At 40.1% G+C, this 120313-nt stretch overlaps 10 protein-coding genes across 14 annotated transcripts; 7 read left to right on the forward strand and 3 right to left on the reverse strand.

The window, feature by feature from the left end:
* Window positions 1–3586: 3586 nt before the first annotated feature.
* Window positions 3587–52698, reverse strand: serinc4 (serine incorporator 4). 2 transcript variants are annotated; one of them, XM_036135904.1, is made up of 11 exons: window positions 52503–52698; window positions 20733–20900; window positions 18807–18985; window positions 16312–16391; window positions 15954–16047; window positions 14095–14306; window positions 10781–10876; window positions 5655–5781; window positions 5433–5545; window positions 4085–4238; window positions 3587–3982 (listed from the first exon to the last, which is right to left on the reverse strand). In XM_036135904.1, exons 1-11 carry the CDS (start codon window positions 52527–52529, stop codon window positions 3775–3777), a joined length of 1458 nt encoding a protein of 485 aa, XP_035991797.1. In that variant the 5' UTR covers window positions 52530–52698; the 3' UTR covers window positions 3587–3774. The 2 variants fall into 2 exon arrangements, with proteins under 2 accessions (XP_035991797.1, XP_035991796.1); XM_036135903.1 differs by lacking the exon at window positions 52503–52698 and adding an exon at window positions 39928–40412.
* On the forward strand, window positions 26030–29436 carry LOC118562870. Its single transcript, XM_036135902.1, has 3 exons — window positions 26030–26511; window positions 27276–28516; window positions 28638–29436. Exons 1-3 carry the CDS (start codon window positions 26107–26109, stop codon window positions 28669–28671), a joined length of 1680 nt encoding a protein of 559 aa, XP_035991795.1. The 5' UTR covers window positions 26030–26106; the 3' UTR covers window positions 28672–29436.
* A 1896-nt stretch (window positions 52699–54594) lies between the features above and the next one.
* On the forward strand, window positions 54595–61850 carry si:ch73-130a3.4 (THAP domain-containing protein). Its single transcript, XM_036135905.1, has 4 exons — window positions 54595–54782; window positions 57853–58045; window positions 58131–58238; window positions 60165–61850. The coding sequence occupies exons 1-4, from the start codon at window positions 54703–54705 to the stop codon at window positions 60369–60371; spliced, it is 588 nt and encodes a 195-aa protein (XP_035991798.1). The 5' UTR covers window positions 54595–54702; the 3' UTR covers window positions 60372–61850.
* A 2143-nt stretch (window positions 61851–63993) lies between these two features.
* Window positions 63994–67080, forward strand: hypk (huntingtin interacting protein K). The gene is made up of 4 exons (XM_012880768.3): window positions 63994–64192; window positions 65196–65251; window positions 65357–65408; window positions 66862–67080. Exons 1-4 carry the CDS (start codon window positions 64031–64033, stop codon window positions 66955–66957), a joined length of 366 nt encoding a protein of 121 aa, XP_012736222.1. The 5' UTR covers window positions 63994–64030; the 3' UTR covers window positions 66958–67080.
* Window positions 67081–67089: 9 nt separating this feature from the next.
* Window positions 67090–72500, reverse strand: mfap1 (microfibril associated protein 1). Its single transcript, XM_012880766.3, has 8 exons — window positions 72309–72500; window positions 70342–70558; window positions 70124–70259; window positions 69851–70038; window positions 69219–69488; window positions 68981–69140; window positions 67607–67696; window positions 67090–67520 (listed from the first exon to the last, which is right to left on the reverse strand). Exons 1-8 carry the CDS (start codon window positions 72388–72390, stop codon window positions 67341–67343), a joined length of 1323 nt encoding a protein of 440 aa, XP_012736220.1. The 5' UTR covers window positions 72391–72500; the 3' UTR covers window positions 67090–67340.
* Window positions 72501–73917: 1417 nt separating this feature from the next.
* hddc3 (HD domain containing 3) lies at window positions 73918–77141 on the reverse strand. Its single transcript, XM_012880767.3, has 4 exons — window positions 76996–77141; window positions 76668–76723; window positions 75880–76120; window positions 73918–74145 (listed from the first exon to the last, which is right to left on the reverse strand). Exons 1-4 carry the CDS (start codon window positions 77105–77107, stop codon window positions 74015–74017), a joined length of 540 nt encoding a protein of 179 aa, XP_012736221.2. The 5' UTR covers window positions 77108–77141; the 3' UTR covers window positions 73918–74014.
* Window positions 77142–77153: 12 nt separating this feature from the next.
* vps33b (VPS33B late endosome and lysosome associated) lies at window positions 77154–90610 on the forward strand. The gene is made up of 25 exons (XM_021307656.2): window positions 77154–77279; window positions 77425–77463; window positions 77549–77650; window positions 79498–79578; window positions 79667–79728; window positions 79804–79853; window positions 80095–80162; window positions 81253–81298; window positions 81389–81483; window positions 82714–82818; window positions 82913–83003; window positions 83081–83158; window positions 83956–84029; window positions 84106–84192; window positions 84274–84364; window positions 84447–84521; window positions 85333–85397; window positions 85505–85559; window positions 85644–85690; window positions 85886–86018; window positions 87792–87865; window positions 87977–88078; window positions 88163–88238; window positions 88362–88481; window positions 90379–90610. The coding sequence occupies exons 3-25, from the start codon at window positions 77555–77557 to the stop codon at window positions 90456–90458; spliced, it is 1851 nt and encodes a 616-aa protein (XP_021163331.2). The 5' UTR covers window positions 77154–77279; window positions 77425–77463; window positions 77549–77554; the 3' UTR covers window positions 90459–90610.
* Window positions 90611–90836: 226 nt separating this feature from the next.
* prc1b (protein regulator of cytokinesis 1b) lies at window positions 90837–103003 on the forward strand. Of its 4 annotated transcripts, none has more exons than XM_036135906.1 (15): window positions 90837–90980; window positions 91216–91348; window positions 92952–93074; window positions 93332–93565; window positions 94541–94711; window positions 94869–95018; window positions 95785–95932; window positions 96056–96192; window positions 96686–96781; window positions 97039–97185; window positions 97265–97375; window positions 97467–97580; window positions 98997–99176; window positions 99311–99345; window positions 102332–102506. In XM_036135906.1, exons 1-15 carry the CDS (start codon window positions 90970–90972, stop codon window positions 102378–102380), a joined length of 1839 nt encoding a protein of 612 aa, XP_035991799.1. In that variant the 5' UTR covers window positions 90837–90969; the 3' UTR covers window positions 102381–102506. The 4 variants fall into 4 exon arrangements, with proteins under 4 accessions (XP_035991799.1, XP_035991802.1, XP_035991801.1 ...); XM_036135909.1 differs by having other exon boundaries at window positions 98997–99099; window positions 102332–102453; XM_036135908.1 differs by lacking the exon at window positions 99311–99345 and having other exon boundaries at window positions 98997–99099; window positions 102332–103003.
* Window positions 103004–104587: 1584 nt separating this feature from the next.
* ptpmt1 (protein tyrosine phosphatase mitochondrial 1) lies at window positions 104588–107879 on the forward strand. The gene is made up of 4 exons (XM_021307683.2): window positions 104588–104873; window positions 106310–106390; window positions 106560–106751; window positions 107511–107879. The coding sequence occupies exons 1-4, from the start codon at window positions 104727–104729 to the stop codon at window positions 107637–107639; spliced, it is 549 nt and encodes a 182-aa protein (XP_021163358.2). The 5' UTR covers window positions 104588–104726; the 3' UTR covers window positions 107640–107879.
* Window positions 107880–109202: 1323 nt separating this feature from the next.
* On the forward strand, window positions 109203–115822 carry ndufs3 (NADH:ubiquinone oxidoreductase core subunit S3). The gene is made up of 7 exons (XM_012880777.3): window positions 109203–109328; window positions 109626–109700; window positions 111178–111275; window positions 111446–111595; window positions 112692–112817; window positions 112895–113014; window positions 115529–115822. Exons 1-7 carry the CDS (start codon window positions 109274–109276, stop codon window positions 115697–115699), a joined length of 795 nt encoding a protein of 264 aa, XP_012736231.2. The 5' UTR covers window positions 109203–109273; the 3' UTR covers window positions 115700–115822.
* Window positions 115823–120313: the final 4491 nt, after the last annotated feature.

Consider the following 120313-nt stretch of genomic DNA (forward strand, 5'->3'; position numbering starts at 1 on the left):
TTAAAACTCTGCTCGGGTCCGCTCGGTTTGACCCTGCTCTTAAGCAGCTGAAAAAAACTGTTCTGGTGAAATGCTGGCAAGCGGGCGGAGCCGAGTGAAACCGAGCCGGTGGAAAAGGGGCTTTATTTTGTAGGCCTCCTAATTTAATGTTTTAATGCCTTGGAGCGCCGGACAAATCAGTGCAAATGTTCAATGTAACACCTTTGGGCTACCATGTGACTTCATGCTGGTCTGTAATTGGTTACATAAAGATTCTCCCCGGGCCAATCAACGCTTTTTGTGTCATTCTTCATCCAATCAGATTCATTCATTGTACCTGTGCATCAAAGTCACACCTCTGGCAGCCTAGATGTGACATGAAGCAAACGAAAGAATCAGACAAAAACAAGACAGCTGATTTTCTGAATAGTTTTCAGAACTACAACCTGTAGTGCCTTATTTCCTCTGGTAAAATTAAATAAAGACTTGTTTAAAACTTAAACAGCAATTGTATAGAAACCGTTAAAGGTTTCAAAATGAAAAGTCCAGCTTTCTGTAACTTTAAATGGATTTTCTCACTCCGTTCATATGAAACATCTCATGTTTAAGGTCAAAGCGCGCTGGTCCCAGCCTCATGTTTCAAAGTATTTTTCTCTGAGTCCACGATTAAAAACTAAAAGCCGGGACAGAACGGGAAGAAATGTGCCAAGCAGCATTAAATCTGAGTTATGTGTTAACAAATCGTGAGACAAAGATGACAACAATGATAAGAAAACATTTTATTTACAAAAAGAAAAAATGCTTTGCATCTACGACAGATAAAAGTCCAAATTCAGCTGCAGAAGAAAAGTGTCAAACTGGGCCTGATTCCTGCTCATCAGCGGTAAAAAGTCATTGCAGACATTCGGCTCAGTTTCCCTTCAGGAAAGGAGAAATTGGCTCCATCTACGTTACGAACATCTCTAAGAAGGTGGAGCTGTTCCTGCTTCACACACAAGGTTTACCTCGGCGCGACTATTTCAGGAGGCAACTAACAAAACGCTTTAATCTACCTCTGCAACTCCTTTTTCTATATATATAAAAAATACAGCTTGTTTTTTATTCCTCTCTGTTCATAAAGTTTTTAATTTACATTTGTAAAAATATGTAAACAAGAATTTTTTTTCCCATTCTTGTAGAACGGATCAAATTTAAATATCCACTATAAAGCAATGTTAATGAAAACATGATTTTTTTTTTAAAATCATTTCGAGCATAATTAGCTTCTGTTTAGCTGCCTCTCAGTCGATCAGAGTGAATCTCGTGAGCGTTTAAGAATCAATCGCGTGAGACGCCGCAGACCAGCGATCCAGAACATGTCAGGTTTGATTTAAAGACAAGAGCACATCTTTCTTTGGCCTAAAGTCAAAGATGTCAAACAGCAGCGTCTGCGTTGATAAGGATGCGGGAGTTTTGTTTTATACTGGTAATTCCTGCAAAAAGGGAACTAAATGTAAGTCAAATTTTCTTGAAATGAATGTATTTTTCCTTGATATAAGCATGTAAATAAGACGATTTGCCAATGGAATAAGATTTTTTCACTTAAAATAGGAGCATTTCCTCTCTATTATCTTATTTCAAGTGCAAGACATCTAATTATCTTATTTTAGGGGTAAAAATACTCACTCCATTGGCAAATAGTCTGATTTACCTGGTTAAATCAAGGAAAAATACATTAATTTCAAGACAATTTGACTTATTTTTAGTTCCCTTTTTGTAGCGTAACAGCCACAAGATGCTTGTTCATTCTTGTGGCTGATCATTGTGCATTCAGATTGTACAAAAAAAAAGTAGAAAGTGAAAAGTAAATTGCTATCGGTGACTAAACAACGAGACAAATTGTGATTTATCATGAAAATAATGACTCAGCGTTGGTTGCAGGTCCTGAAACATACAATTAAAAGTAGAGAAGAATGGCTGAGAGTAAAACAAGCATTAAACCATTCCTTAATTAATCAAGGATTAATAATTGATGTCTCAGGAAAGATTAAAGAACCTCAGTGTTGAGACACCATCCTTCAAACCGGAGATTTTAGACTAAAGCATCCTCTTCCTCCAGCGTGACGGGGGTTGTCCGTGTTTTCAGCATTTATTGCAGGTTGCGTTCGAAGCTGCCCATCATCCTGCTATCCTACACAGTTTCCTAACTTACAATTTTTTTTAAATACTTGTTTCTCCTCTCCTTATTTAAAAGCTTATAGACTTCTGAGGACATAAACTGGGATTGCTGCAAGCGTGCAACAGCAAACAGAAGTGCACACGTCTCCAGACTGTTAATGAGCTGGTTGCTGGTAGAGTGAGGGAGTTGATGGTTCAAATACAAAATCATATTTCCCCGCCCTGTTGCACCATATCAACATGGCGATGCAATGGTGGAAATAAAATAAAATAATGAATTTAGGTGTTTTTATATGAGGTAATAAAAATGCTTTTCTGATCTGATAGTTAAAACATATATTTTTACCTTTGTAAACTGTGCGGCGTTAAGCTGTAATGAGTTTCTCTCTTTTTTTGCAGCTTGTGAAAAGGTTTGTTCATACTTTGTGGTAGAGCAGAGGACAAACAAGGCTGTGGAAACATCTTCTAAAGCTTGTGCTGCTCCGCTGAGAGCTTACAGAGAACGTCTAGAGGACTGTATCATGACACTGGCTGTCTAAAAACTGAAAGAAAGAAATACTAGAACATTTCAGCAGTAGAAATATGAAATAATTTCCCATTATTTCAGCTCCTTTACTTTAAAGGCATACTATGCAACATTTTTCAGTTAATTAATGTGTTCCATACCGTTTTGGATGATTAAATGAGTCATTTCAGGTCGAACTAAGGTTTTCTCGGCCGCCCTGGTGGTCTGTGGGGGAAATACCGTACTTGCAATTGCAGGAGCCCTCGGCCCGCACCCACAGGCTCAGAAGTCTCGTGCAAGACCGCGAGAGTCGGTCTTGCTTTACGGCGAGAACTGCTACACGCCCCCAGTGAAAGGCGTGCTCGTTGCTAGCCCAGTGGCGATATTTGTGCAGTTATCATGGCGGAACCAGCGAGAAAACAGAGAAAGCCCATGTTGGAGCAGGCAAGAAAGAGGAAAAGGGCTCTGGACAGAGAGAGGAGTCGTACACGGGTGAACATCGGGCAAGCTTTTTCAGAATGGCGAGAACTAAAAGAAAAAGAAAGACGCAGACCTCGCGTTTCTGCTGATGCGATTGTAAGTAACATTGGAATGGTTTCTCTCTCTCTGTGTGCATGTTCATACTTTCACTGTGTTAGTCATTGTTTTTACTGCCGTTTTTTCCACTTTTTGTTGCGTTCGCCTGTCTGCTAAGCTCAAAACAACCAAAGCGCCTGGCTTGACGGAGAAACCAGAACAGCTGAGAATCTTTATGACAGTGCACTTTTACTTTCGCCCTCTGGGGGGGAGCCTAGCTTGAAAATCCACCCCGGTTGCATAGTATACCTTTAAGTCCCAAAAAACAAAAAAAACAAAAAAAAACACAGTCCACTCCTTTTGATCCCTTTGGCAATTCGTTCTGGGAGCGTTTTCAAACCACAGTCACCTCCCTGATGGTGGCCTGATTCAGGGCCAGTTCTTCTGGCATCAACTCTGCAGCGATGGCCGACGCATCTCGCTCGTTTTCTCACAACTCTGCGAGTCTTTGATCCCAGCGACCTCCAGGGCGCCTCGGGCAGCGCCGACTCGTCCGTCTCCTGGTCCTCGCCCGGGCTTAGTTGGCTCCCTTCAGGCGGGCCCGCCCGCAGACGCCGTCACACGCTGACGCTGACGTGCCGGCTGGACGCGGAGCGACGTTTGATGCGAGAACGCCGCGGCCTGGACTCGTTCTGGCAGCTGCACAGCGGGCCCAGCAGCAGCCAGAGGTAGAGGATCACACAGGCCCAGCAGGACGACATCTTCACCCAGAAGGTGGACCAGCAGCCGTGGGTGAAGGTGGTCTCCAGCACCGCCGACTCGTAGCTGCAAGAGGGCGGCAACATTCAGGAAAAGAACCACAAAAAAAAAAAAAACATCTGGAGGTGCGTCGAAACGACAATAAAACCCAGAAGTTCCGGCTCCTACCTGAACCAGTTAGTGAGGGTCATCATGACGTAGAGCGAGGCCAAGAAGAAGACGAAGTGGAAGAAGAAGTAGCTGTACGCCACCCTCTGGGTCTCATTATGGATAACCTTCTGACAGCCCTTGTTGTCATCATCAACCACAAACTCCTCTTCAGCTGGAAAAAAAAGTTCACATTTTAACACAAAGTTTCAAACAGCAGCAAATTTGATCATTTAATTTGTTATAAATCGGTTCCAAATCTGACCAGATGGCGCAAAAATTTAGTTGAAACAGCTTTTAGGAGTAAAGCCAGATCGGGGGTGGCATCTCACAGTTTGCTTAGTTTTTTTTTTTTTTTTTGACTAAACGTGCATTCGATGTTTACTCATTATCAAATCACACAGAATGCTGTTTCTAAAACATTAAATGAAACAGGACTTGATGAAGTTAGCAGATTGTTAAGAAGAGCAGCTGCACAGGTCGACTGAAGACGGCATCAGAAAGAGAGCAAACGGATTTCATGTGATGATAGAGGCTGCTGCACTGCAATAAGGGAACAAAAAGTAAGAAACATTTGCTTACAATTAGTGTATTTGTCCTTGATTTGAGCAGATAAATAAGATTATCTGCAAATGGAATGAGTATTTGACCCCTAAAAAAGATAATTGGATATACTACACGTGAAGTAAGATGATGGTAACGAGTTGTACATATTTTAAGTGCAAATAATTTTATTCACCTGCTCAAATCAAGAGCAAACACATTCATATGATGAAAATATCACTTCTAGTTTCTTTTTGCAGTGATGATCATTTCTCCTTCTTTTACCTTTGCAGTTTCAGTCCTTTTCTACCTGACTTGTTCCGCTGGGTAAAGGAGCATTCTGCCTCATAACATTTTGCACCAGCCGAACATCAGTTTTTACCAAACCAGGGAGGCATTTAAAACGTTAACAACTTCGAATTTCACGCACTTTTCTAAAATTCAGCCCACAATCAATGAAAATAGGATTTGATGAAAGACATTTACACATTCATATTCAATTAATCAGAATATGCATTTCTGAGAGGCTTGTTTGTTAGATTAAAAGTACCTTTCAAAAAACAACAACGACCTTTAAGTCGGTATTGAACATACTTTTCATTAAGACTCCATTTCTGCATGAAGATTTGAGCTTTTTTATTGCTGTGGTGCAATATTGTAATATTAAATGCTATGTTTTTATAAGCTGGAGGTGGAAAATCATGATAAACAGAAATAAAAGCTTTAAAATAATAGTACCAGGAAAACTGATTTGTGACCATTCTGTAATTAACAGTAAACCACTACTGTGTGCACTGAGGACTAACCCAGGGTGGACAGGACTAACCTGCTTCTTCCTCAGGGCAGCAGAAGCAACAGGTTGCTTTCTGGAACTCGTAGCGATACACTTTGATCATCCAGAATGGACCGAACACCTCAGCCAGATACGAAGCTTCGTTACTGCAAGCAAAGTTTGACGGGACAACATTGATCTCTGGGAAATGCTTTTAACGGAAGCTGGTGGTGCTGCAGACGCACGTCCGCTCTGACCGGCACGCTCCGCACTCACCAAGCAAACAGGACGCAGCAGTACATGATGGCGGCTCCAATGATGGCCACAGCGTTGCCCTCGTTCTTCACTCCATCTTGCCCCACACTGGGGTAACAGACGGTCATGTTCATGCCCTGGTACACCACTGACGCACAAAACAGCACAACACAGCAGGGTTTAGTGAGGAAAAAAGGCTGCTTTTAATACAAGACTTCCTTATTGTTTTTCAAAAACAAATGAGCAGAAAAGTTGCATCACTCCATCAATTATTTCTCCATTTTTTTGTGTGAAATTCCTTCCTTTCTTGTAAAAGGGGCCTGGGCTGTGGTTTCCCTCTCCTACGCGCCCTCCTGACACTCGTAAATATGCCCTGTGTGCTTCCATGTGCACGCCTGCCTGTCTTAAACCTGTGGAGCTGAAACTGTGACGGCTTGCAGAGACATTGAAAAAGAAATTTGGCATTGTAAAAATCAAACATTGAAAAATTAAACATTGAAAAATCAAACATTGAAAAATCAAACATTGAAAAATTAAACATTGAAAAATCACTTGCAATAACATCGAAGAAAAGATGTGACATTGTAAAAATGAGACATTGAAAAGTCAAACATTGTTAGAAAGTAAAAACTTATGACGATATTATCATTTTATGCTGCAGCTTTTATTAAATTAAAGATGTTTTCAGTGTCACTTAAATAATAAAAATATAATTTGAAGCCAAAGTTATTAAGAGCCTCTGTAAAAGGTCCAAAGAGCCACTTTCGGCTCCAGAGCCACAGATTACAGACCCTCGATCTACTTGGTGTCACCGGTTTAGCTCCATGCAACTACAATCATTAGCTGTATAAGCTAATGAAGATAATATTAATGAAAATAATACCCTTTCTTGAGGTCAAGAAAGTGCGGTACTTAATCGGAGCTTTCCATAAGCTCACTGCAGGTAGATGATGAGGAGGACCGGAAAAACGGAGGATCCATGAAGGGGCCTTCAGTTTAGCCCCGCCCTCGACAGCAAAGCAGTGCCAACTTGTAGTGACACTAAAAACATCTTTAATTGAATAAAAGCTGCAGCATAAAATAATATCATCATAAGTTTTTACTTTCTAACAATGTTTGACTTTTCAGTGTCTAATTTTCCAATGACAAATCTCTTTGTCGATGTCATCGCAAGTGATTTTTCAATGTTTAGTTTTTCATTGTTTGATTTTACAATCTAAAAATCTCTTTTAAATCGCTGCAAGCTGTCACCGTTTTAGCTCCATACAAACCTGGCTCACAAACACACCAGCGCTGAAATCCAGGAATCCAGTCGGGTCTCCGGAGGATCACACAGATTCCTCAGAGAAACTTCACGCCAGTATGGTATAAATTTTACCTGGAGTTCTGATTTTCATTCAAGCCTTTGAATGTAAATATGTCGCTTTGACTCCCAGGACAGGAAACTTTCATGATTTATCAGAGAAAATTAGCCTACAGAGATTATAAGAGGAGCAGGAAGAGTCACCGGCAGAGAAAAAATAAAGCCTTGTTGTAGATTTTTAGAAAGGATGTGAATAAAAGCAAAGAAGGGCAACATTAGAAACAGCGTTTAGAGGTGGAACTTTAGACCTTAAAGAGCTCACTTGTAAAGTGAAGATCTGTGTTTTTTTTTTTTTTTTTTGCGTGCCTGATGGTGGCTCAGTGCAGCTTTCACTGTGTGGTTCAGAAAATGTTTTTTTTTAAAGGCCTGGAGCGCACATATTTTTTCAACATGTTGCTACAATACCCTGAACCACCAAGACTCACGCCTACTGTACTTACAGTACCAACATGGCTCAGTGTGCCGGCTGAAATTCAGCAAAAAGGCTCCTGAACATATGATAAACTTCATTAAATTTAAAAAAATACTTTTCATTAACCCCACTGCCAAAGTTTTATTGGACTGGTGTAATATTTTACTTGATATGTTATTTATTTTAATCTTAGATGTTGTGTTTTGTTTTTAGCTGTTAGTGGTAAATAATGATAGTTACACAAAAAAGGGCATTAAGGGTCTGTGTTTAATTAATCTATCTATTTCGTTTTACTTAGTGGATAGATTTCTGGAAATTAACTTTTCAATAATAGTCTAATTTAAATATGTATGCATGTTAATTTGTATGTTTGTTTTTATTCATACATTCATGGATTTAGTTTCCTTTTCCTGACATTTGTTCTTCCTTTTAAGTTGCAACAATCTTAACTCACTGTTAAGTTAATTGAAAATTTATTTTATGGTTATTTATTAGTTAATTAATGTTATTACGATAATACCCTGCAGTTAGCATCTAATAGACAAAGTTGAAGCTAAATGTTCTCCTTTGTGAACAATATCTCCATTAAAAATGATTTTATTTATCCAAATAAAACACATTTTACATGTTACATATAATAATATTACCTCTTTTTAGTTGTTATTTAGCAATATAAAAATTGTTTTCACCTAGTTATGTTGATATAAGCTGTTTTTAAAGTTGGCCCAAGCTTTATTTTCCTAAGGAAAAGAAATTGAATGAGCATTTAAATGTAATGTGAGGTAAATTAAGATGTCCATTATTAAGCACAGATTTTTTGTTTAACTTAATGTAATCCTGCAAAAGCCAAACTGTAGGGATGCAGAAATATGGCAAGCAGCAACTTTATCAGCGTTAAAAATTGATTTATTGAGTATGTTTCTCCTCTGATCTATGAGGTCTGAACGGCGTTCATCACTCTGCTCTCCGTCATGACGAGGTGTGTAAGAATGAGTGTAATGACACTGCTGGGATGTTTTCCGCCGCTATTATCCTGTCAGCGGTTTGTCAGAGGAATGCGAAACAAACATCTTTCCATCTGCTCTGCCCTGCGTGTCGCGGCACATCTCAGCCCGGGTTATCCGCGCTGGTGTCTGTGTGTTTGCATGTGATGAAAGTCCGGATAAGACGGGAGGGGGGGGGCTCTAACAAGCTGCTGCACTTATGTCTTCATTATTAAAGAGCTCTTTGTCTTTCCTGGGGCCAACAGGTGAGGCATTAGGGGGAAATGATGGAGGATAATGTGGGTCCTCATGTGTTTGAATACCAGTCCTGGTACGCTTGTTGCAGCAAAAAAAAATGTTTTAACACTGAAAAAAAAACAATTTGACGCGCAGAAATTAGTAAAACTGCTCCTGATTTTTTTCAGAGCAGCATCTCAGCTGCGTTACTGACAACAGCAGATGTACCGACACGACCCAAATGTTGTTGCTTTTCTATGTAAAAGAAAAAAGTTAGCAGATTTTTGTTTGTGATTTTTAAAAACTGAATAGCCAAACTACTAAAAACAGGTCCTAAAATGAGTAATGTCTATAAAATAATGGATTTGATGAGAAAGCAGCAGCTCAGTGTTTCTGTTTTCATCAGTAACTCTCATTAATGGCTCTAAATACATCAGTGCATCCAACTATTTCTCACACGTCTCGTATTTCTTCACGTAAACCTTACCTTTCTCGGTTTTTCAGACTATGTGGAGCTTTTTCTCAGTCATCTGAGATGCTGTGGACCTGTTTCTGTCCCAAAGGCCCCCCAGGACCTTATTATAGGACATGCCATAATAAACTTTTTGCTGTATCTGTGTCATGATTTGGGTTTTTTGGTTTGTTTTGTTTGGACTTTTCCAAATCAGCTCAGTCGTCTTCCAGCCGGCACTCTGCACCTGATCAGCTCCACCTGCTGCCGTTAATTACTGCCAACCTTTCTCACCTGTTCCCCTGTCTACTTACACCTGCCTCAGCCAACTCATCTCGTCTCGCCTCATGTGCACCGCTCACATGTTTCTACCGGTTCCTGTTCGATCAGCCAGCCTAACTCTGTTTCCCTGTCCGTGTTCAGCCCTCACTGTCGTATCCTGCCAATGTCTGCATGCTGCACAGGTCTGCCTGTTTCCCAGTGAATACCAGCTGCTTGCTCTGCCCATTCTGCTGGTTCTTCAGTCCACATCGCCTGTTCTGGTCAGCCGCTGCCTTCTTCTGTCACCCAGACTAACCCCTGGTCAGTCTGGTTCAGCTTGCCTGCCTGCTTCACCTGCCAACAACTCATCTTTTTCAACAAACATTTAATAACGTTAACTCTGTGTCTGGCTGATATCTCTGAACACTACTCATAACAATCTGGACTTTCTAACTGAATATCTGATGGCCTTTGATAGACAACTGAAAATGGGTCTTATCTGTTTTTTTTAGAAGGGCAAAGATCTAAAATATAGGACCTAACAAACATGCAAATGGTTCAAAAATCTACTTTTTTATGTTTATGTCGGTCCCCAGACTTAAATACTGTACAAAAGCTGTGGGGTGATCTGATTTTGTACAGCCCATATATATATATATATATATATATATATATATATATATATATATATATATATATATATATATATATATATATATATATATATATATGTATATATAGATGTATGTATGTATGTATATATATATATTATATGTGTATGTATGTATATATCTATTATATCTACTACTATATGTATATATATATGTGTATGTATATATGTATATGTATATATGTGTATGAACAAAATGCACAGTGCATTTAAAGCGTATAGACAAGAAAGCATATTTGCATTTAAAATCAGGTTTAAGAAAAAGCATGAGCCTTGAATGAATCAATTAGACCTTCACTAAATTGTTAATTATTTAGTTTTTCTTTGGTCGATTGCTGGCCCACAGGTTAAATATTTCACCTAAAAGGTCATGAAGACTCATTTAAACATTAACCTTAACCCCTGACCCTTTTGAGATAATCTACAGACGGTAACGGCACAGAGATGGAGAGGCAAGAGTGAGTCCATATGCTGGGAAGGTATGTTTTTGCCTGACGAGCCAAACAATCAGCTAAAATAAGACGAATTATGTTCGTAATGCCAGAAAATAAACTGTTGATGCAATCCTTTTTTTTTTATGTTCGCAGTTGTTAGAATCATTAATAAAAATGCATCCCAGAAAGGACAGGGTATGTGAAACAGAGCGTTTCTCCTTTAGTTGTCATGAAGAAAAGAAAACGTGAATGTTTGTAACTTTGGACAGAGATGTTGAGTCTCAGCAGGGGAGCGGCAGACGTCTCTGTGCTGCTGCTTAATTTCTGATGCCTTACCTTTCTCTGGCGGACGGCTGGACAGCGCGGAGAACGTGAGGTACATGACGTAACAGCTGATGATGGAGGCCTGGAGGAGCCCAGAGCGAGGCTGCTCTGCAGAGGCAACAAATAAAACACCTTAAATCATGCAGAGACACATTTAACCAATAATAACAGCACAAAAAAAGCTAGCTTAATAGTGCTAATGGTCTGTTTATTTCAAAAAAGTCATCTATTCAGTGAATTAACTCATTGCTGGTCGTAATAAACAATATGCTGATGTCATATGAATCATAAAAAATAAAACATAAGATAATTTTGTCAAATATTTCTTAACAACCTTCAGCCAAAGAGCCCTTTTATCTTGCCTTTTTCTCATGGGATTCCTCATTTGAGCAGAGTTTTACACATGTATGGTAATATTTAGGCCATTTTTTTGTTTCTCTCTTTGATAAGTGGCGACTTCCCGTCCAACAGACAGAAGTTATCCCAGATTTTCTCCTTTTCTTTCCTTCAACAAACCAACTGCAGCCTCTGTTGTCAGACTAAAACGTTCCTGTTTGAGCTCAGTCAGGATTAGCAGCTTTCTTCAAAGCCAGGCCACATTGTTACTGCCTTTAAACAACTTGGGCAAATCCACATCATGATTTCAGGGATTTAATCAGAGCCACACCAGTAGATGCATTTTTTTTTTCTTTTTGCAACACTTCAAACAAACTGTTTCCTTGTTTGGCATCACAGGGAAGTCAGAAAATACTGTATCAGAGCAGATACCAGGACACAAATCTGCTTCAGTCCTCCACATGTGCACCTCCACAGGTCTGGTTCATCTTTAGCTACAATTTCCAGACACCTGCAGGGGTTTTATCTTTTAAAACAACAGAAATATTATTCAGGAAAGAGACGGTGTTTTGTCCGAGAGAGGAACCTGCTTTGGTGTGAAATGTGCAAATCAGCCCCAGAGGAAAAAACCTTGTGAAGGTGGTAAAGGAGGAACAAGCCCCGCGCTGCAGTGGGCGGAGACGCCACTCGGACAGGAAGAAGCCATTACGTCAAAAGCAACATGAAAACAGTTTGTAATTTCACCCTAATTCTTAGTTTTATGTCCTGATTAAACTTAAAGTTACTTGTTTGGCCACAATAACCAACATTTGGAGGAAATTAGGTAAAGTTCATTTGTCAAACTCTGTCACAAAGCACACTACAGAAAACCAGTTAAATATCTATTAAAACTAAGTGCCATAATAGGCCATAAAACAAATTAAACACACAATAAGCTTAAACATTCAACAGAAAGCCTGTTTAAACAAGAAATGTGTTAACTGCTTTTACCAAACGAAGGCAGAGGTAGATTTTTCCAAGACTGTTGCTGCAGGAGGGACTGGTGCAATTAAAAACATGAAATGTCATACATTCTGGATTCATTACAAATCAACTGAAATATCGCAAACCTTTTATTGTTTTAATATCGCTGATTATGGCTTACAGCTGAAGAAAACTCAAAAATCCTATCTCAAAATATTAGAATATTTCCTCAGACAAAGTAAAAAAAATTATAACAGCAAAACAAAATCAAACATTTGAAAATGTCCATTAATGCACTCAGTACTTGGTTGGGAATGCTTTTGCACAGATTACTGCATGAATGCGGCGTGGCATGGAGGCAATCAGCCTGTGGCATTGCTGAGGTGTTATGGATGCCCAGGATGCTTCAATAGCGGCCTTTAGCTCATTTGCATTGTTGGCTCTGGTGTCTTTCAGCTTCTTCTTCACAATAGCCCACAAATTCTCTATGGGGTTCAGGTCAGGGGAATTGGCAGCCAATCAAGGACAGTAATGCCATGATCAGTACACCAGTTACTGTGAGAATCTTATGTCGTCTCTTAACCACTACCATACTTGTGATTTAGTTTACTGAACCAAGCTGAGTGTTTTTCAAGGCTCAGGAAACCCTGCAGTGTTTCCAGTTAATTAGACGATTCAAGTGATTAGTTGAATAGCCTATTAGTATACTTTTTCACGATATATTTTAATATTTTGAGATTTTTGAGTTTTCTTCAGCTGTACGCCATAATCAGCGATATTAAAACAATAAAAAGCTTGCGATATTTCAGTTGATTTGTAATGAATCCAGAATGTATGACATTTCATGTTTTTTAATTGCATTACAGAAAATAAAGAACTTTATCACAATATTCTAATTTTCTGAGACAGTCCTGTATATGACATCATGAAGAAAGAACATTATGTGGACAAACTGACTGCTGAATGAAAACATCAGCCAGGAGGTTAAAGCGTGAACATAAACGAGTCTCCAGGGCAGTGAAGTGAAAGCATGGCACCAAAAAAAGTCAATGTGCAAACTGCTCTGAGACGATGGTGGCTGGAAACCCAAAACCTCTGACCGTAGTCACAAGGTTTAAATTGTAATTTTAACAAATACCCATGAAATGAGTGTAAACGTCTGGATTAAAAGAAAGAACAAAAAAGTGTAATTATTTAAAAACTGTTCATACGTATATAACCTGTTTACTGTTCCTTACTCTCTGTTCTCATGACTTTCTGTTGATTTCAGGTCCCTCTGCCTGAATGGTAAAGTGAGTAAAAAGGCTTTTGGTTGATTTTTCTGCACCTTTTGCACTAAATATGTTCCAGAATGACTACAAATGATGTCTTTGAAGGCTTTAAACTTAATACTCAGGAGATTTGAGCTTAATTTCACTATATGCGCACATTTTTATAGTCTTATGATTATAATGACTCTTATGGGTGTCATGTTTTTGGCTTCCCACAGGCCAAAAACATGACATTTAGGTTAATTGGTCTCTCCAAACTATCCTTAGGTATGAATGTGTGCATAGTTGTTAGCTCTCTGTTTGTTCCCTTCTCTCTCACCCACTGACTGCTGGAGATTGGCACCAGCAACCTTGCCTGGATGAGAATTAAGACAATGAACGGGTCTTTAATTGTCATTGCAACATGTATTCCAAAAAAAGTGGCAATCTGTGGGATTCAAACTTGTGGCTGCAATTAAAATATGTAGCTTAATTGTACATCTTCCGCCTATTGACCAGGACTTTCTGGAAAAAAGAGGATTTTAACCTCAAAGGGATGTTTCTGGTAAAATAAAAGGTTTAAAAAGAAAATTAAATAAATTTAGCAAATAAGTGAATATCTGGTAATCTTACTTGACCTAAAACAGTAAAAGTTGAGTTGGATTTAATGTCATTAAAATAGCTCACGTGTCTTTTTACACGTTATATGTTAAGAAAACGTCTGTTTTATTGCAGGATTTCTGCTTGTGGATGGTTTCCTTTCTCTGATGGACTCACTCTGCTTGACGCACGGCGTGACGGCGATGAAGGACATGAGGCCGCAGAGCCCCAGGTTGACCCACAGCAGGACCTTGTTGAAGTGGCATGCGATGGGGTGTGTGTAGTACTTGTACATGAAGGTGAAGGCCATGGTGGCGATGGTGTAGAAGAAGAGGGTGGCGCACATCACCGCCAGGTACCAGCGCTTGTTCTCTGCTGCTCCGGTCAACCTGAGGGCCAAACGCTTCCTTCATTAGTCTCTATACATACACCACACTTCCCAGAGAGAATATTAAACCTTAAAATAATATTAATTACACATATCATTTGACAGCTGACTTTATTAAACAACAAACCCTCAGATAACATGTTTTCCATAAAGTGGACATTTTTTGAAGAATTTTCCTGCAAATTGCCTCCAGACGAAAATTCCTGAGGGCTTTTTCCAAATATGGAGCGACAAAAATAAAATTATTTCACAAAAACTATTACCCAAAGCTTAAAGTTTTCTAATTTGACAGATAGACCCGGGATCATGAGCGATAACAAGACAAAAGGAAAATATGACCTTTAAAAGAAGTTCACAGAGTGCAGTAAAACTGAAGAGCCAGATAAGTATTTTTCTGCTTAGATTCTATATTTTATAAACAAAAAGCATCATAATGAGAAAGTAATCGAATTCATGCTCCTTAAAACTTTAGCTTTTTTAAACTTCTGTGTATTTTATTATTATTTATTTATTCAAACTTCAATGTATTTTTGTGGAATTTTACCCAACAGATCAACATTAAGAGGAGCATAATTGTAAAGGGGAAGGAAAGTGATACATAGTTTCTAACATTTTTTTTTTTTTTTACAAAATTAATAAATAAGATAAAATAAAACCCGTGGCCTGCAAGTGTCTTCAGACTCCCACCCTTAATCCTATTTAGTACATACAGTCCAGATGTGTTTAGTGCAGATGTTCTGTTTCTGGCTCCAGAGGTTCGTTAGAGAACATTATTGATCAAACTCCATCATGAAGATGGAGGAACCCAGCAGATAAGTCAGGGAAAAGGTTCTGGTCCAGTTTAAAGCAGGTTAAGGTTCTACAGCTACATCCAGAGCTCTGATCCATCCATCATCTGGACCTGGAGAGAGGATGGACCTCCTGCAGAACTACCAGGACATGGACGTCCACCTGGACTGACAGGCTGGACCAGGAGAGCATTGATCAGAGAAGCAGGAGGACCATGGAGGCTCTGGAGGAGCTGCAGAGATCCACAGCTCAGGTGGTGGAAATGCAAAATGCTAAGTGTGGAGGAAAAGTAACCGTGCACATCTCTCTGAGCAAAGCATCCCCACTGAGAAACATGATGGCGGCCGCATCATTTTGTCACCTTCCAGAAGGAAAAGTCCCCCAAACTTAAACCCAGAACTGCAAGAGGATGGTCAGATCAAAGCATGAGTATGTGTTAAAAATGGTCTAGTCAAAGTCAAGATCTAAATCCAGATCTAAAGTTTACGGCAAAAGTTGAAAATTGATCCTTGATAATTCTGTCCATCCAACCTGATTGAGCTTGAGCTGTTTTGTAAAGAGAAATGGGTAAAAACTTCAGTCTCTGGATGCCTCATTCAGCTTTCATGAGCTGTTTCTCTTAATCAAAATTATGTTATTAATGTAAATAGAAATATACTTGAGAAACATACTGTATTGCCCTTCTCTAGGATCAACGTGATAAACAATGACTGGAACTGCAGCTAAAGTCTGGCTGCTTGGAGGAAAAATACGCAGAAATATAAAGGTGGTTTAACAAATTCACACATTTCTGCTTCTCACATTTTTTTATTTATCTCCCAGAATCATAATTTCTGTCACGGGGGAGCCTCTGACTCACCAGTTCTTGTTCCACGTGTGTGCAAAAGCTGTTATGAGGATGAGCTGGATGAGGATGAAGGCAAACCCTCCCACGACTCCAACGTAATGCCAAGCTGAGAGAAATAAAAACCAGAGAAAGAACAACCGCTCAGTTTGTTTCTGGAAGTGATGACAAGAAATAGCGTGTGTTGATCATAAATCAGCTCTGACATCAACCTCATATCACCACCACATTTATTGTTCCCAACAGAAGGAAAAGCACCATGCAAAGATTTATGGTCCTGTGATTAATTCATTTTAGCAGCTGCAGAGAGCAGATCACTGCTGCCCTCTAGGAGCATTTAGGGGGAAGTGCAGCCGATCAGGAAGAAGCTCACCGTGCAGGAAAGACTCGGTGGGGATGAAGAAGGCAGCAGTGCACATCCCAAGCAAGGTGATAAACTTCAAAAACCAGAACCTGAAACAGACACAAAAAAGTTATAGGACTTAAAAAAATACACATTCAGTCACAAAAACCTCAGTGATAGAAACTGCTCTGTGTAATAAAAAAAATATCAGATGGGTTGTGCATATTTTAGCTGCTGTTTGCAAAAATATAAACGTCAGGCACTCACTTTATACTTTTATTAAATTCATGACACAGAAACAAATAGATATCTGTCAAAATCTGAAGAATTCTAGCATCTTGCTTGTATTCAAATATTTAAATAATTAGAGAAACGGAGAGAGACTTACTAAATTAAAGAAGGAATAATCAATGAATTAATCATTAATTAATGCTCAGATTCTCTTGAATAAGTCTCACATGTTTGTGGGATATACGTTACTTGTTTTATTAATTCAGATTATAGTATATTTATATAGTGTCAGTTCATACCAAAGGTACTCTCTGGCCACTTTACAAGACCAACAGGTCCAATTCCTCTTCTACAGAATCACTTTTGGTCCAAATTCAAGCCAAATAAATTCAATTTATTCCAATCCAATCCAATCACGGGGTCAGATTCAGGTCCAATTACAAACAGTCAAGTTTCCTCCTCATTAAAATGCCAGTTTTAAGGTTTAACCTGTCAGGAGATAATAAAATGATCAGGGTTGTTTTACCAGATGTTGGCATTAATTAAATATAACTATAATTGCATTAAAAACACACACTACGGATTGCAAACAGCCACCAGATGATGATGATGATGAAGACAAAGCTGAAATAGATAATATGAACAAATTAGCCAAGCTGGCAGAGGATTTAAGAGCAAAAGCAGCAGCCAGATGCTGCTGGCGAACAAATTTATTAATTAGCTGATCCTCGTTAGTGTGAGCTCTTTTCCAGAAGCTCGACTTTTAGCCTGACTTTTCGGTGAACATGATATTGAGGCAGAAAGACGACAGTTGTTGATCTACATCCATCTGGGATGGGTCATGAGGTCATAACCAAACAATTTAACACCCATCATTCAACTGTCAGAAAGATTATTCCAGCGAAGAACAATTAAAGACATCCGCTGCAAGAAGCTGACATCCCAGCTCACTCAGCCTTTGGTCAGAGCAACGTTTGCAACGGCACAAACCCAGGAGCTCCGCCTCAGGCTCTGCAGGCCTCAATGCTAAATGTTAAAGTTCAGTAAAGGATAATTTGAACAAAAATGGTTTGTTTGGAAAGGTTAATGGGTAAATGATCACAAAGCTGCATCTGAACGAACCACAAGACGCAACACCGTCTTTTGGGGCGTTTAAGACCGAGGTAAAGATGTTTGGTTGCAACGCACCAAAAAGCTGAACCAATCATGGAACACCGCTGACCAAATGTCAAGCCTGTTGCTGATTTAAGCTCGTAGTCACTGAGTGGACCATGAACTGTATTACCAAAGTATTCAAGAGTCACATGTGAGTTCTGTCTGAGCGCTGGGTCGTCAAACTGGGTCATCAGCAGGACAGCCATCCCTCACGCAGCAGCGCATCCACAACAAACGGAGCTAAAACAAAGTAAAATTTTCTTGAAATTAGTGTATTTGTCCTTAATATGAGCAGGTAAATAAGATAATTTGCCAATGGAATGAGTTTTTTTGACCTGTAAAAAAAGATAATTATATATTCTGCACTAAAAATAAAATGGTGGGAATGAGTTGTTCCTGTTTTAAGAGCAAAAAATCTTATTCTATTCTATAATCTTATTCACCTGCTCAAATCAAGGGCAAATACACTAATTTCAAGGAAATTTTACTTATTTTTTGTTCCGTTTTTGCAGTGTAAGAAGTAGAAAGCATCGAGGTGCTGAAATGTCCCAGTCAAAGCCTGACCTCAGCAATACAGAAATGCTTCAGTTGGACCTTAAGGGAGGAAAAGTCACCAAAATGAAGCCATACAGGAATAAAAATTGGGCCAAAATCCATCCAGACCCAAAACATCCCTCAGAGGTTCTCTTCTACGAGTTGAAAAAACCTTTTAGTTCGCTTTTTATACGTGCTGTTTTTAGATGACTTTAGCTGCAACATTTATTAACCAGGGAATGACATATTATTTAAAAACAAAGCGTCACAGCCTCTGCAGCTCCCTGGTCCCTCGCTGACCTGTCCTCACAAGCCACTAAGACCTGCCAAAGACCCTGAAGCCTTCAACGAGGCACCACTAAGACTCTTATTCCAAAGATGAGCAACAATCCAGTCTGTCAAATCTTTATCCCAGCTGCGTCACAGCACTAATCGAGCGCTCTGCAATGGAAAGTGCAACAACAACGAGCTTTAAATAGATGCACAGGCCCGGTCAGGTGAGCTGGGGGGGATCGCCGTCTCCTTAAAGCACGGAGAGAAGCCGTCACATGCTCAGATAGATGACAAAAGGCAAAACGAAGTCATAACATGCAAACGGCACCGACCCGTTGTGTATGAGCGCTCTGAAGTCCTGGCTGGACTTCACGTCGATGAGGAAGATGGCCATCATCAGGTAGAAGCAGGAGGTGCCGAAGCAGACTCTGTAGACGGCCGAGTAGCCCACCAGCATCTCGCAGTGGCCGCCGCCGTGCGCCTGGTCGCACACCACGTTGAAGAAAGGCACCTGGAACATGAACGCAAGTGCAATTAGACACATTTCTGTCCAGATGCCTGATTCAGAGGCTTCAGAGCCTCAGCCCTCCACCCAATGTCTCCCATGTCCTTGGCAAGGACCAGAGGGACACGGTCCATACACAGCCTCCCCCTGAATCCCATTAGTTTTTGTCCCTTAGAGAGAGGCGGGCGAGCTGCCTCTAAAAATAGAGCTTTTCCTGTTAATGATGCAAAGTGTTACAAGCAGACCCAACAGTTTTAACAACAACAACGACATTCTACAAGTTCATGTTATTATGATGTCACTGTTCCTGAAGACAGATTTTATTGCAGTCAAGGCAACAAAAAAACAACTCATCTGGTTTTTAACAGGTTCTAAAATACTGGATGACGATTAATTAAACAAAAGCTGAAATGGAAACACTGCATGTGAAAAACTAAACACACCCCAGGATCTAACAGCCTGCAGAACCAGACATTTGTTTCTGCACAGCTCCTTTAATGTCCTATCTCAGTATTTCCATCAGATTGTTGTCTGGGCTTTGACTAGGCCCTTTTATTTTGCTTTCTAGGCCATTCTGTTTTTTTGCAGCTATTTTAGGGACCATCATGCTGTTGATAACCAGTTCTCAGACGGACCAATCACAGGGGGCCGGCTGTTTTCATGTCATCCTCCTGGACATCGCAGTCCGGCTACGGAGGGAATTTGTTCAGTTTTCTAAAATATTTCCCTCTCGTATATGATGTTCTAAGTCTGTAAAATGACAGACAGCACATTTGGAAATTGCCCCGGATACAAGGCGTTGCTTCATTGTATCTGTAACACTTTATCCACTGTTTTTGCTGTTCTTTTTACCTCTCTCTATGCAGGCGAAGAAGCAAGCTGATAATGTTTTATCATTCTCTCCCTTTGATCTCCTCCTATTTCACATGTTGTCCTTTTTTCTCTTCTACCTTCTTGTTTTGGTGTCCATATAACCTGAAATACTCCCTGCATAAATTACAATGAAGCTATTTACGTGTATAAATCAAGCGGAGCACTATGGCGAAAGCGGTGAGGCTCCACTTGTGAAAGTAAAATCTGTTCGGCTCTTTTTGGCATTAAGACAACAATTCTAATTGTTACATTGCCAGACAGGACACTGTAAAAAGAAAAAAAAAAAAAAAAAAGGAAATGGCCGCGGATCCCTTGTTAGGCTGAGAGGCAGCAGCAGTTTCTACAAGGCAGTGCTCTCAAACTCTGATCCTTGAGGGCTTCCTGCAGCTTTTAGACGCTTCAAGGCAGGGCAAATTTATTTGTATAGCACAATTCAGTGCATAGACAATGCAAAGTGCTTTACATGATTAAAATGCAGGAAAATAGAACAGAATATAAGCAAATAGGAATAAAATGTAGAAACAAAAAAGAAACAGTTGGAGTAAAAAAGTGATTATTTGCATCAGGTGTTTCAGCACACCTGATGCAAATAATCAAACCTGTATGCTTCAGTTCTGCTAAAAGGCAGCTGGTCTTGCTTATTGCGACCAACAATCAATGCATTTGATCAGCATCATCTGGTTTTTGTGAAAACAGTACATATGTGATTAGTTTGCACATGTTTTTTCCTGTTATGCTTAATCTCTACTCAATCTTTTGTGTGTTTTTGGACAGGTGATGATAGACTTAAACAGGTTTAGTGCCTGACAACGCTTGTTTTCGCTCATTAAACTCTCAGGTTGGGGGAAAGGCGTACACCCCTCACACGTGTCATACTCACATTCTCCCTGACGAGCTCGGAGACGGTGCGGGACAACATGAGGCAGGAGACGGCGCAGCTCATGATGTGGAAGAGGGTGTACATGACCCGCGTGCTGGTGGACGATTTGACAGGAGGGCAGAAGGCACAGCAGAGCGAGCAGGGAGCCGGTCCACAGCAGCAGCAGATCTGGGGAGGAGAAGTCACGTCTTGGTTTTCTTTTTTGGTTCTGATTTCAAACTTCAACCAGCAGATGATTCATAAATCAGATGCTTCAGGTTATCAGAGCCAGCGAGAGGAATCTCTGTTTTGTCTTCGTTAGACTTTAGAGCGAAACAGTTCAACGATGTTGTTTCAGGGTTATCGTTGCAGACAGAAGCATAAAACTATAACTTCATGTCATCTGCCTGGGAATAGCAAAATATTCTGAGAAGGGGAAAGTTAGAGCATAAAGTTACGCGATAAAATTACACATAAAATGTTCACATATTGACGTCTATGCCTTCAAAACAAAGTGCATATAAACACCAAAACTTAACCTTTTGTTGCTCAGTAAATCTAAATATTAAGAAAAAATTCACAACACTGTTCCCTTGAAAAGATGATTTTATCCTTTCTGGCTCCCATAGATTCAATGAGGCACTTCTTGTAGTCTTTAAAATCAAATTTAGCCGACTCTAAGGTGTGCGAGGGTTCGCTAAGATGAGCGAGTGGTGTATGCGGTTCAGTGCAGTGAGGAATGTTCTGATCTTTATATTGGAGAAACCAAACAACCTCTCCACAGACGCATGGCTCAACACAGGAGAGCTACCTCCTCAGGACAAGACTCTGCTGTCCACCTACACCTAAAGGACAAAGGACACTCTTTGAGGACCAAAATGTTCACATTTTGGACAAATAAGACAGATGGTTTGAAAGGGGTGTGAAGGAAGTTTTTTACTTTTTTTGGGATGTTTGAGGAGTTTTATTGCATGTCCAACCCATTGTAGCACAGCCCACAGCAGCTGAATAGGATTAAAACATCCATCTGTCGCCTTCTGCTTATCTGAGATCAGGTCTCAGGGACAAACGGGTCCAGGAGAGAAACCCAGACGTTCCTCTCCCCAGCGACATCCTTCAGCTGATTCTGGAGAAACCAAGACGCTCCCAGGCCAGACAGGACTCCCTTCAGGGAGTTCTGGGTCTGCCCCAGGATCTCCTTCCTCTCTCTGGAAACCCTCAAAAGGGAGGAGCCCAGGGGGCATCCTGGTTGGATGCCCAAACCACCTGAATTGGCTCCTTTCGATGCAGAGAATCAGTGGCTCTACTCTGAGTTCCCCCAGAGACCCTCGCCTTATCTCCAAGGCCGAGCCCGGTCACCCTCTGAAGCTCATTTTGACTTATATCCAGAATCTGGTGGCATCAAAGATCCAAGGCCTCTTTGAAGACACCATGGATGCACAGTCAGTACCGTCTGTTGTCTGAGTAACAGCTGATTATCCCCAGCCGGCTGAACCTGGCTTGCTCTGAGCTCCTCCAGGAAAGAATCTGAATGGATTTCAGATTCTCCAAAAAGTGACGGTGTTCCTCATCAACGGACAGAGCGGGTGGTTCCCCTCCTCTGCCCTGAGCCGAGAGCCGAGCAGACCGGACCAAGAGCCGCCGGCTCTTTATTCTTAGCTGAGGATAAAACTATATTTAAATATAGTTTATTTCATTGTTTTCTACCGTGTTTGAGAGCTAACAGCCCATTGAGGCTTGATGGTACATTTGCATTGAGTTGTGCTTTTCATTACATAACTGGCCTTTGGCCTGGTACCAAGTTCACTCAGGATCCACCTTGGGCTCAAGCATGGTCTTTTGGTTTTGTTTTGGACTTTCTGTGCCTCACTCTTTGTCCGATAACAAAGACCAACCAGGTTCTGATCAGGGAGGCCATTTTTCCCGATTACACACCTCCAGGTACCACATTCACCGCTTGTTTGCTCCCGGCACGTTTCTCATTTTGCCCCAGATATCCTTATAAAAGAGATTAGTCATCTCAATGGATTTCTTTCCTGGGGAATAAAGGTTAAATGAAATAAATAAGCGTTTGTTGCCCACATGGGCATTGAAGTACCCCAGAAGCACCACTAAATCCCCAGAGAGGACCCGATCTAGGGACTCCAAGATGGCCGGATAATCTGAAATGCTGAACCTTCTCTCGTGCTACTTGAAGTCGCAAAGAGGCAACCATCTCCCCTACTGGCAAAAACCATAAACTCCACTTATAGACGATTTTGGCTGACTTCAGATTATTCTGAGACCTCTTAGATCCTTCAGCATGCTCATAAACTACCACAATGTTCCATGAAGGTTTCTGATCGCTCTTTGGATCTCCCCTTGAGGTTCTTTCTCATTTCAGCCGCCAGAAGCGCCACATTAAATGTCTCACGGGATTAAACAGGACAAACCTTCCAAAAAACATGCTGGATGATAACGGTCTGCACATAATGTGTGTAATTTCATTAATTCAATTCAATTTTATTTATATAGCGCCAATTCACGGTACAGACTCCATCAGATCCTCCAGGTTGGTCAGAAAGTTTCCTCTCTAAGGAAACCCAGCAGGTTGCATCAAGTCTCTCCAAGCAGCATTCACTCCTCCTGAAAGAGCGTAGAGCCACAGTGGACAGTCGTCTGCATTGTTGATGGCTTTGCAGCAATCCCTCATACTGAGCATGCATGAAGCGACAGTGGAGAGGAAAACTCCCCTTTAACAGGGAGGAGAACCTCCAGCAGAATCAGAACCAGGCTCAGTGTGAACGCTCATCTGCCTCCACCCACTGGGGCTTAGAGAAGACAGAGCAGAGACACAGAAAGCACAGAAGCTCACATTGACCCAGGAGTACTTTCTATGTTAGATGGTAATAGAGGATGATCTGCCTCCCCTGATGATGTCACAACTAACAGAACGCCAAACCAGGTGTACCTTCTATGTTACATTTAACAGAATTTTTTTAACAGGTAATTTATTTCAGTTTAGATAATTTATCTATATAACTAGAATGTTTTATCATGGTTACATTTTATTTAATTATCTAGATGTCGAAGTATGATCAAAAGCACACAGACTTTAATTGGGTGTCCTACTTTTTAATTATCAGGCTAAGCATTAATGGATCAGGAATCAGTCCTAGTGGAACAACTGGGGCAGTGTTTGTTTTAGATCATTCAAAGTTACCCCAAAAGAGAAAGAAAGAAGAAACATTCATGGAAACTACAGATGATCCCCTCTTCACCATAAAAAAATCCTCCTTAAGTGTTTTAATTGTTGCTGATTCTGAGCTTTCAAATGAAGAGAATAGTTTCAGTTCAGGACCTGATTTGTTCGGCATTTGCAGGTTTTTAAGGGTTAAACACAGATTCCCGGCATTAAAGAGGTCAACCAGTCTCAAGTTGGGTTCTTTAGTATCAAATAACCTACATTACAGTACTTGGCAGACACACAGCCGGTGACAGATTAATCTAATGAAACCAGCAACGTTCGGATTCTGATGGAGACCTGGACGCAGGCCCATCCCTGCTGATCCTGCACTAAATCTTAGGAGGCGTGCACATCTGTCCCATGCCTCAGCAAACTCTGGAGTCCGGAGCTCAGTCTGGTTTACCAGGGTACCAACATGACAAGTGGGACAGGCATAAACTACCCCATCTATCAAATTATGCCTTTTTCTGCCCCTAATAATCCAGATTTACAACATAGATTGTATTTGTGAATGGATTTAATGTTGTCAGTTAATGGAGACATTTTAATCATTTGACACAAATCCATAAACAGTAAAACGTCTGAAATGTTTTCTTCCTCCTTTTTCTCTTCCTCTTCCCCCCGTGGTTTTTATCCATCTTTTCTTCTTCCTCCGTCATAGCAAATATATCAGGCATAACTATGGCACCTAAAGCACAATTCTGCTCACCATGAAGCTGGACATGACACTATTTAATAACTTTAATGTATTTTAATAGAAATCGTTGTTGCGCAACATAAAAATCTGAATCTGCTCAGATTATTTTTGTTAAAAAGTGTTTTTGTGTTTCAACCCGTTGCTTGAATGTGAGACTTTACACTTAATTTTAATCACACCTGTATCTCACAAGAAGCACAGCTTGGTTTGAGTTGATTGGTGACTTGTTCTATTGGACATCGGTTCTGTCCTGATCCCCAGATGTTTGGATTTTTGTTTGCCTTCTCACCAATGGTTTATTCTATTGTTCTGCTCTGGATTCTGTTTACCTGCCATATTCTCCGTAACTCTCCCGTTTGACCGTTTGCATGTTCTGACAGTTGTTCCACCCATCACTGTTCCTTTAAGTTTCTTTTCTTCTTTATCATACAAACTTCACACACTGAGCTCTTGGTCGCCATTTCTGATTTCAGAAGCTAAAAGAGGACAAACTTGTCAGCCATACGCTTTTCCCTTATCTGTCTCCTATCTGAAGATGTGCTGTCAGTGGAGGAGGAGTATAAAACAAGCAAAGACGACCGTAGATCATTCTATTAGCTGTTTTCTGTTGAAATGGGGGACCACCCGTACTCTTTGCCCAGCAAGAGGGAAGAGAAAGTAACCAAGAAAAGACAAAGAAGTAATAACCGGGACAAAATTAGAGTCTATATCAGCACAGCTATTATTACCAGGTGGAGATAATTGATGAGGAACCAAGGATTTAAAATGGACGCAGAGGTTGCAGCTTTCTGCTGGACAGGTACGTTAATTCCATATAACAGTGAAGCTTATTTTTGGTGTTGTGTTAGAAACAGGACAGCGTAGCCCAGCAGCTACTCTGTCTTCCCAACAGAGACGGCTCGTTTGTTTGTCTCCTTCTCACGTAGTACTTGTGTACGTGAAGGAGCAGAGTGACATCAGCTGGCTGGTTCATGGCGTCTATAGCGGAGCTGCTTAATAGTCTTTATAGTCTTGATAGTCGCTTAGTTTAGAGCCCAAACAAGCGACTGCATGTTCAGAAACGAGCCCAAAAAAAAAAACACGACTTGTGGAATTTACAAGCAGCTTTAGAAAAAACAAGCCCAAAAGCGCTTATAAGAAACAGAAAAAACGCTTATACGTGGAGGACATCTTCACATATTTATGACCAGTGTTGGGAGTAACGCATTACAAAAGTAATGCATTACAGTAATGTATTACTTTTTGATGTAACGCAGTAGTGTAAGGCATTACTGATACATTTTCTGTAATATTTTACTCGGTACATGTTCAGCAAAGCTTGCATTACAACACCTTTTAAAAAAAAAAAAAAAATCGAAAACTGCGAGACCGCGAGACATTTACGAAGGAGGATTAGGGCGGGATTTACAGGAGTGACGCAAGACATGATTTCTGCGTAGTGCTCGCGCTTGCTAGTGGAAAAGCTAACGAAGATGGCAGAAGACGACTGTACATTCGTCAGATGGACGTATGCGCATTACTTCGAGTTTGTCAGAGATAAGGACAAGAAGAACGTAATAGTCAAATGCAACCTTTGTGTAAAACCGAAAGAACTGTCGACGTCGCGAAATAGTACTAGCAATTTAAAAAAACATCTCGAACGGTGCCATGCGACCACTACACTTTCTGAGAAGAGAAAAATAGCGGAGGATGAGAGAGATAAGCCAAAGCAGCAGAAATTAAATTTCTCTCGGCCTGCCATCATACCTCTTGAACCTCGAGAAGTCAGAAGACTTGTGGCAGAGTATGTCGTCGAAGACATGTTACCATTGTCTACGGTGGAATCTCCTGCTTTCAAGAAGTTAGTTAGCAAGATCCCTGTGACCACCAACGACAAGGTAAGCTATTGTTTCCATGATGAATAGCTAGAATTGTATCTAGTTCATTAAGATTCTAGGTCACTGGGTAAAAATGTATAGTCAAAATATTATAGCCATCAACTTAGGAATTGTTTCTGCCACAGAATGAAAAATAAAAATGGTATTGCGACTTTTTATCTCACAATTCTTTTTTTCCCCTCACAATGGCGAGTTTACATCTCGCAATTCTGACTTTATTTCTCAGAATTGCGAGATGTAAAGTAAGAATTGCGAGATATTAATTCGCAATTGCGTGTTATAAGTCAGAATTGCAAGATATAAAGTCAGAATTGATAGATATAAAGTCGCAATTGCGTGAGATAAAAAGTCGCAATAATTATTTTCTTTTTTTTATTCAGTGGAGGAAACAAGCTTCCATAATCAACAGACCTAAACTGAAAAAAAAAGATTCATGATTGAATTTACAAAATGTTTTAAAGTGGTTGCAGTCATTTTGTTTCAAATCCATTTGAAATATAACCATGTTGAAAGTCATCTAAACGTGTTTATTTAAATTTAGAGAAAATAAATTGATTGCAACCACTTACCTTAAAAAAAACACAGTTTATGAATCATTGATATATTCAATGTATATACAGCAGCATAATATGAATGTATGTACTTGTGTTTATATTAATGTATAAACAGACGATTTGCAAACGTGTGATTATGAATAGCATGATCATGATCTGGAGTTTTAATATATATTTTAATAATATATGTGTATTTTAATTATTTTTCAGCATGTACTGCCATGCAGAACAACATTTGCCAAAGAACTGGATAGGACCTATACTGTCATGGAAAAAGAGCTGAAGAAAACAATTGATGAGCAGCAGTACGTGTCAACAACTGCAGACATATGGACTGCCAACAACAGGAGTTTTTTGGGGGTGACGGTCCATTGGATCGATTCAGAGACGTTGCAACGGAAGAAGGCTGCGATCGCTTGTCGTAGGTTCAGAGGTAGACACACTTATGACGCTATTGCATCTGAACTTGAGGATATTTTTTCCCAGTATGGATTAACTACTGAAAAAGTGACTGCATGTGTGACAGACAATGGCAGCAACTTTGTTAAAGCTTTTAAGGAATACCAACAAGTCGAAACTGAGGATGATGAAGAAGAGGAGGTGGAGGAAGATGATGATGGGAAAGTGGCCTTCACTGACCTCCACACCATTCTCACTGAAGGAGACAATGAGAATGCACAGCAAGGACTGTGTGTGCTGCCTGCACATCATAAATGTGCAGCTCACACACTCAACCTCATTGCCAACAATGAGGTTCATAAATGGTTGGTATCAAACCCAGAATCCAGGACTGTTTACCGCAGTTCCACAGCTAAGTGTTCAGCACTATGGACCAAAGTTAGCCGGTCCACAGTTGCATCTGAATGCCTAGAAGAGATCAGTGAAAGGAAGTTGATTGTGCCCTCAGTAACCCGGTGGAACTCATTTTATGATGCCTATGTTCGGATCATAGAAATGCCACTAACTGACATTAACAATTTATGCACACAGATTCAGATTAAATGTATGAATGACAGGGAATACCAGTTTCTGAAGGAATACTGCTCCATTATGAAGCCTTTCTGTGTTGCACTGGACATCCTACAGGGTGAGGAAACCTGTTTTTATGGGACACTTCAACCAACACTTGAAGTTCTAATGGCCAAAACTTTAGCAATGCAAAATGGCCTTTCACAGATGATCACTGGGTTGCCTGAAATAATTGTGGGAGCAATTAAAACTCGCTTTGCCACAACAATTGACTCCAAGAATGCCCTTCTAGCTGCCGTCTCGCTGCCCAAATTTAAACTTCGCTGGGTAAAAGAGGAAACCAGAAGAGATCACATCAAGCACCTTCTCACCACTGAGTGCCGCACCCTAACAGTTGAAGAGCCTGCCACCCCAATGAGTGATGCTGCTCAACCTGCTGCAGTCACCTCCTGTGAAGATGACTTCTTTTCATTTGATGAAAAGCCCAATGCCATGGCCGATGCACTTATGTCAGTGGAAACAGAGGTAACATTTTATTTAAATTCTGATCCAGTGATAGAAAGCCTGCATCAGTTTCCAAGAATTAAACAAATTGCACTACGCTATAATGCACCAACACCATCCAGTGCACCAGTAGAAAGACTTTTCAGTCTTGGGAGTCTGGTACTCACCCCAAAACGCAACCGTCTTGGTGATGAACGCTTTCAGCGCCTTGTTCTGATGCGCTTCAACAGATCTTTCAGTCAAGTGGGTATAATGGAATAGGCTAGCCCCCACCATACCTTGAATCACGGCTTCAGATTCCCTGTACTTTCATTGTTTAGCGTCACGCTACCTCTGTTTTATTTTAGGCAGGAAACAGAACTTTTTGAATCAAATTTTCCTGTTGGAAATGTCCATTACTGAACTTTTCTTGTGGGCCTTTTTTTCTTGTATAACTTCCTTTTTTTGAGTATGACTATATTTTCTGTTAGGCCCGTAGGCCCAAGCACTTTAATTTAATTTTTGTATTCTCGAAAAATGTCTAGTCCTATAGTTTCATAGATCCAATTGTAAACTGGTCATTGTAGCAAGTGGATTTGTTTTAACCTGCCTCTATTTGGTAGCCTGTTTTGTTTTAGTCTTTTTAGAGGAATAGGCCTAAGGGTCTCTATTTTTGTTCTGTGTTGTCTTACTAAAAAGTTAGGCTATGTTTAGCCTATATGTGCGTTTCTATGGACTGAAAGACTGAGGGTTGGCCCTCCAAGTGCACTTTATACTTCCTGAAAAAGGATAAGGTTTGTTCATCATGTGCACTTTGTTCATGACAGTTGTGTGTTCTGAACCTCTTGAATAAAAAAATAAAAATAAAGAACAAATCTTGTCATGACATTAGAGTTTACATACAATTCTGTTGTGTCTAATATTAATATAGCCAAGCTATTCATGGAAATTACCAGATAATCACTTTACCTCTACCATACTTTTAATAGACTTAGATAATTTGTGATTTTGTATGTCATCCTTTCTTGTCTTGAGACTTCACTTTGCCAATTATATGTTATATTGTTAGTAGCCTGGATAGCCCACAGTCATTTTGGAACATCATATTGCCTTTTACTGGATGTAAAATGCTCTGTTAACATTTACTATGTTACTTACATGTAATTTATTTTTACATTTTGTCATTTTAGAAATGGCTGCCTTGTAGCCACAAAATAACTACCTTGTAGTTATTTTGGTGAAAGTTTTGGTGAAAGTAACTCAAAAGTAATACAGGAGTAATGTGACGCATTACAATTCTGAGGCAGTAATATTGTAATGTAAATAATTACTTCTAAATAACAGTAACAAGTAATCTAATGTATTACAGTTTGGAAGTAACTTGCACATCACTGTTTATGACACTCCGCAGTTTCTGTAGTAGTTATTGCGCACCTAAAGGCGAGGTCATTTGTAATTCATTCAGTGCACCACTAGATGATGCACCAGTGCATAAATCTTATACAGTGTGACTTTAAAGGAGCAATAAGTGATTTTTCATGACTAGGTGGGGCTTGAGCACTGTCTGTGGACCAAAACAAGACGTGTGAGAAGCCACAGCCTTCTCCACCTCCCCTCCAGCTGTAACCCCTTTATGCGCATATTTGCAAAGGATAAATACAAAGCAAAACAGCAGAACATGTCTCGTGAAGATGTAAGCAACTCTGAACTTTATAACGCTGTTACCAAGAGAACGTTTTGAAGCGCTGGACGTGCGCTCAGCCATTTTGCGGCTACGCAGAATGCTCCGGTGCTGGCGCTTTACAGGCAGGGAGGCGCTGAGCCCTGAGTGGCAGCTGTTCACATGTACGTACACGGGCCGGCGGCCGGCCCGGCTTTGTAAACAAGAGACTGGAGAATAACACAGGGAGATGGTGTGTGACGTCATACCATAGTCCATCTTGAAAGATACCTTCAGTTCTTCACAAAATATTTCTATCTAAAATAAGGAAATTTCGCTTATTGCTCCTTTAACATTTTTTTTTTTCAAGATTTTGAACTTACAAAAAGCACAGTGAAAGCTGCACAAGTCCTAAAACTTCTACGAAACCAGTTGATGGACATGTATGGATTAAATGCCCTCTACTTGTGGCGCGCTTTATCAAGTCACAAGGACCTCAAAGCGCTTTACACCACATTCACCACAGCTGCATTGGGGCAGACTGACAGAAGGGCGTCCGTTCAACGCAGCGGGCGAATCAGGTGAAATGTCTTGCCCAAGGACACAAGTCAGAGTGTGGGTTCAAACCAGGAAGCCGCAGCTCCTACAGCTCCTACGTCCTGTCCCACTGTGGCCCAGGTGTCTGTCCTGTGGCCCAGTTTAGGGTTCATAATACAGGATTACTGGTGGCAGAGTGAAGCTGCAGCAGGGAGATTATCTTCCATAAACACACAATGATCACTTAGGTTTAAAAATAGCCAAATTACAGAGTCAGCCACACAGCAACGTACAATAATTATAGCTGATGGACAGATTTATTGGCCCTTTGGAAACATATGCATGCATGCTTATATTATTCAATTCAATTCAATTCAATTCAATTTTATTTATATAGCGCCAAATCATGAAACATGTCATCTCAAGGCACTTTACAAAGTCAAGTTCAATCATATTATACAGATTGGGTCAGATTATACAGATTGGTCAAAAATGTCCTATATAAGGAAACCAGTTGATTGCATCAAAGTCCCGACAAGCAGCATTCACTCCTGGGGAAGCGTAGAGCCACAGGAAGAGTCATCTGCATTGTCCATGGCTTTGCTGCAATCCCTCATACTGAGCAAGCATGAAGCGACAGTGGGAAGAAAAACCACCCATTAACGGGAAGGAAAAACCTCCGGCAGAACCGGGCTCAGTATGAACGGTCATCTGCCTCGACCGACTGGGGGTTACAGAAGACAGAACAGAGACACAACAAGAGAAACAAAAAAGCACAGAAGCACACATTGATCTAGTAATCTGTTCTACATTAGATGGAAGTAGCGGGTTAGCCGTCTTCTCTGGATGATGTCACAGTTAACAGAACACCAGACCAGGTGTACCTACTATGAAGAAAAAGAGAGAGAGCAAAAGTTAAAAGCTGAAATTACGACAGTCATTTCAATGTAATACAATGCAAACTGGAGAACAGTAGACTGAAGAACAGTAGAAATCAGTAGAGTGAGAAAATTAGACCCTGATGTCCTCCAGCAGCCTAGGCCTATCACAGCACAACTATAGAGATAGCTCAGGGTATGAGCCACTCTAACTATAAGCTTTGTCAAAAAGGAAAGTTTTAACATTAGTCTTAAAAATAGATAGGGTGTCTGACTCACGGACCAAAACTGGGAGTTGGTTCCACAGGAGAGGAGCCTGATAGCTAAAGGATCTGCCTCCCATTCTACTTTTAGAGACTCTAGGAACCACCAGCAGACCTGCAGTCTGAGAGCGAAGTGCTCTGTTAGGAACATACGGGGTAATCAGAGCTCTGATATATGATGGAGCTTGATTATGAAGGGCTTTATACGTTAGAAGGAGAATTTTAAATTCTATTCTTGATTTAACAGGAAGCCAATGAAGGGAAGCTAAAACAGGAGAAATATGATCCCTCTTGTTGATTTTCATCAGAACTCTTGCCGCAGCATTTTGAATCAGCTGAAGACTTCGAACTGCATTTTGTGGACTTCCTGATAGTAAAGAATTACAATAGTCCAGCCTTGAAGTAACAAATGCATGGACTAGTTTTTCAGCATCACTCCTGGACAGAATGTTTCTAATTTTGGCGATATTCCGGAGGTGAAAAAAGGAAACTCTGGAAACCTGTTTAATATGGGATTTAAATGACATGTCTTGGTCGAAAACAACACCAAGATTTTTAACTTTATTACCAGAGGCCAAGTTAATGCCATCCAGATTAAGGGATTGATTAAGAACTTTATTTTTGAAGACTCTGGCCCAAAGATTACAACTTCTGTCTTGTCAGAATTTAAATGCAGGAAATTTAAAGTCATCCAGCTTTTGATGTCATCAAGACATGACTGCATTCGAAGTAACTGATTGGATTCATCAGGATTTATGGATAAATATAGCTGAGTGTCATCAGCATAACAGTGGAAATTAATCCCATGCTGTCTGATAATTTTGCCAATCGGAAGCATATATATAGTAAATAGAATTGGTCCAAGGACTGAACCCTGTGGTACTCCACAAGTGACCCTAGAGTTTGAGGAAGATTTATTATTAACATGAACAAACTGGAATCTGTCCGACAGATAAGATTTAAACCAGCCTAATGCTTTTCCCTTAATCCCTACAGTATGCTCAAGTCTTTGTAGGAGAATATTGTGATCAACTGTATCAAATGCAGCACTGAGATCTAACAGGACAAGTATAGACACAAGTCCATTATCTGAGGCCATGAGAATATCATTGGTGACCTTCACCAGAGCTGTTTCAGTGCTATGATGAGCTCTGAAGCCTGACTGAAACTCCTCAAGTAGGTCATTACTTTGTAAATGTTCACATAGTTGATTAGCAACTACTTTCTCAAGAATTTTAGATAAGAAAAGAAGATTAGATATAGGTCTGTAATTTACTAACTCATCTTGATCAAGAGATGGTTTCTTAAGTAAAGGTTTAATAACAGCTACTTTAAAAGCCTGTGGTACATATCCATTTACCAAGGATAGATTAATCATGTCTAAAATAGGACCACTGATCAGAGGGAATACCTCCTTAAACAACTTGGTTGGGATTGGGTCTAACATACAGGTAGAAGGTTTAGATGAAGCTAAAATTTTAGATAGCTCAGAAAGCTCTACTGCTTTTAAACAGTTCAGACACTGCGCAGGTTCTAAGGATTCCTCCAATGCTGCCTCACTTACTGAGGATGAGGTAATCATGTTTGGGAGGATGCCAATTATTTTATTTTTAATGGAATCAATTTTATTTATGAAGAATCCCATAAAATCATTACTGCTAAGAGCTAAGGGAATGGATGGATCAACAGAGCTGTGGCTCTGGGTAAGTTTGGCAACTGTACTGAAGAGAAATCTAGGATTATTCTTATTCTCCTCAATTAATGATGAAAAATATGCTGCTCTAACTCTGCGAAGGGTCTTGTTATACAACAATAGACTGTTCTTCCAGATTAAGTAGGATTCCTCTTGGTGTGTAGAGCGCCATTTTCTCTCCAATTTCCTAACATTGTGCTTCAAGGAACGCAGCTCTGAATTAAACCAAGGAGCCAGCTTCCTGTGAATAATCACCTTCTTTTTCAAGGGAGCTACATTGTCTAATGCAGAACGCAATGACGAAGTCATACCGTTTACAAAGACATCTATTTGTGAATTGGAAGAAACAACATTGCTGCCATCTACAGGGCATTTCTGCAATACGGAGGATATTAAAAAGGGGACAGACTCTTTAAGTTTTGATACAGCATTATCCGATAAAGATCTACTATAATGGAACCCTCTTTTGGGGGTGGAGAACTCAGTTAGATTAAACTCAAATGTTATTAAAAAATGATCAGATAGGACAGGGTTGTGAGGAAATACTGTTAATTCTTCACAATCAATGCCATATGTCAGCACAAGGTCTAAAGTATGGAGCCGAGAGTGTGTCGGTTTATGCACATTTTGAGCAAAACCAATTGAATCTAGGATAGTTTTAAAGGCTACACTAAGGTTATCGCATTCTGTGTCAACATTATAAATTATGTAAATATGAACTCAGAGATTAGATTAGCAATGGTATCAAGGTGTTACTTTATTGTATCTGTTACACTATGTCTGTTGGTTGTGCTGTTCTTTTTACATCTCTCTTTCCAGGTGATGAAGCAGACGGAAGACGTTTTATCATTCTTTCCCTTTTATCTCTTCTTTCTTTCACCTCTTCTCTTTCTTTTTTTTCTCTTCTTGTTCTTCCTTTACTCTCCTACTTTCCCATTGTAGTGTCCTCATAATTTTAAATTCTCCCTGCAGGAATCACAATTAAACTATTTACATGCATAAATCAAGCGGAGCACTATGGCGAAAGCTGATTGCTCCACTTGTGAAAGTAAAATCTGTCGAGCTCTATTTGGCATTAGGATATCAATTCTTTTTGCCACATTGCTAGACAGGACACTGGGAAAAATAAAAAATAAAAAAAAGAGATTAGATTATTTCAGGGTCAACATTATTAGCATTATTAAATCATTGGAGTGTATTTTTGTCGGCTAACTTCCTGCAAGCGTATTTTATAGTTTTTCATCGAGCGTCTGACTTGCCTCTTGGTGAATCTTGGTCCATTTTCCTTTTGCAAATCTTTCAAACTTCTCTCGGTTCTGGCATGGACCTTCATCTTCGGTTCATCCCAGAGATTCCCAGCTGGATTCCCTTTAAGGCTTCGTTCAGGTCAGCCAGTACTGTTCACTGCCATCTTCTGCTGATTTTTCACCAGTGGTCACCTTTGTTTCGGTCGCTACGACACAGAGTTTTTCTGCTGTTTTTAGGTATGTTTTACTTTTCAGATGGTTTTCTTTGAGTTGTGGGCCTTTTCTGTCTCTCTCCAAACATAAAAAGTGTTTCCATGATCTCTATCACTTGTCTTCAATGACCGAAGGACATGCTTTCTCAATATTGTCTGTAGGGAGGATACTTCAGTCAGGATTGAATGTTGCTTTTCTGCAACCTTGGTCTGCAACCTTCCAGTCTGCAGTTAGTTTGAGATTAAAACTCCTTTCTCAGCGGAGTCATTGTTCAGCCAATAAGGCTCTTTGTAATATTTTGCCTCTTGCCTCTGCCAAGCTTGTTCTGGGCTTGATGATAACATTGTTTATGCTTGTCCTGCTTTTTGAGCCTAATTTTTTTGTTTTAGACGTAATGCATTCTCATTTAACTGCTCAACTTCTTACAGAACAGTTACACTATCAGTAAATTATAAATAATTATATATACCCCACAGTTTCTAACTGATTTTACACAACTTTCCAAAGTTTAACCGCATTGTTGCACAAAAGTGAGATTGGGTAATGCTTTCATATCATGTGAATATTAAATATGTCCTATTTGGACAATTTTATTTATGCCAAAAAAATCTAGTAACATCACAAAAGATCTGCAAGAAAAGAAAATGCTCGCTAAAACCTAAATAATTAGTATTCTGATGAAATAAAAATTCTGGTGAGGAATAAATTAGGAAACTCTCTCTTAAAATGGCTGAAATTACACACAGGCGTTTCACATTGGTTTACGAGACGGGCATTGATGCTGTTTTAAGGAGGGTTTGCACTGCCTGAAGCCTCGGGCCTTTAGGCAAGGCAAATTTATTTGTATAGCACAATTCAGTACAGAGACAATGCAAAGAGCTTTAAATGATTAAAATATAAGAAAACAAAACATTTTAGGTGTTCGATGCTCCTGAATGTTGAAGTAAGATTGAACACTGCGGTGAGATCGAAGGAGCTGTCAGACTTTTCCAGGAAGAAGATTGCAGCAGCTGATGTGTTCGGTGAGGAAATCCGTCACTCCGTTGTACCAATGATGGTCTACGATGGAGGCGATTAAAGAAAAAAGTCAAAAATGCGCAGGGCTTTCACCCTGAAAGCAGAACGCAAGATGCTGAAAGAAGTCTAGAAATGTCATCCCTGGATTTCCTCTTACTACTGTTGATGTGTAAGTGCACGACTGCACATAAAGACGGGAACTGCACAAGTTTCACTATAACTGTTCATGGAAGAAACATTTGATGTACAGGATAACTGGAAAGGCCAGATTACATCTAGCCAGAGAGAAGTCAGACAAACAACACTTCAGGGAAAGAAGCTGCCATCAGCTGTGAAGCATGGAGGCGGAAGTGTCATGGGGGGGCAGGGGGGGGGGGGTTGCTCTGCTGCAGATCTGACTATCATTATAGAATCAACCATCTATTTTACTGGGTACCAGAGGAAAATGTGAGACCATCTGTAAAACTTAAACGAGTGGCAGAACTGAACCCTAATGTACCAGCAAGCCCACTGAGAACTGGCTCACAACCAAGGAAATTTAATGGAGTGGATTCAAACCCCAGATCTGGGGTGACTGGAAACAGGATGAACCTCCAACAAACATCTCCAACCTCTCTGTGAGGAGTGGGGAGATGTTTCTCCACACCAAGGATGACACTGGTTCTTACATGAACTCCTTTTAACCACAAGGAGCAACTTTGAGGAGGGTGCCCTAACTTTCTCCTCAGCAAGAAAACATGTTGCTGATATTTTTGTTTTTACTTTACTGACAATAAATCCTTCGCCCCCCCCCCCCCCCCCCCCCCCCCCCCCAATACTGAGATTAGAAATCAACATGTGAAAAGTAATCCTGGCACTACTAAAAACCTACACCTACCAGTTGTGAGTTTTTTCTACTAAAGAAGCGCTTTGGCTCATCCGTTCTTCAGAAACCATCCTGTCAGCATGTTATAGCACAGAACGGGTCCATCCATGACAAACACATCTTTGGTTTTGTTTTTGATTTCTGGACATCCAGCAGCAGCTAATCACTTGAGTGCTTTTCCTGGGTTGTATGCTAAAAGTTAGCAGTTTATTACCAATCAATAAAACCTTGAGATCCGCCCTACACTGTAGTAAGGACGAGTTCACTGTTTCTTTCACCCATCCTCATAGTCAAGTAGCAGAATTTCAGTTCTTTACTCAAAAGTTTTTTTTCAGCATTAATGGTCCGTTTAAAGTGATGCCACAGCATCACAATTTACTTTATTGCAGGACTTTGACTAGGCCTCTCCAAAAAAACTTCATTTGAGAAGTAAACTTGCTTCCAGCCATCGACCAGTGCTTGAACTTAAAGTAACAAACTGATGAGCAGGGATTCTCCTTCAGGATCTTCTGGTAGAGAAAAATATTTGTGGTTCCACCAACAATGGCAGGTTCTCCGCGTCATGAAGCAGAAAGATCGTCCCAGACCATCACACTGTCGCCGCCGTGGTTGACTGCCATGCATGATGTGCTTTGTTTGGAAATGCTGAGTTCGTTTTACACCAGATGTAGCGGGACACACTCTAAAACGTGGAAGTTGTGTGTTTTGTTGGCTCGGAGGTCATCAAGGTGTTTTTTGGCAAATGTGAGATGAGCCTTCATGTTTGGGTTTGGGTCAGCAGTGGTCCTGGCCTTGGAAATTCCTTATGGAGGCTATTTTTGCCCAGACGCTCTTCCTAATTGTTCAATAATGACCTTAGCTGGGGCAAGTGAGTCCTGTAAATGTTTAGCTGTTGGTTTGTGTTCTGCTCTGACCTCCTGGATGATTGTTGATGCATTTTTAGAGTCATTCTCAGTCAGCAACTCCGGGGAAGGTTCACCACTGCTAAATGTTTTCCCCATTTGTGGTTCTCGCTGAGGTTCACTAGAGTCCTGAGCCTTAGAAATGGCTTTGCCACAGCCAACAGAAGCAGGGCTGCCACACAATCCTGCCCAAGAATATAACAACTGAGATAGTCAGAGCAGGGGTTTGAACTGGCAACCCACCGGTTACAGGAGGAACTCCCAGCCCCATAAATACTGAACACAAAGAAAAAAGGTCCCAAAGGCATAGGAAGCCAGAAAAGTTTCTAAAAACTGTCACATTTTTGAAAGCAAATCATTTAAATCGGTGCAAATTAGCCAAACATTAGCAGCTCAGGAGAGGTAAAAGAAAAAGAGAGTTCTCAGGACCTTCACAATCACGCCGTTGCCAAATATACTGGTGGCATTGGTTATGGAGATATTTCTAAAGTTCTTAAAGAGCACAGTTGGACACATAATCCAGAAGTGGTAAGATTTTGAGTCGACAGCGCCTGACTACAACAGGTGGAAACAGGTGTTCCTCGATGAGAAGAAGAGTTGTCCTTAAAAAAAACTGCTAAAATAAGTTTTATTTCATGTATAAGATAAACTCAAACATCCTGACCTCTACGCACGCTCACTGCGTAACGCTCCACTGGCGAAGAAAAGCATGTAGAAACATATTTAAGTTTTGCTGTAGACCTTTTCGACAAGTCAATGAAGAGCTAGAGGAACACAGTCGGGTCAGATAAGACCTCAGATTTGATTCTTTGGGTGCCATTGCCCTCACCGTTTAGAGGAGCAATGGGACTGCATTTCACCCTGATAAACGCCAAGCAAACAGTAAAGATTGGAGGTCAGAATATCATGGTTTGTTGCTGCTTTTTGCACGTGGCAGAGGCAAAACTCATATAAATGAAAAAGAAGATTAATGAAGAAACCACTTGATCAGAATCTGAAGATGAAATGAGGTTCGTCGGTTAAACAAATATCCCAGACAGAGCCGAGGAAACTCATAGAAAAATAAAATACAGCTGTGGCCTGTCCATCACCTGACATGAACTAAAAATATATGGATTTAATTCAAGAAAGTACAAAGTGAAACATTATCAATCAACTTATGCCATTTTAAGAGCAACAAGAAAGTTGAGCTTGGAAAGAAAAGATAAAGAAATGAGCCTAAACTCAAGACCTTTGTACAGTATTTACAGAGCAGAAAATCTCTTTTAACATCGGTAATTTTAAGGTAATGCAGGAAACGAATGTTGCCTGTTTCAAATCTAGTTCAAACTGATGCTTTAACATGTAAATATCAATTTAATTAAAAGAATAAATGTTGAGTTTGTCGTGGTATTTAAAACGAGCACAAATCTCACACGTTTCTACAGTTCTTCAGAAATCCATGTTTTGAACCAACAGAAAATCTATAAAAAGCATAAATCGGGTGTGAAAACTATCCGATAAGTTCTGCCAAACAAAGCAGGAGTAACTATCAGGAGCCACAAACAGGGAACTCATGTAGCAGAACCTTCATATGCTGTCTCTCCTGTTTCCTTTCAAATTCCTGCAGACCTAAAATGTGTTTGAACTGCCTCCAGACATGCAGCTCCATGACATCCCAGTAGAACATGCTGTCCTTTATGTTCTCACACAGCAACACTGCAGCCATACTATATTCTCACTTTTCTATTAATCTTTCACATTAGTTAATTAAGTTTCTAAAAGCATCTTCAACAGAAGGCAGCATAACGACGTTTCTTATGCAACGATCTGTTAGCAAAATTAATCTATACTCTTGTTTAGAATAAAAAAAGTATTATTTTTTTTTCCCTTTTTATTTCGTTTTTTGCTTATATGTCAGTTAATCATACATATTATTTCCTTTCCTTAAAAAATTGTGAGCTGAAAACAACAGATAAAACTTCAGAAGCTATTTTTTTTTTTTTTGACAATCAGTCACGTCAGCCAGTCTGTTTTTGGTAAAAATCAAAAAGAAAAACGCAGATAAGTAACTAAAACTGTCCTTTGCTGTAGTTTCAGTTCAGCTGTTAGACGTGTGAAAGCTCTCCTGCTGCTCTGCCGCTCCCAGCTCTCACCTGATAGGCCACCATGTTGAGGAAGTAGCTGTAGACGCTGGTGCGGCTCATCCCCTGGGAGGCCGACATCGTCCCTCTGAAGTGCTTGTCGTCGACCACCGCGGCTTTACATTTGGCCATGAACTCCCACCCAGCACCGAGCGCTCGTCCCAGAGAGCCCACAAAGAATCCTCACATCCTCAGGGAGGCCAGAGCCAAAAAAGCCCCCTCTGACAGGCCCGTCTGGGAAGTAACAGGTTGTGCTCAGTCGCTCCTTCTGCCGGAGAAACGGTGGCTCCGGTCCAGCTGGGCTCCCCGCAGCCCAGACCCTCAGCCTGAGCCCCGGCCGAGCCGCCTCGCAGGAGAATCACTGGTTTTTCTCACCATGTCCTGCGTGCCTTCGCTCTGCGGCTGTGTTGGCTGCTGCGAGGGAAAAGGGAGAAAGAGGCGAAAGCCCGGTGGCCTCCCTCATCCCTCACCCCCCTCCTCCCTGTCCCGGTCAGATTAGACAGAGGCAGGGGGGGGGGGGGTGGAGGAGGTCGAACCATGTGTCCGTCCCATCTGTCCGTGCTGTCCCTTCCCCCAGCAGGGCACCCACCCCCCGCAGCGCGCCGGACATGGACTGCACCTCCTTCACAGCACGAAACACTGACCTCTGGATGCTGCGCTGACACCTGGCAGGCCGCGGACACACCTGAAGCTGCGTCTCACTGACTGGAACAGAGCAAAACTGCAATCCTAACCGGTTATAACGATTGCATGACGACCCAGAACCCCCGTTATGGAATCAGAGGAGGCACTAATAATAAACAGGCCAGTGCATTTAAGGCCAAAAAAGGCTTAAAAACAGAAAGCCAGGCGCAGATAACAATTAAGCTTCAACCTCACTGGAAAGATAAAGACTTTTATGATAAGTTTGCAGAGACAGTGCATTGAAAAAGTATTCACATCCCTTCGATTTCTTTTACGTTTTGTAACGTTGCAACCACAAACTTGCATTTTTATTTAGATTTCATGCAACCAATCAACACAACTTAGCAGATAATTGCAGATGGAAGGCAAACTAAGCCAAATCTGAAAAGTGTGGAGTGCATTTATGTTTTTTTTCAGGTTGTGTCTCCAGCTGCTCACGCCTGAAGACTGAAAAATCATTTAGTTGTAGTATTGGTTGTATGTTTAGGGTTATTGTCCTTCTGGGTGGTGAACCTCCGCCTCTGAGCTCCTCAATTCTGGAAGAAGATCCATGAAAACCTGAGATGTGCAGAAACTGTTGGCTTCTTTAAATCAGGACCGAAAACATTCTTTGTTCAAACAGTCAGACTCATGAACTGTTTGCATGGTCACTGATAAGCGATTGCGATTGACGATTTGTTCAGGATTTAAATTTGAATTTAAGCTTGGATCTAAATCTGGATTTTAATCTGCACTATAACATGTTTTTGATTTTATAGAAATACTTCCTTTTTATGCTTATTGGATTGTCTTGTGTCTAAATGGTCTTTTTTTGCAGGATTGTCCTGTATTTAGCTCAGTAACTCTGTCAAATATCTCTGTCTTTGCTGAAGAGCAGCAGCCCACAGCATGATGCTGCCACTGCCATGCTTCACACCGCAGAGGGTGAATTCTGGGTGATGTGCAGCGTTAATTGTTGTGTGTTGGAAAATAGTTAATTTTTGTTTCATCTGAACGGAGCAAACAAACCTCTGAGGCGTTCCCAGAGTATTTCTACTCATGTTGAAGTTAAATTACACACATAAATTATATTTTTACTCAGTAGGTGACTTCTGAGGGCTGCTTGTTGAACTGGATTTTATTTATGATAAAAACACGTTGAAGTTTTTGGCTTTGACGTGAAAAATCGTGCAAAAGGTTTTGCTTGGGAACGTAGGTTCACGTGTGCACAGACACCAGAAATTAAATGTTTAAAAAGAGCTTTGAATGTGATGTTCTTGATACTTTTGTAGTGTTTTCAAACGTTGATTGATTCTGTTAATATACTGAATTGAAAAGCTTTGCAGTCTTACAGTTTTACGTAAGAGCGGCGTGGAGCCGAGCTCCATCAGCGGGGAAATGAAATGCTGTCCCAGCAGCTGTAAAAGCGTGATGAGTGCCTGAAGAGAGGGAGCCAGATTAGATTTGGGTTAGTGTGCAGGGCCGAGCAAGCGGGATAATCCCGTCGCTATTCAGCCCTCCGCTCTGTCAGGATGACCTTCGTCGGCCCAGACAAGATTTTGAAAGCTGCAGCCTGTTACTCTCCCTGCGTATACGCTCCATTGCAGCGTTTTTCACCCAGTATAATTCATATTTTCCTCCTCTGAACTCCGGATCTCAGAACTTTTTACCCTTACCCAACAAAACCACCATCTCAGTTGAGAAGCAATTTTCTCCTAAGATCTGAGTTCTTTAACATTTCTTACATTTCTTAGTTATTTTCTAACATTTCTTAGTTATTTTTATTTGCTAACTGAATTAATTTTGTAATTTCTTCCATAATTGAGGATCTCCTAAACTGTCAAGTCCAATTTGTCTAAAAATGTTTTAATCAGGCCTGGGTTTGGCTTGTGAGATTGAGACAAGCTCTCTGTAAAAGTGTAATTTAATCACAGTTAACCCAACAAGGGAGCAATTAATTTATCACATAGTGTGGTTTGAATAACATTTTTTTTTACCTTATTGAATACAATCATCATTTAAAACCACTTTCTGTGTTTAATCAAGTTATCTTTATTCAATATAAGACGTTCTGCGATGATCTGAAACATTTAATAAAAAAGCAAAAACAGGACATATTTAATGGGGCAAACACCCTCATCCATTTTTCAGAGCATTTTATATTTTTGCACAATAATTATAACAGTTTTTTATTTAATATAAAGACAAAATCAAATCCTGAAATACAGTAACCCACTTTGAAAATCAAAGAAAATAATGTTTTTTCTGTATTTTTAGTCCAATATTTAGACTAGAAACATATATCTAATTTGCTGCAGATCTGACCTGTTTTTATTACAAAATTTTAATGAAAGCAGGAAACACAGAGTAACACAGCAACTCATTTTGTGCCCTAAGATTTGCTTTTATGTTTATTGTTTCTCTGTTTGTTCCCAATGACTGGCAGTAATTTTCACACAACAATCTCCAACCATTGAATAATCTGCAGTTTGTTTTTCCCAAAGTTTGACCTGAAGTTGTATGGAAATGATTCTGGTTTTCAGCTCCTAAAACTTGGAGTCAACCTGAAGCTGATCTTCAGTTTAGAGCTCTGGTGACGCTGAATTTAAACCCCGGATGAAACCTTTGCAGTCTACCACGTTTATGTGCAACTTTTTCATACGACCAATGTTTTTAATATAAATCGTATTTCTTAATTGTTTGTAGTAACGTAAGTGTGCTGCTGACCTTCTTGGCCAGGTCTGTCTTGTGGCAGAGAATATAATATCTTAATGGGATTAACCTGGTTAAATCCTGACTGAATAAATCAAAAGAAGAGTCTCGGTCTGTCCACATTCACTTTCTCAGAAGAGCCAAACAAATCGGTGCTTAAATAAGAGGAAAGCGTCAGAGGTTCACGCTCAGCTAAGAAGCTTGGGCTGACAGACCCAGTGAACGCAGACTCTCCCAGAACCTTCGAGCAAATCTGCAGTTGCAGGATTACAGGCCTGAGCCTGGAGGCGACGGAGGAGCAGATGGGAATACAGCAGCCCTGCAGGAGCACTGGGGAACTGAGAAACCTTTAGCATTATTTAAAGTTGCCATATTTGCCAATAAATGTATTTTTCATCAGGTTTTATCACAACATTTTCTCTAATGTATGGAGTAATGAAGGGCCTATCAGGTGCCAAGGACACAAAGTGACCAATAGGAGAGCTGGAAGCAACTCAGATGGATGATTAACATGTTGACGAAAACACAAGCTTTTGAAGAAATGGGAAAAACAAACCTAATCAGAGTATAAATAGAGCTGAAATGAGTCACATAAAATCCTGGAAAAGGTGCAGACTGACCAAACTAAGCCCAGACCCCTAAACAAATCAGAAGAAATATGTGGCGATGACAAACTTAAAACCATGAAAAGAATAGAAAAAATACCTAATAATGCACCGATCTGTGGATGGATGCATGGCTGGCTGGTCAGAGATCAAAAGCATAAAATGAACAAAAACTTGAGATAAACAGGGCAAAAAAACCTAAACAGAAGCAAAAACGACACCCGGACAGTCCGACTACAGTCTTGTGCTACTGAAGTCCAGGTATACGGTTGTTGTGCAGAAGCAGCCAGTTACATATAAATTACATACAGGTGGGGCTGGATGATAATTCAATATCAATATATATATCAATCTATAGATGTATATAGATGATAGAAAAAAGGGTCAATAAAAAGTTCAACAGAATAACAGTTTTCCTTCCTTTTGCATTCTTGTCATGTAGGTTAATATTATAGTCATTTAGATCCTCCCAACCAATCACAAACAGACCCAGGAACCATGCTCCGCCCCCTTCATAGAGTATAGAGAGCACGGGTTCTTTTTAATTTTTTTTTTAAACTTGCAGTTTTGATAAAAAGTTGGTTGAATAAAGGGTTGTGTTTGAATTTATTTTCACAGATGTTGATGACACTGCTGACAAAATGACTTGCTATGTGACCTGTTGTGCTGATTTGGTGCTTCCTTGTAAGGAAACAAACGGTTTTTGCCAATAATAAACCTCGGGTGACTAAGGAGGAGCTACAATTAACAGAAGCTGTTTTTTTTTTTTATAGTCTGGGCCCGGGTCAAATTAAGCCTGCATAAAAAGAGCTTAAAACACTGATCTGACAAAGCAAACAGCAATATCAAAAATTATCTATCTAATTATCTATGAAGTATCTTTGGGACAATATGAAAACAATCCCTGGATATGGGACCAGTAAGTCAAGTCTACATGACACAGGGCTGGATGTGAATAGGATGTATTTATTGCCATTTTTCATGTGTCTGATTTCTCACACGGACACAACAAACTTATGTCAGATATGAAATGTTTTGAGAGAGTTATTCTTAATCACTTAAGAGAACAGGAAGCTTCTTAACATGAGATGACGCCCTACTGTATGTGCTCCACACTATCTATCAACATCTGCAGTTCTGGTCGAATTACGTTTTTTTTATATACTATTCTACCACATATTTTAACAAACAATTAATTGGATTTTAAGCTGCACAATTCTACCATTGTCTGGATTTTAGACTTTAGATTTTAGATCTCTTACATAGCCCCCAATTTGCGAGTGTCAGAGACAAACTGGGAGGGTGAAGGCCCGTCTAACAGGGAGGAAGTTAACACCTTTGTTCGATGACTTAATGTTGGCAAAACACAAGAGTTAATTATTGATTTCATAAATAAAGGAAAATAAACTTTCCCTCCAGTGGTCATCAAAGGTCAAGCTGCTGAAATTGTTGAAACGTACCAATATTTAGTGGTGTACCTTGACTGTAAATTAAAGTGGAAAAAGAACAGTGATGCTGTCGTTAAAAAGGCTCAGACCAGATTGTGTTTTCTTAGGAAGCTGAGTTCTCTTGACATCAGCAGGAGATTCCTGAGTGTGTTTTATCTGGGATTACAGCCGGTGTGTTGGGGCAGGAGCATCATATTTTGTTTTACAATGATGTGGCACTTCTGGTCTATAGCAGAGTCCAGTGTGATTGTTTTTGCCTGTATATGTGTGTTTTTTACATGTCAATGACGACTCAATGTCCCCCTTGGGGATTAATAAAGTAAACTTTAACCTTAAATAGACTCAAAATGAGAAGCCAGATAACCCCAGAGATCTGCTTAACGAGCAAACAAAGGAGGAACCGGAACAACGGTCCTAAATACTTCAACAGCAGGCAGCTGGTCTTCTCTTTTTATTTCTCCCAGATGTTTTCTTCTCTCATCCAAAAGACTTCTTAAAGAGTTTAATGATTGCCTCGTCCTGGGCCAACGTACCCAAAGAACCAAAGATCAGATCTAAACAACCAACATAGTCGCAGAAAAACTCACAAAAAGTGCGTAATACAAAAAAGACAGTAAAGAGGCAACTTTGCTTCCATCCATCCATCCATCCATCCATCCATCCATCCATCCATCCATCCATCTATCCATTATCCATCCATCCATCCATCCATCCATCCATCCATCCATCTATCCATTATCCATCCATCCATCCATCCATCCATCTATCCATTATCCATCCATCTATCCATTATCCATCCATCCATACATCCATCCATCCGTCCATCCATCCGTCCATCCATCCATCCATCCATCCATCCATCCATCCATCCATCCATACATCCATCCGTCCATCCATCCATCCATCTATCCATCTATCCATCCATCCATCCATCTATCCATTATCCATCCATACATACATACATACATACATACATACATACATACATACATACATACATACATACATACATTATCCATCCATCCATCTATCCATTATCCATCCATCCATCCATCCATCCATCCATCCATCCATTGTCTTCCACTTATCTGAGATCGGGTTGCTGGGGCAACAGGTTCAGGAGGGATAGACAGGCCTCCCTCTCTCCAGCATCAACCTCCAGCTCATTCTGGGTGATTCAAGGTGTTCCCAGGCAAGACGAGATTTATAGTCCCTCCAAGGGAGTATATCTGATGCCACCCTTAGGAAGAAGCTAATTTTGGCTCCTTGTATCCAGGATCTCGTTCTTTCGGTTCTGATCCAGACCTCATGACCATAGATGAGAGTCGGGACGTAGACGGACCGTCAAATCAAGAGCTTTGTTTGTTGGCTCTTTCTTCACCACAACAAACTTGGGTAGCGCCATCATTGCTGCAAGCGAAGCCCCAATCCATCTCTCCATCTCTCCATCTCGCCATCTCCAGCTCCATCCCACCATCACTCATGCACAAGACACCAAACTCCCCGGCTGGAGGCAGAGACTGACCCCCGTCCCAGACGTGGCAGTCCACCTTTATCTGGTCGAGGGCCACGGCCCCAGACGTAGAGGAGACTCAATTTTGAGAAAGAAAACGCTCAAAATAAAATAAATTCACCACACAGGAGAAATAAAAAAAAAAGAAAAGCATGAGGTTTGACACAAATTGAGCCCAAAATGGCTTCAAATTACCCAAACGAGACATAAAATGATTACAGCAATAAAAAACTACTGTAAGGAAGGCAAGAGAGAGGTTAGCTGCACTGACCTGAGATCAGAAAGTACCCCCCCCCCCCCAAAATGACACAAAATAGCAGCAAAATTCAGCTATATTGATACAAAATATCTGAAAATGATAAAGTCATGTAGCTTGTGATCAGTGCATCTTTTAGTTTGTTATTCAGCTGGTTCTGAGGTGGTGGTGGCGGGAAATCTGACTTTGCTTTCAGGGCTCTAAACGTCTTTAGCCATCGCCTGCTGTTTATTTTTAACATCGATGGGTTTTAGTAATGCTCCTATTGTCATGTGAAGCAACTAAAAGTCTCCAAACTATAAAACACGAAGCACCTAGAAAGCAAAAAGTAAACCGTCCTTAATTTTCTGTGTTATAGGCATACTGTAAAAAAATAGAATCAGGATGAATAACAGAAGAAGAAATGAACACCTTTTGGATACAAAAGCCGGTGAGGGTAATTGGAGCCCTCGCTTCCAGAAACATCTCCCCTGGCTTCAGAAACAGACGTTGTTTTCCGTAATATCATTTGTTTCCCCTCAGATTATTCCCTGCAGCCTGGGCCGAGGGTGAAGCAGCGAGTCGGAGCAACAAACACATGTTGCTCTGCAGCCCGGCATTCCTGGGGGCCCGCTCGCTCACGGATAATTGCTGCTGCCTTCTGGGAGAGGCCGACGTGCCAGCGAGAACAAACAGAAGCAAATTAGGAGATGCAAATGGCTGCATGAGTGAAAGCGCTCGATCTATGGTTTCAATAGGCTTGCGTAATAATAGCTGGCTGCGGCCCAAGCCTCGTTTGGGAAGAAGGCGGCGTTGTTGACGGGGCGGGGAGGATTATCCATTCATTGTGCATTAAGTCATATTCCTGCAGGTTCCAAACACGAACGTAATCAAAGGTTCTTGTTTTTGTTTACTGTGCTGGTGAGTAAATAGCAGAGAGTAAATAATCCCATCCAGAGGCTAACACAATGAAGCCATTGAGGACAGATTACTTCAGCACATGGCGCTCATATCCTGAGGAATCTGTTCGGACGTGAAACATTTCTCCATCCGCCGCCGAGGCGTTGGGCGGGTTACTCAACACCCTGAAGGTTTTCCACCCACAGCAGGAATCTTTCATTATTTTCTTCAAAGAGGCATCCGAAGATTTTTAGCTTGTAATTATTTCAGTTTTGACAAAAAAAAGAAAAAAGTCAGACTGTAAAAGGTTCAAAGCTTATAGACCCAAAATTCTTCATGAAACGATGAACTTTATCATAATTACACATTCAGACCCTTTAGATTTAAGATGGAAAAGTTTCAAACTGTTTCCTACTCATTTCTTTGTATTTTCCTTCCTATCAGCAAAACTTGCAAGAGATCTTTTTACAAATAGTGTTTATTATTAGTTTTTTTCATAAAGTTCTGCAGGAACTAATTAGTTAATTAATCAATTTTGACCAAATAAAATCTGTTATAATCATACCCCTCACAGACTCACAGATTTATTCACAGATTTGGGATTAAAATGATCTCTTAAATTTAACAACAACTTTATTCCTGGAAGTCATTTGTGTGTTCTGGAGCGACCCAGCCAGAGGCCCGGCTGGATTCTGATAATCTGTGGCGGGAGCTAAAGATTAGGCCGGTACCCAGGAGGCCTTCCAGCCTCATAGACTCATCACCAAATAAAAACTGTCAAAATACCAGTAAAAAAAATGCCAAACACTGTTCAACGTTTAGAAAAAAGTCTGATTGCATTAATGCCAAAAATCTGGCCTTTAACTGTCAGGATGGACATAAATAATCATCATTCCTTTTTTTTTAATGTAAATATAAACAGATATTTTCTAAATTGATACACTGTCTAAATCTTTCAATCATCTTTTGTGTCAGCCTCATTCCTCATTAGAAAAAAAATTCTAGTGAATAATAAATAGTTTTAAATCCAAATCTGCCAGGGGGATGAATAATTTCTAACAAAACTGAAATTATTGAACGAATGATGAAAGCAACCTGTAAAACAAACCATGCAAAACAGAAACCTGGCAGTATTTAAAAAGCTATCTGCACCTTATCGGCACAAGATTTAATGATCTGGCTTAGTCCTAATTTATGGCCTTTAAAAGTGTTGCACGAGAAACATCTGATGATGGATTAATACTAAGATTTGTCTCAAGACCTTTGCCACTCAGGGGATTGGATGCAGAAATATTTATGAACGTCTGAATGTTCCAGCAAGCATCATTGGGGGCTATAATCTAGAAGTAGCTAGAACATAATTTAAGTACAAACCAGCCACCACTAGGTCCTGTAATAATAATAATAATTGAACTTTATTGATCTCACACATAAAGATGGAGGGCTTTACAAGAGAAGGACACAAAACAAATCAAAGTTTACTTAAAGGAGAGCTCAATACAGCAAACACTTCAAACAGCATTATATAAAGAAAAAAAAGGTTAAAATATAGATTTAAATGCCAAATTTCAACAGAAGTTTAATTAATGTACAGACTTATAACAACTTGACAATTAACATTTTTTTCCTATTTGATTTTAATTCGCACTGCTACTGTCTGGGACGCTCCAATCAAAAACACTCAAATACCAAAGTTGTACCAGCTGGAGGCAATAAAATTAATGTTGACTGCAATGAAATTCAGGCAAAGAAGATAGCGACCTAAATGCTAGGCTAAAGATTCTGCAAAACCAGTAATAGCTTGTGTGTTTTATTTAACAGTTTCTGCTTTCCTTTCAGTGAATAATGATTCTTCTGAAGTTCTTCATATATTACATTTAATGGAAACAGAGTTCGGTCAAAAGGAGGCAGATGAAATAAAAAAAATTGTTGTAGCGTTTCTTGCCAAAAAAAAAAGTCAGATCGGCCACATCTGAAGAAGACCTCTATGTGATTGTTTGTTTGTAGATAACAATCTCCAGTCTATATGAAGGGCATTTTTCAAAATCTCTGTTTGTAGATAGGAGGAGCAAACACATGGAAAAAAAAATTTAATTTTGCAAAATATCCAGGTTAATGTGGAAAAGGGTCTCTCATCCTTTGAAGTTACATTCCTCCATATTTTTCTTTCTGATTGCACTAATTTATTAGCCAGTAAATGTTCTTTGCCAGTAGAAATTTCGCAATGATCTAAGCACTCAGTTTGGTTTTCTTATTTTAAGAACCCTTCATCCAAGGGTCACCAGAGTTTCTTAAGCCCTTTTCAAGGCACGGATTTGGACCAGATATCAGTTTTAGTATCAACAACTGGTCTCTGCGACCTTCTCTACAGGAAACCACACACCTCTAAAGCTTCGATTTGATAACGACCGCACCAACTGATCCTGCTATGACCGGTAGATTTCACTACTGGCTCTGTTCAGTTCAGTAACAGGACACTAAACGAGTTTCACGTTCTTCTCTTTGGTGTTAAAGCAAAGTTGAGGGACGACTGGGTGCTTTTAAAGATATCCTTAGACTTCTTCATGGTGGAAAATGTTCTTTCAACCATTTTCTGTATTGCCATTGGTGGGTTGTATATTAGCCAGTGGGTTGGGTGGGGTGGGGGGGGGGGTTACCAGTTCATTAGAAAGACAGAGTCATGGCATGAGAATGACTGGTCATTCCTTGGATCAGTTTAGCTTGATCAATTAAGGGAATATACTTGTAGTTGGACCTTGCCAAAACATACAAGTATGAAATGGCATCTAATAGGCTGATGAAATTTGGGTAGAAAACATGTTTACAACTTAACCCAATAAAAAGGTTTGCAGTGTATTAATAGAAACCAGAAATTAAACAAAAGTTGTACTGGTAAATCCAACGCTTCATTAACCAGCACCACAAGTCACATGACCCAACAGATACAACACGTTCCACACTCACATCTCTAGAGCCCTCAGGCGATTTGCCAATGATTACTGTTGTGTGAATATAGATGTACATATATCCTTTACTGTTTTCTCTTTGCACGTTTTCCTTTTCAGGATAATGTTGGTACCCAGTGAATCTTACACACTATTGTTTCCATCCATCCATTTTCTACCATCCCTCATGGGGTCGTGCGGGGTGCTGGTGCCTATCTCCAGCTGTCAATGGGTCAGAGGCGGGGTTCACCCTAAACAGGTCGCCAGTTCATCAACACAGAGACAAACAGGACAAACAACCATTCTCACACACACTCACACCTAAGGAGAATTTAGAAAGGCCAATTAACCTAACAGTCATGTTTTTGGACTGTTGGAGGAAGCCGGAGTACCCGGAGAAAAACCCATGCATGCACAGGGAGAACATGCAAACTCCATGCAGAAAGACCCAGGGCAAGAGTGCTATGATTTTCCAGCGAGGCTCCCCCCAGAGGGCGAAAGTAAAAGTGCACTGTCATAAAGATGCTCAGCTGTTCTGGTTTCTCCGTCAAGCCAGGCGCTTTGGTTGTTTTGAGCTTAGCAGACAGGCGAACGCAACGAAAAGTGGAAAAAACGGCAGTACGAACAATGACTAACACAGTGAAAGTATGAATATCAGGGTTTCCCGCCTCGCCAAACTTGCGCTACCGCCTCGCCAACATTCAAAAAAAAAAAAAAATAATAATAATAATAATAAAACTCGATATACTTGCATGTTTATTTGACATTAACACGCTGTTCTTTGTTGTTGCTTTCGCGCGTGCATATAGTGAATGGCAGGGCAAAAACACGTGGAGTTCTCGCCGTAAAGCAAGACCGACTCTCGCGATGCACCAGACTTCTGAGCCTGTGACTGCGGGCCGAGGGCTCCTGCAATTGCAAGTGCGGTATTTCCCCCACAGACCACCAGGGCGGCCGAGAAAACCTTTGTTCGACCTGAAATTACTAATTTAATCATCCAAAACGGTATGGAACACATTAATTAACTGAATAATGTTGCATAGTATGCCTTTAACTTTATAACACAATTGGCCAAAATGACAAGAAGTATGGTCAGGGGAGTCAATGTTCAAATCTAAGAACACCGTATCAACTATCAAGCATGTTGGTGGCACCATCATGATGTGGGATTCACTTGGAACGAGCAACCAAAAAATTTTCATTTCATCTTCAAGAAATCTCCAGAAGACCCGAATCAGCACCGACTTTATGTTTGAATTCATGTCCTAATTTGTAAGATTTAGCTCATAACGAATGCTAACCGCAAACATTTATTGTCGTTAAACGGAGGTCTGTGGATGAAGTTTGTGTTTTGACAAAGAAAGTTCTTGGCAAAGATCTTATGTGGAATAATCCCTCGTGATCTCCCGTCGCGCCTTACAGCACATCCCCATTTGAACAAACAACTGATTAGGTTGTAAGGATTGTTGGAACAAAGCACTGAGCAAAGCAGAAAACTGGAAATAGTGGAACTTTTGCATGAAGATGCTCTCTTAAAGCGGTAAAACTGAGCGCTAACCGCCTCACCTGAGCTCGAAACAAGCGTCCGGTCATCCTATTCCTGAGCCCCGGAGCAAAGCAGGTTCCAAACAGTCAAACAGCCATCAGTCATAGAGCAGGATGAAGGGGTTCGAATGACGACAATGACTTCTCAGGGGACCTGATGCCATTTCTCAGGCCCCTCGCCTCCTCGCACATCTCCCGGAGCGCCAGACCTAAAGAGCATTGACGTGGTTCTGAGTCCTGCTCGGTGTAGACAGCTTGAACAGGTTTCCCTTTCCTTTAAGCTCATTAAGATGGCTGGATTGTTAAAGCTCAAGTACCTGAAAGGCCTAAAAAAAATCTGTAGGCAGGAAATCTGTGGTCAGAGAGCAAATAAACCTCTTAAAACAGCCAGGAATAGCACGAGGAGGAACACAAAGTGACTTTTGTAATCCGGACGGTCAGAGGGTCACACAATCCTGTATTTTTGTCGTCGGCAGTTAAACTGAAAACAGGAAAAAGGAAATATATTTGGGGTATTTTTAAAACATATTTATTACTATTTAGATGTGATCAGAAAGAAGGAAGGTAGAGTTTTTGTGGCACCAGTTGCCTTTATTTGAAAAGTGGACCTGCGGCGATGGCTGTAGTTCAACTACTGCTGTTACACACCCAGATACTTTAGTAGGTATTACTGTTCATCAGCTTTTTAACATAAACAGAGTATGAGCCAATCACATCGGAGCACTTCAAAGCATTTATTTAGGCATCTAGATGTGGAGAAGAAGATTTGCTTAAGTGGAAACTAAATATAAGAACAGGTCAAATGTATGGGGACTTACTTTGAGCATTACGTTGTTGTTGGTGGCAGACATTTTAGTCTGAGTATTTTAGAAACTGGGATTTTCACACAAATTTTTATGGAAATATATAATCAGTTTTTGTGTTAATCATGTATTTTTCTTAAAGCAGTAAGAGTTACCCAAGTTTTAAATGACATAGTTAAACTGTGATGGCTGGAGTGCAAAGGGTCGCTAACAGGCAATAAATTCATTCAAACGTCTTGTGGGATACTAGGCAAAGTGGGAGTCACATGAGTTTTTATGGGGTACCCTTCAAGATGGTTTACGGTTTGAAAGCTTTTTATTGTTCTTAATGCTTATCTTAGTAAACTCCTAGAAGATCTGGCAGAAATATATCAAGAAACTAGCGCCCTGTTTCATATTGGAATCTGGATCTGTTTTGCTTGTGAGAACACAGATTAAATGAAATATTGCAGCTCAGCCAGATCTCGATTTCAGCCTGAGCATTCGGATGGCAGGGTTATGGGATTGCCTAAACAACCTGGAAGCCTGAAGAAATCCTGCCTGTTCCTACAGATCAAAGCTGCTGCCGTAATGGTGTGGTTATTGTCTGGGAACATTTTTGGCCATTAGTACTAATTCAGCCCTGTAGAAACACCACAGCCTATCTGTGTATCATGTGCATCCTTTTATGACCACAGACAGTCTATTTGTCTTCTGATGGCTGTTTTCACACCTGGGCAAAATGCTAAATTAATCACACATCCGTTGAACGTGGCACTGTACTCCAATGGCTTCCACAGTCACCAGCTCTCAATCCATTAGAGCAGCTATAAGATATTGTGGGAGAGGAAATTTTCATCAGGCATGGGCAGCCGACAAATCTGCAGCAACTGTGTGATGCTATTTAGATCAATATGAAACAAAATATACAAGAATGTTTCAGACATCCCGTTCCACGGTCTGGTAACAGAAAGTTATGCCTAAAATGTGTTATATAACTGGATTTACCTATTTTATGAGTTTTATTTGTTTGTCGTTTTTTTTTCTATTTACTTTTTAGCCTTTCCGGTACGTTTTTATTCCTGCTACAAAATCCTGCTACAAAATTCCTGTCTACAAAATATTTTATTGACTTGACAAAATAAACTGCTATGTTTAACTTTAGGGATATTTATATCGCATTAATGGAATTATTGTCATCCTTGGTGCGTGTTCATTCATAAATATCGTCACCTAAAAAGCTGCCCCAGTGTCCGTCCACTCCACAAAAATAAGAGCTGCGTTACTTTTACTTTGAAAGTAACGGAAGTGGTAATATCACGTATTTCCGTTTCTCCTCTGCTGGCACAGTTGAGCGTCGCCGCCATACTGTGAGTGGCCTTGCGGAAAGCGTCAATAAGAGCATTTAGCCTCGTCTTTATAGCTTCTTTTCAATCAAGATGCCTCATTCGTGTGCTGCGCTGGATTGTACGAAACGCTGTACGGTCCAAACCAGATCCCTGGGGATCACCTTTCACAGGTGAGGCGGAATAATCTTCGCGTTTGGATGCGTTGACGTCAGGAGCAAAACGGTCTAGTTCCGCCTGTAAATACCAACAGTTTCTAAACATATTTAGACTTTATGGGGAAGTGAGAGCTGTCTTTGAACTGTGTTTAAAATAAAAATAAAGTCATGTGTCCGTTTTAACCAGATAGCACTGAACTAATCTGCTGTCCTGGACGACACTGAACTTAGCATCGCTCTGGTACTGGGACTTATGGCTCTTTCAAGGGAACCGAATCTTCAAGAACCGTTCAGTTCAATCGACTCATTTTTGAAAATGTAAATATTCTTCTTCTTCTTTCCTTTTATTGGCGGATCGCCAACAACTTATAGGTGCATACCGCCACCTACTGTACATGAGTGTGTAGCTCTATGGTTCCACCTACTATATTCTATTTTTTAATTTTGTGTTATGTAAAAATAAAAACAATGCTTTATTAATGACCATATTTTCCTCTCTATCTCCAACTCGCCCTAATATTCCTTTATTACTCCATTTTCTCCCATTTTCCATAATTACTTTCCTCATCCTCTCTCTTTCAATTGCATATTTAATGCATTTCATCAGAACATGATCCACATTTTCTTTTCCTCCATAACCCTCACATATATCATTATTTATCTTCCCTAGTATATACAAAAACTCATTCAGATATGTGTGTGCAGTTCTTAATCTAGTAAAAATGATCTCTTCCCTTCTGCTTCTTTCTCCATGATTTTTAATTATTACAGATTTTTGAATTCTATATAATCTTCTTCCTTTCTCATCTTCATCCCATATTTTTTGCCACATTTCTGTTTCTTTCTTTTTAATTATTGATTTCCCTTCCCCTTTCCCAAATGTAATCTCAACTACATTCTGCTTTCCTAAACCCTTTTTGGCTAGCTTGTCTGCTGTTTCATTTCCTTTAACCCCTTCATGTGCTGGTACCCAACAGAACTGAACATCTATTCCACCTCTAAATAACCTAAACAAACTCTGATATATTTCTAACACAAGGTCTTTCCTATTATTTCCTCCTGAGTGAATACTTTGTATTACAGCTTTTGAATCTGTACAAATTACCACCCTATCCGGTCTAACCTCCTCGACCAATGTACATATTTCGGAGAACAAGGCAATTATCCCTAATAACGTGTGAATTATGGTAATTTGGCGAAGCCTGCCATGTGTGGATACAATGAATTAATCATCTGTTATTAAACAAGATTCATATTTTTTATTTTATTTAAAATGTGCAAAATAGAACCTCAACAATAAAATATGAAGATACAAATATCAAATACCCGTGTAGCATTTTAGTGCCATTCGTAATATAGAAACACAATTTTAAAAAGCAAAATAAGATATTATTCCAGGAACATACACAGGACTAGAAGTAAATGAAAAGAGATAAAAAAAGTATTTTTTTAAAAATTAGTAGAAGTAGGAAGCCGCTGAAAAACAAAACCACATCCTCCATCATTAAATGTAACAAAGCATTGTATTAATGGTAAATAACGCCTGACTAAACGTTGACCAAATAAAGTGCTCGAAAAAGGAATAAAAAGACAACGTCTATCTTTAAGGTTTTATTCAGTTTACCATCTTATTGACATATTTGCTTTGAGAAAGACGACGTGTCTGACTTTATCAGGCGGAGGGCTGGACGATATATAGAGAAAAATTATATTGATAAAGTAGAAATGTTATTGTTATGATCTATCTCAACCCTTTTTTAACCGACTTTTTTTTTTTACCAAAACCACAAGTTTAAAAAAAAAAGAAGAAAAAACAAACGTGTGCTCGCTGAACTCTTTGAAGGGGCGGAGCTTGGTGACACGTTCCTGGCTCAGGGTTTGTGATTGGTTGGAGGAGCTAATGACAAGTACTAACATGATTGGCTAGAATGCAAAAAAGAGGGAAAACTTCTTCTATTGAACTTTTTATTGACACCACAGGTCTATCGATCGATATATATTGTTACTGAATTTTTCTACCTGAGAAAATGTGTCCAGCCTTGGAGAAAATTCTCTCAGAATTGACAGTTTATCTTACACTAACATTTTAAAGTCTACCATCTATATGGATCAAGTCTGGTTATACCATGGTCTGGGTGAATACTCCACTCTGATTGGCTGCAGGGTGTCCGTTAAAAAGTGATTTAGGACACCTATAAAAAAAAGTTATGGTCAAATAGCCTGATTGTTCTAAATTATTGTGCTGGTTCAAACGTTAGCTGGTGACAGTGAGACAGTTGGCCATTCATAAAACATGTCATCTGAAGGCTCTGTCCAAAGTCAGACTCCATCAGATCCTCCAGGTTGGTGAGAAAGTTTCCTCTCTAAGGAAACCCAGCAGGTTGCATCAAGTCTCTCCAAGCAGCATTCACTCCTCCTGAAAGAGCGTAGAGCCACAGTGGACAGTCGTCTGCATTGTTGATGGCTTTGCAGCAATCCCTCATACTGAGCATGCATGAGGCGACAGTGGAGAGGAAAACTCCCCTTTAACAGGGAGGAGAACCTCCAGAAGAACCAGAACCAGGCTCAGTGTGAACGCTCATCTGCCTCCACCCACTGGGGCTTAGAGAAGAAATAGTTATTTCAGCTACTTCTTATAAAAAACATTAAAGTATTAATAATTGGTTTAATATTTATTGCTTTTCTAAGTGCCCATGGTATAAGCGGGATAATTCCCTTTGAGGTTTCCATTATCAGAAATTAATGGACGCCTTTGCGTTTTCCATTAATTTCTGATAATGGAAACCTCGTTGGGCATTATGCCTTAAATAGCATTGGCCCACATTAATGGTTATAGAAAACATCAGTTTTGATTTCTAAAGCATTTATTCCACTTGTGAAAACTCAAATAAGAGGGATTTCTAAGAACTAACTAGTGGTCTTTACCACCTTAAACGGGGTTCTGCTTGAAAACGGTTCAAACCTGAACATAACGGTTCCACAACAATGACAGATTCTATAAAACCCAGTTTGTGACCTGTTAAGCCTCAGTGATGGAACGCTGCTTGCTGTTTAGCTATCCCTTTTTCCCCCTGACACTTGATAGGTTCCCTAAAGAAGCCGTCATGAAGAAACGATGGGTGAAAGCCGTCAGGAGGAAGGGTTTCTCTCCCAGCACAGCCTCCAGGCTCTGCAGCGAGCATTTTAACACGGAGGACTTTGACAGGACCGGTCAGACCGTCAGACTCAGAGATGGAGTTGTTCCCTCAGTCTTCAGTTTCTCTACTCCGCCCAAGAAGGTAGGTGCCACACTGGCCTCTACGGGCTGAAGACATGGTCAAGTTGCGTAACAGAAGTCTTTTGATGTTCTGTGTTTCAACTCAGCGACGGGCAGCTAAAACAACCAAGACTTCATCCATCAAACAAGAGAGTAAGGCAGCGGAGAGTTCACCGCCTGCGCATAAACCAGAACCTCAGCCCGCTCCCGATTTAGTAAGTTCTGGGTATTTTCTACACAACACTCTTCAGACTTCCCACCACACATATCTAAATAATGGTGGGTGTTACGAGGTCTCGATGTTTTCTCATAAAACCATAACGAAAGATGACCCAATTACTTTTAAATAATTTGTTTGGCAGCATTTTGGGTTTTCAGTAGAAATAATATATATATATATATATATATATATATATATATATATATATATATATATATATATAATATGCAGAAAAAACATAACGCTGCGGGAACACTAGCACCACGCAAAGACATCCTCAGCACTGTGATTAAAGGTGCATAGCCATGGTATTTGCCTTTTTTTATTTATACGTCAGTAGCTCACTCTGGTTGTATACAAGGTTTTTATGAAATATTATCACGTCCTGCTGGTGTATTAGTTGTTATTTTGGTGTTTTATACTTTGTATTTGCTCAGTTTGTTAGTGAATAAAGCCTTTCACGTTTATTTACGATATTAACTGAAGTACGTATTGTGCATGTGCAGTGGGGGTTAAAACAAGGAAGTGGCTAACAGCTATTAGCATCTACCAGTGAAACAATGAAGAAAGGTCCAAGATCCATTGGGAAAAAAAGCACAAAAAAGTATTCCATGAGGGAAAAGCCTGGAATTTCTCTGGGAATCCAGTCTGAACGTTGGTGTTCACTGAAGCGGACGCTAAACCTGCCAAGGCCCAGATGTGACGCAGAGTTAGAGGTCACATCTGTTCTAATATGAGGTAGGGCTGGGCGATATGGATTAAAAAATAAATCTCCGATTTTATCATACCAAATCCGATTAATCGATTTTTTTTCCTCATTTTTGTTTCATAAAAAGAAATTATTTTAAAACCTTGCTTTTTATGTCAAGCATTTCGTCAGAGAGTAGATCTGGATTCAAGGTGCAACTAAAAACAAGCTGTGAAACATGCTTGTAAAACAAGATGGTAGCCGTGCCAGTATAAACAATGAAAATATAACAAAACATTTGCTGCTAGTGATATTACACATTGAGCTAAGAACAGGCTTCACTGCACTTCAAACTAAGTAAAAAAAAAAGTAAATAGGTAAATGAAGTACCTCGTATTATGGTAAAAAAAAAGTTTCCACTTAACAATATTTTGACAATAATTTTGCCTAAACATATATTCAGCATCACATGCTGTTCTCTTCATGGAATCCCAATGAGTGTATTGGCAAAATAAAATCCAGATTTTCCAAAAATGAAATCTTAAAGAATTGTAAATTTGAATTAATCGATTAAATCGATTTATCACCCAGCCCTAATATGAGGCTCTTAAAGTTGCTGTAAGTTGGTTTATTTAGTTAATAACAGTTGGTCTTCGACCACGCCGAGCTGCTGCTTTACTGCGAGGCATTGCAGAGGATCAGGCTCAGTCCGGCATTATTTAATACTGATTTATTAATTAAGCAAACTGACATTATGGTAGTTCTGCAATACTGCCACTAGATGGCACCATGTCTATTTATATCTGCTAATCCCGCCTGTTAGTGGGTCTATTTTTATCCACAGAAAGGACCATTAAACATTTTCAGGATGGAGGCTTATAGGTGTATATAACCTTATCTTTATCATGATCAAATGTTTTTTGTTGTTTTCTTTTTAAGCATATAACGTGGCTATGTACCTTTAAATCATCAGCAGCTGTGAAGATGATACTGAAATGACGGACGAGGCTAAAAAAAGTCTCCGCACCTCAGTCAGACGACTGATGGCCGTCTAGGGGTGCGTTGAGCACACCATAAGTGTTACCATTATCTTGTGTCAGTATGGTGTCTTGTGACTTTTATGTATTGTTACGCCCCCTAGTGGCTACAGTAACTTTAAACATGCAGGTCGCACTCAAAAACTGCTCGATGCCTACGTCTGGTGATGGTGACTGAGCGCTTGTGTCTCACTAGGACCACTCCTACGCACTGCCTCCGTCTCTGGGCGACATGAAGGCAAAGCTCATCGAGGCCTTGGAGCGGGTCGAGAATCTGGAACGGGAAATGAGGAACGCCAAGGATCGGGAACGGAGAGCTAAAAACGCCCTGCAAGTTCTCCTGGAGGACCTGAAGGAGAAGAACCTCGTAAACGAAGAACTAAAACAGAAGCTTGAGTTATAGTGAGACGAACTGAAACTGAGGACTTGAGGAACTTTAAATTGGGTGTTAAACACCTTTACATTTCAGATGATTTTTAGTTATTGTTTATAAAGGATTCGGTATTTATTCTAAGCCTTGGATTTAAAATCTTTTCTGTCGTGGAGTTCGCCATCAGCGCCGACTCCCTGACGCTGATGACTCAGCAGCATCTTCCATGTCAGCGATGCTTCTCCTCCCGTCATGGTAGCCAGGACCGCGTGCAGCTCTCTACGTCAGTCCAGTAAGGGCTTCAGGTATTGGTTCACTTCTTCTTTCCTTCATTTCTGTGTATTTAAGGCGATTTTTACAGAAGCTTTCTGCTATCCCGGCACCTTCTTGTTTCTGCAACCAAATATTTATATTAGTGCTAAGCCTATGGCTGAAATGACTAAGCATAAAAAATGAGAGAAGCGCAGCAGAACAAGATAAAACAATACTGCTGATGCATTTTTAAGCTAATATGAGAGAGAACCATCTAGAAAGCGATGACAGAACTTTGATCTGCAGAGCTGAATCAGTGTTGCTTTTGGTCCAAATCCCTTTATTAAGCTGTAAATCTGTATCTTTACACCTTTAGTCAACAAGGGGCAATACGAAACTTTTTTCATTATTATATTGAGAAAATCTTTTACAATAAATATAAATAAGGTGGCCTTCTTTGTTAACTAGTTTATTTTGTCACAGATCATCTAAATTTAATAGAAGACCCGCAAAGAAACAATTTGACCGTCATGTCTTAAAATTAATTATAAATATTTGTTTTGAGTACATTTTCTTGTCTGCTTCATCAGTTTTACCCTCATAATTGGTTTTGCTATATAATCAAAATTATACTATGAGTATTTCCTGCTATTTCCTGCTATCCTGGCACCTTCTTGTTTCTGGTGGCATTGAATGCCACAGTGGTAACAGCCTTGTTTTTACTGTGCCCTTAGACTGATGACGGTTGTGACAACTTTTCCTCTTCTCTCTGATTTTAGGGCGTTCTTGCAACAACCCGTCTGGTTCGGTGTCTCTCCAAGCACGTCTGGGAACCTGGCAGAACAGCACGGGACCATCTCCCCTTCTCTTTATCTACTTCATCAGCAGAAGAACAGTTTCCAACCTCTTTTCCCAACATCCCTGTTGGGTTTCGTCTAGATCCGACGGGTTGATCGGTCTGGTTCGGTTCAGAAGAATTGGTTTCATCTCAATGAGTACTTTCCAGAGGAATCACTAGCATTAACAACCATATTATATATCGTGTACCAGGTGTTTTTATGGTCTTTGATTTTCTTTCTTCCACACATTAAGACTCCACGACATTGCCAAACTAAACATGCTTTAAGTGCAGGATGGGTACCTGCAAAAAAAACAAAAAAAAAAGGGTTTTGTGAAGATGCCGGGTGTGTTGTGATGCTGGCACTGTTTTATAGCAGCACGTTACATCTGGCAAATAAAAATGAAATGTTTATTAATTCCTTTGATGTTTACTCCTCTTCCTCATTGCTGATAAGTTTATGGGCTTAAATCATGCTTTTCTGGAGTTTACCTAAACATTTGCGCTACATGTCTGTCATGGACCATACACGGTATCGCAACAGTTAGCGCTGTGGCCTTGCAGCAAGTTGCCTGGGTATAATCTAGCATTCCATTTGCCTCGGAAAATGAAAGCAGGCGCTGGGAACGCGGTAAACCCGAGTAAAAAGCGTTCCAGTTAGTCAAGAGAGGTCAGGATTCCAAAATAAAACAAAAGGTTAGGAATCCAATATGGCGACAACCAGGAATGCTGTTGTTTTGTTCGTAGTACCGCTTATAAACATAATTTAAAGCTATACTTTCCACACGCAAACACCACTTTTAATTTGTTTGGTCCAGAGCTGCAGCCGCTACATGTAACATTGATTTAGACTCGCTCTTGGATCTGTGTCTTGTAAAATAAACAAGTTTTATCGCCGCTTACTGTTGCTGGTGGGAGCAGCTGCCATATTGGATCCACAATGGGCCTTAAAAATTTTTATCTGACTTTCCAAGTTGATTTTTTAATTTTTTTCCAATTGGAAGCCGGGAGTTCCCACTGCAAATGGAACAATAACATAAATCCTGGCCTGGGCTCTTTCTGCGTGGAGTTTGCATGTTTCAAGGATCAGTGACACACAGCTAAAACGCCTTACTGAGCCATTTTGCAATTTGCTCTGATTTCTCACCCAAATTTTGCCTATGAATTGTACAACTCATGTATTATTTGCCACTTACAAATTTTAACCTCTTTATTGTGCAGTATATCGGTATTTAAGTTTTGCAATTACAGATTTATATTAGTGTTAAGTCTATGGCTGAAATGACTATGCATGAAAAATGAGTGAAGCACAGCAGAACAAGATAAAACAATATTGCAGATAAATTTTTATAAACATGTCAGGTCAAAATTGACAATCTTTACATCCCTACTTTATGTGCAATCTTAATGACTGTTTGTTTTAAGTTAATATGAGAGGGAACCATCTAGAAAACAATGACAAAACTTTTCTTAGTAGAGAAACCGGCGAACGTTGGCAGAGCTGAATCCGTGTTGGTTTTGGTCCAAATCCCTTTATTCAGCTGTACGTCTGTATCTTTACTCTTTGTTCACACTTTTGGTCAATGGGGCAATACAAAACTTTTTTTTCTTTTATATTATATTGAGAAAATATTTTACCATAAATGTCAATAACGTGGCGGTCTTTGTTAATTAGTTTATTTGTCACAAATCATTTAAATTGGAATAGAAGATCTGCAAAGAAACAATTTTACCGTCATGTCTTAGAGTTAATTTGAAAAATTAGTTAGAAATATATTTTCTTCTTTGCTTCATTCAGAAAACAATTTTACTTTCATTATTGTTTTTGATATATAATCAAAATTATGCTATGAGTATTTATTATGAAGTAAAAAAATAAAATTACTTCCAGTGCAACTTCGTTTTATCTCTGATGAATAGCTAAATTATCATCTTTGTTCCGGGGCTAACTAACAAAACTTTTCTTAGTACAGAAACTGCTGAACTTTGGCAGATTAAATATATTTATAAGTATTTTATATAATAAAATAAATGTATTTGTTCAGGTCCAAATCCGTTTATTCAGCTGTAAAATCGCGTCTTTACTCTAAGATTAAAATATGTTTGAACGATCAATATACATTTTCTGACCCAATATAGCTTAAAAAGCAACAAACGGAGATATAAACAGGCTATAAAAACGTTGTGGTTGTTCACACTTTGGGTCAACAGGGGGCACTACAAAGCTTTTTTTATTATTATTTTTGATAAAATATTTTAGCGTAAAGTAAATAACGTGGCTTTCATTCCTTATTGGTTTATTTTGTGTCACAATTCATGTAAATCTAATAGAAGTTCCGCAAAGAAACAAATTTACCGTCGTCATATCTTGAAAGGAATTTTAAATATTTATCTAAATGTATTATTTTTTTTTTTTGTTTGCTTCATCCAGAGAACAGTTTTACAGTTTTCTTTCCTTATATGATCAAAAGTTTGCTATAATGAGTCAAAAAAGAGTATTTATTGTGAAGCAGAAAAAGAAAGTTACTTCCGGTGCAACTTCGTTTTCTCTCCGCCGAACAGCTGAATCCTCCTCTTTGTTCCGGGGCTAACCGTATCAAACATGGCGGCGGAGGGAGACGTTGATTTGGACCTGGAAGCCGAGGAAAACTGCACCGGGAAGCCGGTGGAAAAGCCTCGGAAACATGACAGCGGAGCCGCTGATTTGGAGCGAGTCACGGACTACGCGGAGGAGAAAGAAATCTCCAGTTCGGACCTGGAAACGGTGAGAGCCGCGGGCTAACCGGCGGGCCGCCCCGGAAACATGAGGCTCTGGCGGCTGCTGCTAACAACGTTCCCCGTGTGTGGCTGCGGTGCCAGAAACCCGTAATGTTTGCATTTCTACCAGAAACTACCTTTAAATGAGCTCAAATGTTACTCATCACACATGTAGTGTGTGTGTTTGCTGGATGTTGCTAAACCAATCAAGATAAGAATAAATCATTTATAACTGCTTTCAGGAGTCTCCTTTTTTATCTATTTAAAATCACTCAAGTCTGCAAATTATATATTTTTAAAGTGCATTCTGGTGCACTTTTTATCTGCATTAATACGTTTAATATTTAGAATTTCATATGTTAGACATTTAACTATAATTTGCTTTGCATTCGTATTTGCATTTTAATACAATAGGAAAAAAAATCCAACACAGATAATCAAAATGTCTTGTATTTTATTTTGTTTTGAAATATTTGAACTGTGCCAAAATCAAATATATATTTTTTGGTTATTTTATTCTGTTTATAAACTGTATGTATTTTAAGAATACAATTTATTTATATTTTTATATATTTACGTAATAAAATGCATTTATTTAATTTTTACAATTTTTTTAGGTTGTGTTTTAGCTGGAGAAATATTTGTGTAAATCCCAGCTGTTTCTTAAGTATGAAATATGGGTTTAAAAGTGCTAGAATGAGCTGTTATTGCAGCTTAGGAGGAATATATTTGACGCTTTAAAAACCAGGTCTCTGATATTAACCTCCTGCTTAATGTATTGTCAGAAATGAAGACTTGCAGTAAAGTTGATTTAAAATCAATTATTTCTATAAACTTAAATGAGGCAGACAGATTGAACGGCTGTAGGTGATTAATAAGCTGAACTGTCAGGTAATATTCTTGTTTTTGTATAAAAAAGGTTTAATTTTTAAATAAAATTCCTCATTTCCTGTGTTGATGCTGAATGGATTTTAAGTAAAACGACTAAAAACAAACCGCTACTCTTTCAGGCGATGTCTGTGATTGGCGACAGAAGATCCCGAGAACAGAAAGCCAAACAGGAGAGGTAAGATTGGCGCTGACCCGTTCCATTTAAAACCTGAGATCCTTCAGAAAAATGCGCTTTGATTTGCTTTAGGCAGCAGGAGATGAACTCTGGTTTTGTTTTCAGAGAAAAAGAGCTGGCTAAGGTTACCATCAAGAAGGAGGACGTTGAGCTGATTGTAAGTTTTAGATCATCACATTCCAGATAATCAGTCCATAATTAGCTGGTTTGCATCACTCTCATCTTATGTAAAGATGCTTTAGTTTAACTTCACTGGTGTGAAAAATTGTTTGCCCACTACTTATTTACACATTTTTCAGCCTTAAGTGTTTCAGAACATCAAACAAATTTTAAAGGTGCATAGCCACATTAGTTGCTAACTCTGGCGGAATACAAAGGGTTTTTTTTAAACATTAACACGTCCTGCTGGCGTATTTGTTGTTGTTTTGGTGTTTCATGCTTTGTTGTTGCTTCATTTGTTAGTAAATAAAGCCTTTCACGTTTATTTACGATATTAACGGAAGTACGTACTGCACATCTGCAGCAGGGGTTAAAACAAAGAAGCGGCTAACGGCTATTAGCATCTCCCAGTGAAACAATGAAGAAAGGTCCAAGATCCAGTGAAAATTTATATATATATGATTCAGAGGGAAAAGTCTGGAATGTCTCTGGGAATCCAGTCTGAACGTTGGTGTTCACTGAAGCGGACGCTAAACCTGCTGAGGGTCAGATGTGACACAGAGTTGACTGACGTTAGTAAATGTTCGATATGAGGCTCTTAAAGTGGCTGTAGATCGTTTTATTTAATTAATAACAGTTGGTATTCATCGCGCTGAGCTGCTGCTTTACTGTGTGGCATTGCAGAGGGTCAGGCTCAGTCGGCATTATTTACAATTGATTTATTAATTAAGCAAACCAGCATTATGGTAGTTCTGTGATACTGTCGCTAGATGGCGCCACATCTGTTTATATCTGCTAATTGCGCCCAAGAGGGAATTTTTTGGCTCAAAAGGGACCATCAAAACACTATCAAGATGGAGGCTTTGTGTATATCACCTTCTTTTATTATGATCAAGGAGTTTTTGATTATTTTTTTTAAAGCATAACATGGCTATATACCTTTTTAAAATGTTAGTCAAAGACAACACAAGCAAAAAATAGTCCTTTTCACTCAGGGCCGTATAGGTTTGGATTCTTTTTCCCCTAATAATAATAAATTAAAACTGCATTCTGCGTTCTGTTTGAGTAATGTTAAATTGTTGTGATGTTCTGTAAAACTCAAGTGTGACAAACGTGCAAAAAAAATGAGGAAATGGGGTAAAACCTTTTTTAACCAAACTGTTTCAACAAGGATGCTGACTGTACGAAATATTTGCTTTGATTAAATTTCAGTGACCTGGAGCTGCATACATGAAGCGCTAAATAAAAAATAGCCTTTAATGCAAAGTGTATTAATAATTACACTAAGCAAAATCTGATGATAACAGGTTTACTTTAAGGATGATGAAAATTATCTGCTCCATTTTTTCCATTTACATTTCTAACATTATTTGAGGTGTATTTTGTTTTTCTCCACGTTGGTGTTTAATCTGTGGTTGGGCTGTTAACCCTCGCCCTGTTCTCTCCTGCAGATGTCAGAGATGGAGATCTCGCGGTCGGTGGCGGAGCGCAGCCTGAGGGAACACATGGGGAACGTGGTGGAAGCTCTGGTGGCTCTGACCAACTGAACGGACTCTCACACTGGACTGTTTTCCCACTAGAAGCTCGTCGAGTTCAGTCAGACTGAGCTGATTCACTGTGGTGGTAGATCCTACCCCAAACCTTTTTATTTTTAAATAAAAGTTCATTCTCCACATGTGTAAAAACGAGCGTCTTTAATTCAAACAATTACAACAGGGAAACAAAAGCAGTGGGAAAAATCCCACAAACCAAACATGACTATCAGGTTATTTACAAAAATCACAGCTCAGGCTGCTCCTCCTCCCACATGTCCAGCTGCTGCTTTATATTTATAGATGGATTAATCCTGGCAGAACACAGCAGTAGAACCAGTTCATGTGCTGCTCCTGGACCTTCAGACCCACACGGTAGGAACGTTGTGAAGGTCACCTTAGGTCTTCCTCTTCTTCACCGTGGGCCGGTCAAACACGTCCCTCACGCCCGCCGCCTTCTGCTTGAAGAACTTGTTGTTCTGAGCGCTCTCCTGAGCCCAGGCCGAGTCGAAGGAGGTGGTGTCCTGGTCCACCAGGTGGGTGTACTTGGTGCGTCCTGACCGGCCAAAGTTTTTCACCTGGTGAGAGGGACAACAGTGAGAACCGGCCTGGATCCCAGACTCCTGCCACCCAGCAGAGCCCAGTGTGGCGTGAAGCAGCTCACCTGCATGACTTTGGGTAAGATGGTTTTGTTGAAGTGGTCCTCCAGAGTCGGAGCGCTGAAGTCTCTCTTATAAACGTCCTCCTCTTCATCCTGGGGGAGAAAAGCTCACGGTTAAAGGATGCTACCTGCTCCTGGTGGACAAAACGTGCAGAAATCTAACGGGTCGTTTCAGTTCTTGAGCTGAAAGCTGGTTCTGGGCCCATTCTTACCATCTCAGGGCTTTTTGGAAACCAGCGTTCTAAAGAAACCTCAGAGTTTTGACTTGTTGTTGCAGAACTCTTGATGTTGAACTGCGTAAAGTTTGGCCCAGTTGTGTAAGGATTTTATCAGCCGTGTCCTAAAATCCCATCAGAATTTAATCTTTTCATCATTTTCCAGCAGCTGAAAACATTTTGTTGTAAAAGGACGTTCCTCTTCAGTTCTAAGGGAATGTCACAATTATATGAATTTATTCCTAAGTGTTGGAAAACATGGAGCCCATATGAAGCAGTCTGTCCAGCTTTAAATACATAATTTTCATCTAAAGGTATTTTTAGTGCAAACGTTGCTGCTGTTTGCAGCTTTGCTCTAGAACCAGATGTTCTAATATGAACGTTTGGGCCGATAACCAAAGTTACTGATATTTCTCTATCCTTCAGTCACAGTAAAGAAAACAACCTGTTGCTTCTCTGCTTCAGTTAAAAACCCAGAATCCTTTGCTGCGTCACTGTCACCTGACCAAACTCATGGAGGCTGCCAGTATATCAAGCATGTGAGCATTTAACCCAACTGTGTGAATTTAAACCTCAATAAATCTCATGTAAGGCTTCGTCTTATTGGCTAAACTGGGGGTCAGTGGAAGTCATCCATCAGGATGTAATATTGAGTCTACATTTTATCAGACGCTAGGGACTATCTGCAGACTTTAGAGTGTTGTTTGGTACATTAACATTTACCTAAATGCATTATTATCTATTTACTGAACAGTATTTCTCTTCCACTGTACAACTTGACTTCAATTTAGCTTTTTTCCATTTTGAGGTTCTTCTCTATGAATCCTCATTCTTTGGTCTTTGGTTTATATCTCTGTGTTTATAGCAAACATGGATCCCATATAAACTGATTACATATTTAAAAATAAGGATTATTCATGAGGGCTGCATTTTATTTTGGCGGGATGGGGGCAGGTCAAGTGCAACTGTTTCAATTTTTTTGTGGTATTTTTAGTTACTACTTTAGATTAAATAAATTAAGAACTAGTTGATTAACTTATTACATTAAATAAATGTACTGTGACCATCCGGAGCAGGATAAATCCCAGCATGCATTTGGGCCTGTCTGCACCATAAACGGTTCTAATTCAGTCACAGAGAGAACCGTGGTGTCGTGGCTCACCATGAAGAACGCTCCTCTGTGGTAGTACTTCTGCAGGAACTTGTATTTGCCTTTCTGGGCTTTGTTGGTGACCAGTTTGCCGCTGTTTCGGAGCTCCGCCCTGCGCTCCTCCTCCGTCAGGTTGTGGAATCTGTCGATTTCGGCCTTCTCCTTCTCCATCCTGAAGACAAACGACACGATTGGCCGCCGCGCCTCGCCGCCCTTAACAAATCCGGTGCGACTTCAGACTTTTACTCACGTCTCTCGGGCTTCTCGGTCCCTCTTGATGCGCTTCAGCTCTCGGACCTTCCACGATTCGTATTCCTCCTCCTCGTTCTCTCCGTCCGTGTCCAGGGCTTCCAGGGCGGCCAGCGTGCGCCGATTCTCCTCAAACTCCTTCTTGGCCTCCTCCTCGACGATTTTCAGGGTGTAGCGGCGGCGCTCCTCCGCCTGCTTCTTGGCCTCGGCCTCCAGCTCCCTCTGCTTCTGCTCCTCGGCTTCGCGCTCTGCTACGGTGATCCTGTCCTTCCTGCGGAGCAAACGGGGTTTAGATCATCATTCAGGAGGCTGGACACATTTTGTCCTGATGTTCATCCAGATACTCCAGACTAGCCCTTATTTTCAAGCGGGTGCTCAGAATTATTTAATACAATTTGAGCAAATTTAGTTTCATTTAGGTAAGCAAAAAACAATTGTTGGTGAGAACTTGATATTTTATTTATGTGTTAAGATTTCTGTGGCACTGTCATTCCTCTATTTCAGTTAAGTGACAGGAAATCATAAGACAGGACAGCTGCGTCGGCGAGCAGAGCCTCCTGAGGACCTCATTTAATCTGCTTTAACTAAAATTCCTGATGGATTTATTTACTGAAGCGTCTCCCAGGCTCTTACTTGCGGATGAAGACGGGTTTGAGTCGCGGCTCTGCTTCGTCCTCGCTGTCCGTGTATTCCTCGTACTCCGATTCCGACTCCGACTCCTCCCCCGACTTCCCCTCCTCCTCCACCTCCATGACCTCCATCTCCTCGTTCTTCCGCTCCAGCGCTCGCTGACGCATCATCGCTCGTCTCCGCTCAATTTCCTGCGCAGAAAGACGATTGGACCAATGAGAACTTGTGCTAGATGGAAGAGGACCAAAGCCACAGAGGCGTGCGCAGAAATATGACCTCGTCGTCCACTTCTTCCTCCTCCTCTTCGTCCTCGCTGCTCTCCTCGCGCTCAGGGTGCCACGTGCCTTCGTCGGAGTCTTCGCTGCTCTCAACCACGACTTCAGGCTCCACGATCTGCCTGTGCCGCGCCAACCTGAGGACCAACGAGCGAGAAACCTCTTAGCTCTGGAGAATCCGGCGGTAACACGGGACGAGGCGGGGGAACGGGGCGGTACCTCTCCTCCACGTCCTCAGAGGTGCGGTTGAGCAGACGTTTGAGACGCGGGTCAGAGACGTCCTCCTCCTGCGGCTCCACCTCGGGCTCCGCCTCCGCTGCCTTCTTCACAAACTTGAACTCCTCGTCTTCCTCGTCTGAAGACTCCATGGGGGCGTAGTCTGGGCGCTTGCCGGACACATACCTCTTCACCTTCACTTTCTCCATGGAGAGTTCACCTGCGTTGGGCACACATGAAGAAGACCGCTTGCATCAACGCGAGTTTAAAACGAGGGAGCAGAAAAAAGACCCAAAATGTGGGCCCAAATATTCCAGGTTAGAGATCAAGAGTCAACTAGACTCAATGAGGCCAAAGACTACAGAACATCCCAGAAACCTTGACCTTAATTTTAATACCACACCACATTATTTCTAAAGCACTAATGTCATGCTAATTTTCTTGAGCGTCTTTTTATCTTGTTTGTAGCTTTGAAATAACACCATAACACAGGTTATTTTTTAGTGACCTCTGCCTTTAAGTCATCTTTTAGGGAGCAACGTCTGCCACTGAGCGCTGCATTCTGGCTCTAAGGGTCTTGCTAAGGGATCTGGAGTGGCAGTCTGTGGGATTTGAACCGGGGAACTTGCAGCCTCTCAGTGATGAAAGCGCCCTGCAATAACCACCAGAGTCCCCCGCTTGGAAATCTTGGATCTTTTTGAAAGCTCAAAGAACAACAGAGTTTAAAACGGAGCCAAAAACAAAAAGGTAAAAAAAAAAAAATTATAATCTAACTGGATTTCTATTCTGAAGACGAAGCGCTGAGAAAGCTTCCTGGATGGGAAGTGAAACGTCTTCAGCTTTAGGATAGAAGTCCAGTTGTTTGATTTTTTTAAACCTTTTTATGGGATTGATAATGACCTGAATGACTGAGAATCTTCACCAACACATTTAAAACAGAGAACACATCGCAGAACGTTTATATCTGTGTCCCTATTGGGGCCCTAAGGTCATGTGACCTGCTGCTGGTGTTGTGTAGGAGGCTGAGAGTTGAAGCTGAGGAGGTCTTCTCAGCAGCAGACCCAGGAAGTCTCTCCCCTTTAGAATCAGGTCTGTGGACTATGGTGAGATTTTTAAAAATGCAACCAAAAACTTTTTTTTTTTTAAATAGCTTTTGATTAACTATTTTATTACACTGATGCTTAATGTTTTTAGTTATCGTCTGTAAAGCACTTAGCGATATATGTCTTAAAAAGTGCTGTAAATAAAGCTTTACTGACTATTAGATATCAGATAACACTGTTATACTGATTAATTATGTCAGATGAGATATTAAAATTAGATTTCTTTTGCTTCACAAAGCCTTATTTTTCTGATTATTTTTAAGTTATCTTCTGTAAAGCACAAAGCGACCTATATTTTGAAAACTGCTATAAAAAATAAAGCGTAAAACTACAGTTATACTGATTAGGTTGGTAATATCAGATATTAAAATTGATTTTTTCTTACAAAGCCTTGTTTTTCCGATGACATTTTACCACAGCCATAACAAATGAAGCAACGGATCAACAGATTTTTAGGCAAACATTTAAATGAATAAATATTTAAGATGATGCTCTGGTATGACGTCAGAAGACCACAACAGCAGCTGGGTTCATCTGCTGGCACCGTGTGGTCAGGGATGTTCACAGACACTGAGCAGTAACCACTAAATCATCATTGTCGTCGCTGTTTGGAACTTTTTTTAAACTCTTTTTTCCAAAAATGTACAAATGTAAGGCTTAATTCCATGTAATTTAAGACCTCGTGAAAATCTGGACGTTTTAAAACGTCATGGCCTTAAATTAAGACTTGAACCTGACAATGTTGCTCCTTGAAAAACAAAACTATGATGTCTTTATTAAACAAGTCCGGACCCTGTGACTCCGTGCTAACTGTAACGTTAACCGATGCTAGCTAATGTAGCTCAACGGCTAACCAGCAAATCTCACCTTTCTCGTTCCGGATCGGAACGGCACCGGCCGTGGACTGGATGGGTGGAAGCTTCATGTTGGCGGCTTCGTGACTAGACATGACTGCCTGGTCAACGATACACGAGCCGATAGAAGAAAGATGTCAACGTTACTTCACTTAGCTACTCCTGCTCGTTGTTGCTGCGGCGAAGCGGAAGCTCAACAAACAGACCGGAAGTGGAATTGGTCCGACATCCATTTCCGCCTCTTCCAGAGCATTTCGAATTTTACAATTTTTTAAAAATCATATTTGCTCTATTAATTGAGTTTTCATAAATTATATGTATTTTACACGACAATCTTGAGTTAAAGAGTTCAATGAAAGAAGATGATAGATTTAGTGGCGATTAGGCTATTGCCCCCAGTGGTTGTTGAAGACATCATTCACAGAAAATAAGGAACGACAATTTTATAATATAATAATAATAATAATAATAATAATAATAATAATAATAATAATAATAATAATAATTATTATTATTATTATTATTATTATTATTATTATTATTTTCTTAGTAAATAGGAATATATTCTTTGCTGTTTCACATATTCTTCTTCCACAACCCGCAATGTAGCAGCAAACTACATATTTCAAATTATTTTGCAGTCTTTTAGTTGTAATTCCTTTCTTCAATTTGCTTAAGAAGGTGACATTTGCCCATTACAATAGTAATGTTTGCTAAAACATCAGAATTGTCTGGGAGGTTGTCCTCACAAGACGTAATTATGCTTCAAGTTGAATAAAATATGGTTAGGTTTTAAAATTAACCAGCTTGGACTTCTTTCATAATGTGAGACAGAAATGCTATCTATCTATCTATCTATCTATCTATCTATCTATCTAGGTTATTTTAAATACTGTCTGATATTGCAGGTCTTACAGTTGTGTAAAAATAATACTCAAGTCTGTTATGATGTTTCTGGATTATGGAGCTTTTGAATATTTTTGGCTTTTTTTATTAAGGTTCTTATCTTTTCCTAAGCTTTTGTCCCCGTTTTCACCTGCCAAGGGACCAAATATGGGAATTAGAGAAATGCTACAACCTGGTAAGTTTATGTTGGAGCTTTACACAGTCTATTTTTTTAATAAAGTCATAATTCCAGCCTGAGCTGGATCTAAAATATACATGTGACAATAATGACCAAATGCTTTTTTTCTCCATTTAGCTGGAGGATGATTAAACTATCATCAAAACTCTAAATAAGGCTCTTTCCACTCCTTGTGTTGGTTTCAATCATACTATTTCTGCATATAAATATATTAGAACTGCGCAACATATCAAGTTGCAATCTATCTATCTATGTCTATGCCAGGATATCATACATCAAGTGTCATGCATGAAAAGTCTGAATGTAACTAAAATATTTGCCCCTGTAGACAGATTTTCACTGCCTTGGTGCCCAAAACTGATATTTTCGTTTTTAGTGGCTAATGTAATAAATCTTACAATAAATGGCAAGAAAGTGGAATGAAAGAGGAAGGGAAGATGTTAGTTTGATCATAATTAATGTGATCATCCTAATATTCCCATGTTCTCCTGATACGGTGTAGCAGTCCTAGAATGTATGAGACACTGTGCAGTAAAAATACTGAAAAATGAGATTTATTTTCACAGTTTATGAACAAAACAGCATCTTATTTGTGATGTAAACAGTCTGTTCTCCGTCAAGGCGAGGCTGTCCAGTCAGAGTTGAACCCCTCGTTGCTGAAACAGCTCCTCCAGCTTATTCTCCAGGACTGAGTTTGTTCCTTTTAGACCTCTAACCACCTCGGCGGCCCAAACAAAGTACTCCTGGACCCGCTCAGCTGACCAACCTGCCACAGAAACAAGAAGAAGAAGAAGAGGGTTTACGTGTGGAAATGGAATATAAACTGCTGTCAACGATTTCATCTTATAGATAATACAGACGGCCCTGCTTCTCAGAGTTTTACACCGTTTCTCTCATAGAGATAGTTATTTTACTCCAACTAACCCACTGTGCTCTCTTTCATCATCTTGACCAGAAATCTGCTCATCTGCTTATCTGTGTTTCTCTCCTAGACACAACCACTTATAAAGCTATTGTGCCATCACCCCCTAAAATGGAAAGTACTTCTAGAGTATGTCATCTCAAGGCACTTTATAAAGTGCCTTGAGATGACATGTTTTGTGAATTGTCACTTTTGTTTTTATTCTCCAACTGAATAAAAACAAAACTGAAGTAATTATTTTTGGAACAACAGAGGAGCGATCAAAAGTTAGCACACAGTTTCAGCTAGAAACCACTGATCAGGCCTGAAATCTGGGAGTAGTGAGGGACTTAGACCTGAACCTTCATCTAAAGACAATTACAAAGTGGACCTTCTAGAACCTGAAGAACATTTCCAGGATTAAAGGACTGATGTCTCATCAGGATCTGGAAAAACTAATTCATGAATTTATCTTTAGTAGAACTGATCACTGCAACGGTGTTTTCACAGGTCTGCCTAAAAAGTGGATCAGAGCGCTGCAGCTCATCCAGAACCTGCTGCCCGTGTCCTCACTAAGACTAAGAACGTAGAGAACATGGACCCGGTTCTCAAGTCCTCACTAAGACTAAGAACGTAGAGAACATGGACTCGGTTCTGAAGTCCTCACCAAGACTAAGAACGTAGAGAACATGGACCCGGTTCTGAAGTCCTCACTAAGACTAAGAACGTAGAGAACATGGACCCGGTTCTGAAGTCCCTCCACTAAGACTAAGAACGTAGAGAACATGGACCCGGTTCTGAAGTCCTCACTAAGACTAAGAACGTGGAGAACATGGACCCGGTTCTGAAGTCCTCACTAAGACTAAGAACGTAGAGAACATGGACCCGGTTCTGAAGTCCCTCCACTGGCTCCCTGGATCTCAGAGAATAGACTTTAAAATAACTCTGTATGGGGTGCTGTTTGTAAAGTTACACTGTCAAAAATGAAAATGCACCCACACCTAAAGGCAATTTAGAGACCAGTTAACCTATCAGTCACCTGGAGAGAACCCACACATGCACAGGAAGAACATGCAGTCTTCATAGAAAGACTCCAGGTCGAACCCAAGACCTTGCTCCAAGGCATCAATGCACATTTTGGCATTTTAACTTTAACATATTAAACATGAAAGCAAACATTTTTCTGGCCACCTAAGATGGGCTTAAAATTAGCGAATGAGGGTGTCAACCCTGAAGGGTTGGTCTCTACGAGGGATGATCCCTGGGGTTGGAAAGTATACACACCCCTGGGACTTCTTCACATTTTGTCAGCTTAAAACTAAAACGTCTATAAATTTCATTGGGAAATCTGGTAGTAGACCAATCCAAAGTAGCCCATAATTGTGACGTGGAAGAAAAAATTGGGATATTCTGAAAAAAAAAAAAAATACAGAAGGCCTTAAAGACACAAAATAAAATGTCCTTTTGTTTTTTTTTCCACTAAATTTAGGTCTAAAATTGCCAACTTTAGGTTTAGTTTAATTTCTCTGTGTGTGTGAACTAAATCCTTCCAACCTCCACAGATAAAGAGCTTTATTTTCAGAGAAAAGAGGTGCTGACCGACAGGCGTGCTGGTGTTCAGGTCTCTCAGGTTGTACAGCTTGTCGGCCAGTTTGACCAGCTTGGCTTGCCGGCTGCAGTGAGGCGCATGCTCCACCTGCAGGCGCTTCCTCTCCTGCTTCGGCAGACCCTTGTCATCCGTCACCTCCTGGACGATTCGGGCTACGTTCGGCCCAAATTTGGCCTCCAGCTCCTCCGGGGTGGTGTCTGTGTCCTCCACGGTGTCGTGGAGTAGAGCAGCCTGCGTGTCAAGGAGCAAAACAACGAGGCTCAGCACTGCAGGAAGTTCTGAGTGTTTCAGAGTAGGATTGGACGATGTAGGAAAAAAAAAAGCATATCAATAAAATAAAAATAATGCTGATCGATATCGATAATTATCAACAAATTCAAAACATATATTTTAATTGCAGCCCTGGCCATGTTATGGTGTACCTTAGTGACCTATTTTAGATACAGACGCGCAAACACTGAATTCAAACTCAACCTTTTATTCCACCAAGTTTTTACCAAAACTGCAAGTTTTTAAAAAGAGAAAAAAGAATGCATGCTCTTTTAACTCTTTAAAGGGGGCGGAGCTTGGTTCCTGGGTCTGCGTTTGTGATTGGTTGGCAGGATGTAATAACTAATATTAACCTACATAATAGGCTAGAATGCAAAAGGGAAGAAAACTGTTGAACTTTTTATTAACTCTTTTTTCCTACCATCGATATGCATTCATCAATCGATATATATTGTTATTGAATTATCGTCCAGCCCTATTTCAGACCAAGACAGGCAAGAGGACGTACTTGCAAAACCTCAATGTCTGTGACTCCTCCTTCATAGCTGAGGATTCTTGCTACTCCTTGAAATGAAACACAGAAAACAGCATCAGTTCCGGTTTATGAGAAAATCTAGAAAACATACACAAAGCTCTTTAATAACACCCAGCTCATAACAAGTATTCCAAGTAAAAACACCAAACTCTTTACCCTTTAAGTGGAAGAGCTCAGATATATCTCTAACAGGTAATGTCAAACTAAATAAAACCCCTGTTGGTTTAGTTCTACAGTAAAATCTGATTTTTTTCAGTGTCACCAACGTTAAATCACACATTGGGAGAATACTGCCACCTACCGATCGGATGATTAATGTACGGCGTTTCCTCTGGATCCAAACGTCGCTGTTTACGATGCTTTTCAGCAGCAAAATTAACAGTTTCTAACATTAAAATCACTTCTGAATTCATGGCTAACAGAGGTCCGATTTGTACTGGGTCCGGAGGGAAACATCAGCTCACATGATACGTTCCGCCCTCACCTACGGAAGTCAGTGGCTTCTCCTCCCTGATAGAGTCCCTTTTCGGTGACTTAAAATAAAATGAAATACATATTATTTTCTGTCGCCTGCTAAACTACCAGGTAAGATATTGTTTGATATCATTATTATTATATTTTTTTACTTTCAAGTTTTCCCAGTAAGTCCAGCGGACAGATGTGTTTTTAGCCGACAAGCTAATCCTGCTGGAGGGTTTTTACCTCAGCACCGATTCATTTCTGTCGGCAGGATCTGGGAACATAATTTTAATATTTCTACACTAAACAGGTAATATATTTAAAAAGGTGAGTATGATTTATATTTACTAATTTTTTATGTGGCTGACATTTAATCCGCTTTGTTGTTGTTTTAGTCCAGAATGGCTCACAGTGCCAGGAGAGACTCCCCGGAGCTCCCAGACTTGTCTCTGCTGAAGAGGCTGGTCAGAGATCAGCTCATCTACCTGCTGGAACAGGTGGGAACCAGATCCACACAACGCTACACCTGTGGGCTCATCTGAATGCCACCTGACATTGGTCTACAGGTGTATCCTCTAGTTTTGCTAAGATGGAATAACAGCATTTACCTTCATTGTTTTTTAGAAATAAGAATTGGGGAGGCAGATCATTCTCTATTACCATCTAACATAGAAAGTACTCCTGGGTCAATGTGAGCTTCTGTGCTTTCTGTGTCTCTGCTCTGTCTTCTCTAAGCCCCAGTGGGTCGAGGCAGATGAGCGTTCACACTGAGCCTGGTTCTGGTTCTGCTGGAGGTTCTCCTCCTTGTTAAAGGGGAGTTTTCCTCTCCACTGTCGCTTCATGCATGCTCAGTATGAGGGATTGCTGCAAAGCCATCAACAATGCAGACGACTGTCCACTGTGGCTCTACGCTCTTTCAGGAGGAGTGAATGCTGCTTGGAGAGACTTGGATGCATCCTGCTGGGTTTCCTTAGAGAGGAAACTTTCTGACCAACCTGGAGGATCTGATGGAGTCTGACTTTGGAAAGAGACTTAAGAAGACATGTTATGAATTGGCGCTATATAAAAACCATTAAATTGAATAGAATTGCTCAAATTAGAATGTGTTTTGATTTTCTGCAAGCCATACAGGTTCAAAACTATACATATCGGGCTCAGGTTTAAACACAACATAGTCTAATCTGGTCAAATGTGTTTAAACTACTCGCTTTCTGTAGCCATTCTCAAACTGCTGGCATCATTCTGGCTTAATGTTTGACCCCTTTCCTTCACAGAATTGTTAGATTTCATTTAAAGTTCATTTCAATGGCATTGGGGTCAGTGCTATTACACAAACCCTACTGTATTCAATCCCAAATGAGTTCGGGTTCATTGTGCTGCTGGAACACACCGCTGAGTCCAGATCTCAGCTGTCTATCTGAGGATTAGAGATGAAGTTGAAGAAAGTGGAGTTAGTTCGCTGTCTTCATACTACAATCCGATTTATGCAATGCAGCGTTACCACTGGGAGCTGAACAGCCGCCACGACATGAAACCGCCACTGCTATGCTTGACAGTTAGAACTGTGTCCTTAGGTGTGAAATTGTCAACCTGACTCTTCCAGAGAGAGATTTCCATGGGCCAGTATGGCTGATTAGAGGTCAAGTTGAAGATTTTGTTGCTTGTCCTTCATCTTCATTAGTCTCTCTGTTTTGTGAGATGCACCAATATCAAACTGGACCCCAGCATGATGCTGCTACCTCCATCTTCTTAGGTTTGGAAGCCTTGCCTTCACGCCTCCAAACACACGGCATGACATCGGTCTAAAAACAGCTCTTTGATTCATCCACAGGGATTAGGGTATGGCTGGACGATATAGAAAAAAAGCATATTGTTTAAATAGAAATCACATTGATTGATATCGATAATTATCAACAAAACATAGATTTTACGTGCAGCCCTGGCCATTTTATACTGTCGCTTAATGACCATTTTTAAAATTGGTTGGTAAATGAATTCAAACTCAACCCTTTATTCAATCAACCAAAACTACAAGTTTTTTAAAAAGAAAAAAGGAACGCTCTCAGAACTCTTTGAAGGGGTTGATCGGTTGGGAGAATGTGATGACTGTAATATTAACGTACATTACTAGAATGCAAAAGGAAGGAAAAATGTTATTTTATTGAACTTTTTATTTACCCTTTTTTTCTATCATCGATATATATTGTTATTGAATTATCGTCCAGCCCTGCATTCGGGTTAGATTTCAGGTTGATTGTGGAGCAGGTGCTTGGTGTTGGTACATGCTAATGTGAAACATGCTAACCTTCTGTTATCCACACTGATCCTTTTTGTTTTCACACAGTTGCCGGGGAAGAAGGACCTGTTCATTGATTCGGACTTGATGAGTCCACTGGATCGAATTGCAAATGTTTCGATATTAAAGGTAAACCGTGTTTGCTTCTATTTTGTCTCAGTGCAAACAGCTCGTGGTTCCAATACTTTCAACACGTTTGATTTGTCCCGTTTTGCAGCAACATGAAGTCGACAAACTTTACAAAGTGGAGTACAAACCTATAAGCAGCATCTCAGATCAGTGAGTCCTTATTAATTATGTAAAAAGGTTTTTTATACCTGGATGTGTTATCTGACTTCATCACAACTTTTACAGGCTCTGCTTTCTGATTCGACCACGAATACAAACCGTAAAGTGGATTTGTGGTAAGTAAAGTGGATTGTTTTGTCTCGCCTCACCAGCATAGAGTCTTTTTTACAACCTGCTCCCGTTCTGCATGTAATATATCTGTTGTATATAGATATATCCAACCGTAGCCCTTATAAAGGCCACTGTGTGGACATTTGACAAATTAAGGACTGCAAACTTAGAAAAGTATTAAATTAACAAGTTTGACTCATCTTGCCTAAGTATTTTTTATTCATGATCTATTCTCCCTCTTCTCAGATGTGGTCAATGCAGACAAGGCAGCAGGAAAATACAGACGATACAAGATCATTTTCACCCCCCAAAAGGCACGTCCTCCTCTGCTGCAAGAGTCAAACCCACGTTTGGCTCCTGTGACGCCAACGTTGTTCAGATTTAATGGATTACCACCAGTTTATATGCTTATTAGCCAAAGCACCTCATCTGACTTTTCCATTCAAATCTGAGCAGTTCTGCTCCGACCAGTTATAACCGGGTTTAATCTAATTAATTTTAAATGAGCATATAATCCCGTTTTAATCATTTCAGTTCAGTTATTGAAGGGAAAATCAGTACAGCTGTGATCCAGTTTAATGTAATTCATTAAACATATGTTCTGTGGAGTAGGACTGCTACGATAATCAATTAATCGCATGATTAATTACAATAAGGGCAATAATTTCCGTTTTCCCCCTCTAAGTTTCCCTCTCCTCTCTCTGAGACTGGATAACAAAAGGTTTCAGTGCGATGCATCGGTGTCTGCTCCCCCCTTCCTTCTCGTTTCCTCAGTGTAGAAGGGGTTAAAACTTGTTTTAGGCACAAGCTTAAAGTGTAGCACGAGAGGGAGAGCCAGAGAAACGGTACTTAGAAAAGAAAATGGAAAGCCGAACACGACCGCTGGAGGGTGGGAGTTTTTTGGATTTAAGCTAAATGACGTCGGCTAACTGCTTAATTTATCTTCGCCGTTATGTTGAGAGGATATGCTCGTTATTATGCCGTTATTATATTAGTAGAAAAAGGTCTCCAAATGACAATATTATGGTACATTGCAATCATTTTTAGGAAGGTTTATCGTTGAGTAAATTGTTTTATTGTGACTGGCCTACTGTAAAGTTCTATTGAGTTATATAAAAAACTATTTAAATTGTTAGATGTTAAATTCACCCATTTTAATCTGATTTGATATTTCTAGGTGGTATTTGGTTATTTGTCGGTTTACTTTTTTGTAGAGTTTAGCTGTTTTTGCTTGAGTGAATTGCAAATTTCTGTTGGTTTAAAGGTGCTTTATTGATAAGCTCCATTTAAACAAGTCCTGTCCAGTTCTGTGACACCATCTGGTCCAGTGTAAAATGATTTCTAAGTTTGTTTAGATTGTGTGAATGTCGTCGTTTACCCGCCGCCTTTCTCCTTCCTGTTCAGTTCTACGCCTGTGAGGCGGTGCTGGAGGAGCAGGGCATCTTTGGTGGTCAGTTTCTCTCTGCTGCTGCTTTGATTTATTAACGGTCAGCAGTGAAAGGCGACTGAGAGCGCTGAAGTTGTGTCTGTCCTCCTGCAGATGTGACCACGGATGAATGGGCTTTCTACCTCCTTCCACTGGACGATGACATCATCAGTCTGGAGCTTCCCGAGTTCTTCAGAGACAACTTCCTGGTACGTTGGGGGTTTTAACAACTGGGTGATAAATCGAATTAACCGATTCATTTGAATTTAAAATGTATGAAGATTCAGTTTTTGGAAAATCTGGATTTTATTTAGGAAATTATCTCATTGAGCTTCCATGAAATCAACAGCAGCAATGCTGGATGTATGTTTAGGAAAATATATTGTCAAAATATTGTAAAGAGGAACCATAATACCATAATACAAGGCACTTTATTTAATTAATACAAATTTTTAAAGTTAGTTTTGAAGTTACACAAGTGAAGTGAAGCCTGTTAGCTCATTGCATAAAACCACCAGCAGCAAAGATTTTGTTATATTTTCATTGTTTACAGCGGCAGGGCGGCCATCTTGTTTTACCAGCATTATTTCACAGCTTGTATTTAATTGTACTTCCAGACGAAATGCTTGACATAAAAACAAGTTTTTCAAATAATATCTTTAGTTTCATTTTGTGAAACGAAAAGGAGGTTTAAAAAAAAAAAAACGATTAATCGGATTTGGTCTAATAAAATCTGAGATTTTAGTTTTATGCCATATCGTCCAGCCCCACTACCTCAGAGCGCCTGTAAAAGACTCTACATGCATGTTTGGAAAAGTACACAATTTAAGTATTTTTTTTTTAAAATAATCCGAATAAGAATCAAAAAATAAGATGGATATTAAAAAAAATATTTCCAGGCTTCATTTATTGTCTCATTATTTAAGCTTTATCTGTCCGTCTGTCGTCCAACCATCCGTTGGTTTGTCCTTCTGTCTTCTTCTCAGTCAGTTCTATGGTGTAATCCTCTATTTATACTTAAAGTTGGACTAAAAAAAGGAATATTGACTTGAACATTGTGTAGGAACTCTGTATAAGCTAATTTCCTTACCTATCCTAGATTTTCTACATGTTATTTTTGGGTTTATTCTGGTTTATCGTTTTATTTATTTATTTATTTGTTTGTGGACAGTTTTTGTTTAATGCGTTTTAGTCTTTTTTTCCTGCTGATTATGTTCCAGATGCTTTAAAGCAAATTGTTTGGTGTAAAGAACATAAAGATTAGGAGTTTTGAAGACTCACGCCTCAGATTTAGTCAGCACGGAGGGAAAAATAAACATTAAACACATTTTTAAAAATGTAGCATGTGAAGATACGTTACCTTTTGAGGTTATCCACTCAGAATGACTTGAGATGAACAACAACAACCCTTTTAGCTCATGAGCTTCTTCTTCCTGCAGGCAGGAGACCAGCGATGGGTGAGAACTGCTGGCAGTGCTCTACACCTCCTTCACTCCCTCTTCGGGCCGTTCTCCAAGGTCTACGGGATCGGACGTTGTTCTAAGGTCCAGAAAGTTATAAAAAATAAAAAAGTTTGACTTTCAGATCCTGTGGCTTTCTCTGTGTTGACTCATCTGTTGCTGATTTTTCCGTCCCTAGATGACCTACGAGTCGTGGCGGGAGCAGGTAGAAGAGGGAGATCAAAAGCCTCGGCTGGCTGAAATCGGGAATGTTTTTCTCATCGATCGCGGTGAGAAACAATCGGAGTGGATCCAGGCTGCGCTGTGCTTAGTCTCTCCACTCTAACATCACTCTTGTCTTTAACAGATGTGGACTTTGTCACTCCCTTATGCTCACAAGTCGTCTACGAGGGGCTGGTGGACGATATATTTAGGATCAAATGTGGTGGGTATCGCTTCGTTCGGTCAACTGAGGCTCAATGAAGGAATATTTTTTACATCCTGTCGGTTTAAAAGAAAAAAAGAGTTAAAAAACAGTTTCCTACAGACCAAAATAATTAAAATTACCCAGCAGTATGTTCAGATTACATATCCCTCAACTTCTAACCTCACATTTAAAAACAAAAGCTTAAATGTCGTTAGTGCGACAGAAACTTGTTTGTTTGAAGTTTAACATGAAAACACAAATGGAAGAGAAATCTTCACGGGAGAACATGCAAACTGCATGCAGAAAGACACCAGGCTGGGATTTGGACCTGGCTGCAACAGTGCCACCATGCAACCCCAGCATAAAAAGCTTGTTGAAATGGATTAACCACATTTCCAACGTATTTTAGATTTAAATTGTTTCACACCAGCAGTGAGTTTAAACAGATAAACAGCTTCTTATCTGGTAATTACATTTTACTGCGTCGGAGCAAAGATGCTCTGAGTGTTAAGAAAGAAAGAAAGAAAGGAAGATTATCCCTTAAAGTTCCTGCAGAAACTTACTGAGTCAAGTTGGGATTTAAAAAAAATGCATAAAATCAAAAAGTTCCTCTGATTCCTCAAACATTTAAGTGGAAATAAAAAAGCAGGATTTGCTCAGGATAAAAATTAAGTTATTAACACTTTATTAATGTTTTTTTGCTTTTAATTGAATCAAGTTTGGCATTACTGACTGAATCCTGGCAAACCAAAGCCTGTTTATTATCCATTAGTGCGACTCTTTCTGCAGTTTCATGTCTGCATCTTGTTCTGCAGGATGCGTGGAGTTCGGAACCGATGTCACCTCCTCTGACAAGAGTATAAAAGTCATGCTGAACTCCCAGGATAAGGTAGGCCGGGCGCCGGAGCCGTCCGTCCGTCCGCTGTTTTCAGGCCCGAAGCTCAACGTTTGTCCGTTTCTCGCAGGTGTTTAACGAAATCCGAAACGAGCATTTCTCCAACGTCTTCGGCTTCCTCAGCCAGAAAGCCAGGAACCTCCAGATTGCGTATGACGTGAGTAAATGTTAGGACCGTAGCTCAGGTGGCTGACGGAGTGGACGGTCTTAATCTTCCTCCCGTCTCTGAATCCTGCAGAAGAGACAAGGGATGGACATAAAGCAGATGAAGGCGTTTGTGTCTGAGGAGCTGAAGGGTTTAAAGCAGGAGCACCGGCTGCTTACCCTACGTGAGCGTCACCTGCCACAGATTATCACACGCTGTGTGGAAATGAGCCACGCTGCAGCTCCTCACGGCGGTCTCTCTTTCAGACATCAGCGCCAGCGAGTCGATTATGAAGAAGAAAACAAAGCAGGATTTCCAGGAGCTGTTGAAGACCGAGCACTGTAAGACGAACACGTCCTCGCTTTAGATCCGGTTCCTGTCTCTTAGTTCAGCTTCATGGAGGCTTTTCTCTGGGCTGCGACGGAAACTTTATCTTCACTTAGAAATTCAGATTTTACTTCTTAGATTTTACACACAATTAAATGTGATTATGTTCATTTTTATGCCTGATGATGTCTCAGATACAGCCAGATTTTTTTTATTTTGTATTCCATTTGTGTTGATTTTACATGTTCTGACTTCACTTGTTTGCTTCATGCTCAATCAATCAATCAATCAATCAATCAATCAATCAATCAATCAATCAATCAATCAATCAACCAACCAACCAACCAATCAATCAATCAATTAACTAATCAATCAATCAATCAATCAATCAATCAATCAATTAATGCTCTTCCTGAGGAATTTTGCTACCAAACTAAGCTACAAATGACTTCTTTTTAGTTCTGCAACAATAAAGCTGTGAAAATAAGACAAAAAAAGCTCCTGAAACTATTTTTAAACTAGTAATTGCTTTGATCATCCTCTTCTGCTTTGTGCACACCGGCTTCCATGCCGCAGAGACACTACGTCTCAGTCGGACCTTCCTGGCTGGATAAAAGCATTAGACGCGGCTGCTACCTTATTTTGTTCCTTGGTTGTCCTCCCAGCCTGCTTGTCCACACGCGGCGCCTCTTTTCTCATTTGTGACCTTTAAGTCATCTATAATTGTAAAGCAGAGATGCATGTTTTGTTTTGTGCTTCATTATTTATCACGAGCAGATCATGGCTGCAGGTTGGTAGTATACTGACGCTCTTGTGTTCCCTCAGGTTTACTTGAAGGATTTGAAATCCGTGAATGTGTTTCCTTCATAGAGGAGCACATCAACAGACAGGTGGGCTTCTCCTGTCACCGGTGTTGGTTGAAAGAAAGGCTCCAGAACCGAGAACCTTCTAAGAAACGCCCCTCTCGTTCTTCTGTCCTCTCTTCTTTGGTCCTTAGGTCTCCATGATTGAAAGCCTCCGGCTGCTGTGCCTTCTGTCGGTCACGGAAAACGGTGAATTCCCGTCTGAGCTTCCTGGCAGACACGTCTGTTTGTTTCAACGTTTTTAAGACGGGCTTGTGACTGCTTCTCTTGCAGGACTCCTGCCGAAAGATTTCAGGTCGTTAAAGGCGCAGTATCTCCAGGTGAGCACACAGATATTAAAACGTGGAGTCAAAAGAAAAGTGTGAACGGCAAAGATGCAGTGATGTGTGTGAGAAGGAAGCTGCTTCACGTGTGATTTCCTGCCAGCAGACACACAAACGGCAAACCTGAGGACCCGCGCTGATCACGCGGTTCCGTGTTTGACCCGTTCTGTTTTCTCTGTCTGAACCCATCAGAGCTACGGAGCGGACCATCTGCTCACGTTCTCCAACCTGAAGCAGCTGGGGCTGCTGGTGGAGCAGCAGCCGGGGGAGACGCTCACCGTTATGGAGAGCAAAGTGGGCAAACTGGTCAATGACAGGACTGCAGGTAAAACGGTTCTACAAACTCACATTTAAAAAGTTTTAGAAACATGAATAATGCGCTTTTCTTTCACTGTTGCATACAGCATGAACCACATATTGCTGTTTTTTCTTTCTTGGCTCCATTGAAGCTGTAGAAACTCAGATTTTCCTGAGTTTCAGGTTGCAGCACATTCTGAAAAGAGCTGTTTTGTCTGTTAGGTGTTTCTGGGTCATTGTGACATGGAGGATAAAATAATCACAAGGAATCTCAGGGTTTTCTTTTGGTTGTTTTAGTTTGTGAGCTCTTCAGAATCCTCTACCGCTGGCCAGTCCGGTGTGCAGAGTGTTTTCTTTTGTTTTTTATGTGAAAACTGCCTAGATTTCCTTGACCTGATACAACCCATTCCTCTGAGCCCAGAGATGCTAACGTTGCTTCTGGACAAGGTTGACACAAGGCAAAGGTGCCTAAGCCCAGTCCTCCAAAGGTCCTATCCTGCAACTTAGATGCTTCCTTTTCCAACACGCCTGAACCAAAAAGCTATTTTTCTTTCTTCTTTAGTGTTTAACAGCTAATTAAATTCACTCTGTTGCGTTACCGCCTCTTTAACACTCAGCCAACCTCATTTAAGTTTCTATTAAATAATCCCGTCACCTTTATACCATAACCCTCCACCCACCCTCCTCTTCTTCACACCTCAGGGTCTCCGCTGCTGACAGACTTCCCTGCTTGTTGAGCCATCTGAGCCTAATTATGCTCTTCCTCCCATACGTAATCTCCACAGTTTGATCCTTGTGACAGAAACTACAGCAACCGGTGGGTGCCTTCCAGTTAGATTTGAGATGAATTCAGCTGTGTGAGCCCAGTTCATAACCTGCTAACCTACTCCCTTGTGTTCAACCACACCCACGCTATCCTGAGCCCAGAATAAATGCCAGCCCTTATCTGATGGTACCAGAGTCGACCCGCCTCCTTAATTACACTCTTCCCTTTGCATTAGTTGCTGAGGCCCATTCTGCCGCCATCAACAGTGCTGCCAACTCTACTGCATATAACCTCAGTCCATCTGTAGCTCACCTCCCATATGCTAATAGAAAATCCAGGATTACTATTGCAGCCCCAGTATCACCAGTCTGAAGGTCTGTGGAATGATCTGTATATACTATTTTCCTACAACCATTATAATTCCCGTCTATATGACTGTAGCAATGGCTGAATGTTCTTATTAGCTTTGCAGAGGCTTGGTGTCGAAGCGTCCGTTTGATTCAGGTGTGCTGGGAAAGAATGCATATATTAGCTCTTGAGGACTGGAGTTGGGCACCCCTGACACGAGGCTTATTTTATTCACAGTAAGGTTTAGTAAAACCGTAAAGTTTCCCAAAAGTGATTCTTCGTCCATGTGGTTCTGTGAGCTTTTGATCACAAATGGGTCCTAAAAGATCCAAGATCTCAGCTGTTCATCATAGGCATTAGACTCCTTAACTGTGCTTTAATTGACTTAAATTATGGACTGCTGAGAGATAAATATGGAAATTCCTCTTTTTTTTCTTGTAACATTGGTAATTGTTGTCAATCGAATGATCATCTGTTCTTCATAGAGGTTGTAGCAGGCCTGAGGTGCAGGCATGAATGAACGTTTGACGACTAATTGAGGAAATTTGATGAAATGAATCATAAGAGAAGCTGTGGTTCAAACTCTGCCAAAATTACTCTTTTCTCCCATATATCTTTATTGCATTTTTCTAATATTATTAACGCTACTGGAAGATGTGTAGAAAAGTATTTTTTATTTTTGTGTAGGAAAACTGACTGACGCCTTTTCTTCTCTGGCCAAGAAGAGCAATTTTAGAGCCTTGAGTCGAAAGCTCAACCTGGTAAAGAACAACGATCCTCTCCACTGTTTTACGGCTTCATGGTGTGGGCAGCTAACTTTTCCTGTCTATCGTAGAGAAACTGGACTTTTCTAACTATATTTTTTGGTAAAGGTACCAAAGTCAGATGAAGAATATGACCTACGCGTTCCTCGAGACATGGCCTATATCTTCAGCGGCGCCTACGTCCCCCTAAGCTGCAAACTTATTGAGCAGGTGAGTCCTCTCCTTCCTCCGGATGGGAGTTTTCACCACATGGAAACCAAAATCATTTTCCTGTTCTCTTTGGTTTTTGCACAGGTGTTGGAGCGAGACGGCTGGACGGGCCTGGAAGAAGTAACCAGGCTGATAAATGGGCATGAGTTTGCTGTTACAGGTTAGATCGCTGGGAAATTTCCTCTAATCCAAAATGTTTAAAAGCTGTGAGTGCAACAACATTAATTTGAGCTTCTTTTCTTTTTTAAAGCTGCCTAAATTTTATTTTTCTGTCCCATTTCAGGCAGCAGCGGAGCTGATTTTAAGCCTAAGAGCGACGCTCAGCGGATCATTCTGGTCATGTTCCTCGGTGGATGCACCTTCTCTGAGATTTCAGCACTCCGTTTTCTGGGAAAAGAGAAAGGTGAACATAAATGATCGAAAAGTAACTGGGAATGCTTTTAACAGAACATTGGTTTTAAAAGAGAGGTAGAAATCATCACTGTTTCCTTTTTATAAATCTTGTAATAACACTTTTTTTTGACAAAATAGTGTATTTAAATTTTCTTATAGGCCTAATGTACCACTGTTCAACACATTACGTCTCCAAGTAAATATTTAAATGCGTCATTTTTTAAATAAAACATTAAATATGAACATTAATTCATTAAATACTTGACTGACTCATATGTTGAAATAATTTATTTCTTACAGAAATAAATGTGACACTAATTCAACAAATTGTACATTCAATATTTGTTGAAACTTTTTTAATCATTTAAGAATTTTTTTTCAGTAATTATTACACTAGCCTTTGTTGCAGCATGCCATGAATTTATCTTGCTTGTCAGCCTTACCCATCAAAGGATGTAGGCGGAGCTAAAAGCGCTATAGAGAAGGTGATTGGTCTGCAGTTGCTTTACTGTGGACCAATCAGATGTTAATCTATGGTGACAGTGTAATTTAGCAGACTATAAAATACTTAAATACTGAATTAATTATGAGTTAAACACATAATGAAACCAGACATTTATTAATTACATTAAATATTTGTATATTTAATACACTGTTGACACATTCAAATTGCTAAAAATATATTTTTACTTATTTATATATTTATCAAAATTCATTATATATTTTAATGTTTATTAACGTCTTTTCTCATAAATTGAAGTGTGGCACTTTTAGCCATGGATATGAATACACTGAACAATTTGTTCTTTATCATTTTTGTTATTTTCCATATGTTAATTGCTTAACTAGTTATTGTTGCTTTCATTTACAGGCTTTGTGTAATTAAGATCTTATAATTAGAAAAATATGTCCAATTTTTTTAAAGACTTGGGGACATTTTTTCCATGTTGTCATATTGTTGTTTAAAGTTGGCATAAGTGAAATAATATCCTGCCTCAGGCCCCTTAAATTATCTGGGGGCTTCCAAGAATGCTTGAGTTTTCACACAGAGCATGGCTCAAGTAAAGGATAATGCCTGACGAGGCGTCCTTTATCAGAACTTAATGGAAACCGCGGAGGCATAAACCATCCATTAATTTCTGATAATGGACATATTGAAGGGCATTATCCTGCTTTTATCATGGTCACTTACAAAATAAATTAATATTAAATCAGTTATTAATATTTTAATGTTTAAAATTAGTTTTTCACAAGTTCCCAGGGAACTATTTAATATCTCTCGTTGTGACGCATTGCCAGCGTCAACTGACTTGTCCTTACCAGCTAACATTTGAGCCAGCGCAATAATTTAGAACAATCAGGCAATTTGACTGGAACTTTTATTTATAGGCGTCCTAAACTACTTTTTAACAGACACCCTGCAACCAATCAGAATTGAGTATACACTCAGACCTTTGTATAAAAGCTGACATTTGTTTATACAGAATGAGAATTGCTTAATAGACTTCAAATGGTTTAAAATCTAAGTATGTTTAAGCTTCACAAGTACTGGCAAATGTTTTTTTTTTGTTTTGTTTTGTAAACGTACAATGAAAAATCTTACAATTATAATTGAATGCTATTAGTTAAATATTTTCTGCATGTTAAAGAATATTTGCTAATGTTCTGTGGTTCTTTTTGAAACCTTTGTACCCCGAACCAATGAAACTAAGCTCATTCTTCCAAACCAGTTTTGAAATGCTGCTGTTCTCGGCTAGCGGGCGGTAGGCTTGACAGGCAGTCGGCCACCAAATCAAATTCTTCTTAAGCCCCCAGATAATCTTGGGGCGGCCCTGTCACATTTAACTGTAGCTTTGATGGAGGAAAATAAAACACGTAATCATTAAAACTACTGTTGTCTTTTCCAGGTTATAAATTCATTGTGGTAACAACTGCAATCACAAACAGTTCGAGGCTCCTGGAGGCTCTGCTGGACAACCACGTATAAAGCCTGAGGACATTGACTGGAAAAAGACACATTCCTGCTGCCTCACGTCACACATCCCTTTCAGCTCTGAATGTTTGCTCATGCTTTGTCACCTTCATTAACAGAACTGTAAAAAAATGTATAAAGCGAATAAATGTGTGTTTTTTTTTAAACATGTCTGTTATTTTTCTTTATTAAGCTGCATTTTCAATCCGCTGTCTGTTAACCAGTCTGATTATGGCAGAAACACGCCACACCCTCCATAGAAGTATTGTGTGTGATTGTTTTCACATGGGCGTATGCCGAACCAGTTAGAGGGTGGGCGGTGAATAGAAGAAGCCGCCGGCGGCTGACTCCAGTTTGCAACATTAAGCGCACCCACACCAGGAGCCAATCAGAAGGCAGAAGCCGGCGGCACGCACATTTTGAATTGTGTACAAACGGTCAGGTGGATTCGGGCAGAGCGGAGACCTGCGGCTGCTCGTTTTGTCGGATAAAAAAAACAAACTTATTTAACGTCCTGGGATTCATAATGAGGAAGAGGTAAGGCTGAGCTTCGAATATCGGGGTTATGGATTTACTCGGGACACTAAAATGAAGTTTAAGCGAAGAGTTGTTCGTGTTAGCAACAGTTAGTAACAGCCGGGCTGACGTCAAGGTCGCTCCAAAACGCTGCCAGTTATTAGCCTTCTTGCTATCACCCACGTCTCTTTGGAGTTTTATTTTGTTTTTGCCGTGTAATGAGCTCGTTGTCGCCGCTTGTGTTTGGTGGTTGTAGCGAGGTGCTCGCCTCAGAGGCCGTGTCGTGCCTGAATAAGGCGCTGTGCCGCCTGAAGGACATCTGGGAGGAGATCGGCATCCCGGAGGACCAGAGGCTGCAGAGGACTGATGTTGTCAAGAACCACATTAAGGTGAGCAGCCAAGTGTCTAAAATGTGTCAAACACACGGTTTTGGGTAGAGGTCAGTGGGAGAAAGCTTAGATTCGTTAAATGAGAATTTTATGACTTTAAAGGTAAATGTTTTAATGGTCATCTGCAACAGTGTTGTCCCACTGGTCTCTGTATTTATTTATTTCCAGAAGGGCCTGCTTTCTTGAATATTGTCAAACGGACTTGATTACAGATTCCTCATGTTTAATATGCAGGGATTATGCTACATTTTAGGATTTGATGGCTCTATGTGGAGACTGGTTGCTTCATTTAAAAACAGTCTTTTTAAAACAAAACAATTTATGATTTTGAACATATTATGGATTATTGCTTTGGCTAAGACCTGTTCTGGGTTTTAAAGGAGAGCCTTTGCAAGTAAATGTGGTGTACTAGATTTTAAAAATGGAGCTGATCTAAGCAGTGAAATTATCCCTTAGTTCTCTGCTGGATTAGTGGTTAAAAAAAAGTTAAATAAATAAAACTGGACTTCTGTTCTGAAGCTCAAGACGTTTCTCCTCCCATCCAGGAAGCTTTCTAGGATCCAAATATCCGGAGTAGTGTGGAGTTCCAAGCTTTAAAGACCTGCAGGCGAGGAGGAGGCCTCGTTGTAGCTTAGATTCACCTGTGGGGCTGTACAGGTGAATCTAATAATAAAATTAGATTATCTCACTGCTGCAGCCCTCTTCCCTTCCATGTGGAGCAAACCTACTTTAAACATTTTACCGACACTTAAAGGTCGTGTCTGATCCATTAATTGTTACGTAGGCAAACATTTCAGACATCTGTCATTTGGAAATATTTATTTTTTTATTGACATTATATTGCAAATTCAATTAATTGTGCAGCCCCATTAGCCTGGAACTGATCTTCCCTCTCAGTGGAGAGTCATTAGGCTCATCCTTATTCTGGCTCACAGGAGGAATGTTATGTCAGATGCATGGAGGTGTGAGTTGGGGTGAAACTTGGCAGGAATCAAACCTCTCTATTGTTGGGGCGATCAGTTCCAGGTGAATCTACATGTGAATCTAAGCTCTAATGAGGCCTCACCTGCTGGTCTATAGAGCTTGGAACTCCTCCCTACTCCAGGTATTTTGAGCTGAGAGCTTCCTGGATGGGAAGAGAAACGTCTTCAGTTTCAGCTTTTAAATTTGTTTTGGATTGATCATGTTCTGGATATTAGAGGCTAAGTTTAGCGTTGGGTTGTTGCATGTGGAGCATGTAGGAAAGACACATCTATGTGACTTTTTTTGTGTTCTTTAATTTCCCAAATGGTCTAAAGATGTAGAAATGTTAGCCTGACTGTGTGTCAACTATACACAGTTTTCAAACATTAAATTTGTGGAAGTGAGATTTAAACAGGGTGAATAAAAGTAAATATGTAAAATGTGCATTTGCGTGAAAAACGGCATCTGTGGCTGGAACGGGTTACACTTGTCTGGGCTTTTTAAAAAGTAACCTCCTAACCTCTGCTGGTCAAAAGGGGTTTGCTGAAGTTTCTTTATCTGATGTTGGAGAACTTCTGCATGTCCGGCGCTGAAAGCATCTGCTGATTTATTATTCATTTATTTTTTTCTTTGTCTACAGAACCTGTTGGATATGATGATTAAAGAGGAGGAGTCGATGAAAAAGAGGCTCCTAAGCAGCATCCAGACGTGCAGGACAGAGATGGAGAAACTCTGTTTGCAGCTCCAGATTCCTGTTTTTGAGGTAAGTTTTTCTATTAATACCCTGTGGCATGAGTTTGAATGGATCAAACGTTGGATCCTGCTGAAGAAAAAGATCTGTTGCATGTCTTGTTTTTGCAGCATTTCCTTTATGAACCCCCTGCTGTTCCTCATGCCTCTCAGACACTGCAGTCATTGTTTTGTTGTGTGATCGGTTGATTCAAATAACTCAGTTTAGATTCATTAGTTGGGAAAGTGGCTCCAGAAATCCAAAGTTCCTTAAAGTCTCTTTCTATTCAGGAGGAAGATGGCATAAGCATTCTCCAGCAAGAGAAGAACATCCGCACGGAGGTGGAGGTTCTAACGAAGGAGAAGAGCCGGCGGATGGATCAGCTGAAAGCTCTGCTGGAGCAGGAGCAGGACCTGTGTGACATTCTGTGCTCCCTGCCGTACGGCCTCACTCCGGATTCGGTGCCGTCGCTGGAGCAGCTGGAGAACTTCCGCCAGCACATCGCCAAGCAGAATGTAGAGAAGGTGGGAAACTCTTCTTTTTGTCCCTTCGTAGCCAGTTTCTGTTCCTGCTGAAGATGAGTCCAGGTTAAAGGTGCAGAGGAAGAGGAGGCTGGTTCTCCTAACACTGTACTGACCGAGGGAGCATAGAGGAAGGGCGTCCTGGGATTGTAAGCTGCAACTGGTGTGTTTAGGTGACCTGTTGGAGGACAAATACAGACTCAATAAACCAAGAATGAATATGTTTGTAGATTAAAATGTACCAATAAAAAAAATCTACAGTGATAAACAACCACCCAAGACCACAAAGTGCAATGAAGGTCAAGGCTTCTGCATCTACTTATGTAAGAACTCAACGATGAGCCCATTGCATTATAATCCTGGTGCCCCCACCCCGCTAGGCTAAGTGTCGTTTGTTTACTTGAAGTACTCTGTTGGAGAGCAGCATAAAACAATACCACCTTTATTTACTGAATGTGCCCTCATTCAGAACTCAACGGATCGATTTACTGCCTATTTGGTCGCTGGGCAGCTTTGAAATAAGGCCGAACTGGACATTTTGTCCTGAAACCAGACCATAAATGTCAAAGGTCTAAAAGCCAGTGGTGGACATCATCATATCATTAAAATTATTAATTAAAGCATGAACTTTTGATTCTGTTGTGTAATTATTTTATTAGAATTGCTTTTCTTTGGTGTACAAATGTTTCTATTTACTAGTTAATTTGCTGATGATGCAATTAAATGTTACTACAGAGGAGCAAATAAAGGATCATTTGCTATTCAAATGAATTTTGCCTCAAAACAAACATGGATCTGGTAGATAGCAGAATTTTCATGAGACATTGTGTAAAATCTGACTTGATGTGGATCAGAAGCAGTACAGAGAACATATCCTCCTTAATACTGCATGTTTATTCTGTTTAGTGAAGAACCAAACCTTGGTGACTCTGAACCACACATACTTAAACACGGCGGTCTCTCCTCTCTTCCTGAAAGGCAAAGCGATACTCGGAGTTCACCGAGCTCAAGAAGCAGATCATTTTGCACATGGAAGAACTGGACCACCTCCCAGAGACGAGTTTTGAGAAAGACGTCGTCTGTGAAGATGAGGACTCCTTTTGCCTTTCCAGGGACAACATCACGGCTCTCAAACTGCTCCTTTGTCAGGCAGGAGGCTTTTATTTTACTGTACATTACATCCTGCTTCTCACTGTAGACTTTTTTTTTTCTAAGTTTTATAAAAGCTTGAAGCAACAATATTGTGTTCAGGCTATATTAGATTTCTCACTCAGTGCTGCTGCTTTTCTCCATGTTGATTCTGCAGCTGGAGGAACGTAAGGCAGAGAACGAGGCGACCTGCGAGAGTCACAGAGAGAAGATCCAGCAGCTTTGGGACCGACTGCAGGTTCCCCACGAGGAGAGGGAGCTCTTCAATGAACACATGGTGGCATCCAGGAAGAGGAACCTGGAGGCGGTGAGATGACAACAGGCATTCATCTTTCTGCTCCTTCCTCCTGTTTGTCAACTGATTACCTCTTTTTTTTTTCCCCTCTTTTTTCAGTTTAATTTGCAGTTTATACCACTTGAAAAGGTGGCTTGTTTCAGAAGACTGACCAGGAATTCAGTCATTGACCGAGAATAATTTCTTTCTATTTTGAAAGTTGTCGAGGCCAAACTGGTGAAAAACCTTGGGATACAAACAAGAGAACACAAAGTTCAAGAAAATGACCAAATGAGCCAAAATTAAATGCCTTTTAAACTACCGTATGTTTCGTACTATTAGTCACACCTTTTTTTTGTTTTTTATCAGTTTGACCGATCCTGCGACTTATATTCAGGTGTGACTCGTATATCAAATTTAAATGGTAATTCTTGACCAGCATGAACCAAGGCATAAATATTACCGTCTTTAGCCACAAGAGGGCGCTCTAGGCTTGCTCATGTAACGCTTAAAAATTTGTTGAAACATTGACTTATAGAAAACATGTTTGTTGTTTCGTTGGTTCAGTCTGCATTTACGCAGCAGAGCGTTGTGTGGTGCAGCTCAAAGGAACCAGACCACGACAGAACCTTGTTTTTTGGGCTGTTGGTGATGCTAATAACAGCTAGCGCTAGCTTATCTCAAAAGAGGGGCGGAGCCTGCAGCTCAGCTCAACATAATTTCTGAATAGCTTTGAATTCAAGAGCCAGCCTTTTTTATCTCTCTGCTGTTTATTTCACGTGTTGCTTCTCTTCTGCAGCTCCAAACAGAGGTGCTGCGCTTGGAGAAGCTCCAGCTGCAAAACATCCGAAACGTGACCGAAGCCATCCGATCCGAGATCTCCGTGTTTTGGGAAAAGTGTTTTTTTAGCATTGATGAGCGACAGGATTTCGCACCATATTTTAGTGGTAGGTTCTCGTGTTTGACCGCTGTTATAATGAAACAAACTTGTTTTTGATTTTTTTTTTTTTTTTTTTTGTTTTTTTTTGCTTTTGCTGATACTTTTTTGTGCCGTATCTATGTGTGCTTAGAGGATTTTAATGAGGAGCTGTTGGCTCTGCATGATGCTGAGATTCAGCGCCTGAAGCAGCATTACGAGGGTCACAGGGAGCTTTATGAGGGCGTCCAGAAGTGGGAAGAAAGTTGGAGGCTCTACCTGGAACTCGAGGTGAGTTTGAAACGGAAATCTGAGAGTTTTCTTCTTGGTTCAGATAATAATTTAGTGAGAGCAGTTTGGGGATGATAAATCTCAAACCTGGGTTTTTATTTATTTTATTAGCAGTATTATAAAATAATTCTTGTTCTTCTAGCTGAGATGTGTCTTTCAAAAGAAGTAAAGTTTAGAAATCCCTCTGTAACCGATGACATCAGAGGGTTTTGCAACTGTATGGTTGCGAATGTCTTTAAAAGGTTCTTTGCTTTTGCTACTGTCCTGCTCTTCTGTGCCCTTTTCCACCTTCCTTTCTGCATGTGTTCAATACTTTTTCCTTGTCATTTTACATTGTTACAAATAGATTAACTGTTTTTTTTTTTTACAAATTTTGAGGAACGTTTCCTGTCATTTGCACCTTTAGAAATGTTTGCTATGGAAAATGGTGACGTACTTATTTCACCCCCTGTATACTTTAAGATATATTTTTTTCCACCTTTTTTTTTTGTAGAAGAAAGCAACGGATCCAACACGGTTCACTAACAGAGGAGGAAATCTTCTTAAAGAGGAGAAACAAAGGGCAGAACTTCACAAAAACCTCCCGAAGGTAAAAAGTGACAACGTATAAAATAGGGCTGGACGATAATTCAATAACTATATATATTGATCAATAGACATGTGGTTCAATAGGAAAAAAGAGGTCAATAAAGAGTTCAATAGGACAGTTTTCCTTCCTTTTGGATCCTAGCCTATCGTGTTGGTTAATATTAGTCATTAGATCCTCCCCAGGCATTTAAAACAAATGTTTTAAATGTGTAATATCTGACAACAGTTAATAAAGTGCTGTATCTTTTGTGTTTCAAGCTTGAAAAGAAACTGAAAGCCCAGATCGACGCGTGGGAGGGTGAGCAGGGCCGGGAGTTCCTGGTGAACGGTCAGAAGTTCCTGCAGTACGTGGCTGAACAGTGGGAGCTGCACAGGATAGAGAAGGAAAAGGAGAAGGCTGAGAGGGTGAGTAAGAGGATGGGGTTGAGCTCTGGTACGTCTTTAAGAAATACGTTGACTCTTCCGCATTGTGAAATCTTTCCAGCACCTGAAGAAGAGCAAACAGACTGAGGAGGATATGCTGTATGGAACCGCCGTGCGAACTCCAAGCAAACGTCGATTCCTGGGCACGACGACTCCCGTTAAATCCCGAAAGGTTGTAGACCCCCCCCCCCTGTGTGGCCCTTACAAAGACCGGACTGTTGCGATCCTCTCAGCACTAACATCCGTCTGTCTTCTCCTGCCAGCTAAATGCCACTTCCAGCATGTCCAGTGGCGCCTCTAACAGCACCATGCGCTCCGTGTTCGGCGGGACCGTCTGCCGCTCGCCTGTGCCTCGCCTTCTCCTCTCTGCAAACAAGGTCGGGTTTCTCCTCAGCCCGCATCTGACTAAACTGGATTAACATGCTTATCATACTTCTATACCCTCAATAAATCATTAGTTTAACATAAATTTAAAAAAGATATAAAAATAATGCAAAGAAGGAAGTCTGACGTTCATCTAAGCTTAAAAAAAAAAAAAAAAAAAAAAAAAGATGCATCCCACAATCTGGAAACAGACTGAGCAATGCCACCTGAGAAGCAGAGGAGTTGTCTATAAAGCACAAATTACTGAGCTCTAGTAATTAGTAATTACTTAAAGGGGAAATATCATGAAAAATCCACTTTTCTTTAGGTCTTAAATGCATTTTGTGTACTTTGAGTCTCTAGGAATGCAAAAACAATTACATGTAGTCTCTCCAGGTGCTGCATAGATGTATTTATATATTTTTCAAACTGTTCAGTTTACTCTGCTCCTTAAGCCGTCCTTCAGCAGACTACAAAAATGGCCGACAAGGGTGGAGTAGAAGGCTCTGTGACCTGGAAGCGGGCGGGGTGTGAAGTGTCTCCTTTAGATTTAAAGGGGCAGCACCAAAACGACGAAAAAGGGGAATGTGGGGTAAATGAAAGTTTAGACTAAAGCATTTTAGTCACACGTTATATCGACCACAAGTGAAAGATTTAATTGTGAAAAGGAAGAACTGAAAAGCATGATGAGTCCATGTTGGACAGTTTATTTACTTCCACTTCTCAATATAATGAAGCACATTAACATTTGGAATCGGACTGCTTTTTGTTCTCCTTATTATTTGAATCTTGTAAATACGAGCTAAATAGATTTGAGCTGGTTTTGATGCTAACAAATATTTCTATAATATTTTACCTTCTAAGCGATGGTAGACGAGGAGAGTCTGAGCATTGTGAGCAAACTGAGAGGAAAGGAATTAACTGGAGAGAAAAACACACAAGCACAGAAAATATTGTTAACGCTGGCTGAATTACTTGATTGAAAATTTGCCCGTTCTGATCCAGATGGCATCGATTACTTTCTGATATACATGGATGATGTCACAGCTAACAGAACGCCAGAAAGAGGGGGAAAAAGGAGAGAACTAAAAGTTGAAATAACGACAAACAATGCAGATTGGAGAGCAGTAGGAGAAATCAGCAGAGTGAGAGAAATAGACCCTGATGTCCTCCAGCAGCCTAACCCTATAGCAGCATAACTACAGAAGTAGCTCAGGGTAACATGAGCCACTCTGACTAGAAGCTTTGTCAAAAAGGAAAGTTTTAAGCCTTAAAAGTAGACGGGGTGTCTGCCTCACGGACCAAAACTGGGAGTTCAAAGGTCCAGAATGATGCTAAAACTGATGGTTGTTTGTGGAAAGATGTGAAACATTGTGACGAACAGGAACCCTGTGTCAGGTTAATGTAACCAGATTCTTTCCCTCTGCCAGACTCCAGCGCCACGGACACCAGGTGGCAGTAAGCCCCCCCACCCGAGGGTCCGGGGCTGCAACAAGGAGAACGAGGCCCAGTTCAAGGGGACCCCCATGAGTGGTGCGTTGCAGACCCCACCTTGTCCACAGAATAACTGCAGCATGGCTTCTGTAGCCAGCACATATTCAGAGTTTTTGGTAATTTACACTTTTGTCTCTAACATATCTTCTCCCTCCTTTGCCTTATTGCCACACTGCACCTTTTATTTTAATTTTTACCTTATCAAGAGAAATTATGTACAGATGATTAATAATGTTAATTTGTGTTTTAGAGGGACTTGGTCAGCACTGAATCAGTTCAATCAAGGTCTGTCTGGAATCCTAAAAGCTCCAACTAATCCCTGTTTAACTGCATGTTTCTGCTTCTGTTGGGGCTTGAAAATGTTCAAGGAGAGATTAACTGATCAATTAATGGATCTTTAGCCCCTTTTAAGGCAAATGTATTTATATAGCACATTTCATTACAAAGACAATGCAAAGTGCTTTACATGATTAAAATATAGGAAAATAAAACGGAATAAAAGCACGTTGGAATAAAATGTAGAAACAAAATAAAACATGTGAAAATAGAAACAAAGCAAATATTAAAAACAGTTGGACTACAAACTTAAGCTAATGTTTCAGTGAAACAGTTTAACTAGAACAGTCGAAGGCAATCCTAAACAAATGGGTTTTTAATCTTGATTTAAAGGAACTCAGGCTTTCAGCACTTTTACAGTTTTCTGGGAGTTTGTTCCAGATCAGTGGAGCATAGGAACTAAATGCTGCTTCTCCATGTCTGGTTCTGGTTCTGCAGAGCAGGCTGGATTTATAGACTAACAGAAGGATTTTAAAGTCTATTCTCTGAGATCCAGGGAGCCATGGAAGGACTTCAGAACCGGGTCCATGTTCTCTACGTTCTTTGTCTTAGTGGAAAGACTTCAGAACCGGGTCCATGTTCTCTACGTTCTTAGTCTTAGTGAGGACTTCAGAACCGGGTCCATGTTCTCTACGTTCTTAGTCTTAGTGAGGACTTCAGAACCGGGTCCATGTTCTCTACGTTCTTAGTCTTAGTGGAAGGACTTCAGAACCGGGTCCATGTTCTCTACGTTCTTAGTCTTAGTGAGGACTTCAGAACCGGGTCCATGTTCCCTACGTTCTTAGTCTTAGTGAGGACGTGGGCAGCAGGTTCTGGATCAGCTGCAGCGTTCTGATCCACTTTTTAGGCAGACCTGTGAAAACACCGTTGCAGTGATCAGTTCTACTAAAGATAAACATGGATTAGTTTTTTCAGATCCTGCTGAGACATCAGTCCTTTAATCCTGGAAATGTTCTCCAGGTTCTAGAAGGTCCACTTTGTCTTTAGATGGAGGTTCAGGTCTGAGTCCATCACTACTCCCAGATTTCAGGCCTGATCAGTGGTTTTTAGCTGAAGCGACTGAAGCTGTGTGCTAACTTTTGATCTCTCCTCTATTTGTCCAAAGATAATTACTTCAGTTTTGTTTTTATTGAATCGAAGAAAATTTTGACTCACCCAAGCATTGATTTCTTCTAAGCATTTACTCAGTGCTTGAATGTTTCATAGTCACCTGGTGATGCAGAGCTGTGCATCGTCTGCATAGTTATGGTTTTTGAGTGTGACTGGGAAAGAGGAAGGCTTTACTGTAAAACCTGAAAGGATTCGGTCAGTAGCTCAAAGGAGAAGGAAGCATACAGGCCAAGCACAACTCTTCCAGATATATTCCGTTAATTAAAACTAAATGAAACTTATTTACTTTGTTCAATATGTGTGTAAATAATCATCATAAATTAGCAAGATGATTATACACAAATGAGGCCAACTGACTCCTTAAGCAGAGAAGTGTAAAGCTTATATTTAGGAGGAGGATAAAGGTTTCCTATCAGCAAGTGTAGCCAAAGCAAAAATACCAGGCTCTTCATGAGTTTAACTAGGTTGATTAAAAAAAAAAAGAGAATTTACAAAGGAATGACATTTTAAGTGCAATATACAAAAAGATAATGCTTGCTCGGTGGATTGCTGTACGGTTAAAACGGTTCGCCATGTTTCTGCTACCATGCTTTGTTTCTCTTTTTGAGAAGGTTCTTCCATTTAACTGAGACTAATGGTGTTCAAAATGTAACATTTTAAATGTGAAATCATCACAGCACCGCAGCAGAACTGCACATTTCTAAAGGCTAATCTCCATATAGCCTGTGTCTAACATGGACTTTTGCCAGTGCATACCATGCCTTGCAAAAGTATTCACCCCCCTTGGCTTTTTATCTGTTTATCCAAATGCTTTGAATCTAATTTTATGTGATGGATCTGCACAAAACAGTCTAAGTTTGTAAATTGAAATAGGAAAGGTGCATGTGTATCCACCACCACGTTCTGGTGTAACCAGTTACTAAAACTGAACTTTTCGGCCACCCAGTAAAACACTAGGCCAGTTTTCAGCGCCTCGGCCTGGTGTTCTCTACTCCGCCCACTTTGTGAGCGTTTCTGCAACATTTTTATTTTTTATTTTTTTTAAGGGGGGCTAAAGCTACCCACAGGAGGCGGTTCTCCCTTCCTGCCATTTCTAGTCTGGTCTCCAGACCATCAAGTTCTCCATGAAGTGCTGCCTTTAGGGGGTGAGCAGTTATGCATGTTGAAGTTATTTCATCGGGTTATTGTCAGAATTAAAATAAAACAAGTCTTCAAAGTTGTAGAGATGTTCTGTAAATGGTACAAATACTCAAAAACTTGATTTTTAGGGTTGATGCGTAACAAAACATGGAAAATGCTAAGGGGGGTGCATACTTTTCAGACCCTGTTGGTAAACGAGCTTCTATGGTGTGAAACTGTGTTGACTCACATTACATGACTTTATCAGTGCTTAATGCAAGGCATTGGTTTTCAACCCTGCATGTTTCAGATGTTCTCCTGCTTCAGCACATTTTGTTGAAGGAAAAGAGTCCAATTTAAAGATTTTGTCTGACCTTGTGTTGCCCGCTTAAAGCTTTCAGGATGAAAATGAATGTTTGCCACTAACTGCGTTCAGTCGTCATCTAAACACCAAGAGAGTCTGATAACTATTTAGTCATTCATTTTCCATACCTGCCTATCCTTGTTCTGGGTGATAGAGCACTGCTTGATGCAAATTGACTGAGTTGATTCCAAAGTTGTTCAAATATGGATTTCAGGTGGGCTTAAGTGCTTTTTAAAGCAGCAATTGCATGTTTTCTGATGGCTGCTCTGCTTATAAATACCCGCGGTCCTCAGTTTGACGTTCCACCGGAGAAGTTCTCACGCCTGCTCCTCTTTTCCACAGCGAGACCTGTCCAAGGCCTCCAACACCAAGATCCAGCACGGCATCCTGAACTCAACCAGCACCACCACCACCAGCCCCTGACTCTGCCACTCTGAGGGCAATTTATGCCGCAGTGCAGGTTCAGGTGTCGCCAGAGGGTCACTAGTGTTCACTGCTTCTAGCTTTTATGGATAATTGAAGGTATTTATATATTGAGCACAGAGGAAGACTTTATTGGATACCGACGGTGCTATCTTGGCTCGATTTGACGCCGTCCATTCAAAAATGTATCGCAAATGAACACTACCTTGGCTGTCAGATGTCTGACAGTTTCTAGAGATGTATAAAATATTCTGTAAATTAAACTGCACAATTTCTTTTTATATTCAAAACAAACTAACATGGCAATTTCTGTTATCCAGACTGGGGTTAAACGCGCGATGTGTTATTAATGTTGCACTTTTTTTTGAAAATGCTTTTCAACTTGTATAATTCTAAGCTCTCACTGTTCTTTCCAAATCAGTTTTTATGACTCTGTATTTGTGTACATATCTATATATTCCTACATCTACTGTTTCTCAACTTTTAAGCCATTAAGATGATGCGGTGCAGTAATTAAACTCACAAGGCTTCGGTATCATGGCTGATTTGGAAAAAGCTTGTTGAATTGCAATAAATGCAGTTTTCAGTCAATGACTGGTTTCTCTTCTTAAATGGATTAAACAATATATGGATGCAGATTCATATTAGAATAAATGGGTGGCATCTCTGTGCTGGTAAAGATTTGTGGGATAAACTGAAAGGTGTTCAAGCAATCCTGACACCAGTTCTGTCAGGAGAGACGAGCCGGACTTTAAAGCAAAGACACGTTCCTGTTATGAGCCCTGAAATGCGACGTGCTGCTTAATTCCTGGACTTCATGGATCAGAAGTGGAGACTGCGATGTCCAGCTCAGCTGTCGTATGTCTGGGGTGTCAGCGGTGTAGCTATCATTGGGTATGTACATTTTTGTTAATTAGCATTGATCTAAACTCCTTTATAGCACCGCCTTTATGTTTAGGGCTGCCCAGGTAAACTAGTCCAATCGTATCGTTGCGTTCACCTTCCCGTCAACCAAAGGATTCCCTCAGCATAATGCTGCCTGCACCGTGTTTTACAGTGAGGATGGTGTTTTCTGATGAACTCTGTTATTTTACTGTGATAATGTGATAGACCAACACTTAAGTACATAACTGTGTTACAACAAAACTGTAAAGTCATTTTATTTATTCAATTTAAAAAAAAATAGCATGACTCCTGTTAAGAATCAATGCTCTTCAAACAGATTAGTTTACTAATGTCTAAATTTGCATTTATTCTTTTGTTAAATTTGAAACCATTTTCTGCTGGAAATCCACATCTATGCAACTTTTTAACACCATGAATATATATTTTATGAAAAGAATACAATGGGGATTTTGCTTCAAATCAACACATCATATGGTTAGGATTAGTCTAAGAAATAAACCTTTAAAGTAAAATTATGCAGAAATAAAGACTACTGTGCTGTAGTGTCTAGAAAGAAAAAGTGCTGCAGATAAAATGACACACAACTGGAATATTATTTAATCAACAGGAATATGTAAGAAGATGCCCATTTCTTGAAAGTCCTACTTGATTAAAAAAAAAGAAAAACAGGAATGTATTTTTATGAAATATGGACAAAGTTCAGACAAGAGAGAAATTGAAAGTACAGAATTTGAAAAATACGTTTGTATTCAAAGTTAAAGGAAGGGGAGAAAATCCAGTTTCTAGATCTGTATTTTTAATTTCATTTAGCAAATAAATTTTTTATTTTTATTATTTTTTACTTTTTTTTTATGTGTGGGTCTGTGTTCCAATGATTTACTGTGGATTTGCTGCTGTTGCAATGACCCTCTCAAAAAAAGATTTTATTCTGTTTTTGCGTTTATATCTTTAGGATTTTATTCAATTATTTTTACATTTGCAAAGAAAAGGACAAATATAAATAATCGTAAACGGAATCATTTAGGGGCTTAATTACGTTCTGAGAAGAGATTTTTTTTTTTTTTTAAATGTGGGAGCAGAGGCGGAAATTAGTTACATTTTATTAAAGTTTATTCTGATTCTAAAATGTATGTTTTTGTGAGATTAAAGAAACAGGAACAACCCACGTTTTAAATAAAAATAAAAATCCACTAACTGCTGTTCGGCTGCTTCCAGTCATTGTGACTAGTTTTATTTTGAAGGGTTGCCACCGGAAGAGATGGAAGTAAACAGCGGAAACACCTGCAGGCTGTGTAACACAGCATGTGTCCGGGCTGTAGTTCCACCAGGTGGTCGCAGCTCAACTTTCACGGGTTTGTAATGAAAAGTTGACCGACTTCAGAAGCTGTTTGTGCCGCAGAGCTCCGCCATGTCCGGGGCGTTAGCCAGGCTGCTCTTCTACCCGACGCTAGCCTACAATGTTGTCATGGAGAAGGTGTCCTCCAGGAGGTGGTTCGACCGGGTGGACGAGACGGTCATCCTGGGAGCGCTGCCGTTCAGGTCCATGACCAAACAGGTCGGAACACTGCTGGACTGCAGGCCCACAGAGCATTGTTGAGACCCGGCCAACAGGTTCTGATATACCGATCAGTCATTGTAAATGTTTTAATAGTTCCCGTTATTTATAGATTCACTACGCATTTTAAGCCTTTGTTTTTGGTTAATTTTGAGCAAATAAAAATCCTAAATAGTACATATGATCAATAAAATGTGATTTTAAATACAGAAATACGGAAGCCTGCTGATGTAGCTGCCTGTCCAGGGTGCAGTATCCATCATGTTAATGGAAAGTTTAGTGGAAGGAAAACTTTTTATTTTTTATAGTGCCGTTATACAAAACATTTTATAGACTTAGACAACTTTATTTGTCATTCGGTATGCACAAAGTGCGTACAGAACGAAGTCCCCTACTATTACTTTTTACTTATACATACACTTCTAAAAAATATTTATATCCTGAATAGCACTTCTGGATAGATGCAAACCACATTTCGTTGCTTTGTACTTGTGACAGTGCAATGACAATACAGTTGAATTCTATTCTATTTATTTAAACCATAGAATGAAGTGTGGTAAAATGTGTCCACTAGAGAAAACTGTTGCCTTCAGATGATTGGAAAGCTTGTTCAAGTGTTTGCCATCTGATCTGATAATGAAGGGTTTGGATGATTGAGAGGCTCAGAATCCAATCCAGCGTGAAGTTCCCACAATCGGCGATGATTTAAAGAGGCATGTCCTCTGCTGCTGATGGTCTGCTGCTTTTTATAGCAAATCCAAAAACAAGGCAGTTTCCAACAAGGGAATTTAAGAACACTTACTGTAGTGACAAGCTTTATGGAGTTTGCATTTTCCAGCAGGACTTGACAGCCGCCCACACTGCCAGAGATACCAAAACCTGATTTAATGGCTGTGGGATCACTGTACTTGATAGGCCTGACCGAAAGTATTAAAGTGGAACATGAGAGCCAACACCTCAACAGAACCATGGCCTATTTTTTTAGTGATTTAATGTAACGTTAAAATTTTCTGAGGAACAAAATTTTGGATTTCTATGAGCTCAGTAAAGTAATCTGTCACTAAACATGAGCTGACTTCTCCGAGTTGAATTACAGAAATGCATGAACTTCTGGATGTTTCAATTTATTGAGATTTTACTGGAGATGGTTGATGGGAAGTTCAGTTTCTTTAAAGTTTGAATTTCCAATTTCTAAGTCAAATAACCCCCCACCCCCCTCCACCCCATTTCCCCGAAATCAGAAAAGCTAACTGTTGTATTGCTACTTACTGTTAGAATTACAACCTGAAAACGGTGCATTTTTTCCCCTTTCATGCATTGAAACATGAAAGAAACCCGTTGACAACTTGAGCTTAATGGTCTATTCATGCCAGAGGAACTAAACTGGGAGTTGATGGACTGATATGAACTGATGGTGGATGTTTGTTGTGTTGCAGCTGGTGGAAACAGAGAACGTTCGGGGAGTTGTCACCATGAATGAAATGTATGAAACCAAATATTTCTGCAACTCTGCCCAGGTGAGTTGGATTCACTAGTGTTACTATTCAGAAGCAGTTCATTGTGAAGGATTAAAGCCTGTTACGAAAACAGGAGCTGCATTAAAAAGCCCTGGATCACCCCGAGAGCTGACCTCAAGTCGAAGAGTAAAGATGTTTTAGAATTTAAGATCTTGATGTTTGGGATCAGGAGTGGCGAGCTGCAGGCGTGGAGCAGCTGAGGCTGAGCACCGTGGACCTGACTGGAGTCCCCACCCTGGAGAACCTCCAGCGGGGCGTGGAGTTTGTCCTGCAGCACAGACAGCGGGGGACAAGTGTGTATGTCCACTGCAAGGCGGGGCGTTGCCGCAGCGCCACGCTGGTCGCTGCGTACCTCATACGGGTCAGTACAGAACCTCAGTGTTTCATTGGACCAGAGTTACATGTTAGAATGGAGAAAATTCAAATAGTTTAATAATAGCTTTAGTTTTGTTAAAGGAGCTATAAGTAATACTGACACCTTGTGGCTCAAATCGGTACAACAGCTTGTCAATCACAATAATCTAATATGCCGTTTTTGAACGGTGTGTTGCTGTTTTACTTCCACAGGACGGGTCTATGATTTTGTATTCTGCTCTATTTCTGGTCCGCTTCTCTTACTGGCTTCCATGTCTGCAGGCTGCTGCTCTTTTGCCAAGATAAAATACCAAAATGCTGTGCTGTGTTGTGGGAACTCTTATATGATTGGCTCAGGAACCATGAAGTAAACACGGGCTACACACTGCACCGAAGTAGTTCTGGACCGTACTTGTAGATTTGAATGAAGAAAAACGTGACTAAGACGTTGTTGATAGAGAGGACAGATTGTTTATAGGGAATGTTACTAACATCCCAAATGACGAATGAGAATGGTTTAGGTTGATTTTACAGTAAATATCTTACTTATAGCTGCTTTAAGCTGAAACACGATTCTGCAACAACTCACATATCAACTGATGCACAGTTTTAGTTGTTAAATGTATTCCCATCTAATAAGGTGGGATTCTTTCTACTTTTGGTCTACAGGACACAGCCAGAAATGGGAATATTTCAGACGTTTTTTGTTTGTTTCGCACTTTAAATCTGTAAATGTCCGAGTTGTTTTTTCTTTTTCTCTTGACAGCTACACTGCTGGACTCCAGAGGAGGCTTGTCACAGGCTGGCGTCCATCAGACCGCACATCTTGGTGCGCTCAGCCCAGCTGGAGATGCTCAGGAAGTACCACCAGGAAGTGTGTGGACGTTCCGGCTGAGAGACGGGGACGTTCACTGGACTGCTGCTCGCAAATAATCCTGTATTAAACTATATTTCACTTGTTTTTTATTAGTTTTTAGTTTATTAGTTTATTCTATTTTTCTTAACGCTAACAAGTCCACAACAAAAAAAGAAATGTTAATTTACCGCAGGAGGTACTTTATACTCTGTGGAAATGTTATTTGATTGTATGAAATTTGTTAAAGGCTGTAAAGGTTAATAAATATTTGTGACAAAGCTGCGGACTCAGACTTTAATGCTTTACATGGACTACTGACCACTTAAAACTCTTTGAAATCCATATTCATGCCACAATATTCTATAAAATGGGCACATTTTTCTCATACAGAATGACGTGAGTCTGTAGATACCACAATTTTAACGGCTAGTTTGAGAATGCTTTAGGATGTGTAGAACTGGGGCATACAAGGGTCAAACCACTCACCTTAGTTTATAGTTCATAATTCATCAAATTCATTTAACAATTTCACCACAGCAAATAACTGAAATAGGCATTCTTTTTGGATGGAGCCACTTAGGATTTGCACATTTTCCATTTTTTTCAACCTTTGTGTAAAGCAAGTAAAACAATTTAAATGTAAAATGCATAAAGGTAATTGCTCTATTTAGTTTGATGGTGGTACATTGTAGCTTTTTGTATGGGAATGATGGTTAATTTATACAAAATATCCCTGCAAAGCCTGAATGAACATTTCAATTTTGTCGGGAGATCTTGTGTTTTCTTTGATAAAACTGGATAAAACATCTTGAATTTTAATTTTTGTCGATATATATTGGTTGGCTAAGCAAATTTCACGTCTTTTAGGTGGACGTGTCTTGATTTGGGGCAACATTATGATTAAATAAAACTAAATTGTCGTAGTTGATAAAGTTCCCTCACAGAGGCAGAAAAAAATAGAAAATTTTCCACATTAAATGTGTGATATATCCCATAGTGTTCAACTGGCAAAATAAAATGCAATTATCTGGCTCCTATAACTGGTAGGCCCTATCTTTTATTGTGTAGTCCTATTTCTCTATTGGTCGAGCTTCTACTACAAACAACTTTGCTCTCACTAGACCTGAAAACTGGCCCAGAGTTTATCTGCATATCTGTGTTTCTCACATAGATCCAAGTCTTTTTCTTTTACTCCCAGTCAATTCATGACACATGGAGGTCACCACTGAGCCTGGTTCTGGTTCTGCTGGAGGTGTCCTTCTGTTAAAGGGGAATTTTCTTCTCTACCCTCGCCATACTTGGCATGAGGGATTGCTGCAAAGTTAACAACACAATGCGGCATGTGGCTCCGTGCTCATCCTGCAGAACTGGGAGTGAATGCTGCATGACTCGATGCAATCTGCTGGGTTTCCTTAGATAAAAACTTTAATAAAGTGAATGCTGCATGACTCGATGCAATCTGCTGGGTTTCCTTAGATAAAAACTTTAACCAATCTGTCTGAATGATTTGCAAAGTTCCTTGAGATGACATGGTCTGAATTGACTATATAAATCATTTAAATAAATAAACGAGTTGAATTGGGGAGGAAGTTTTTTTTTTTTCTCAGCTGCTGTTCCTCCTCCCATCCTCCAGGGGGCGCCTCCGTCTCTCTGTGTGGGGCATAGCAGTAAACATGGCGGCGTCGTTGGTGAGGTTTGTCCGCGGAGGTCTTGGACGGAGCTTTAATAGTAAGTTGACTTGATAACTATTTTATTAATTTGCGGTATTTGTGCTATAGTTATAGTAGGTATCCCGCATCCATCTCTATGTCCCTTAAACAAGTAATTTAGGTATTTTCCCTCATATCTCCGGCTGACCTTCGTGTTAGCTAACGCTGGGGCTGACAGGCTGTCGGCGTTTTGTTATTGTGAGATTTCCGAGTGTTTAGACGGCTTCCACAGATCAGTGGGAGCATATGTCTCGTTTTTTTTTTTTTTTTTTTGCGCGGTGTCAGTGATTAACTTCGTGTTTTCTTCCTCTTCCAGTTGCCCGGGCGTCGTGTCTCCTGCAGCAGCAGCAGGTCCGATCGCAGAGCTCCACCACCGAGACCGAGACCCGCCGTGAGTATGATCAGCCCGGGCAGCTCCACGGGAGGCCGGGCAGACCTCTCCAGTTAGGGGTAATGAAGTTGTCTCTGACTCCGTTTATAGTCCCAGTTCACATCGTCATTGCTACAGAAATGACTAGATCAACAGATCCAGGTCATATCTGGCTGTACAACCTAAATCAGTGATGTTCAAAACTGCTGATGGACCAACGAAATCACGAAAGATCTATTTTTTTACCTGCTCAACAATAAACTAAGCATGCTTTATTTCAAATAATGAAACAAAGGAGTCACAATTCTTCGTAGGAGAGGGATTTGTGCGTCTTTGTAGATCCAAGACTTAAAAAAAATAGGTTTGCGTTATAAACAAAAGCCACCCAGTTTGTAAATTATGTTGGGGTTCATTAAAAAGAAGAATAAGTGCATTTAGGCTACGTTCACACAGCAGCCTGAAGTGACCCAACCTGGATCTGATCTTTTCATGACGGTCTGAACAACACAGATCGGATTTTTTCAAATGCGACCCAGGCCACTTGAATATGTGGTCCTGAATCGATACGTATCTGATCACATTTTCAAATGTGACCTGTGTCTGTACGGCCAGGTCGCATTTATCCGACCTAAACGCCACTGATACTCGACAAACGCCAGTAATCTGCGTCCTGCTATGCAGAAGCGGGAAGAAAACGAGGACAACGAGGAGAGCAGTCAATGGAGAGAAAGCTCCGGTTAGAAAATAAATTAAAGGTTGCATTATAAATAGGGGTGGGCGACATAAAGAAAATCTAATATCACAATATCTTTGGGCTATATCACGATAGACGATATATATCACGATATGTTCAAATAACCTTGAAAAACAAATATTTTTAGCCACATAGTGCCTAAAGTTGCATTGGTATATCTCATATTAACGTGTCAATTTTTTTTTGTTTTAAAAAAAATAAAAATTAATTTAAAATGTTTTATTTTAGCCATTTTTTTCACCACAGCTGCACATAGACGCTTTTCACAAATTACAATATTTTCACATTAAAGCTCCTTGTGATCAACACTGGACCTTAAAAAACAGAACATCCCAGCGGCCAAAAGGACCACCAAGGAAAAATCTGACACAAAATAAACCTGAAATAAATGCTCTTTTGTGCTTAAGACATAAAAATTTGTATAATAAAAATGTGACAATACACCGAGTATATTCGATATATCGCCCACACCTAACTATAAAACATGTTTTAACATTTACAGACACGACGATCAGAGGCGCATCAGTCAGGGGGGGGGGGATCTCTGCTTTGGCTGGTTGCTGCTCTCAAGCTGGATGACTTAATTAAAATAATTAGATTTTAGTCCATCTTAAATGTCTCTAACATTAAAACAAAAGGCGGGGTTTCTTTACGCCAAGCATAAGTCGGCACAGATGTTCTACTGTAACTTATTCCAGTTTAAACGACTAACATCTTGTCTCCCTTGTTCTGCGGGTTGAACAGCCACAGTCAGGCCCAAGGATGCCGTCACCCACAACCAGCTGGCAGCATTTGGAGAATACGTGGCAGAGATTATGCCCAAATACATCCAGCAAGTCCAGGTGAGTTCAAAGGCTCGTCACAGAGCTGCTGACGTTAGCAGCTACCCAGAGCTGTAATATCCAGCTCACAGAGTCACTGAGAAGTCGTAGCTTTTGAATTGACTCACCATAAAAAGCTTAAATCTTTTTTTTTTTTTTTTTAAATGCAGTTTTTGTTGGTGTGGTTTCAGGTGACGTGTTATAATGAGCTGGAGGTGATGATCCACCCTGACGGGGTGATCCCAGTGCTGACCTTCCTGAGGGACCACACCAACGCTCAGTTCAGGAACATGATCGACCTCACCGCCGTGGACATCCCTTCACGGCAGAACCGCTTTGAGGTGGCGGCAAACCCCACACACACTTCCCTTAACGCCACAATACCTCCAGACTCTTAGCTCAATATTAGGCAGAGTTGCACCACTGAGATTACCGTATTTTTCTGACCATGAGGCGCACCATCTGTATACTGTAAACTGTATGAACTGGGCCTAAAGTGCTGCTTTTATGTTGCTGTGCATTTTTTAATATTACATACATTATATTATATGTGAACTGAAATTACATTATGAAATCAAAAGTATCATCTATACAGGTGCAACCGGCCCTTTAATGACATCATCATGTCAAAGTGGCCCAATATAGAAACGAGTTTGAATCCCCTGATCTGCAACATTTGAGCAATCTTTGTTCCTTTGTTCAGTTATGTAGAAAATACATTAAAAAAAAGAAAAATAATTTTCATAAAGAATTTGAATTTCGCAGTTTTTTTAAAATGTCTTTGGTTTTTAACAATATACCTGAAACTCTTGATGTTTTCATGGTGAAGGTTTAGTCAGCCGGCTACAGGATAATAAGAAACCCATTTAGCAGTTTTTGTGTTTTATTTGCTGTCAGCGACCGAGCAGTAAGGCACAAGGACAAAGAGGTGATAAAATATTCTTTATTTAATTTTCCAGCCATATTAGCAAACAACTATTTAAACTAACATCACAGGAAAAGTTTAACTATAATTAAATAGACTGGTGTAAGAGAATATAAGGAAATAAGTCGTAAATGTGAGAAATGGCTGGAGGAACCTGAACACTAACGCTTAGTGTTTCACAGAGAGGTCTGATGTTGGCAGCAAACGCAGAAGCTGAGTTAATAGAAGATAAATAAATTAAACGGACGTTCTAACGTTTAGCTTCACACAGCTGCACTGAGAAAAAGTCACCAGCTCGTCTTCAGTCAAGTTAAACGTTTTTATTTCACCTCAGAAATGTTGATTTTCTTTGTGTCTGACAGTTTCTGATCCTCCGCTGTAAATGTTCCGGTCGGTAAACGTTGGTTTATTAATTAAATTAATCTCGCTCCTGTTACAGGTAGAAACCCAGACATCAGTAGACATTACTGTTTTTTTCGGGGATTTTTTTTTAATCAAATGCTGTTTTCTAGATCGTGTACAATCTGCTGTCGCTGCGGTACAACTCCCGCATTCGTGTCAAGACGTACACGGACGAGTTGACGCCGGTGGACTCCGCCGTGCCGGTCCACAAGGCCGCCAACTGGTACGAGAGGGAGGTGAGTCGGTCGGCTTCTCCTCGGCACATGCGGGCTGGAAGCAGCGCAGCCTTTAGTGAAACTGTGTGTGGAAACAGGTGTGGGACATGTACGGCGTGTTCTTCGCCAACCACCCGGACCTCAGGCGCATCCTGACCGACTACGGCTTCGAGGGTCACCCCTTCAGGAAGGACTTCCCTCTGTCCGGATACGTAGAGGTGGGTTCCCCCGTCAACGCCCCACTCAGCTGAAAATCCAGATTTTCTTCGTCCGGATCTCTCTCTTATTTTAGGAGATTATAGGTAAAGTAGTCCTGCTGTTTACCTTCACAATCAATCAATCAGCTTTATTCCTAAAGCACATTTTAAAAACCACATGACTGAAGTGCTGTACATTAAAACAAGAAAAGGTTAAAAAACAAGTTAAAAACATACAAAACATACACACACAGCATCCAAAGCTAAAAACCAGGTTCACAGCAAGAGTATTTTAAAATGCCATACATGACAAGATCATTGCAATAAAAACCAGGAAATAAAAGAGATTTAAAAACAGGAAAAGAGAAGGCTTGTCTGATTCTCAGTGGTAAATTATTCCATAACTTAGCAGCAAAGCTCTGTCATCTCTGAGCTTCAGCCTGGTTTTAGGGACCGTCAGCAGCAGCTGATCTAAGCGGTCGTGGTGGGCAGTGAGGCTGAATCAGCTCACATAAACATGGTGGAGCAAAACTGTTCAAGCATTTGAAATAACTAAATAAAAATAACAAAAGCTTAAAATGAATCTAGGATAAAGGTGGAACGGAGACTGAGCTTCTGCTGTTGGCCTCTAGGATTCATTCTGCAGCCGTTGGGTTCTTGTTCTGCTGCGCGGAGAGTTGGTTAATATTCTCTGTTCTCTCTGCTGATGCAAACAGCAGCCATTGCCTTTAGTTTCATGGTATTTATTAATACCATGAAAAAGTTCTCGTGATAAGATGTCATGATTTATTGTGTAGTTAAACTTCAGTTTTGGGGATTGTTTTTTGTCAAATATGTATATATTTTTTTACCATTTTCTCCACTGTTGGTTTCACAAGAATCAATAACCTGCAAAATATTATGAACTGCTGTTAATGTGTGCCGTTTAGCGATAAGAATCGCACCTTTTTATGCCGTTGGTGTCCTGAAGGAGACTGTTTTGAAGCTGTTATATTTCTAAGAGCAGTATTTGTGTTTTTGGGGCTTTGATTTGTCAACTCAGACAAAGTTACCTGAAAAACACTAAAAAATAAGTTGTATGGACAATTTTATTATCACAATAAATAGAAAAAAATATTGAGATACATTTTTAATTTCCTATTGCCCACCCCCAGTTTAAAGATTAAAATGCAATTTACAAAAAAGGTGAATAGAAACATGTTTCTTGTAAATATAAATATATACAGTTTTACAGAAGAGGAAGAGATGTTTGGTTGGTGCCAATAATCCCGGTATCAGTCTGAGTCCTCTGACTGTCCATCAGAGAGGAGCCTGCCTCTGGTGGTGCTGGTTGTAACAAATAGCGCCACCTGGAGGTAAAAGTCTAAACGTGTGGGATCTGCAGAGATGCTAGCTGACCTTTTCCTGACGGTCAGCGCTGATGAAGCTCTGCTTTTAAGCTTTTCTTCTAATTTTACAGAACTAAAAAATAGTAAAATCTTCTTGGAATGAGTGTATTTGTGCTTGATTTGAGCAGGTTAATAAGATAATCTGCCAATTGAATGAGCATTTTGACTCCTAAAATAAGATAATTAGATATGCTGCACTTGAAATAAGAGTTGATCCTATTTTAAGTACAAAAAAAATCTTATTCCATTGGCAGATCATTTAAACTTGCTGCTCATATCAAGGACAAATGCACTAATTTCATGAAAATGTTACTTTTAGTTCCCTTTTGCAGTGTAAAAAAAAAGTTTAGCTGCGGAAAAGAACGAGTTCGGTGTGGCTCTTCTTCCTGCTTCTGTGTTTTATTATCAGCCCAGACAGGTTTTAAAAGGATCAAAAGGAGCTTAAAGGCGATATTTTTCTCTGGATTTATGAAAACATTTTGCAGCTCGGTTCTAAAACGCCTTCAGAGATGAAGTCGCCGTGAACGTGGGGCGCTCATAAACAAGACATGTTTACGCCAAACTGTTTGCTTTTCTAAAAAACTGTTATTATTATTAAAGAGAAGGGGTAGGTTATACAAGATTTTTCTTCTTTCATTCATTCATCAACTTCATCTGCAGGGATGTTTTATTATTTTACGGTATATTTTTACTCTCATCCTCTCATTTCTAAAAGAATTGCTTTATTTTTACAACACTGTAACTTTGTAGTTTCCATTTTTCTTATTTTAGTTCAGGTCTTTGTATTTAACCCACTTCTATAACACTCTGTATAACCCTGGAGTCTGCAAACTTAAAAGCATTCAGTAAAAATTAAACGCACCTCTGTTGGTCACGTTGACTTACTTGGAATTTCAGGACTTTTATTTAAAGCATGGTCGTGTAGAGTAGTTATCGGTGATCAGTGTCTTAATCACCGCTGCTAGATTCTTGCTATTCAGCAAGTTACGATCATTTCACCTGTTACTAAATAAAATTCATGTAATTAAAATGGTTTTAACAAATGAAGCTGATGTTAAGAAATCAGATTCTGATACAGAACGGTGTGGTAGTGTTTCTCGTTAAGAACGTTGGGCTCTGATTGGTTCCCATGGTTCCCCCTCTACAGGTGCGTTACGATGACGAGGTGAAGCGGGTGGTGGCGGAGCCCGTGGAGCTGGCCCAGGAGTTCAGGAAGTTCGACCTGAACACACCCTGGGAGGTTTTCCCGGCGTACCGAGAGCCCAAAGAGGCGGCGCCGAAGCTGGAGGCTGGAGACACGGCCCCTGAGAAGAAGTGACGTCCCTCTCTTCAGTCCACTCTAGTTCCGTCGACATGTTCTGTTTGTGTCCTTCTGCCCGACAACAGCATCTGAAATATTTATGTAAATAAAAGCAGCCAATAAAACCCACGCTGAAGCCGCTTTTATGGTGCTCTGAGTTTCTATTTTAGAACAACACTCCAACATTTTTCTCCTGAGGAGCGAGGCGGAGCGGAAAGAGCCAGAGGTGCTGCAGTGGCAGCGGAGATAAGAGCTGCTCCTCTTCTTTAAACCTGGGAAGTTTTCCATTCAGCTTAAGCAAAAAGCTTTAAGAGAGGAAACCCCCCCACCCCCCATCCCCCCTTTTCGGTGAACTCCAGCAGTCGAACTTTTATTTGGTTTGATTACTCTGCTGGTCAGAAGTTTCAATCCTTTCATTTTGGACATAAATATCCTGATAATTTGGGCTTTTTGAACTTTATTCTGGAATGATTTCAACCCTTGATGTCGCTTAAATGACTTTTAATCATAAAATTCTGGTGCATTTATTTGAATTTACTCTGGATCTTTTCTTTGGGAGTAAAAACTACAGTCAGGCTCAATAATCTTTATTGTTATTTTTAAGTTTTGGGTGATCCTCTGACTCAGAATTCCCACAGATTCACCCATAACACAATAAGACATAATGTTCAAATAGCTGAACGCACTGAAAATACTTCCTGTGAAGCTAAAAACCTGCAAATAGTCCCTGGTTCAGTCCTGGCTCGGTTATCTACGTACACTACGACTACTAACAATTAGATTTATGCGATTCAGGAAGTTGCAGCTCCACCGGATGCTTTCTGGAGCTTCCAGCATGGTCCTGTCTTAATTCTGGATGAATATTTTATATCCATTGGTTGGTTAATTGTTACAGGGACTGATTTTGGTGAATGATTTCCAAGTGTTTTAACGTCGGGGAAGTTCTGGAAGGTTTATCCATCCTAAAACCAGTTCTGATGTAGGTTTGGGATCCTTGGGGTGTTTGAAACTTCCCACCGTGTCCGAGTTTCAACCATCTAGCTGTGGATTCAGAGAGAGGAATTAGTTATTCAACCAACTTTGTGTCAGGTACTATAAAACTGGCATCGTTACAGCCTCAGCATGATGCTGCTACCACCGTGCTTCACAGCTTCACCTCGACTCTCTCAAACGACTCAGTCTCTGTTTTTCTGTGAGCGTGAAGCTTCGTCACAGTTTCGGTCAGCATGCTCATCAGTTGGGCCAGTGCAGGTAACTTACCTGTACAGGTGAACTCTACCAATTCTGCCTCAAAGAGAGGTCAGAGCATCTGATTAGGAAACCTGCTAATTTAAATGAACCCTGCCAGGATTAGAGGCTAAATATGGAGCCAGAATCAGTCCAGCGTTCTTGCTGATGGCTACAGAAAACCTGTGCTTGAGATGTAACCTTCTGACAGACATTTAGATGGACGTTAGTGGGATTAAAGCATTTATTTGGTTAAAGTTAGTTTGTTTTATCCGTCACTACATCATGATGACTGCATTTAAGTTCCTGAGTTTAAAATCACAGCATAAAACCAAACCGCTCCAGCTAATTTCCACGTTCCAACTTGGATCCAATTTAATTTCAGTCCCAAAAAGTTAGATTCAAATTTTAATATAAGTTATTAAATAAATCCAGCTGATCATCTGTCTTTCTGAGCCGTACCTGCTACCTGATTACGGTTGATTATGGTAAAAAATAACCAGAATTAAAGAATTAAATATAAAGCAACCATTCGGTGTTACAATCTTAAAAAAAAAAAAAAAACTAAAGTTACTCCTAACAAATTATTTGTTAGAAGTGGAAACAAAAGTAGAACAGTTTGTAATTTTAAATCAAATAGAAATATCAGAATACAAAGGAACAGTTTAATGTAGTAAACTTGTATATGTAAAAAAAAAAATACCATTACAATGTAGACATTTGTTTAGTAAACTTCATTATTTGATCCATGTTTTCTATATTTGTTGTTTTTCTGCTATTCCTGTAAAAAAAAAGTCAAATTTCCTGTTTTATTTGTGGATTTAAACGTGTCATGCAGGAATAAAACACCAGGTGGCGCTGCACTAGTGACGATAAAACCAGGATAGTTTCTACAGCACAAAACAGTCCAGCACGTTGGTCCTCTTCCATTTATTTTAAAGAACATATTTTTTTATTCTGTTGCATTCACTTTACATGTAAAAATCAATTTAAACATGTCGAGCAGTTCGAGCCAAACTACAGATGACAACAAGGGTCAAAACATTTTCCACTGTGTTTTTTTTTTTTTTCTGTCATGGTTGGACCAACTCAACCACATTTTGACCCATATCTGAATATTAAATAGATTTTTTTTTTTAGATACACAACCTTTGATTTAGAGCATCAGAAACATAGAAGCACTTTTTTTTTTCCAGGAACTGTACACAAAATACACGTAGAAATAAAATAAATACACAACAGGCATCCACTGACCCTCTGCAGCAGCACAGTAGCCGTGAGAAAGTATTTTGTTTCCAGGTACATGCATGCATAACACAATTCTCTCTGAGCGCGGTCCACACCGGGGGTTCTGGAGGTTCTGGGCAGAACAAACCGGATTTCCTGAACTGCAGCAGGGTCGACGGGTTCTGTATGTGTGCCCCGCTCTCACACTGAGAATGAGATGGAGAGAGGTTTACGCTGCGCCTGAACGCATCACCTGCAAGGAGAGACACTCCGCTTTTGCTGCTACTGCGAGAGAAAAATATCCAGAATTTAATTTTTTTTTTTTATCCCTTAAAGTTGCTGCTGCCGGAAAGGTTTGGAAATTACAGATTAGTGGGATTTGAATAAAGAAGTTATTTCCTCTGTGACCTTTTTTATTAGTAGACCTCTCTGTAAAATTCAGACATAAAGTTTAGCTTTATCTATTTGGATGTTTTCACACTTTTCCCCCCTTAAATACATCAAGAGAAAACAAGTTTTTGCGCTTTCCAACAGGAATCACTTTTCACAGCATGCACTATTTCCGAGCCTGATTTGGGAATGGCGTCTCATTTAAAACTGGGTGAGATTTGCATATCAAACATAGAAAAGTTTCCTGCAGATCTGTGGACTGCTCTCCCAACATTTTCCCCCCGCTGCTCATTCCCAACTCTTAATCTTTTTTTTTGTGTGTGTGTGTGTGCCAAATAGCGTCTGTTTGGATAAAAGTCAGAGCGTCGTGTCTCATAAATTTTCAACCAGTGTAATAAACACATCTAAATGTTGAGCAAAACTCAAGTTGAACCTCCCGTGTTCCTCTGGAGCACGAGGTTGTTTGATAAAGGAAGGGTCCGTGACAGTTTGAACCGTGTCGTCTTATTCCCGGCGGTGTGAAATTAGATATGCACATCACCGCGGCCCCGGAGAAGCAATTCAATTTTCCCCACAGTGGGCTCCGTCTGCAGACGTGAAATAAATGCTGCTGGAATTAGAAATCAAATTATGTCCCAGAGCCCCGCAGGCTCGGAGGAGGCCTGTGGTCAACAGTCGTACGGATACGGAGTCCTGCACATGTTTCCAGATCCGTGTCACTTCGCTCCCACTGCGACCGAGAGACAACATCAAGCTCCCAAATATTGGAAAGAAAGACTCATTTTGACACAAAAAAACCACAGAGTTCACGTTAATTTACATGCTGTTAATGACAAAAACAAGTAAAGAGACGTCTTACAAGCAGAAACATCGAGTCTTTGACAGCAAACCAACAACACTTCAAGGAATATTTCATGAGAGAAGGAAAATTCAGATTATTTGCTGCGAGTTTGGACCTAAAACTGTGCAAAAATGATCAAAGATCGATGGCTCAGTTACAGAAATGGGCTCAACTCTTTGGTTCAACTTCATCTGCAGGGATGTTTATTATTTTAAGGTATCTTTTTACATTCATCTTCTCATTTCTAAAAGGATTGCTTTATTTTTACAACGCTGTTTGTAACTTCGTACATTCCAGTCAAGATTCAGTTAATTTTGGCATTTATTCTTATTTTAGTTCAACCCACTTCTATAACACACTGTGCTTTTTATTTTACAAGTATAACCCTGGAGTCTGCAAACTTTAAAGCATTTAATAAAAATTAAGCACATCTGTTGGTGGCGTTAATTTACTTGGAATTTCAGGACTTTTATTTTAAAAGTGGTCGTGTAGAGTAGTTATCGGTAATCAGTGTCTTAATTATAGAGAACTGCAGCTAGATTGATTTCACATTGGTCTGGATCTGAGCCTGACTATATGACTTGCATTTAATTGGGATTAACTGGGTTGATTTACAATGAGTGGTGGATAATGCTATAAAAGTGGTATGGATGGGACTAGTTTGTCTGCGTTGAGGTGGTGTTTGTTGTGAAATGGCTTCATATGACAGAGCTGATATGCGCTGGCCTGTCCTTGCTATCACCTTCCCCTGATCTCACTGAGAAGAACGGCTGACGTTGTGGCAGAGCCTAAAGCTCGTTGTACCATCAGGGGTTAACTCAGTGCTTCTCAATTATTTTCTGTTACGCCCCCCCTAGCAAGAAGAAAACTATTCGCGCTCCCCACCGTGACTATCCATCCCTGCATAACATTTTATCCTTATTAACATTAAAGAAAAAAAGAAAGAC

This window comes from Fundulus heteroclitus, chromosome 4, assembly GCF_011125445.2.
Source record: "Fundulus heteroclitus isolate FHET01 chromosome 4, MU-UCD_Fhet_4.1, whole genome shotgun sequence".
Classification (NCBI taxonomy): domain Eukaryota; kingdom Metazoa; phylum Chordata; class Actinopteri; order Cyprinodontiformes; family Fundulidae; genus Fundulus; species Fundulus heteroclitus.

What these genes read in the sequence shown, in the direction of transcription:
- prc1b (XM_036135906.1), top strand. An exon ending in TTGTCAAGAACCACATTAAG is followed by an intron (nt 91,349 to 92,951) that starts GTGAGCAGCCAA and finishes CTTTGTCTACAG; the next exon opens with AACCTGTTGGATATGATGAT. An exon ending in CCAAGCAGAATGTAGAGAAG is followed by an intron (nt 93,566 to 94,540) that starts GTGGGAAACTCT and finishes TCTTCCTGAAAG; the next exon opens with GCAAAGCGATACTCGGAGTT.
- ptpmt1 (XM_021307683.2), top strand. Translation starts at nt 104,727, where the DNA reads ATGTCCGGGGCGTTAGCCAGGCTGCTCTTCTACCCGACGCTAGCCTAC. An exon ending in TCAGGTCCATGACCAAACAG is followed by an intron (nt 104,874 to 106,309) that starts GTCGGAACACTG and finishes GTTGTGTTGCAG; the next exon opens with CTGGTGGAAACAGAGAACGT. An exon ending in ATTTCTGCAACTCTGCCCAG is followed by an intron (nt 106,391 to 106,559) that starts GTGAGTTGGATT and finishes GTTTGGGATCAG; the next exon opens with GAGTGGCGAGCTGCAGGCGT.
- hypk (XM_012880768.3), top strand. Translation starts at nt 64,031, where the DNA reads ATGGCGGCGGAGGGAGACGTTGATTTGGACCTGGAAGCCGAGGAAAAC. An exon ending in CCAGTTCGGACCTGGAAACG is followed by an intron (nt 64,193 to 65,195) that starts GTGAGAGCCGCG and finishes CTACTCTTTCAG; the next exon opens with GCGATGTCTGTGATTGGCGA. An exon ending in CAGAAAGCCAAACAGGAGAG is followed by an intron (nt 65,252 to 65,356) that starts GTAAGATTGGCG and finishes TTTTGTTTTCAG; the next exon opens with AGAAAAAGAGCTGGCTAAGG.
- LOC118562870 (XM_036135902.1), top strand. Translation starts at nt 26,107, where the DNA reads ATGGCAGAAGACGACTGTACATTCGTCAGATGGACGTATGCGCATTAC. An exon ending in CTGTGACCACCAACGACAAG is followed by an intron (nt 26,512 to 27,275) that starts GTAAGCTATTGT and finishes ATTATTTTTCAG; the next exon opens with CATGTACTGCCATGCAGAAC. An exon ending in TTCTTTTCATTTGATGAAAA is followed by an intron (nt 28,517 to 28,637) that starts GCCCAATGCCAT and finishes ATTGCACTACGC; the next exon opens with TATAATGCACCAACACCATC.
- si:ch73-130a3.4 (XM_036135905.1), top strand. Translation starts at nt 54,703, where the DNA reads ATGCCTCATTCGTGTGCTGCGCTGGATTGTACGAAACGCTGTACGGTC. An exon ending in CTGGGGATCACCTTTCACAG is followed by an intron (nt 54,783 to 57,852) that starts GTGAGGCGGAAT and finishes GACACTTGATAG; the next exon opens with GTTCCCTAAAGAAGCCGTCA. An exon ending in CTCAGCCCGCTCCCGATTTA is followed by an intron (nt 58,239 to 60,164) that starts GTAAGTTCTGGG and finishes GTGTCTCACTAG; the next exon opens with GACCACTCCTACGCACTGCC.
- hddc3 (XM_012880767.3), bottom strand. Translation starts at nt 77,107, where the DNA reads ATGAATTCAGAAGTGATTTTAATGTTAGAAACTGTTAATTTTGCTGCT. An exon ending in GTACATTAATCATCCGATCG is followed by an intron (nt 76,724 to 76,995) that starts GTAGGTGGCAGT and finishes TTTCATTTCAAG; the next exon opens with GAGTAGCAAGAATCCTCAGC. An exon ending in GAACACCAGCACGCCTGTCG is followed by an intron (nt 74,146 to 75,879) that starts GTCAGCACCTCT and finishes TTTCTGTGGCAG; the next exon opens with GTTGGTCAGCTGAGCGGGTC.
- mfap1 (XM_012880766.3), bottom strand. Translation starts at nt 72,390, where the DNA reads ATGTCTAGTCACGAAGCCGCCAACATGAAGCTTCCACCCATCCAGTCC. An exon ending in TCTGAGGACGTGGAGGAGAG is followed by an intron (nt 70,260 to 70,341) that starts GTACCGCCCCGT and finishes GTTGGTCCTCAG; the next exon opens with GTTGGCGCGGCACAGGCAGA. An exon ending in AAACCCGTCTTCATCCGCAA is followed by an intron (nt 69,489 to 69,850) that starts GTAAGAGCCTGG and finishes TTTGCTCCGCAG; the next exon opens with GAAGGACAGGATCACCGTAG.
- serinc4 (XM_036135903.1), bottom strand. Translation starts at nt 40,047, where the DNA reads ATGGCCAAATGTAAAGCCGCGGTGGTCGACGACAAGCACTTCAGAGGG. An exon ending in CCGAGCTCGTCAGGGAGAAT is followed by an intron (nt 18,986 to 20,732) that starts GTGAGTATGACA and finishes TTCATGTTCCAG; the next exon opens with GTGCCTTTCTTCAACGTGGT. An exon ending in CTGCCCTGAGGAAGAAGCAG is followed by an intron (nt 4,239 to 5,432) that starts GTTAGTCCTGTC and finishes TTTTTTTTCCAG; the next exon opens with CTGAAGAGGAGTTTGTGGTT.
- vps33b (XM_021307656.2), top strand. Translation starts at nt 77,555, where the DNA reads ATGGCTCACAGTGCCAGGAGAGACTCCCCGGAGCTCCCAGACTTGTCT. An exon ending in TCTTCAGAGACAACTTCCTG is followed by an intron (nt 81,484 to 82,713) that starts GTACGTTGGGGG and finishes TTCTTCCTGCAG; the next exon opens with GCAGGAGACCAGCGATGGGT. An exon ending in ACCTCCAGATTGCGTATGAC is followed by an intron (nt 84,193 to 84,273) that starts GTGAGTAAATGT and finishes TGAATCCTGCAG; the next exon opens with AAGAGACAAGGGATGGACAT.
- ndufs3 (XM_012880777.3), top strand. Translation starts at nt 109,274, where the DNA reads ATGGCGGCGTCGTTGGTGAGGTTTGTCCGCGGAGGTCTTGGACGGAGC. An exon ending in TCTTGGACGGAGCTTTAATA is followed by an intron (nt 109,329 to 109,625) that starts GTAAGTTGACTT and finishes TTCCTCTTCCAG; the next exon opens with TTGCCCGGGCGTCGTGTCTC. An exon ending in CACCGAGACCGAGACCCGCC is followed by an intron (nt 109,701 to 111,177) that starts GTGAGTATGATC and finishes CGGGTTGAACAG; the next exon opens with CCACAGTCAGGCCCAAGGAT.